Source organism: Sturnira hondurensis, unplaced genomic scaffold, assembly GCF_014824575.4.
Source record: "Sturnira hondurensis isolate 20B ecotype Veracruz unplaced genomic scaffold, ASM1482457v3 Scaffold0007865, whole genome shotgun sequence".
Taxonomy (NCBI): domain Eukaryota; kingdom Metazoa; phylum Chordata; class Mammalia; order Chiroptera; family Phyllostomidae; genus Sturnira; species Sturnira hondurensis.
This window is the reverse complement of record NW_028080496.1, coordinates 1,903,197-2,025,092: the sequence shown is the minus strand read 5'-3', so window position 1 is coordinate 2,025,092 and position 121,896 is coordinate 1,903,197. Positions and strand designations below refer to the sequence as shown.

Below are 121,896 nucleotides of genomic sequence, written 5' to 3'. Positions count from 1 at the left end.
TGACGTGAGGAAGCAGGCAGTGCGGGATCTCATCCCAGTCGCTCGTAAGCGAGTGGCGCGTTTGGCCTGTCTGTGGACACCCTCGCCGGGTCTCTGCACCGGGTCCGAGCGCCGGGCAGCCTCGCGGACACTGTGACGAACGCTACTGTAAGTGGAGGGGCGCCGGCATGGGATGGGGGCGTGGCTTGGACGCGCCAGCCCGCCAGTCACCGATCCATCAGTTCGCACTTGACTGTGGAGGGTTTTTAAGTTAAAAGAGAGATCGTTTTTGTAAGATACTCTTTGTATATACTTTACAGGACTTAAAGGTGCAATATTTTATTTTGTACAGTGTGTAAGAAAGACATGGGACATATATTTTTCTTATTAACAAAATTCCTTATTAAATCGATTCACCTAGTCACTATTTTTCGTTTTCTAGTGTACTTTTTCTGTCTTTATCATGCAAAGGACATTCCTGTGTACTGTATTTTACTACTGTTTCTATAACAGAAGAGTAACGTTTCTCGTTCATGATCCTTCAGTAATTCAGAAATAAACTTACTCTGATTATTCCACGGCATCCTCGTAAACGCAGCTGGCTTATTTGTGTTACGTTTTTTGGTGGCTGTGGGTCTTGTCACCTTGGCTGCCTCCTTGTGACTCGAGGACCAACCCTGATGGGTAGGTCCGATGCCCTAGCCTGTGCTCTGTCCTTTGGAGTGTGCGTGACGAGATTCGGGCCAAGTCGCACAGAAATTCCTCTAACTCCCTTATCGCCCTCACTTACGTTCTGTGAATCAGAGTGAAAAGGAAGTCGAGGGCAGAAGGTGCGGGAAGAAGCTCCAGTCGGACAGCCAGAAACCGGACCGAGGCGGGCGGCGGTCCAGAGGGCCGGCAGCGGAGCGAAGGCCTGTGTTTCATCCACCGTGAGGAGTTTAGGGACGGAGGCGAGAGAGGTCTGCACCCAGAGGCCCGCCTCTGCCTCCCAGTCCTGGGTGTCGTGCTTTGGGATTAGCAGTGAGTCTAACAGACCTCAGTCATGAACTTGGAATTGAGGTTTCCCTTCACTTGCCTTCACTCAAGGCCTTGGAGTGGCCAAGGTCACTTGGGGCAAACGAAAATCAATCATTTTGCAGTAACTTTGAGACCAGGCGACCCTGATGTGGCTGAGCCACGCGGGAGATAAGCAGTTGGACATCTCAGACGTGTCCATCGGATGCATTTGCCGTCAATCCTCTCCCCCTCCTCCCTCCCTCCCTCCCCTTCCCCTTCTCTTCCTCCTCCTATTTTTTTTTTAATTTCCACAGAGGCCCTCACAGGTACTACAGAGTGGGGGGCATTATCAGAAGATAATATTTCCTTCATTACCGATTCAGAGAAATTTCCCCAATGACGAAGGGTGTGAAGTATCTTTCCATTTGCCATCTTTTTTTTATAGGTTGCCTGGCATCCCCTCCTGGCCAGACATCAGAAATAGGATCTTTGCAGATGATTTAAGATGTGACCGTTGGGGCGGGGGGGGGTGATGATGTTCGTGAAAGTCCTATGTCTGTGAACACGGTGTGACTGATATTTTCATAAATGCAGATACAGATGTGTGCAGACAGGGTGAGCACCACGTGACGATGAAGACGGAGGTCGGCAGCCCAGGGAGCGCCCAGGACAGCGGCAACGCTGCGGAAGCCAGGGGAGCGCGGCAGAGCTGACCCTGCTGCTCACAGCTCTGCCAACGCCTGCGTCTCGGCCTCCTTGCCTCCAGAACTGTGAGATGAGGCGTTTCTGGTTTTTTCTTTTTTTAAAGATTTTATTTATTTATTTATAAAGGGGAAGGAGAGTGGGAGAGAAACATCAATGTGTGGTTGCCTTTTGTGCGTCCCCTGCTGGGAGTTGGCCTGCAGGGAACCGGCCTGCAACCCAGGCGTGTGCCCTGACTGGGAATCGAACCGCGATCTTCTGGTTCGCAGGCCCGCGCTCAATCCACTGAGCTACACCAGCCAGGGCCTGGTTTTATGAAGCCGCCCCGTTCGTGGCATTTGGTTACAGCAGCCCTAGCAATAATACCTGTCCATATTCTTGGGCGAAGTATCTGTTCACATCTTTTCGCCGTGTTTTTTCCTACCATTGAGTTTTAAAAGTTTTTCCTGTGTTCTGAATATATGTTCTTTGAAGTGAGTTTCACAGGTCAAGAAGCAGGGCTCAGAGAGGGAAAGGCGCCCGTACGAGGGCACACGCTGGGCTGTCTGAGGAAGAAGACAAGACCCAAGGCACATTCTGCAGACGAGCATCCGTGACGCGTGCCGGCTGTGAGCCTCTCCTGGCCACGGTGCCTCGTTGACTTCCACAGTGGCTACAGGTGAATGAACTCTCAGTGGGGATATCGGAGGTGACGGTGACCCTAGAAAGCAGTTCTCCGACTGCCGTGGTCACGGGCTGGTTGGGAGGGGAGAGAGGCGTCGGTGAGAATCCTGGGTCTGTGGCGTGGGGTGAAAACGGGCACATCTGTGTTAAACATCATTGAGTGAAGGGATAAAAAGCTGAAGCCTTGCCCTGGCTGGGTAGCTCAGGTGGTTAGAGCATCGTCTTGATATACCAAGGTTGCAGGTTCAATTCCTGNCCCAGGGAGCGCCCAGGACAGCGGCAACGCTGCGGAAGCCAGGGGAGCGCGGCAGAGCCAACCCTGCCGCTCACAGCTCTGCTGACGCCTGTGTCTCCGACTCCTCGCCTCCAGAACTGTGAGACAGGGCGTTTCTGGTTTGTTTGTTTTTTTAAGATTTTATTTATTTATTTGTCTTTAGAGGGGAAGGAGAGAGGGAGAGAAACATCAATGTGTGGTTGCCTTTTGTGCGTCCCCTGCTGGGAGTTGGCCTGCAGGGAACCGGCCTGCAACCCAGGCATGTGCCCTGACTGGGAATCGAACCTCGATCCTCTGGTTCGCAGGCCCGCGCTCAATCCACTGAGCTACACCAGCCAGGGCCTGGTTTTATGAAGCCGCCCCGTTCGTGGCATTTGGTTACAGCAGCCCTAGCGATAATACCTGTCCATATTCTTTGGTGAGGTATCTGTTCACATCTTTTCGCCGTTTTTTTCCTACCATTGAGTTTTAAAAGTTTTTCCTGTGTTCTGAATATATGTCCTTTGAAGTGAGTTTCACAGGTCAAGAAGCAGGGCTCAGAGAGGGAAAGGCGCCCGTACGAGGGCACACGCTGGGCTGTCTGAGGAAGAAGACAAGACCCAAGTCACATTCTGCAGACGAGCATCCGTGACGCGTGCCGGCTGTGAGCCTCTCCTGGCCACGGTGCCTCGCTGACTTCCGCAGTGGCTGCAGGTGAATGAACTCTCAGTGGGGATATCGGAGGTGACGGCGACCCTAGAAAGCAGTTCTCCGATTGCCGTGGTCACGGGCTGGTTGGGAGGGGAGAGAGGCATTGGTGAGAATCCTGGGTCTGTGGCGTGGGGTGAAAACAGGCACATCTGTGTTAAACATCATTGAGTGAAGGGGTAAAAAGCTGAAGCCTTGCCCTGGCTGGGTAGCTCAGGTGGTTAGAGCATCGTCTTGATATACCAAGGTTGCAGGTTCAATTCCTGGTCAGGGCACGTACAAGAACCAACCAATGAATGCATCAGTGAGTGGAACAACAAATCGATGTCTTGCTCTCTCTCTCAAGTAAACCGATAATTTTTAACAAGATTTTATTTATTTATCTTTAGAGGGGAAGGGAAGGAGAGAGGGAGAGAAATATCAATGCATGGTTGCCTCTCTGAGTCCCCTGCTGGGAACTGGCCTGCAACCCAGGCATGTGCCCTGACTGGGAATCAAACTGCGATCCTCTGGTTCGCAGGCCTGCACTCAACCCACTGAGCTACACCAGCCAGGGATAATTTTTTTTTAAGGGTAAGAATATCAAATTATGGGCAGGTTAGCCTAGATAAGTATTAAAAGCTCTATTTTCCAGGGAAGATTGGGTACGGAAATGACTTCACAAAAATTAATTTCTTTACTGATGCTTTCTTTATTCACGTTGCAGAGGAATATGAAATCTTACATATCATAATTTTAACGACTACGTACAAAAGTAAATTAAAACAAACGACTTTGAAATAAGCAGAAGTATTTTAACCAAGTGCACTTATTCTCAATCAAGTACATAGTTTGAAACAAATTTAAAGCCACAGACGACTAAACTGCAGGACAAATCCTGTTCTCCCATCATGCAGTCATTTACCCAAAAAACGCACGGCGAGGGGCTGACTCCATAGGAGGTTTTCAGCACGGACGGGCGCAGTGTGTTCGTTCTACTTCACGGGCACAAGGGAGACAAGGGTCTGGCCTCATGCTGAGCCCGGTCCTTGTGCACGGTGACTCTGGGCTGACAGTCAGGCGCAGGGCCACCCGAGGTGACCCTGCAGGTTTCTCCAGAGCTGTCGGTCATTCCTGAAGTCACTCCAGCGAGCGCTTTGTCCGTCCCAGAGACACTGTCGGTCTCCACCACGCTGTCCCCCCTCCGCGCTCTCCGTTCTCCGTCACGACGTCTCAGGTGGTCATGGAGCCACCGAGGGAAGACGTCTCACAAGTCATACCTCTCACAAGCCCGACACAGGGGAGGGTGTCCTCCAGTCCTCACTGAGGGCGGGAAAGGATGACCAGGCAGGTAACTACCGAATTTGCAAAAGGAGAAAACAGGTAGGAGGAGAGAGGAATGACTCCTTGGAGACCCCTGACTTTAGTTCGGGACTCTGACCTCCAGGGTCACGAGGTCTCCTGTGATCTGACGCATGGAGCAGTCTGGGGTGGGGTGGGCAGGGCACACGCCTTCCCCCAAATGCAGACATGGAGGCTCAAAGACAGGAGTCGCTCGCCCAGGGTGGCACGAATAGAGCTGATGCCATCGGAACCTGAACTGAGGTCCTATCCTCCGATGTTCTAAGGTCAGGGCTTCTCCTTGCCACACGGTGATGGCGCAAACCAGCCTGAACGCCGTGAAGAGCGGCCACCGAAACTCGACTCTGTGTACCGTGCTGTGCGGATGCCTTGAAGTCTTCAGGAAATTATCTTTGGGAGAGGAATCCGTGTACCATTTTCAGTAGTCATATGGGCAGCCCTCCTGTGCTTAGATGACGGCTGGCCTGCAGGTCACCGTACGGCCACCATAATTACAAACACGAGTATCAATGACAGTCGACTGGAGACAAGCTACTACAGAGTGTATTCGAGACTGATTCCGATGGGGACGTACACCACTCGGCTTTCAGAAGCGCCGTTGAAAGCACAGGCTTGGTTACAGGTTTAGCACAAAATGGATTTTGAGATCCTGATTTCCCATGAAACAGTTTCTGATTTTCTTGATTAAAAATTTCCAGATAATTTGTTTCTGCTCTCTCATCATTTTTTTCTACTATACACAGCCAGTTTTTGCCCTTGGACAGTGAGCGTCCTCTGAGTTAGGTCCCCCCCTTGCAAACAGGACCTGCCGGCTAGAAGGCCTTCACGGTGGGCGTGACCCTGCGGAAGAACCTGTGGCCTCGGGAGTCCGTGTTTTCGTAGACGTAGCCTGGCGGGGACGGGTGGCTGGCAGGGCAGACTTCCTGTTTCTTCGGGGCATACTCGGTGGAATACATGGTCACGTCGTCGAATGGACTGGGGCTCCGAAAGGGAACATTTAAGGGCTTACAGCTCTCCGTGGGAGTCAGCTTGTGGGGCACATAGTGAGACCGGAAAGTGCTCACGCCGTCGAATTTTCCGGATGAACGGGGAATCTGCTGCTGCTGTTTAATGAGGCCTCGGCGACAATTTGCCCACGCGGGGAAATCTTCCTTCGTGGTGCTTTTTCCCTGGAAAGGATGTTTCTTATTTCCCCTGTGGGACGCAGGCCTGATGGGGACGACGCGGGCCGTCCGATGGGGAACGTAGTCGAGCCGGCTGGAGCTGAGCAGCTGCATGGCCCCTGGCGGAGGGACATACTCGGGCACTTTCTTGGCTGCGGGGGGTGGGACCTCCCAAGGTTGAAAACTTTCCCGGAATTCGGTGCTTCCCGCGAACGGGGCATTTTGGGTCACTCTGCGGTGTGCGGGCCTGCAGAGTTTTGCGCTCTGGCCAAGAAGACCCTGAAAGGCACATCGGTGAGTTGTGAGGTCCTCAAAGGGTTGGTCGGGGGGCCTGTAAGCTGCTTTGGGCCGAGCAGGCTGGGCCTCGAGCTGGTGAGGCACATAATCCAGGCGATGGCTCGTGTCGCCATGAAAAGGGGCCGTGGGAGGTTTGACCCCGCAGATGGGTTTAAAGTTTTGCCTCGGCTGTGTCTCCTGGGGCACGTAGTCGTCCTGGAACGTCGTGGAATTCCCAAATTTCTCGGTAGGGGGGCAGTAAGTTTGTTCTGGTTTACTAAGGTCACTTCTCTGAATGTCCCAAGCCCTGTAATCATCTCAAAAAAGAGAGAGAGAGAGAACATTTTTAAATACCGAGGGAAACCATGGTCTTGTCAATACTGTGATCCAGTTCTCTCGTTGCCCGACTCCCGTCCGTTTCCTTTAGAAATCTGAACGTTAATCCAGTACAGACTCCCCCCGACTCCCATCAGCTCTGTTCTTTGGGGTCCATCTCCACCTGCTCTTCCTATGCCCCCCATCCCTTTAACACGTGTAACTCTCCACTTGTAGGTTCGTCCGACCACACCACCCGGGAAAGGGGCACCGGGGTCTGAGTGTTGATGGGTGTTGAAAGCCAACACAGCCGTGTGCTGGGTGGAGACAGTTCAGGAGGTTTGGTTGTGCTCCCAGGAGCTGGTTGGGATTTTGGCTCTAACTCATAAAATGCTGAAGGGGACTGTAAAATCTGGGATTAACATTAAGAGCGAGGGCCCGGCTATGTGAGCAGAGAAAGGTGAGGTGGGCATTGCTCCTTGCTCTGGAGGGACCCCTCAAAGGGATTCTGCAGGCCTCCCCGAGCGGAGGTACAGGGTGACTCGTGGTGACCCCCAAAGATCACTGGCTTCTATTTACCTCCTCAGGAAACGGTCTTCAAGGTGTTCCCAGAAGACGCAGGGCCGACAAGAGGCCAGGGACCTGTGCTGAGTGCTTTTGAAGTGTTAGACATTGTATGTACAACTTGGAAGTGACAGGTAAGAGCTCAGCATGAGACTTAGTGTTAAGACACCTTTATTCTACGTCTGGCTGCTTCCCTGGACCCCCGCTGGAAAACTGAAGTGCTTACCCTTCACTTGAGGGCTACCTGGGTTTTTTTTTTCTGTTTCTAGATGAGAAAGGCAGAAAGCTGAGAAATACCATCACATTGACATCACCCCAACATAAGTATTTCTAAATAGCAAAAATGGATGTATAAAGAACTTACACGAGGTAAAGCATTAAGAATCTGAAGCCCATTGTCAAGTTTATGCCAAAGGCCAATATGTAACTGTTTATCATTCCGCCTCATCTGAAGAGAACAGTGCCTCACCCAGAAGACATTCCTGTTAGGGTGGCCGAGCTTGGGACCCCACGATCCCTCCCACCGCAAGCTACTGGTGTCTGGGTGGCAGTGGGCACCTGAGTCAAGGGCGGCGGTCTCCGGGCTGTGAGACCGCCTGGCGGGAAAAGGTGAGGGGGGCCAAGTGCATCCTCGTTCCTGTGAACCTGGATCTGGTGAGAGAGAGAACAGGTCCCCGCATCCTCAGCTCATGTCCCTCTTAATCCCCGGCCATGTGACCAGTTCCAAAGGCTGCATTTTCTGATATTAATACAGTCCATCTTACGGCTTTCTTTCACTAGAGTTCGCATGGGATATGTTTTATACACTTTATACAAGATTATACATCTTGTTCTAACTTTTAACCTAGCCATATCTTTGTATTGAACGTAGGTTGTATGTAGACAGCACATAGTTGGTTCTTTTTTTTCACGTACGAGGTCAGTCTTTGTGTTTTAATTCCCATGATTCAGATCACTTACCTGTAATATCATTATTGATATGGTTGAATTGACATCTGCCCCCTTGTTGGTTTTGGAATGGTTGCTAGTCTGCCTGGTGCCAACGACATGTGGGATAAATGTGGCATATGTCACATGAGGCTTGTCTGACGGCACCCTTGGTTTTTATGTGTTTGGAGCCGGAGAAAAGTAAGCAAGTGTCTGAGTTTTGGACAAGAAGCCAGGTCTCTTAAACGCTCCGTCAGGCAAATGGACTTTTGTTCACCCCACAACATTATTTTGACCAAAGAGAAATTTTTTTTCCCCCGAGCCATGAGGACAAAGTCTGACAACGCAGGAAAAGGACACTGGGGTGTCAGACGTCGCAGCTGGAAGTGACTTCTAGCTGTGTGGTCGCAGCCCCTTTTGAAATGGCAAGTCACCTTTGTAGGTTGGGATGGTGTCCAACTTCCCTTTCGTAACGTGTGGTCTCTCCGAAGGCCGGACTCTTGCCACGGGCTGCACTTTGAAAGAATTAAAGTCCCGTGTGTAGGTCGTGCCCAGGTCGATCTGCCCCGGTGTTGGTTTGTACTCCGCTGGGACGCGGCGAAGCTGTTGGACTATTTCATGGGGGCGATAGTCGGATCTGGAACACACAGATTTCAAACATAGCTTCACAGATTCCTGTATTTGTGGTTATCTCAGGGCGGTACTGGGGTTTTCAAGGTCTTTACTGGAAAGGTTTAAGGAGATATGAAAATGGTGACAGGTGACAAGCTCTTTGAAAGAAATAATTAAATTCCTTCGTGTCCTATTCAGTGACTAAATACCTCATGGATTAAATATGTTAAAAAAATCCTAGTTTTCAAGACATCATTATAATGGACCCCTAGTTAACTAGGTGTTACGTAAATAAAATCTTTCCATCATTGATTTTTTTTTCCAGACCTGGAAGGAAATCTCAGGTGAAAAACTTCATGAATTTAAAAACATTTTACGTGTGTCCCCCGGGTCCCCTTTGTCAAAAACCTTATTCACCTCACTTAAGACTCTGGGTAACTACCGAGGCACGCCTCCTTCTTAGTCACACAGTCTCCCTGCTTTTCTATGGATAATCAGCTCTGGCCTTTCAACGGAAATCACATTCCTGGTGCGGACATGAGTCTGACTCATCCTCGGACCGCCCCCCCCCCCAAGCCCCTGATGTGAAGGGGCCCACGAGGTGACGCAGGTCCACCAGGCCTCTGCATGTGACAAAGCTGGGTCTGCGGATGACGAGGCTGTCTGGTGGGAGCGGGGGGCCTGCACAGTCTGAGCAGTGACACTGCCGGGGTCCAAATCTGGCTGTCATTCACAAGGTGCAAGACCTTGGACGACTTAGTCAACCTGCCTGGGCCCCAGCTTCCTTGTAGATGAAAAAATAGGACAATAATATCATCTACCCCGTGGGTTGTTTTAAGGACAGACACACACAAACCCAGAGCTTGGTACACAGTCAGAGCCATCTGTGAGCAGTGACTTTTACCACCATAAATCTTTAAAGCTGTTTTTCCCCCCGGGACTCTACTGACCGTGTCACTCATTTTATGACTTGTTCAAGCCACCGTGAATGAGTCAGTGTTTTCTCTGTATGTCCATACGCTGCAGAAAACCAAACTAGACTCACGGAACGCTTTCTCCTCTTCACAGTGTACCTGGCGGGCCCCATTTCCTGTCCCCGGCGACCCATGTCAGCCTGGGTCCCAGCACCGTGGCTTTCCGCTGTGCTGGGGGGCCCGTTCGCAGACTTCTGCATGGTGACATCCATCAGGCAGGTTCAGGCCTCACCTTCCTCGGACTCCCAAGCAGCGGCTGGCTTCACTGTCCCTCCCTCTGTTCCCAGCAGGCCCTCTCCTCACTCTCTTTCCTCTTCTCACCCAGTGCTCACTCCCGAGAACAAGTATACTCATCACCTGTATGGAAATGACTCACATTTCCACCCCAGCTCAGACCGAGCTCCATACCAGCCCTGACAAGGGCCTCTTGATTCGTCAATGGCATCACAGAACTCAATAGGCCCCTTGTCAAACTCACTATTTTCCCTCCGACAAACGTGGTCCCGTGGCCTGCTCCCTCCGCTAGTGAATGCCTTGCCTTCTCTTCAGCTGCACGGCCAGAAGCGTCGGGCTCACCGGGCACGCCTCCCTCCCTCCCTGCCTCTAGTTCACCATCGGCTCGGGTCAAGTTTTGTCTCCCGGGCATCTCTCAGCTCTAAGGCTTCCCGCATCTCACCATCCCCGCCCGCCCAGACCATTCCAAGCTTTCATTGCGGCTCATTCAGATCAGTTCAGTGGCTTCCTAAACGCCCCTGCACCCACTCTGGTCTTCTCCCCAGTCCTTTCTCATGTCGCACCCAAACTCGTCCTTTCCCAAGTAAGTGTGGGCAGGTCATTCTTGCTCTCATCTCCCTCGTCTTTCTTAACCCCTTTATACCCCCCTCAACCCCAACCCCCCACCCCCACACACACACACACTGTGTGGCCGCCCCTTGCTCTGGCTGCTCCTGCTGCCTGCTGCTCTCTGCCCAGGATATACTTCCTTATGCACTTCCTCCAGTTAATTGTCTCACATCCTCCATGCTTTAGCTCTTTCTTTGCATTTCCCTGATAAAGTCACCCCTCTTTCATTCCGGCTCTCAAGTGGCCTTCATAGACTTTACCACGGTTGCCCTTTTATACCTATTTTCAGGGGTGTTTCGGTCGGCCGGCTTCACCAGATGTAGCCTCTGTGCGCGCAGGGAGCGCGAGACCCTTCTGTTTTCATTCATTCCTGTGTCCCAGGTGCCCGGCATCACGCCTGACACTTCAGAAACGTCATTCAGTGGATGAATAGTAGTAGGAATCACGTACCTCTGCCTCTCCAGACTCGTGAGTTGCTCTGTGCTCTTCCCGAACGCCAGCTAGAGGGCAACAGGCTGAAACCCGGAGCCGAGGGGGAAGGGTGAAGGGCGGGGCGCGGAGAACAGGGCGAGGACAGAGAAAGCTGAGCAGTCCGAGTTTCTCTAGTCAGGCCAGTTAACTGTGAGCAAGAGCACCTCCGAACCCAGAGCAGCTTTCTAGAAAGAAGCAGTGAAGGGCCAGTGCACTTTTGTTCACCCCGAAACATTTGCCGGGTCCAGAGCCACACTGTCGGGGCAGACTTCCCGGCCACTCCGCCGTGCCGTGTGCGCAAGCCGAGCTCTGCCGGAAGCGCAATGAGCATGGGTGACAGTGAAAGTGGAAGCCGTCGTAGAGCACGTTTCTAAACCCTCAATTAGAGGAAGCAGGACCTCTTACCAATGCTTTTTACTTAATGCCCAAGACCGTGCATTAACAGGGTGAAAAAAACAGGGAACCAGTCAAGGCACACGCCTGGGGTTGCAGGCCAGTTCCCCGCAGGGGGCGCACAAGAGGCAACCACACATTGATGTTTCTCTCCCTCTCTCCTTTCCTTCTCCTCTAAAGATAAATAAAATCTTAAAAAAAAAAAAGAAAAAAATAAGAAACCCATTGCATTGGCAAATGTACAAAGAGATTAAAAAAGCTAGGTCCATATGAAAAGTTTAGGCTTAGGAGGACTTTTTTTTTTAAGTCACCCACTGAATAAACAAATTGAGTGCCTAGTCTGTGCGGGTAGGCATGGCACCAGGTGTCTGGACCCAGAATGTGGGATGAGGTCACACGTAGGTCCTGCTCTCAGGGGAACTAGAGGCTGATCTAATGGTGACTGATGGGAATGCGCTTTGGGAGCTGACATGGGACTTTTGACCAGCTGAACGCTGGGTGCATGTCCCAGGCTTTCCAGAGTGGTAACTGAGTTAAGATCTAGAGATTGCAACTTGGGGAAAAAAGCATTTGATTTTTTATAAAAAATAAAATAATAAAATAAAAAATAATGATGAATAAATACAATGGGAAAGTATAAGAGTATTTTAAGCAGGGAAGCGAAAAGGTTCGATTCACGTGTTAAAAGATCACCTTGGCTAAAGTGCAGAAATAGCTCGGCGATGCAGAAAGCAGAGGAGACACGGAATCCCCTGTGTTTCCCAGGTCGTGCTGACAGTGGAAAACAGGTGAAAATACAGGAGACTTTAGCAGGTAAAAAAATATCAATAGAACTTTTCATTTCCCTATTCGCTGTTTGTTATTCAAACTTAATTCTCATCATTCCGCTTTTCTTAAGTTGTGACTCAACTAGTTCCTTGCTTCTTAGGTTAGTTCAACTTAAATCCATGAAAGAGTTCAATTTAAAGAGTTAAAGAACTTTATTCAGAGCGAAAGAGCTGGGGAAAAGGTAAAGCAAGTAGTTTCTCAATATTTACTTAAATGTTGTCATCCCTTCCATTTTTCCACCGTATGCTCGAAATCCTTGCTTGGGTTTAAGACTCTGAGCGGGAAGAACATTGCCATAGGTGGGATACTTCTCCAAATATTCAGTGGTTGGGCAGTACACATCAGAATTTTCATAAATCCTTGTGGTCTCCTGTGGACAATGATGTCGCCTGTGCAAACAGAAATAAGCCGAAAGATTATCTTCACCTCCAAAACCATTGTGTATGATGATTACCTTGTAATCAGAGACCTTCAATACACTCAGCATCTCTAAATTTAAGGGCAGCTTTACCAAAAAAAAATAATAAATCCTTCCATTCTCTGTTTTCTCTGCAGTGGTCTTCACAGACACTGTGACTAATTCATGGTACGTCCTTACCTGGCAGAAACCCTGGCTTCCCCCTGACAACAGTTTGGTGTGTCTTCTGCTACATCAGCTGAAAAGCTAACAAGCAGATTTCCCAGGCCCCCTGCCGGATGTGGTCCCGTGGGACTCTGACTTGGAGATAGCACCCCGGGGACCTCCAGTCTGCCTGTGTGGACAGACTGGGGCACAGAGAGTTTGCAGCCAGCAGTGGGCAGTCAGCGTCCTGGTTTGCAGGGGGCCTTCCTGCCGTGGCAGCTCAGAGGCCTCAGGTTCTGCGGCAGTTTCCTGACTGGGGCAGAGCCAGGGGCTCCCTTGGCAGCCCAGTTTTGCAGTGTGATGTTGGGGACATTTGTCCTGAAAGCCTAGGTCAAACACTGTTTCTTTGGTTCCTCCGACAATTCTGTGAGCTCCATCTACTCATGAACAAATTCCTTTTTGCCTGAACTAGCCGGAGTAGATCATAGTGCCCACCACCGAGAACCCTGCCCAACACGTGCTAAGTGTGCAGCTGTGAACGACAGTGAGGTCAATCTTTACAGCTATGGGAAGGTGGGGAGATGGTAAACAATGAAAAAGTGGGTGGTAGAATGGTGTGTGCCGTATGCTCTCTCGCTCTCTTTTTAAAGAATGTGAATGTAAAACAAGGCTTAAAGAATATTCGCTATATGGGGGGATAGGATTAGTAGGGATTTTCACTGTATCACAGATTTTTTTAACTTGGATTTTTATACTATGCCTCACGCTATTTATTTCATAATCAGAACAAAACCATTTTTTGCAAAGTTGTAAACCCGGTACACCGTGTTTCCATTACAGCAACTGGGATGCGCTGTGTGAAGGCGGCAGCCTATTGAGTGAGGGGCGAGCTCTGTCTACTCTGTGGGTTTGACACCATGACCCTAAGGGCCTTCAGAGTAAAAGGTTCCTAGCTTCGAGATTAAGTTCTTTTCCTTTACGCTTCAGCTCTTAATTTCCTGAAGTTTCTATGACCTTTAATTCCTCTTCTATCTTTTGCATTTCACACGCACTCACGATTTTCAGTCTATTGTACCATCTGCTTGACTGGGTCCTCTTTTTTCATGGTTGGTGTCCACAGTTTGGAGTGCTAACTGTCCCTAGAGACTCAATTTAAATTCCTTCAGGAAGCATTCTTGCTGAAGGAGGCCGTGAATAGAAGCTGTCTGAACCCGGCACATTTTTCTATCTTTTAAAAACACAATCCATGGAAGAGATGAAAACAGGCGTCTCTCTAGAGCTGAAAGATAGTGTTTCCTAGGTTCCCAAGGAGAAAGAGATGGTCTCGGACTGAAAAAAAAAAAGGGAAGAGGGAAAGACTCCCAGAAAGACAAGAGGAAGGTGAAAAGAGGAGAGGGAGGGGTTCATAGGAAAGAGGGCCATCTCGCAGCACTGGGCGTCAGTATTCCATGAGGCGGCCAGCTCCCAAGAGTTGGCTAAAACAGACCCACAGTCATGGCTCCCAACGTTGCCAAAGATCCTTGTGTCTCAAACATAAACCTGAAAGCGAGGGTAGGGCCACTCCCGAAGGATCATGGGAAGAGCCGTTCACCCATGGGAACCTGGCCAATGTTCACAGTGCAGAGCGGTCGCTTACACTGGCAGTGCCTCGGCAACCTGGTCTGTGCCCTGCTGGAAGAAGGGCGAACCTCCACGGCCGGCCATGCAGACAGAAGTTCCTGACAGCAGCACGGGAAAGGGTGTTGGGTCGGATATAAAGATTAGAAAACATGGGTGCAATTATTGCACATCCCGTGTTTTGGATGCATGCCCCAAGTGTTAATTTATCTTTTAATGTGCGCCTACTTGTTAATTATAAACAACATTTATTGTAAAACTACGGGGAGGACTGCTTTTTCATCAACACACAGTGATTCTCCTTTGGAGATAGATTGCGATAGGAAGGGAATGACGTATTCATGATATTTATTTGGCCAGTATTGATTTAATCCCTGGTTCAACAACGAAGAGGAAGCTGAAGACGAAGACTGTTGACAGGGTTGGTAGGTTGTTAAGAAGGACTCACAGACCAATCCAGGGTGTCAGGGTGGCGTCTACTACCTTTCCCACCTCTCAGAACCCAAAGGAGCGCTGCTTGGGTGGGAACGGGATGGGGTAAGACTGGGACGGAAGGAAAGCTAGAGATGGAAAGAAGCCTAATACGAGTTTAAAACTCAGGGACTGTAAATTCTGTTGTATCCTTTTTCTGGACCTTTCCTTCCTTAAAAAAAAAAATTGTGGGGCATTCCGTCTCCCAGTCGGATCCGATCGCACCACTTTATCCAGCCACACCTTCACATCTACCTGCCCCGCCAGAGGGCAGGTCTGTGTGCACCTGACGGGGAGCCTACACAGCAGAAACCGGGTAACAGCCGTCGGCGATGACGAGCGAACTGGACCTGCGCCCCCTGCCCTCCTGCGGACCACCTGAGGATACGGCCGCAGCCCCCCCCCCCCGTCCCCCCGCAGCCGCGCCTCACCCGCAAGTACAGATTTGACACAGGCACCGGCTCCTCATACTCTCCTGCGCGCAGGATCCCCTGTGCGCTCTCGGGAGCTCAGCAGCTTCCCTAGTGCCAACGCGTCAGCCGTCGTCAAGGCAACGCGGCCTCCCGGGAGACGGACGCGGCGCCAGCTTCCGGTGGCGTCAGCACGCGCGGGTCAGAGGTCGTGCGTCCCCAGCCCCGCCCCTCTCCGGCGCCGGCGATCGTACCAGTGCGGAGCTGTGAGCACCTGCGACACACGCGTGCAAACCGGGCCAGGTGTCTGAGTGGGGCGAAGGGCGGCGGAGCGCGTGAGTGCGGGCGTCATTGGGCTTCGGCGTCCCGGTGGGCCAGCTCCGAGCGGGGTGGGGACCTGGGGAGCCGAGGCAGCGGCGGACCCGTGGGGCGGGGACGTGCTACTGCCGAAGTGGACTCGGGACCCTGGGGCTGAGGTGTTGGGTGTGTGCTGAGGTGTTCCCTGGGAAGGGGGAGTTGATGGAGGACCTCAGTGCCGCGCGGGGTTCGAAAGCACGTGACGGCAAACTTTACTCAGGCTCCGCGGGCGGTCCCGAGCCGGGGGGTTTTTCACCTGGGATACCGTGCGAGGGGGGAGAGCTGAGGGAGGGAGGGACGTCAGCGAGCACTCGCCCTGAAGCATGGTCCCCGGTGTCACCTCGCGCACCCAGCTCCAGGAGCTGCGTGACTCATTGCCGCGTCCCTCCGGGGCGGTGACCCGACTCCTGGAGCGCCGTCGTGATCGGTGTTCGCTTTTCTGCTCCAGTTGGGCGTGGGCCCCGGGAGTGTCCCTCTTCCGGGATCGTCCGTCTGTTCCCAGTTTCAGGCACCTGAGCAGCCTTGTCAGCTCCCAGCGTTTTTTGAAAAAATGATTTTACTGCCCCGCCCTTCAGCCCAGGCGCCGTTTGTAACTGCTTTTTAATTTTCAGTCACAGGAAATCAGTGACCATGGTGCTCAATAGTTTGGATAAGATGGTGCAGCTCCAGAAAAACACTGCTAATATCAGAAATATCTGTGTTTTGGCTCATGTTGACCACGGTGAGAACCCTTTTTAAATGTCTTGTTGCCCGTAATTAAGGGGCTGTGTCTCCCGAGTGTGTCAGTGGAGGGACGCCAGCTGAGAAGCAAGTCTTACTTACTTTGAAGGTTTGGGGAGGACTAAAGGTGTTCAAAGGTGAAGAATGCTTGAAGTGCCTTTGTCATGTGAAAAGTCTGCAGCCTTGATCCACTAAACCATTCAGATGGGACAAAAAAAGGGGTGACACGGCCGTGACACGGCATGCCACATTTTGTCATTTTGAGCAATTAAGGGCTTACATTCCTAGCCATTGTCTCTGTTAAAGATGCTTGATGAGTGATGGAGTAATGATGATAAACACTTGGTTAAAGTCGTGTAGGGTGGGTTTTAGTAGTTACGTAAAGGCTGTTGGGCAGAGGCATTTTGATTTGCATGGTGCTTTGTCTCACCCCTTAAAGAGTCTGAGTCTGTGCATTTTACTGCATGTAAATTACATCTCGATGCAAAAAGTTCTGTGCTGGAAAATAGGTTGCTCGGCAGCTTTTCAGGTGGCTGCCCTCTGCAGGTTGGGGATGGGTCCTAGGGCCACACTCGGGCCGTGGGGAGGGCCCGTGGTGTTGGGACCTGTGCCCTTCCAGACGTTGTGGAGTTCCACACTGTAATTGCTCTTCACAGTGCCTGTGTCTCACTTCGCTCAGTACAAGCACATAGGAACCAGCTCTTAACGGTTAGATGTTAAATCTGTAGACGCATCATTAATACTGTTGTTTTGACAGGAAAAACCACCCTGGCTGACTGTCTTATATCTAGCAACGGGATCATCTCCAGCCGCCTGGCAGGCAAGGTACGTTGTGGTGTCGGATAAATACTCAAAAGGAAGTGTTGGCTGTCGGCCGCATGATGGACCATGTGCTGTGTGATCTTAGAGGTCCTCTCAGTGCAGTGAGGCAGATGCTGTCCTGGCACCATGGTGGAAGCTTTCACGGAGGAAGGGATTCTTCGCAGGTGTAAGAGTTGGGTGGTTTGAGGAGAAGGCAGAGAAACCCATCAGGTGGGGACAGAGAAGGTGGAGGAAGTGGGAAAAGGCTGCCGTGTGAGTTGTGCTTGATTTGAGTGGAAGGTTCGTGTGTACACTGCGGAGAGAGAATGCGCGCTGGCAGAGGATGGGTCAGGTTATCAGAGACCTCAGAGGCTAAGCCAGGTACCAGAGGAAGGCTTCTGGGCCTCACGATGAAAGTCATGTTTTAGGAAGTGAAGCTCCAGACATCTTCACTTCCAGCTGTGCTCTGAAAGGCCCTGGGATAAGTTATTTACAATACAAAACTAGAGATGTTCCTCCTCTTCATGTGGTCCCATGACAGTCAGTTAACTCTCAGGGTCTTTGAGTGCAAGAAATGACTAAATATAAAGGTTAAGAAGCTTCACTAGTTTGATGGAGAAGTGGGGTGGGGCGGGGAGCTGCCCGCTCTGCTGAGGCCGGTCAGTGCGGTGTGTGGGGCTGAGGGGCTGCAGCTGGAGGGTTCTCCGGTTGGAAGCGGCCCCCTCTGCACTGATGTGCCACAAAGCCCTTACCTGAGGGCACTGATGCTGTAAGAAAGCCGTTGGCCCCATGGCAGTGGTAGAAATATCTTCTCCCGCCCTGGCTGGTGTAGCCCATAGCTCAGTGGATTGAGCATGGGCCTGTGAAGCAAAGGATGGCCAGTTCGATTCCCAGTCAGGGCACATGCCTGGATTGTGGGCCGGGTCCCCAGTAGGGGCCACATGAGAGGCAATCACACATTGATGTTTCTCTCCCATTCTTTCTCCTTCCCTTCCCCTCTCTCTAAAAATAAATAAAATATTTAAAACAGAAAGAAATATCTTCTCCCCCATCATTCTTTACAACACGTGTTTAAAATCTCATTTGAGGAAAGGAGCAAAGACTTCTCTTTGCTTCGAGAGAATGGTTGGAATCTGTTCAGCCTTTGTTGGAGGGCCTGTGAGGAGGGAAAGAATGGCTGTGTTCTTGATGAAAGGGGGAGAAGCCCCCAAATACGACCTTCTGTGAATTGTTCGCCCAGTGCCCCGTCACTCACAGCTGAAATTGGAAGGAGCAACTTTTGGGGAGGGCGTGTAGGATTTCAACACATTCGGAAGGTGGTGATGTATTTGAAATTGTCTGCGTCTTCCCCATGACAGCGTTCGTTCTCCAGCCCCTCTCCCCCTACAACACACATGGCATTTGAGTAGTTTAAAGGGTGAGCATTTAAACATCCAAGCCGCTGCGTTTTAGCAGCGCCCGTAAGTAGTTCACTGGGCAGTAAGGGTGTGTGTGCTGCGCTCTCACAGCTGCGGTACCTGGACAGCAGGGAGGACGAGCAGGTCCGGGGCATCACCATGAAATCCAGCGCCATTTCTCTGCATTACACGCAAGGTAAGTCAGGCCGGCTTTCGAAGAAAAGTCGTTTCAAATCTTCTGTGTCCTTCCTTCTTTTCCTGTATGAGTGGCATGCCTCGGTTTCTTTGCTTTATGTTCCGCAAATTGCATTCTGGCCCCTCCAGATGATTTGTTGTCGGAGAGAGGCAGGCTGTCCAGAGTTGGACGTCATTGGGGACCTCTGGGCGGCTTGTAGGCAGAAGTACTGGCTGTCCACACCTGCCTCTCGCCCCCGCTGCCCCTTCTGCCCAGGCGACTGTGTGGATTTTTTCAGAAGGGAGGTCAGGGCTCCTGGGACCCAGCTGGCTCGGCCTTAGTGTCCCATCTCCTGGTGGGATCCTAGTTTTGTCCTGCGGCCCGTGCATCGGGTGTACAGTCTTGTTTACGTAACTTTGGGTCGCTATGATTGTTACTGCTTGCTCTCCCCCAGTAAGGATGCCATTTTGAAAGTAACTCCTCTAGGAATTGAGAAGGGTTCCTGTGTCTGTCTAGAGGTTGTTGGCAGGTTTTAGGAGTCTGGTTTGGCCATAGCTGTGGGAATGGAAGCCCTTCTGCAAATGGAGGAATTAACATGGGCTGAATAACTGCGACGATCCCATGACTACAACTTATTCGCGAGGCTGCAGTGCGCCTAGGAGCCCTCAACCTGCGGTTCAGGAACCCACTGCCTGGGCACCTCAGCTTCGGCGATGAAGCGTGTGCCGTCCGGAGTAGAGTGGTTAATGGTGTATGTATGGAGTAGACGGGTTTGAGCCTCCATTCTGCCGTTTCGAGTTGTTTGATGTCAAGCAGTTTGCCTCCGAGTTGGGTTCTGGCTGGATGCCCTGGAGGAGGATGTCTAACTTGCTGCCCCCTCGTGCTCTACTCTGTAAAACTGGGCCGCTGGTCATCGGGACCCCAAGGGCTGTTGCAAGCAGACACCAAATAACGCCTGTAAGATGCTGAAAGCAATGCCCACCCACACCTGTGAGCTCCGGCCTTGGTCATGGTCGTCCTTTAGGGACAAGTCAAGTCATCAGGTGGTATAGCTACATCGGGGGTAGCCCTTTTGGTGGCCCTTGAGGTGTGACAGGTAGCCCCGTGGCGGTTCAGGACCCCACGGGAGCCGAGAAGCCGAGGGAGGGCAGGAGCACAAGCAAAGTGTGCGTTCCAGTACTGATTGTCCCTTTGAGGAGAACCAGTGGCAGATGAGCCGTAAATGGGGGACACGAATGGGGTTCTAATGCATTACTGTTTCTGTGCCCAGCATACTGATGTCTCCGTGTGGAGTCTCTATGACCTGGGGGCCGGGTCAGGGTTGCCTGGGTCTGACGTGGGGGCGAGGCGACGTGGGCCTGTCTGCGCCACCGCAGGACCGGTCAGCACCCAGGGTCTCACCGCTCGAAGCCTAACCCGGTTTTCCACTGCGAGCGTTACAGGGGACAGTCTGTGTGGGAACACTCAGCACACTGCTGGCACCCAGAAACGACTCTGTAAATTTTTGTGGACTGACTCTATGAGTCGTGATCGAGCAGGTTCACACATGCTCCTTGAGAATTTGTGGGGAAGCCGCCAGCCAGCTGCTCTGTGTCCTTTCAGAGCGGCCTTTTCCTGTCACGGCCTCTTGGAGCAGCCTTGCCCCTCGGGCACTGGCTCCTCGTGGTCTCACCTTCCTGGTGTGTGAACTGAGGACAGGGGTGTTGTGGGCACTCAGTGAGGTGTGACTCCGCATCCACAGTGCCTCCTGAGCACAGGCCTGGCTCACGGGGGGCTCTCAGTCAGTGGTCACAGACAGGGGTCAGGTCTTTGAACGCGTTATGTGGGTGCTGTTGGGAGTCATCTGTCCCATCACGGGAACCCTAGGCTGGAATGAGCGCAGCTGATTGAGCCTTTGCCTTCTGTGCCTCACAGTCATTTCTTACAAACTCTCTGACTCCACCAGGCCCAAGGAAGGGCGGTGCACGCCTGCTCAGCTGACAGTGTCTTTCCTCAAACTCCTTTCCAGGGAACGAGGAGTACCTGATCAATCTGATAGACTCTCCAGGACACGTGGATTTCTCCTCCGAGGTGTCGACGGCTGTGCGCATTTGCGACGGGTGCATCATTGTGGTGGACGCCGTGGAGGGAGTTTGTCCACAGGTAGTGGGTCTGTGGGTTGTGGCGTAAAACGGTTTCGCTGGTTTCGGGAGGTGGGGGAGGAGGAGGAGCTGATGGTTGATTACACTGTGCACATGGACATTTCACCGACCACCAGGAAGCAGGTTTTACGCTGTCCGATAGTGTACCAGTCTGTGATGGAGTCAAATCACCCAGGGTTTGAAGGGATGTTAGAGAGGGTGACTTTAACTTTAGAAACATGAGGTATGTTGGTATTCTCTTGTAGAGGGGCCCAGCAAAAGTGGGAATGTTGAATTTCGGGACGAAGGGTGGTTCTCCTTCATGGGAAAGGTTTCTGAACCGGGAGAGGTGACTGAGAGCAAAGTCCTGACCTCATTCTCCCCCTGGATGAGAGAAATCCTCTGCTGGGGTCTCAGGCTGCAGGCCTCCGCCCACCTACGCACATTCTCCCCCCACCCTTCTCCGTCACCTTAATCTAGGTTCCTCATCCTGTCCGTCAGAGCTGGAGAAGGTCACCCCTCGGGCCAGGGCGGACATTCAGCTCTGGTGGGCGTGGAGCTCAGAGGGGCTCTCTCAACTCAGTTCTTTCAATAGATTTTTCTTCCAACCTACGTTTTATCTTAAAAATGTTGTCATCTTATGTTCTGTTTCTTAACATATCTTTTTTTAGTGTCTATTTATAGTATTTTATAGAAAGAATAACAAAAGGTTTAAGTCATTCAGATGGAGGAAAGTTGATCGTTCTGAGCAGACACACCCCGATTATGCTGTCGCTTCCCCTCTGCCCTCCCCTGGGCAGAGGCCCCTCAACCGGGGAAGCGCAGCCTTGGTCCACACGGGGTCTTAGGTGTCCGGGCAAGGTCAGTGCAGCGGACACACCGACCGTGGGACAGCAGACTGGTGGTCCTCAGGCAGAGGTGGGATGTGCTCAGTGAGGGGTCCTTAGTGATTCCGGGCGGTGCTCTGTTTTTGCACCTGTGTGTCGCCAACGTCGGTGTTTGATTTGCATTCGTTCAGTCAACTCGGTATACGTGTAAAATTCCACCAGGTTCGTCACTGTCCCTTGCACAGTTTGATTTATCCTTCTCAAATGGGTTCCCTGAAGGCAAGGATGACTTCCTGTCTGCAGTTCTTTGCCGACGTGTCCCGCCCCCTTGGGTGTCCAGTAGCATCTTTGTCTCTGCCTGGGCTGCAGTGAAGGGGTGTATGTGTGTGTGGGGGGGCGCTGATTATCAGTGAGGGTTTTTAAATGCGGGGTCGTCATTCCCAGTCGTGAGTTTTATATTTTCCTTTCTGTTTTATCAGACACAGGCAGTTCTGCGACAAGCTTGGCTGGAGAACATCCGCCCAGTCTTAGTGATCAACAAGATAGATCGCTTGATAGTGGAACTGAAATTCACCCCACAGGAGGCCTATTCTCACCTCAAGAACATTTTAGAACAGGTATTTTATTCTTTACTCTGGTGCTTCAAGAATCAGGGTTCCACGGAGAGTCGTAAGGAAGTTGCTGGGTTGAGTGTGAGGCATTGCGACAGAACTTCCCTTATCTAGAACTTGTCCACTTAAGAATCGTGTACGTTAGAATTGACATACTGCAGCAGAGGCCACAGGACAAGTGTCCTCTCGGGAGTCCCCTCCTTCGGAAGCGTCCTTGAGCACAAAGCTTGGACGGTGGCTTTAATCCTGTCTTGTTTCAAAGCACGTAGTTCGGTTCCAAAAGGAAGCAATAGTAGGAAGCTCTTTGGATTTTTATGACCTGTCTTGAGATGAAATTTTACCCAAGCATTCATTCGTTTTATTCAGCAAACATTTACATATTTATATGTTGAATAAATGAATTCCTGGGTGTCCACTGGGGGCTGGAGATGGTGCGTATCATGGCAGACAGGTCAGAGTCCCTATTTCCGAAGGTGTCACTGTGGAGGGGAGACGCAGTGAGAAGAGACATTTGGAGATGAGATGAGCCCTGGCGTGAAGGGAGAGCACTGGGGAGGGCCACCTCCGCCAGCTTTGGTCCGGAGGGAAGGGAGTTCGGAAAAGTGTCACACGGGAAGCCATGAGATTAAAGGATGGTGCCTGCCAGCAGGAGAACTATGGCAGACACGTTCGAGACGGAGGGGTGAGATGTGCAGCCGCGCAGGCACGGGAAGGCATTGTGCTGTGTGTCGTCAGAGGCTGCAGATCATGGGCTCCAGCTGAGGAGTGAGGCCATGCTGGGCAGCGACGACCATGGGAGTGGGAGGGCTGCGGGGTTTAGACTGCGTGAGCCTCGCCCACCGTGCAGAGAGGGCTAACCTTGACGACGGTGTAGCACCATTGTGGAGGCCGACTGGAGACCGTTCACTGAAGGGAGGGAAAGTGGAGGTAGAGCAGTGACAAGAACAGGTCAGCGGGCCTGGTTCCCGTGGGGACGGGGGGACGGACAGGGATGGGCGCAGGTGAGAGTTCCCGCCTGCAGTGGAGGGAGCAGGGCGGGGGGGACTGGCAGGGCTTCCTCTCCGAGGCAGGAAGCGAGGGACCGTGGCTGGGAGTTAGGGTTGGGAAGGGGCCTGAGGAGAGTGATGGGAAGTTCAAGGAGCTGGTGTGGGAAGCGACCAGGGAGCTGACTGAGCTGCAAACTGGGGTTGTGGGGATTGAAAAGCACAGATTCCGGGGGCCCCAGGCCTCCGTCCTGAAAAACAGGTTAGAGGTACCACACGTTAGTGTTTGCGTTAAAACAGTGATCCCCAAAAGGACCTTCCAGAGCCTTGCCTTTAGTTCTGCTGGGTTTAGAAAGAACGGGCTCACGCATGCAGGGTGTTTCTCATTGTCAAAGTCAACCTAATCCGAGCCCAGGCCAACCGGTGGGCAATTCCAGGCTCAGCAGGTGCTTGCTCGTCCCGGGGCCTCCTGCTGCGGGCGCACTGAGCATCTGAGTGAAGTCCCACTGTCGCACCCTCTCTCCTAGATCAATGCGCTCACGGGGACCCTCTTCACCTCTAAAGTCCTGGAAGAAAGAGCAGAGAGAGAGAGCGAGCCCCAGGCCAACACGGGCGAGCAGCTGTACGACTGGAGCGCGGGCCTGGAGGACACGGACGACTCGCACCTCTACTTCGCGCCCGAGCAGGGCAACGTGGTCTTCGCCAGCGCCATAGATGGCTGGGGCTTCGGGTGGGTCTGTGCGTGCCTTCGTGGGCTGCCTGCCCAGCGGGTGTTCAGATCGAACTTTGTGTCGGGGGACAGTGGTGCACGCGCCGCAGCTGCTAGAGAGTCCGGAGTTGTCCTTTCACGGCCGTGGAGTAGGCAGCAAGGCAGGCCTGCTTTCTCCTGAGGCATGGGAACTGCGCCCAGTGAGCGTCCCCCACGGACCTGTCCTCCCCTGGGGAGGAGTGGGGGGGGGGTGCGGACCAGGAGAGCTCCCTCGGCCCTCTGATTTCTGCGGGAGAGCCGCAGGTCCGTGGGGGAGGGTGCCCTCCTTCAGAAAGACAGAAAATGACAGATTAGTAGTATAGTAAGTAATTTATAGTCACATAAATTATTATATACAAGTAAATTATATTGTTTATGTATATAATAAACATGGAAGAAATAATATAGAGAGTAAAATTTCGGGAAATCGAAAGTCTGCTAAACAAACAGCTGTTGGGTCCCGTGGGAAGCACAGTGTACCGGAGTGACGGACGTGGAGAGGAGCGGACACTCCAGAGTGTCTGGTCTGGAACTGGCCCCGGAAACACCGGGTTGGCCTGCAACTGTGTAGTTTGAATTTGGGTTCTTGGTGGGCTGTCTTTCTGCCTCTCAGCCTTCGGTGAGACAAGGATGCGCACCTTCGGCTGGTTCCTGTAGTGCAGGCTGTGCTTCTGGGCCTCTGCCCCGGGCCCCTCACAGTCCTGGGTCCGTCCAGCATGGTCAGAGTGTCAGCTCATTGGCCCGGGTGCAGCTGACCGCTGGATTCCAGCGGACCCCCGCTGACGAGCGTGCTCAGCAGCAGAGAGGCATTAGCGTTGGGTCCTTTCCACAGTGGGTGACGTAGCAGGCGTCTTGTGCGATGCCGGTCCTGGCAGGGTTGGACTCGAACCTCAGGCTGAACACACTGTTCTCTGCAGAAAAGGGGTGTTTTTCCGGGGCCTTTATCCAAACGCGGCAGACGCTGCTCCCGGCTCCCGGATTGGCCAGGTGGCTGCTGCCATGTGCCTGAGGGCGGAGCTGGTCTGTCGGGGGCTGCAGGGGGGCTGAGTCAGTGTGTGCGCCCTTCCTGCTTAATCCAGATGCTGGTGAGCCCTTTGGCAGCTCTGGCTGTGACGCCGTTTTCTTCGTGGGCAGTCGGCACCTGTAGCAGTGAAGGGCTGGAGGAGCTGTTTGTTGGCACCGCCGCGGTGCACAGTTTGAGCCTGTGTTCCTTGGCCACTGTCCTCCTGCCCCGCATCCACGTGCAGCGTCAGGAAAGGGAGACATCGCGTGGCTTGGGATGCACGGGAACGGAGAGGGACGTGGGCAGGAGGCTCAGGGTCCCAGCCCCACTTGCCGCCTGCGTGATGTCTCCGTGCTTCGGGGCCTTTTCTGCCCGGAGGGGGAGATGACTAGCCCCTGACTCCCAGGAGGTGAGGTGGTTGCGCTTGGTAACTAGCGTGTTTGCAGCGCTTTGACTAGCGGGCACGCAGAAGCCCTCCAGTGTCACTGCACTCACCCCTGTCGTCGTCCCTGGTAACAGAAGCCCTTGCTTTCCTTCCAGAATCGAGCACTTTGCCAAGATCTACAGTAAAAAAATTGGCATAAAAAAGGAAGTCCTTTTGAAAACGTTGTGGGGAGATTATTACATAAACATGAAGGCTAAGAAGATCATGAAGGTCGATCAGGTGAGGTCATATATGTCCCTGGAAATGTTGGTGGCAGTCGGCCTTAGGTACCCCTCTCATACAGGTGTGTTTTGGCTGTGGTTTGTGTAAGTCAGAAGGTGGAGGATTTTTTTACTGTTGCTATTTGGTTAAAATTCATAAACCTTGTATCCGAGTATTCCTTAGAGTCCTGTACACCCAGGGGACAAAGAATTTTTTTTTTTAAGAGGAAACAAACCTCCGATCCTGGTCACTTGAAGACGCATAGTTTGCATCCTGTGTTTGTCCCCTTCAGCGTGAGGAGATAACGCTTTCACACGCTTCCGCAGGGCCGACGCCACAGTCCCGTGTCAGCCGAGGCCCCTGTGGTCTCCCTGAGTGCTAATGGGAGAGGGTGCCCCCTGGGACCCGCCTTCCCAGACGGCCGGTGCAGGCAGCTGCTGGGCCCTGTGGCCTCAGAGGATCCTTTGCTGGAAGCTTTTTTCCGAACGTGAAATTCAGGGTCTTATAAATTCATTCTCTTTGAGGAGCGTGGATTCTTTCTAGACAGTGCTCCTGAAGGCACGGGAAGGAAAACGGGCCAGCACTGCTCACGCTGTGGTTTTAACTTGCTATACTCTCTTTGGGTGGATGTGTACATCTCCCCGGTGAGATTGTACCGTTTATATAGTGTAGCTGCTGTTTTGCTTGACGTGCCTGGGAAAACCATTGTGAGCATCTTTCCTGGCCATTGAAAGCTTTTAATACACAGTGTGTGCAGAGAGGAGCCAGGTGGTCGGGTGGGAAAGCCTGTGGTTGGAGAGCCGGCGTTGTGTCTGGGCTTGGCTCCTGCACTTGCCAGCTCCGTCCCCGGCGTCTCCCTCTCTCCTCCGTGAAAGCTGGGGAGCGGGACTTCGCTTTTCCGGTGGTTATGATGGTTGTGTGATGCCATCCGGGGAAAGCCCCGAGCACAGCGCCGCCCCGGCACCCTGGCACCCCGGCACCCCACCACCCTGCGGTTGCCGTGTGCCTTGCGTGGGTCTGCGTGCACGGAGTCGCCCTCCTGAGGCTGCACCTAGTGTCCGTTTCTAGGCTCCCGACGTTCTGATGCCATGAGTGAGGCTGTGGAGGGAGTCTCTGCTTCAGTGTTTGTCTTCTTGATGTCTTTTTGTAAACCGGTGCTCAGAGGTAGTCACTTCCTGTCCTGGTGCCGGGCCGCTGGCTCCTCGAGGAGGAGGAGGTGGCAGTTCAGTCCCTTAGAAGGACAGGCATGTGAGGGCCCCATCTCCAGGTGCCCCCTGACGGGCGTGTGAGGGGCCCATCACAGGGCGCCCTTGCTGGTGTGTTTTGTGTTGTGTTGCCTGTGAGAGCGCTGGTAGGGGTTTTGTTTTAATTTTCTCTCCCTTGAAGTTGATTGCTCTTCACGGCCAAGAACATCCTTGAGCACGAGGCCCATGGAAAGGCCTGCACATGCGGGGGCCAGTGTTCGCTCTCAGCTTGGGGATCGGGGTTTCTGAGGACAATAGGGGCGTGTCCCCTGCACGGTCCCATCGTTTGTGAGCCTGTAGTTCCCAGAGGAAGAGAACAGCGTATTGTTGTAACTACTTTCCTGCACTTTACTGTTGAATCAATATTTCCCAGTAGAAATGAGAGTTACTGATAGTGGAACATGTCAGTAGTGAACATTTAAGAGACCTACTAAATACTGGAAAACCTAAGCGTGTATATTCTTTACAGGCAAAAGGAAAGAAACCATTATTTGTGCAGTTAATCCTGGAAAATATATGGAGCCTGTATGACGCTGTCATGAAAAGGTAAGACTTTGTCTTGGGGCCGCGTCACTGCCTCAGCTCCCAGCCCGAGGAGCCACACTTGGGAAAGCCGAGCGAGACGGAGGAGGTGGAGGGGCCTCTTCAGATGCGTCGGTTCCGGGGCTTGGAGACGATGTGAAGGAGTCAGGACAGCGGCAGGGCGGACGGGACTGTGCCGCACAGCCTGCTGAGCTGGGGGGAGCAGGATGGAGGGGAACCCGGGACCCTCGTTTCTACAAGCCCAGTTTAAAATCAGAGGGTGGCGGCGGCGGGGAAGCTGCCTGGCGTCTCGGGTCGCGACGGGGCAACCTGGCCAGCGCTCGCTGGATGCACGTGGAGAAGGACAGCGAGTTCAGGTTCTTCCAGAGTCGCAGTGACACCTTTCTGAGCGTGTCCTGGGGAAACCGCCTCGCCGGGTGACCTGGCTCGTTCAGGGAGACTGAAACGGGGCCTCACGTGCCGTTGCGAGGACAGGTTCCCTCGGAAGTGCGGGAGCAGAGACCTCAGTCCCGCGCTGCGGCCGGGCCCTGCCCCTCACCGTTTTCTGTAGCAGAGGTGATGCGTCAGCAATCAATGTGCCCGATGATGTTGAGTTCGTTTCCTCACTGCTCCTTTGTATCCCCCCCCCATGCTGTATGTTCCTGCAGGGACAAAGAAAAAATGGATAAAATAGTGACTTCCCTGGGATTAAAAATTGGGGCCCGGGAGGCACGGCACTCAGACCCCAGAGTCCAGATCAACGCCGTCTGCAGCCAGTGGCTGCCTGTGTCCCACGCCGTCCTTGGTATCCTTGGTTTTTCCTGGAATCGCAACACGGGAGGGAGTTGATGGCAGCCAAGAAATCCTCTGGGAATAATGCATTCCGATTCGAGAGGAGGCCTCTGTGGTTTTTTCTGTTCTTTAAAACTGCATTTAATGCTCAACATGAATCGGTATTTATGGCAATGCCAGTCTGAAGGAGTGTGTCTTCTATAAAGATACTTTTATGTTTGTTTAGTGATCTGTAAAAATATAAACTTTTTGTTTTACTAAGTTTTACAGACAGGTGGGTAAGTTAGATGTTTGTATTAGATCACTGTTTTATTTCGTACCACGTGTTTTTTAGTGTGTTGCTATTTCCCATCGCGATGGGGATTCCAAAAGACGAACTTTGAAATGGCTTGTGTTAACTGAAGTCGTTTTCTAGATGAATTTAAACTCTCTTCTTTCCGTCGATCTGCATGTCCCACTCAGGGCCGTGTGGCGGTGGGGCGTGTGGTGTCCTGGGAGGGGACCAGCGTGTCCCTCAGCCCAGAGCTCTGGTGGACGTCTCCCCCCACAGTGACAGCGGCCCTGACAGCAGACTTTCTGGTGTCACAGCTGGTGGTGACGGTGGTGTATGAAAGCTTACATAGTCTGGAACCCTGTGAGACACTTGAGGATGTCAAGGTCACAGGTAGCTAAGCTACCAAGCAAGCTCTGCTGTCCTCATTTGTTGCGTGGGTTGTGGATGTGGGAGAGTATCTGTCACGAGAATCCCGAGTGGGCTTTGGAGAGTCCGTGAGCTCCCTGCAGCGCTGCCCGTGTTCCGAGAGGCGGTGCCTGTCGTAACGTGGCCCTGCGGCCCGGGCATTTTCTGCAGAGATTTTCTGCAGAGACGTGCACTGTGCCTCAGTGTTTTGTGTGTCTCGTAAGTCTGTGCCTCGGCGAAGTGCCCTCCCTCGAGCGTTTGAGCCCTTGACAACGGACTTCAGCCATGGTGTGCCAGCAGCTTCCCAGTCCCCTGGACGTGACCTCCGAGAGAGTGGAGAAGCTGATGTGCACGGGGTCACAGACGTTCGACTCTCTCCCCCCGGAAACCCAGGCGCTGAAAGCAGGTGAGGTGAAGGCGAACTCGGCGTGCACCCTCGCTCCGATTGCCCCGGGTCGAGGCTGCTCCAGACCAGTTTGCCGAAGGGCCCTGCACGGTGCACGGTTGCATTTTCCCCGCAAAGCTTCGGTTTTGCTGAAGCTGCTTTCCTCTGCCGGCAGTGGAAGAGCAGAGGCTGAGACCCCCTCTGCCTGACCTCACTTGGTAGTTTCCTAAAGGGTTGGGCCTGTGTCCCTGAGCGGCCACATCACGCTAGGGACTGTGGAGAAGTGCTTCCAGGGGCTGGGCTCTCCTCAGTGGCCCCGAAGGTGGGCCCCCCGTGAGAGGAGCACCCCCATTCCGAGCTCAGGGAGCTCCCGTGAACTTCATCCGCATGTACTGTCTCCACTCCCCCCCCCATTCTGTTGCGTTTGCAGCCTCCATCCCCCCGAACCCTCCGCTGCTGTTCCTGCCCCCGCCCCCCACTTTGTTAAGTCTTCTGACTGGGTCTCACTGGCCTGGACACAGTTGGTCACTCCTGTCTCCTCGAGACACTTTCTTCCCCGGACTTCCAGGCTTCCATGTGCTTCTGCTTTCCCCCATCTCCCTGACTCCTTATTCTTAACCTCCATTTCTCCTCGTTCTCCATTTTCGTGACGGGAGCTGTGGGGCGCCCCCAAACAAAGGCAGGCTTTGGACCCCATCTGTTCTGCGCCCCCATTCCCTCTCCTGGTTCTGCGTGGCGACAGTATACTCGGATTTCCCACGTCCGTGTGCCTGTCCCCGACTCCACACTCTGTCCCCTGCGCACCTCCTCTGGCCCCTCGTCGGAGCAGCATTGCAGACTCAGAATCCCGCCTGGGGCTTCCTGTCTCACCCCATTCCTGCCTCTCCTGCTAGAGGGACCTCCGCCCTCTCATTGGCTCCGCCGGCAGTCGCTTTTTTTCCTGCCCTGCATTCCGCCCTCCTGCAGGTTCTGTTTAGTTTTCCCTGGAAGTCTGTTCAGGGTTCAGCTGCTTCCCAGTGTGTCCACTCTGGCTCCACGGGCCGAGCGTGACCACTCCCCTGGTTACCGTGGTGGCCTCCCGGCTGGAGGCCCGGCTCTGCGCCCGCCTCCCTGCCGTGAGTGTCCGCCAGCCGGCACACTGCCTCTGTGCAATGTCAGGGCGGCGGGCACTGTTGCCCAGGACCTGCTGCAGGGTCCCCAGGCGGGGCTGCCACGCGTGGAACTCGGACGTCCGGCGTTCTTTTCTTGTTTGAGTTCCACCCGTGGGTTCTTCAGCTTGTGTATAAAATGTTGGGGTGTGGGGCGATTTTTAAAAAGCATTAGTAACCAATCGTATGCCTCCAATGTAGGCCAACAAAAATGTCAGTACATGTTCTGAGGTTGTATCAAATGTATAGATTAGGGAAAATTGACATCTTTATAATGATACTAATTCATTACTCAGCTTTTTCATTACTGTCTCGATGACACATCTTGTCTATTTTTACCTTGTTATTGTGGGGCTTGGGGAAGCCTGTGATTTTCATGTGTTTCACCAACAAGCTTCCCCGTGCACTTGCCCTTCGGGGACAGAGGGCCCTCAGCCCTGCGCCCTCTGGGGCTCGCGGTGGGCGGCAGGCCCACTGCCCAGCCTCGGCTCGGTGTGGGCGGTCCCCCAGCCCACCTCCCGCCCTGCAGTTTTGCTGCCCTTTCCCCATTTTTGCCTGTCGACTTATTTTTGCTCTGCTTTTCTAGCAGTTTTATCATTTTCTAGGTGGAGTTGTTTAGATGGTGGCATAGTCAAAACATCTTAGTTGTTTTCCAGAAAACTTTGGATTTTTAGTAAGGGGAAAAAATGGTGACATGTTTACTGTGTGTGTGTTTAGCTTTTATGAAATGTGGGAGTGAGGATGCGGCTCCCGTCATCATCTTTGTTTCCAAAATGTTCGCAGTGGACGCGAAGGCTTTGCCTCAGAACAGGCCAAGGTAAGGCTGGGGTGTGGGCTGTGGAAGCAGCCTGTTTGGTGGGAGACGGGTGTCTGAGCACGGGGCCTGCTGCTGTGCGCCTGCTGCGCGGCCCTGCGTGGGGCCCTGGCCTGTCAGCCCGTAAGCTCGGACTAGCTGGGGACGCAGCATCCTCGGAGAAAGCTTACTAGGCTTTCCCACCGTCCTCCAGCTGGGGAGGGACCTGGGGCCACTTGTCACCGTACCCAGCCCAGTCGCACCTGCTGTTTTCCTGCCTGAGCCAGTAGAGAGGTGCCTGAAGTCGCCAGGCGCTGACACATCTGTGGTGTCCTGTAGGCCCCTCACTCACGAAGAGATTGCGGAGCGGCGTGAGCGTGCGAGACAGAGGCACGCGGAGAAGCTCGCGGCAGCCCAGGGCCAGGCGCCCACGGGGTCCCCCCCAGATGGCAGCACCCCAGACACAGGTCCAGAGGGTGAGGAGCCGAAAGGTACTGGGGTGCCGCGGGGCTTCACTGCGGGATTTGTTGTGCTCAGTTCGGGGCCCGCCTCCTCCAGCTCTCGAGCTTCCGGCTGTGGTTGTAGCTTTTGTCAATGCTCCTTCGTTCCTGGTGTCCCTTCCCTGGAACCAGGCGGATACGTGTTATTACCGTCACGTCCCTTCTGCTCCCAGGCAGTTCCCAGCCTGGAGAGCGCGCTCTGGGCACTCACTACCCTTCTGTTTCTGGCAGGTGAGGAGCAGCAGGTGGAGAGTGTGACCCCCGACCCTGGGCCGCAGGAAAATGACAGCCAAGAGACGTTCGTCGCGTTCGCGCGGGTGTTCAGTGGTGTGGCTCGAAGAGGGAAGAGCATTTTTGTCCTGGGGCCCAAATACAGTCCTGCCGAGTTTTTGCAGCGGGTAAGAGCTGGCAGTAAAGCATGATGGCGCTGTTTCGGGGTTTGGGTATCTTTCAGACTAGTGCGGTGGGTGATTGCCTCGTTGGCAGATTTACTTTGTCTCACAGAAGGCACGTGCAGATGAATTCCTGTGTGTCCTTGTGCGTTGCCGAGTAACACCTGGCAAACCTGTCCCCCTTAGTAGCATTTAGGAAACTACACGCTTGTGAACCACATTTTCGGGCCTTAATAATTATAAGGCTTTTCTCTTCGGGGAGAGAAGGACGAATGGTAAGAACAGATGTCATGCTACATCCAGGACAGTGAGATCTTCAGAAGTAGGGAGACCCAAAACCTTGGTGGCTCGGCTGCAAGGCGTGGGCAGTCAGCAGGTGACAAGCAGCAGCTGCATGGTGGGCGGGTCCCAGGACTGATCAGGAGGGCGAGTGAGCAGGTGACAGCATCCAAGTCCCCCCCGAGCCAAAGGGCAGGAAGGCAGCCACTGGCTGGAGCTGTGACAGGACATCTCTGGACAGATGCACGCTGTGGGCACAGCAGTGTCGTACGGCAGCGGTCACAGCAGGGTGGCGGTGTCGGAGGCCCGGGGCGCTGTCAGGACCCACAGGGAGACAGCACTGCGTAGTCGGGACCCCGGGGCAGCCCCAAAGGGGACTCGGGTTGGCGCCGCTCGGATCAGCACCTGTGTTTGTGCTGCATGGTCGCTTGCACTAGGGTGGGTATGTCTGTCCACTGAGGTCCTTTTAGATGTTCCCACTGGTGTTTTATTGTTTTTTCCGTGAGGATCGTTGATCCTGTCTGTTAGACTCGTTCTAACTAGCTTGTATTTGGCTGCTATTCTGAAAGTGAATGTTTTTAGAAATGCATGTGTTCTACTGATTTAGATACACACAGTTAATTTTTGTATTTGGGTATCGTGTCTAGCAACCTCACTAGACTGTCTTACTGGTTGTGATTTATGGTTCCAGTGAATGTCCACAGCATCTGCACATCACTCTGTGTTTTCCTGCTCAACGCTCCTGTTTCTTACTCCTTTCCAAACTGCCTTCAGAGCTCCCCTGCAGAGTTGTCACGGGTCAGGGCATGTGCCCAGAGGCCGTCATGTTCGTGACGTTCCCGAGTGTCACCCACCAGAGTAGCATNTCACTACCCTTCTGTTTCTGGCAGGTGAGGAGCAGCAGGTGGAGAGTGTGACCCCCGACCCTGGGCCGCAGGCAAATGACAGCCAAGAGACGTTCGTCGCGTTCGCGCGGGTGTTCAGTGGTGTGGCTCGAAGAGGGAAGAGCATTTTTGTCCTGGGGCCCAAATACAGTCCTGCTGAGTTTTTGCAGCGGGTAAGAGCTGGCAGTAAAGCATGATGGCGCTGTTTCGGGGTTTGGGTATCTTTCAGACTAGCGCGATGGGTGATTGCCTCGTTGGCACATTTACTTTGTCTCACAGAAGGCACGTGCAGATGAATTCCTGTGTGTCCTTTTGCGTTGCCGAGTAACACCTGGCAAACCTGTCCCCCTTAGTAGCATTTAGGAAACTACACGCTTGTGAACCACATTTTCGGGCCTTAATAATTATAAGGCTTTTCTCTTCGGGGAGAGAAGGACAAATGGTAAGAACAGATGTCATGCTACAGCCAGGACAGTGGAGATCTTCAGAAGTAGGGAGACCCAAAACCTTGGTGGCTCGGCTGCAAGGCGTGGGCATTCAGCAGGTGACAAGCAGCAGCTGCATGGCGGGCGGGTCCCAGGACTGATCAGGAGGGCGAGTGAGCAGGTGACAGCATCCAAGTCCGTCCCCCCCCCCCCGCCCCGAGCCAAAGGGCAGGAAGGCGGCCACTGGCTGGAGCTGCGACAGGACGTCTCTGGACAGATGCGCGCTGTGGGCACAGCAGTGTTGTACAGCAGCGGTCACAGCAGGGTGGTGGTGTCGGAGGCCCGGGGCACTGTCAGGACCCACAGGGAGACAGCACTGCGTAGTCGGGACCCCGGGGCAGCCCCAAGGGGGACTCGGGTTGGCGCCACTCGGATCAGCACCTGTGTTTGTGCTGCATGGTCGCTTGCACTAGGGTGGGTATGTCTGTCCACTGAGGTCCTTTTAGATGTTCCCACTGGTGTTTTATTGTTTTCTCCGTGAGGATCGTTGATCCTGTCTGTTAGACTCGTTCTAACTAGCTTGTATTTGGCTGCTATTCTGAAAGTGAATGTTTTTAGAAATGCACGTGTTCTACTGATTTAGATACACAGTTAATTTTTGTATTTGGGTATCGTGTCTAGCAACCTCACTAGACTGTCTTACTGGTTGTGATTTATGGTTCCAGTGAATGTCCACAGCATCGGCACATCACTCTGTGTTTTCCTGCTCAACGCTCCTGTTTCTTACTCCTTTCCAAACTGCCTTCAGAGCTCCCCTGCAGAGTTGTCACGGGTCAGGGCATGTGCCCAGAGGCCGTCATGTTCGTGACGTTCCCGAGTGTCACCCACCAGAGTAGCATGTCGCCTCCCCGCCCCCCCCCGCCCTCGAGCTCTGACGAGTCTGCGTGCTGTGCCACTCTGCCTGTCACTCGCTGTACGTTTGCGGCGTTAGTTTCCCCGTACAGGTTACATCCGACAACACGTTTTCCCATTACGGCGCCTACACAGCGCCTCGGTCCTGTGAGCGCCGTGGAGGGGCTGGTGACCAAAGAGCTTCCCGAGGGCCGGCGGTCACTCGGGGGCCGCTGAGTAGTCGAAGACAGCGACCTGAATAGTGTTCAAGACATTAAATGGTTCTCGACCAAACCTGAGTAATTCAAGACGGTGTCTCCGCGAGAATAAGTGTGGTGCCCAGGGAGCTCCTGAGTCTGCTTTCCTTGTGGCCGATTTACACCTCGGAAAGCGACTCCTTTCGCTGCGTGTCCGAGCGCTGGCGTCAGCTGCTGCTGGATGCGTGCAGGACGTCGCGGTAAAGTTAAAGCCGTTCATGAGGGATTAGAGTGATCACGGCCGTTGCGGTAACAGCACCATGGCCGCCAGGGCTGGTCCGTGCCAGTGTTCACGTAAACACTAGCGAGGGTGGTGTGGAGGGGTTTGTTCGTGAGCTTCCGAGGGGCTGCCAGGTTACAACGGAGTTTGTATTAACTGGGCCATAAAGCTTACAATGATGTGGATTCTTGACTATTTTTAAATAGATGATAGGTTTCACTATTTTAGATTATATTCGTAAAGTGAGGCTGATTTTTCACGGAACGCCATTTCAGGTTGGCATGGTTAAGATTTACATAAAGTGCGACTGCACCACCTCTTACAAATTGAAATAACCCGGTAGACACAGACTGGTTTTGTCATTTAGCGTCAATCATTCTTCTGTCCCCAGGTGCCGCTAGGCTTCTCAGCCCCGCCAGACGGCCTCCCGCCCGTCCCGCACATGGCTCGCTGCACGCTGCAGCACCTGTACCTCCTGATGGGCCGAGAGCTGCAGGAGCTGGAGGAGGTGCCGCCGGGGAACGTGCTAGGTAGGGCAGCGGCGCGGTGCGCCCTTGTGTCTGCTCCGAGGGGGGCATGTCTGCTCCGAGGGGGCGTGTCTGCTCCGAGGGGGGCGTGTCTGCTCCGAGGGGCGTGTCTGCTCCGAGGGGGGCGTGCCACAGGCTTCGTGCCGCCTGCCGAGGGGAGGCGGGCCTCGCTTTCCGTTCGGTTCTTCTTTCCTGGGGGTGCTTAGGATTTCACTTAGCGCGTCTGTGTCATCGGTAACTCGCTGAGCGTTACCGTGGTTCTTCTAAAACACAGTAAGTGCTGTCCAGGTTGTCTGCCAGGGCCCTGAACGGCGGCGTGTCTGTGCGGTAGCCAGAAGAGTTCCTGCTAATGCAGAAGTCAGTCCGGATGCCTCACGCTTCTCACTCCAAATCATTGGAGCCTCTAAGACTTGTGTTTCTTGGAGAACAGTCTCACTTCAGCAATAACGATATTTCCCTTCCTAGTGTTCCTCAGAAGGAATGGTAAATTTCTAATTTGGTCACTTGGTCGGGTTGGTGACCTGTCTGAACGCCTCCGTGGAAACATCTGGAACCAGAGACCGGCCCCCCGTCAGAGTGACCTTCGCGGGCACGTTTCCCTTGCTCGCTGATTTGGACGCCGGCGTGCACGTAGCAGCGGCGGCAGTTTCCTCAGCCAGGTGTTTCGTGGCGGCAACTTTTCAGAGCCAGGAGTGAGTTGAAGGCAGGGCGGAGGAGACGGCCAAGGATTCTGGTTCGTTAACACGTGCAAAGCAAGCAGCCCACGAAAAAGGGAGCTGGCAGCCGAGCGTAGTGGATGTGGGGTTCCAGCCGTGGAGTTGCTAGGCTGAGACCAGGCTGTCCGCCCAGTTTTGTGAAAGTTTAGGACAGGTTTGTCCTCCCACGGGGAGTTTGGTGGGGAGTGGGAGGGAGTGACATGAACAGCGTAAGAAGGGTGGCAGATTTGGTTGAACTGATCTGCCTGTCGCAGGTGTCTGCTGTGTGGTGAACCCCCAGCGCCTAGCGGCTGAGCCCAGAGACAGCCTGCGGTTGAGCAGGGCCCGGTCGGGCATCCCTCCCTTGTCTGCTGGTCGATGCTGGCTGTCATCTGGGACTTCGGTTGGGAGCGGGGCTGGCCCTGGGGCGTGTGGCCTTCCCACCTGGCTGCCAGGCGTCCTCACGGCGTGGTTGGTGGTTGGTAGTTGGGTCCTGCCCGAGAGCAGGTGAGCATCTCAGTCGGAAGAGGAAGGAGGAGGCTTTCTCGGCTTTTACGGCCCGCCTTCGTACCCTCACTCCCGCCGGGTCCCCTTCGTTAGATGGAAGTGAGTCACTAGAACTGGCCTGTGTCCAAAGGGTGGGGACCGACTCCGCCTTCTGATGGGAGATGCGTCAGAGAATCTGGGGACGTTTAAAACCAGCCATACTACCAATCATGGATAATTGCTTGTTTTCTTTTGTATTTTAGCAGATCATGATAAGACACAGATTGCAAATTAAAACATAGTGATGTTTACAGTGAGCAGGGCAGGCTAGTAAATTTCTCTTTTTTTTTTACTCTTGTTCGCTTACAGGAGAAGTTGTAATTCCTGTTTAATAGGAAGATAGTAGCAGAGTGATGGGACTGGAACCCATATGCTTCCCAGCAGACACGATAGAGTCAGTTATCAAATGCAGATGAAAATTTTTGTGGGAGGAGGAAATGAAAACATTATAAGGAGTTCTTGAATAAGTCAGTGTGATGTCAGGGCCTACAGGAAAGTTCTTTTATTAGCACTTGAAAAATGCAGATTTCAGCCGTAATTCACTGGGGGAATTTATACTGACCGGTAAGTGTGGAATGGATTCTGTGTCTGGAAATAGTTAATGTAAAGTTCAAAATTTTTTAATTCTAACCTGATGTTTGAAAAGTTGGTGTGGATGGGCCCGGGGAGACCTCACATGTTTAGGCACAATAGGTTTTTGTTCGGGTCCCCACCGCGGTGTCTCCGAGAGCTTGTGTTTGCCGCAGGCGTCTGTCACCGTGGGCGGGGAGGTCGAATTAGGGTTCCAGAGCCTTAGCCGCCTCTTGTGTGCGCTCAGATCTCTTCCATATGGTTAAATCTTTAAAATTTCAGGGGCATATTTTAAGAGGAAATAGGATACTCCTCTTTTACAACATGAGAATAATAAATTCTGCCTCGCTTTTTTCTGAGCTGGTTTCCTTCTTCCAGGGTCAGTCGCTGGGTTGGTCAGAAGTCGGAGTGTGTGCGTGTGTGTGTGTGTGTGTGTGTGTGTGTTTCCTTCCTCAAGTGGGGTTTTACTAGCAGGTTTGATTCTATGTATTTAAAGGAAAACCTCAACAGTTTGTGATTCTTAAGCCTCGTCATACCTTTATGATAGTTTAGATTCACTCACTGGTGAATTTCTTTTCCATATGTCTTACTACCAGCCTTGCCACTGGGAAAGAATTTCTTTTAATCAGTCAATAACTAGCAGCCTTACTAGTCCCTTCTTAACATTTACTTAGTTCCAACTGATTTTAATGATTTTTCCTTTGCCCAGATGATAATAACTTTTTCTCCCGATGTGTAATAGCTGTGCGCCTTATTTCATGTCACTCTTCCGTTGCGTGTGAAACTGTGGTTAGTAATAATCGTTACAGCTGCTCCGCTGTCTGGTTCCTCCCCGACCGCAGTGAAACCGTCCTGAGTGTTTAGTTGCAGGTTTGCGGGTGCCTGTTGGTTCATGGCGCTTCCTCAGCATGCTAAAAAAAAATCTTACTTAATTCAGGGGTAGATACTGAATTTTATGGATGCATTCTCAGCATCTGAAGGCAGTTACAGAGCTGCTCCTTGCTACACGTCCCATCCCGAATTGTATTTAATTATTTCCTGATTATTAAGAGGCCCCTTTAATCCCAGAGGGGAAGGAAAACAGCACTTCGTCATTGCATAGTGCCCCCCTGCAGTGTCAGGTTTGGTTTGCTGTGACCCAATGCAGATTTTTCTTGGATGGTGAGTAAAGCTGGTCGAATTTTGTTGGTGTCACGGTCATTCCAAAATGGGAAATTCCTGCCTCTTCCACCCTTTCAAGCTGTACTGTCTATTGGAAGCCGCTAGCCACAAGTTTTCAGTACAGTGGATGATAATATAGGTCCACTGGGAAAATACAGAAGCCAAACGAGAGTTACCCCTTACCGCAGGGGTCAGCACCAGTCTTTTTATATTCGTATATGTACATAATACTTTTTTTTAAAGTTGTGATAGGAGGTACGGGGCATGGGCCCTGACCCGTGTGGCCTAGCGGGTTGGGCATTGTTATACAAACCCAAAGGGTGCAAGTTCGATCCCCGGTCAGGGCACTTGCCTGGGTTGCAGCTTCCACCACCAGTCAGTACAGCAGGCAATTGGTTGCTGTTTCTCGCCCTCTCTGTCTCCCTCCCTTCCCTTCTCTCTAAAAATAAATCTTAAAAAAATATATAGGGTACAGCAAAAGTAGGTTTATGATTGTTTATATGGAAAACAACATAATAAATAATAACACAAGAATAAATTGTGTTTTGCATACTCACAACTATAAAACTACTTTTGCCTTAGGCTGTATATACAAAGCTTGGTATTGTAACTGTGCTGAGTACTGTTTGGTAGTATCGCTATGCCTTCAACACCAAACATTTAGACTTTGCCTGTGTTGCGACCCGCCTACTCTTCTCTCAGAGATAATCTCTTCTCTTGGTACGTGCACCTCTCGTTCAAGCGCGTGTGCTGTCGCTCCCAGGATGGCGTGGAGCCGTGGCGGGACAGCGGCGCCCCCTTCCTCGCGCTGCGGGAGTCCCCGTGTCCTCGGTCCCGTGCCACCCTGCAGTGCGGTCCGGACAGTCTGCGCCGTAAAGCAGAGAGTCCCCCTCTTTCTGGGTTCTGGATTGATTGTGGACATGGGCACAGATGTGGAGCTGCATGGGACGGTGTCCCCCACGTCTTTGAGGTGGCACGTGTGTCTGTCTTTTGACCCACGCACTCTGTGCATCAGTTTGATACCTTTTTGGACAGCAAAGCAGTGCTGTCACCCGGAATGCACTCTTTGCCGAGTGTGTTTCAGGTGTTAGCAGAGCAGTGAGCTCAACTGGTGGAGCATTTTTTGCATAAAGTGTAAGTTTGCCTGATCCGTAGTTTTTTTGTATCTGTTTTGTATTTGTGCGGGTCAGGTGTCAGTATTATGCCAATGGCATGAAACGACAAATGAGGGCATGGTTTTTACTGTTTGTTTTTTTTTTAATTTGTGGAACTGTTTAAATGGCATTGGAATTTTCTAGTCCTTAAGGAATGAGGTGTTAACAGCTGGGAAACCAGCTTTTCCTGGTTGCTTACGAGGGCTGCGATTTGGTAAAGTTATAATCAGTTGTTATTCCTTCGAGGTTCTTTTCATTGTTGATTTTGGTACTTCATGTTCTCACAGGTAGTCATACATTTCAGATTAATTATCCAGTTCATTTGATTGGAGACTACTATTAATATTGATGATGAGATATTAGCAAATACTAGGACTTATTTTATGTCAGATACTACTTACTGGTTTCATCTTCAAGAGTGATTATCTTCTTGCAAATGAGATACACATTTTTCAAGATTTCGTTTATTTATATTTTAGAGACAGGGAAGGGAGGGAGGAAGAGAAGGACAGAGGGAGAGAAACATCAATGTGCTAAAGAAACATTGGTTGGCTCCCTCTCTCACGCCCCCTACTGGCGACCTGGCCTGCAGTCCAGGCCTGTGCCCTGACTGGGAACTGAACCCCTCCACCTCTCTGTCCTCAGGCCGGCGCTCAGCCCACTGAGCCGCACCAGCCGGGGCCAGACACACACACTTTACCTGTCAGTCTTTGCATTTCATTGCTTCTGGTGCAGAAATCTTGGGTGCTCAGTGAGTGTTGGTGGAATGAGAGAAGCAGTTAATAAGATCTCTAGTAGAACATATGAATAATAGCCAGAGCTCCTTAGTGTTCGTCATTTATTTCTTCAAAGTTTAAAACACTCTTAGGTATTGTAAAGGACGTTAGAAAGCGTGGAAAATGTTTTTTTCAAAGAAGTGAACACATTTGGTTTTCATTGTAAACATTCAGGAGTTTCTTAGGTGAGAGCAAAATCCTTTTCGTCGGAACACGTCTCATTAAAGGCCATCAGGACAGTGACATCTGAATGTGATGACACTGTCTGGGGCCCCAGAGCCAAGCTGGCGGTCCTTTGTCTAGCTCACGGCACGCCTAAAACTAGCCGCTTCCCTCCGCTCGGTGTGTCCTGGGCGCTCGGCGGGCGCACAGGTGCCCGGGGCGGCAGGAGGCGAGGCCACATCGTGCCAGGGAAGCGGAGGCATTCTGCGTCTCGGCTGCTGCTGCTTAGCTTTGGTCTGTTCCAGAGGAGGGCTTTGTCCTAGGCTTGCTATGGTCAGAAGTGTCCCCAGGGGTCACTTGAAGCCCCTTTGAGATCTTCTGAGCGAAGGGCGCCTCCTCCTCGAGGGAGCTCGTCCGCCCCAGCCGAGTCTGTGCCACGCTCTCCAAGGCGTGGTGTCTGGTAACCTGAGCTCCACGGGTCTTTTGTCTGCCATTCTGTCCTCTGTCCCATAGTTGGGCGGTTGGACTCTTTCTTGCATTGTCTTAGAGTGTTTCATGTTCTGTGAGCCTTGTCATTACCGAGTCGTTTGAAATAATTGAAATTAGACCAATACTGATCTCTTCTGGGAAGATGCTTTCGCATTTTCGTCTAAGGTCCTTTGCTGTGGGGGCCTGAGCCATAGCAGAACCCTTTGCCCTTGGCCCTCTTACTCTGGGGTATTTGTGAGGTCTAGGGTCGCCTCTTTGAACTTCTGGAGAGACCAACTGCTTTCTCAGTGGCGTAAATGAATTCTGTTATGCCTGGGTGCCCTTCAACCTCACTCCCTTTTGCAAAGCTTGCGGCATTTGGATAAGACCTTTTCTTGAGTTGTCATAGCCTGACCCTGTGTTTACCTTTCTTTGGACATTTCACTTGAGACCCTGGGGTGGAGCGATGTGGGAAAGGCAGGAGTGGGTGTCAGTGTTTGGGTGAGCCTTCCTTGCTCAGGATCCAAAGGCTCTTAGAAGGAACAGAATGCATTGGTTTTATATGTCGCCGAGCGGTGTTCACTCTGAAAAGATAGACCTTTCTCTGCCTCCTCTAATAATCCAGTCATTCTCTCGCGTGTCTTTTCATGCTGGGTATGTGTTAGGTTCCGTACCTCCCACTTGGTTAGAGTCCCACACTGGCTACTTTAACCTTCCAGGTTATTTCTAGGCCCTGCAGTTGAAGCTTTGATCCCAAACCAGCCCGTGAGGCCACCGCTGGTGTGAGGGGCCGGGCTGGCGGGACTGGCCGCTTCGGTGGGAGTTTCCAGACCCGCCTCTGCAGCGTCGTCGAGTCAGGTCGGCTCAGGCGGTCTCTGTGGCCCTTCCTTTTCTCTTGGTTGACTTCTCGGAGCCTCCCCACTGCCCGGGACTCTGGTCTTCTCGTCGCCTTCAGGTGCTCGCTGTCCTCCGTGTCCTCTCTGCCCTTCCTCCCACCTGTGGAGCGCTCTCAGTGACATCCGGAAAGCCACCGGACAGACAGAATTCCACCCCTCCAGACATCTCCCCTCCGAAGGACCTGCCATGTGGCTGTGCCCCCAGAGGTCCAGGCAGCTGTCTCCTTCTCGAGCCACCTTCTCCGAAAGCGCACACCGTGCTCCTCACCTGCACCGGCCTTGATTTCTGGGCAGAGGCTGAGTGGCTGAGTCTGATCCTCCAAAGCCGTCGTGCCCGTCTGTGCAGCATGACAATAGGCCCGTGTGGCCAGTTGGCTGGCGGCCGGGCTTCCCGCCTTAGCCAGGACTGCAGCTGCACTCAGACGAACACAAGGGGGCAGCCTTCCCACAGGCTCCCGGCCTGTCTGAAGACAGAACAAAGACGGGTCTCTGTGAGCGCCTGCAGGAGCCCTTGCCCTGCCTCCGAGCCCACCCCACGTGTGGCATTTGTAACCTTAACCTTCACCTCCCTGTTTCTAAAGATGCTGAGCTGTTGGCTGAAGGGCGTGTGAGTGCCGAGTGGGTTTTTCTGCGTCGTGAGCCGAACTTAGTTAACACGGGCAGGATTCCTCTGGAGACCCTCTCCGACCCCGTGCCCAGCCTGGATTCCTGCACAAGGCAGGCAGGCAGGCGGTTTTCATGATCGGACATTTGGAGATGTCTGATTCATGAAAACGGGGAAGCCGAGATGAGTGTGGCTTGCTGCTCAAACCTGAGGAATGATTTCAGAGCAGTCACTTAAATCTATTTTGGCTCCTTCTTTCTCCTGCCCCTCCCTCCCAGTTCCCTCCAGATACTAGGGGCATTGTTACAGTTGTGTATTTTTTCCCTTTGGTTTCCTCTTTATCTTGGAAATTGAGTTGTAACTCTTTAGGTTGTTTCTACTTGGAAAAAGCATTATTACGAAAATAGATGCTGCTTCGTGAGCAACGAAGCAGAATATAAAATATCTGTAACATCCTGATCTCCAAGCAATTAGAAGCACATTGTCTCAAGGTTTGTGTTACGTCTCCCCCCGATGACCGTCAGTTTTCGGCAGTTCAGCACATAATTGCATTGATGATCATATTTCAAAGGGTTTGGGTCTCTTGGTTTAAGTGCAGCGTTGAAGTAAGAAGAGTTGTTATTCCTTCCCTGTATGTAAACCCGTCTTCTTATTTGACTCGGGAATGGCTGGATGAAATCAGATATGCTTTGCAAATCAAAGGCAGAGCCCCTTCCCCCTGGGGGGGGCGGCGAGAGAGGCCTTTCCTTTTAGTCTCTACAGAAGCAGCAGATTTATTGTATAATAGTTGTTTTTCTTTTAGCCACAAGCCTTCAATTTTTCCAAAATGGCAATTATAAAATTTCATTCTCGAAGCAGGTCACATACTGTCGGGCTATTTGCATATCTTTTGTTAACTGATACAAAGGATGTCAGGCTGATAAACCCACTTGAGAGACACGTCAGGCTGGATTGAACCCGAGTTCACTTGAGTGTGTTGCGTGCCCGGTGTGCAGAGAGTCACTTTTGTGTGTGTTCTCATTTAAGCCTCACAGCCAACTTGAGTGGTAAATTTGTGACCTTAATTTGGCAGACGAGAAACCCGAGAACTTTTTGACTTACATAACTAATTAGAGTGGCCCAGCCATCCCTTATTAGCTCGATTGTGTTTTCTGTACAGTTGTGTAGCTGAGATTATTTTAAACACTGCTGTTACTGGTTCTCCTCCCTTTCCGTGGTGGTGAAAATGAAAACATGCTACTTTTTACCTCCTCCTCAGAGAGTCCCCGAGTTTTATAGGTCGCGCAGTCCAGCCCCTTCCTCCTAGGAAAGGGGGACCGGAGTCTCAGGGAGGCCGGGTTTCCTCTACGCTTGGACAGGGAGGTCTGGAGCTGGAGCTCGCTTCTCTCGGGAAGGGAGCTGATGGGAGGACAGGAGGAGAAGTGGCTTGGCTGAGCTCCGGAGGGAGAAGAGAGGAGGCGAACCGTGAGAAAGTGTCCGTTTTATCCAGCTGGAGCTGAGCCGGTGAGACCCCCTCCGACCCCCAGCCCCCAAGGAGAAATCTCTCCCAGGGGCCCTCGCACTTCCTCATTGCGGGCGTCCCTTCCCAGGAGCCCAGGTGGGTTTTGTGTGCGACCTCCCACAGGCCTTCACGGCCTGGCTGCTTCTCCCCGCCTCACACCCGCTGCTTCACTTCTCACTGCTCTCGACTACGTCAGGACTTTTTAAAAATCTGTCTTTATTGAGAGGTAATGGACACAGAACGTTGTGTGAGTTCAAGGGGCAGGGTGCGGCCATTGGATACATTTGTGTTTGGAACATCACTGGAACTGTGTGTTAGCTGGCACCCGGTTGTGTCACGTGGTCACCCTCAGTCCTGTCTCGTGCGTGGTGAGAACAGTGAGATCGAGCGACTCTGACGTTTATAGTGCAGTGCTTGTTGTGTGCAGTCACTGTGCGGTGCGTGCGCCCCCAGGATTTCTCTACAGGTGTGCGAGGTAGCACCCTAAAACAGCATGTCCCCAGTTTCCCTGCCCCCAGCCTCCCGTGACCGCCCTTCTGCGCTCTGTTTCTGTGGACTGGGCTTTTTTAGATTCCGCATGTAAATGATACCAGACAGCGTTTGTCTTTGACTTACCGCACTCAGTACGATGCCTTTAAGGTCTGTCCATGTCATTGCACGCGGCAGGCTTTCCCTCTTTGCCGTGGCTGAATAATACTCCATTTGTGTGTATGTGTGCGTGCATGCATGACAGCTTCATTGTGCATCATTCCGTTGTTGATGGACACTCGGTGTCCGTGTCCCGGCTGTGAGAATGGTGCAGTGAACCTGGGGTGCACACGCTCTTTGGGATCCCGGGTGTGTTTGTTTGGGTATGCACGCAGACCTGGAATGGCTGGGTCCTATTTTTGCTGTGTTTTCAATGTTTTCGGAAACCTTCCTACAGTGTCTGCAGTGCATAAACCAATTTGCATTCCCACCGACAGTGACCACATCGGGATCTTCATGCCTCTGGGTCCCAGAACCCGCTGTCTCTCCTTCCCAGGTGCTTTTTCTCCCTGTGCTGCCCGGTCGGCTCGGGCTCACACCCCGCCCCGGTGCCGCCACTCTGTCGGCGGGCCCACCTGCTCTAGGAGAGATGCCTGGCTCCTTCCTACGGGTTCCCATATACTTTTAATCCCTTTCTCTCAGAACAGGCGTTCTGTGGTGTTGCTCGTGCTTTCGGTTGGTGTCTCTGACCTCTGGGGGCAGAGACCGCCGTTCTTCAGGCTTGTCTGTGCTGCCGAGCCCAGGCCTCGTTCACGGTGGGTGCAGGTCACTGGGCCTCACTTCACAGTGTGGGTGGGAGCAAATGGATGCTTGGCTCTTCCGCCTCCCTGGTGCCCCCTTTGGGCATAGAGGAATGGAATTTTGAGCAGGACGAATGGGAGGTACTGTTTCATTTTCGATTACGTATGGGGAAATTGAGGGCCTGCAGATCAGAAGGGGAGAAGGGAGACCCAGCTTGTTCTAGGAACGTGAGTTTCTAGCCTGGAACCACCCGTCATGTGCTTCTTTGTTGCTTCTGATGTTCGTTGTATTCACCAGGAATTGATGTCTCCCAAAGGCCTGCATCCAAGTGCAGACTTGGAGGCGCCGAGGCTGTGTGTCCCGTGTGCAGCTGGATGGGTCAGCCCAGACATGGGCCCGGCGACACGGCTGTCCACAGCCCACGGACACCGGGCCGAGACAGCCTGCGAGGCATGCGGCGCTGGTCCTACCCGGGGGTTTCAAAATACTGTGGTTTTTTTTTCTACTAACTTCCAGTGTTTTCTAGATATGTTTCGCCCACAAAAGTTTGATTTTCTTCATAAGCCTAATTTATGCTTTGGATACTGGATTTAAAAAAAAATCCCTTTATGAGGTTAGACAAGTTTATAACTGAAACCAGGTGTGTTAAACCTATGTTAAAATGTGACCAAAAAAACCCAAAACAAGTAGAAAGTGTCCATTTACTGGTATAGTTATAGATAAATTTCATATATTGATTCTAACTAAATGATATGAAAATATTTTCAAAACTTACACATCATAACCAGATTAAAACTTATTTTAAAATGTATCAAGTCGGTAAATTTGCGTTGCATATGTCATAGAGTATTTTTCATATTTTGTGTTTTGTTTCTGTCAGTGAACCTTATCTGGTGTTAGATCCCAAAACTAGGACTGTGGGGGAGAGGGCGGAAGGGGCCTTCGCCGCCGTCCCCCTGTCCTGGGAGAGCGAGCTGTCCTCACACCTCTGACCGCTTTGAACTAAGTAAGTGCCCAGGAAATGTTTCTGGGGCCAGTCCTAGAAGGCAGGGTGGCCTCACAGAAGGAAGGTGAAATTGTCCAGTCTGTCCAGTCTGAGGATGTGAGGTCCCGCAGGTCCTGGGGGGGTGGGATCGAGCCGGGCTGAGCATCCATCCACCCCAACAGCACCACTGACCAAACCCAGTTTTGGAAGACTGTCTGTATTTTACACATGCACACGCATATATATATGTAACTTGAATTGTTTTGTATTTTCAAAATAATACCCATTCTTTGTTAGCAAATTTAGTCAAGTTTTTGCTTTGATTTTACTCATTTGGTTTTCAAAAGTAAAGCATGCTTATAGTAAAAATCTGAACGATACAGAAATGTAAGTCCCATCTTTGCTACCAGATGAGCATGTACCCTTCCGTAGGGGTTCTCTATACACACACACGCACACAGCAGCCAGCGCCTCTTTGTCTTGTTTTGTTAGATTAATGCTGGATGGGGTACGAGTTCGGTGCAGGGGGCAGCTGGGCCTGAGGCCTGTCCAGAGGCACCGTGCGTGGTGTGCACAGACTCTGCCTGTGGGCAGTTTATCGCTTCTGACGTCTTTTCAAATGTATTACTGTTATTAACCCCTTTATCAGTTCACATGAGGACTTTCCTTGTCTTTGTGACTATTTTATCACCAACTATTTAGCTACAGCCAGAGATTTTTAACTTTGCCACAAATATAAGGCTCGTCTTTGTCAGGAAGACTACATGCGATGCCTGAAAAGTTGCTTTCAGATTTGATTACACAGTTTTCAAATGTCCTTTAAGAAAGGGAGCGTGATGGTTCTGCGTGAAAAGCTGTGGCGCTGACCAGAAGCTCTGGGTTCGTTTCTAATCCTTTAGGGACAGAGGGTAATTTGATGAAAGCCGACTGGCCCGAAAGGACCCCGGTCAGAGGCAGACCTGGGTCTGGATTGAAGTCGCTCCATTTTCTGCCCTCGCCCGAGACTTGAGGGAATCACTGAAATGAATGAGCTTGGGATTTCTTGTCCAAATCCATTTTTAATACCGCCCCCGTATGTTTTTATAGCACCGTATGCTTTCCAGAACGCTTTTATCTGCAGTATTCGATCTGTCCAGTGTGCTTTTAGCGTCTGTATTTCAAAGGCCAGTAACGGGCAGGTTGGAAGTCATACCTATTAGAATGGTGACTTTGAAAGCCTGCAAATCATTTCCAGGTGTTCCTGTTGTATAATGAAACTTTAAACTTTATTTTCTGTAAAAGAAAACTTTACTGCTTTAAGTAATCTTCTTGGAAATTAATAGCTCCAACGAAATCAACTTGTTTTTGTTGTTCTTTGTTTTTATAATAATATATGATTTATTGAGGTGTGGTTAATGAATAATACGTGTAGCAAAAGGTGTGGAAGTAGCTAAGCAGAAAAGATGGTGTGAAGAAAACTGTCAGTTTTTCTTAAATACCTAAGCTGATAAAAGTGAATTTAAATGATTTTCATCACAGAACAATTCCTCTTTTTCGTCACAGTAGGGCTGCAAACCGGGATGGAAAAGATTAAGGAGAATCTGAAAGTAAAGTAATAACCCTGTAGTTTATGTTTCAGAGAATGTATTGACATTTTGCTTGTGACTTAATGTACCTTTTCAGAAATGTCCTACAGACATTAAAGCTCATTTACACACACATACCCCACTATTAAGTCAGTGTTGATGCTTATATTACTTGAGACATGAAGCTCCGGCTGGTGTGGCTCAGTGGATTGAGCGCGGGCCTGCGAACCAAAGGGTTGCGGTTTAATTCCTAGTCAGGGCACCTGCCTGGGTTGCAGGCCAGTTCCCAGCAGGGGGCGTGCAAGAGGCAACCACACATTGATGTTTCTTTCCTTTTCTTTCTCCCTTTCCCTCTCTCTAAAAATAAACCAATACAATCTTTAAAAAAAAAAAAGACATGAAAACATCGTTACTTGAGATAGAGGTAAAATCCCTGCTCTCATCCTACTGCCAATTCTTCCTCCTTCCGTGTGGACGATGGCACCGCCACGAAGGCGCAGAAATGTCCAGTGGAAGCCCTGGCTGCTGTAGCTCAGTGGATTGAGCGTGGGCCTGCAAACCACATGATCACGGTTCGATTCCCAGTCAGGGCACATGCCTGGGTTGCAGGCCAGTTCCCAGCAGGGGACTCATGAGAGGCAACCAGACATTGATGTTTCTCTCCTTTTCTCCTTCCCTTCCTCTCTAAAGATAAGTAAATAAAATCTTAAAAAAAAAAAAAGAAATGTCCAGTGGATCTGAAGTGGCCAGAGAGTTGAAGAGAAGCCTGTATGTGCTCTGGCATAGCTCCTCATCACTTCATCACTTACGAAGCCAACGTGGCCACTTCTGTCTCTTGGAGCGAACATAGGAGAATCAGTGGACATACAGAAAGAGACAGCATTTCCAAAGAAAAACGTCATTCTAACCAAAAAGTCATAGGACTGCTTGGAATAGACTTCTTGTCAGACACCAGCCAAGGAGAACAGATTTGGTGATAAGTGTACCCATCCTCCCTAAATCTCAGGAAGGAGTTGGAAGAAGTGTAATAACGACAAAGGTTTTCAGGAGGGTCCAGGAAAATTTGCTCTGTAGCTCTGAGGTGCTGAATCTTTAGCCAGTCTGAATATTGTCCCTGGGTTTACAATAGGCCCTGTGTCCCCTGTGTGTGAATAGGGTCAGTTGGCAGCTGGTTCAATTTCTTAGGGAGTCACTGAAGCCAGCACTGAAACAGAGCCAAGCACAGGATTCCCTGAAAGCTGGAGGTTTGCCCGGAAGAACAATGTCAGGTTCTCTCCAGAGTCCAAGAGCAGAATACTCGGGCGGCGCACGTTATTAATGAAGGGCTCACCTTTCAAGGGAGGCTCGAGCCGGTCACGTTTTTGTCCGCATGGTTGTGGTTTCCTTTCTCCGAAGCCGCAGCCCTCCAGGACCTGGGGTGAGGAGAGACGCGAAGCAGGCCTGAACAGGGGCTGAGCGAGGAGAGGAGCTCGGGCTTCCAGTCCGTGGTTAACGATTCTTCTTAATCCACTTGTTTTACTGTTGGTATTGTCAGGAAAGTCATTGTTACACACGTTCACCAGGAAAGGTGTGACAGCTGTGTCACTGCAGAAGAACCGCAGTTGAGACACACGGGACTCTGAACAGTGAGTGGTGCTCCCGGTGCGCGCAGGACTCGGCGGAGGCATCAGGAAAGTTCGGACCATAGTTGTTAACAAACATTTGTAGCAACCTCAGAGTGACTTAGGAACATAAGTTAGCTTTTTAAAAGTTATTGTAGCCCTGTCTGGTGTGGCTCAGCGGATGGAGCACCAGACTATAAACCAAAGGATGGAGGTTCGATTCCCAGTCAGGGCGCATTGGTCAGGGCCCAAGCCTGGGTTGCTGGCCAGATTCCCCAGTAGGGGGCGCAGGAGAGGCAAACACATTGATGTTTCTGTCTCCCTCCCTTCCCTTCTCTAAAAATAAATAAATAAGTCTTTAAAAATATGTATTTCAGAAAAAGTTATTCTCGTGTGGAAAAGGCAAAACCCTGTGATCAGGTTGACCTGGGAAGAAGCTCCTTCCGCTGAAGGAGGTGGGGGTTACTGACCCCAGTGTGTGGTCTCCCTGAGAAGAAGGGACTGCCCGGCTGCTCTGTGATAAGGCTTGCCTCTGAGCCGGGGCCCAGCCACACACTCCCAGTGGGACCAGCCACACACTCCCAGTGGGACCAGCCACACAGATAAAATAAGCCCAGACTCTAAAATGGGACGGACAGGAAGCTGCCCGAGTTCACACAGACAAGACATTGCGCAGTGCACTCTCCCGTGCCTCCCAAACTGTCTCTCCAGCGTGGGGACGTGCTAGGTACCTTTCGGGTCCTTTGTGTTATCTGGGGGATGTCCCATGACTTTTGGAAGTAAAGGTAAGCTAGGTAGATTGTAAGGAAGAAGGTGAAAATGTCAGATTACTCGGTTTGACCGAGAAGGGATTGTTGGATAAAATGCAGTGAGACAGCCTGCAGCGAAAGTACGTGCGGTCGTAAAAGAGAATTGTCAAGTCTCTCATCTGAGGACTTCGGTCCAAAATCAGCTCAAATAGTGGGGTGAATAATAATTCCACCATTCTGCTAAAAATTTAAAGGCGATCCCCGTTTCCCCAGCCTGTGTTAACGTGAAGGAAGTGCTTGCGTGCGGGAAAAGAAACCCACCCGTAAATCAGTGCCCCCACACTGGCCTCTCAGAGCCGGGTCGAGGTCTGCGGAGTCACGCATGCGCAGTGCCCCTGCCCGAAGACAGGCCGTTCTTAGGAACTGGGTGCTTCCGTTTTTCTGTCTTTGCCCCCATCCCCATTCATAGAGTTAGGACTTTAGGTCGCCTGTTTTCAAAAACAAAAAAGTTAAAGTTACATTTCTGCCTCACACAGGAAGATAAAAATAGATGGGTTAAAAAGTGACGTGAATGCATTTTGTTTGCGTAAACAATACACACGGTGCGGGGAGTGTTTATCAGGAGCAAGGATGGGGCGACGAACTTTTCTCTCCATGCCACTGATTTGCCTCATTCATTATAATGTCTTCTTAAATGAAAAGAGGGTAAAAGTAAAATTAACAACAAAAAATTCCAACTTACTAAATACCTAAAAGAAATTAAGAAAAAGAAAAAAGTTACTGGCTGCTGAGATTCTAAGTGTCGCCAGCATGGGGCCAGAGGCTGGGCGGGAACAGCTAGCGTTCTCCAGGTCTACTCATGCGGCTGGTTGCTGTGCCCCTGTGCTGGCGACAGGGTCTCTAGGGGGGTCCTGGGCAAAGAAACCTAAGTCTCCGGGAGTGACTGCCTCGTCCTCTCCGCCGGCTGTGCTCTGTCCCTGTGTCTAACCGGCTCTACAGGACAGAGAGTGACCCACTCACTGCCTCTGTCCCCCTCGTTCTTCCCCCTGTCCTCTCCTTCTCTACCATATTTGGCATCTGTACTTTTCCTTCAGTGGAGGAAAGACTTGTAAGTGAGAGTACAATCGTTCTGGGAAGGAATGTAAATATTATGGTTATTTATTTACCTTGGGAAACTGTATCTCATCTGGAATACTTGGAGGAAGCGAGGCACAGAGGACAAAGCCCTGACCTGGGAGGCATGAAGACTGGGCCTCCTCCTAATGGCCAGGGATGGTGGCCTGGGGTCAGGCTTCCCCGCTGTGCCCCTCAGATCCCTCATCTGTGAAATGGTCGGACTCTGAGGACCTGCTGGTGTTCACGTTTTACTTTTCTGTCTTAAGTCAGAGACAGTGCTACTTCATAAGCAAGCTGTAGAGGTGGGCCCTTGAGGTGATGGAGGTGCCTCCTGCAAGGAAGCTGCTCTGGAGGAACACGCAGCCAGATGTGGCGGAGGGATCCAGCCGCCAAGCCTTGGTTTCCAGAGAGACTTTGATTTGCCCTCTGGCCCGGCCCAGTGGCCCGCCTGACCCAGACCTTTGGAAGAGCAAAACCTGGGAGAGCTGACCTCTGAAAGGCACGGGGCCACAGTCGGTGCCGAATACCCTCCGACGGTGTGGCACACAGAAGCAGCGCTTCTCTGCTCGGAGGCCCCTGTGGAGTCCCACCCCGGAGAGCCGGCAGAGGCGAGCCGCCGGGAGGAGGCTGGCGGCGCCTGTTCCACCGGGGAAGTGATTTGTACAAGGACAGTCCTGTTCAGAAGAGCTGTGTAGGGGCATTACAGTGAGAGACCCACTGCGTCAGTCACTGGGTGATGTGGAGGGGAAGGTATGAGACAAACCATGTGTGCTTCTGCCACCGATTTCTAGGGGCTCTGAAATGGCTCATCTTTATTTGTCACAGTTAATGGCATGTCTAAAAGATTCAGACGTACTTTACATAGCCATGTAATTTGTGTCTGATAACATTTTTAAGCACATTTTTATTGATGCATAATAGGCATACAGAAAAGGATGCAAATCTTGAACCAGAGCCTGATATAGTTTTCGCCAGTGTTACAAGCAGCAGCGGAACACGGCCAGCGTGCCAGAAGCCAGCCAGGCCTGCTTTGAGGTAGTGCCCCTGCCCCCGCCTCCCCAGGTGGAGTCTCACGCCGCAGATTCGTCTCACCTGCCTCTCGGTGCCTCGTGAGCTGGAGCCGAGAGAGCAGACTCTGGGGTTGGGCTTCCTTCCTTCGGTGCCTGGCTCTGGGGCTCATATGGCACTGCACAAGGCTGTGACAAGGCCGTTCTTTTTGCTGTGTTGTGGGCCTGCCGCCGTTTATCCACTCTTCTCTTGGTGAACATTTAGATTATGTCCCGTATTTAGTTATTGTAAACATTGTTGCTTGGAATATTCTTGTCTTTTGCTGAATATTTGTGCACCTTTCTGGCCGTGTCATACAGTAGGTTTGTATTCAAGCTTAGTGACAGTTTATACTTCCAGGAGTCTCTTAAAGTTCTGTTTGTCCATCTTTGCTCCAACACGTTTTCTTCTTATTTGAGCCATTCTCATGTGTATGGAGTAGTATTTTATGTTGGTTTCCTTGATGACTAGTGAAGTGCCTTTTTATCTGTTTGTTGACCATAGTTTATTTTTTTACTTATTTTTAAAATGCCTGCCTTTTTTACTTCTTTTTAATATTCTCTGCCTCTTTTGTATTGTTTGTAGGCATTTTTATATGTTTTTTGTAGGAGTCCCTGGTTTGATATATTTATTACAGATGGTTTCTCCTACTCCCTGAGTTAACCTTTCTGCTAAATCTTTTAAAATAATCATTCATAATCTCAACACCAACACTATTACAATTTTAATTTTTCATTTTATTTCTTTTTATTTCTAGAATTCTATTTGCAAAGAATTTTATATTGTCTTATCTGTGCCGAAGTAGCCTTCAAAATTTAATTTGTTAGTGGTTGTATGGTATTTCATTTAGTTACCCCATCTTCTATCACTGGGCCTTTAGGATGTTCTCACTAATAAAAATTGCTGCATTGTAGAAATGTATTCATCTGTCACTTCACAGGAGGATGGTGAAGGGGAACGGATGAACCAGTGTGGGGTCCCATCTCTAGTCAGTGTCTCCGTTAATACAGCCGTCTGGTACCAGCTCCTTGGTCCTTTATAAAGAGTTTGAGCGCCTTACAACAACACCAGCAGTAACCTACTGATAGTTGGCTTTTATGATATTAAAACTGAGATCCATCCCTTCTGCGATACAAAACTGCACTGGCACTTAAAATGATGTTAACGTACCAAATCCGACCGGCAGGTGTTTACTTCCGATCTCGCTGGTCGGTGACTCGGTCGGTCCGTGGGAACCGAGCTGCTCTGAAAGCGGCTGCTGCTTCTCACAGGCACGCACTGGAAAGAGGATTGGCTGGGACTGAGATGGCCCGTGTTTGCTGAAAATTTAGTTAACGTTCAAGTATTGTTACTTTTCCCCTTAGGAATTACATTTCTCCCGTTGGTTCTAACAGCAAGTGAGCCTTATCTGGGCCCTCGTCATGGCCACATCGAGGTGCAAACCCATGGCTGGGGTCCCCAAAATCTCAGGCTGCGAGGCCCGGGGGCTGGAATGTATTATCAGCATCAATGTGACTGAGTTTTTAAAATGCCTTAGCAGCACTTACAGTAACCAAGGGCCAGGAAAATGGAATGTGGCATCTTGGGATCGTCATCCCCATCTCCTCTGCGGTGCTCAGCACAGGTCTGTAAACGTCACTCGGCAGCAGATGCAGGCTGGTGACGCAACCCTAAAGAGCACAGGACTTCTTCTCAAGTCGTGACCTTTCCGACTGCAAGGTTCTGTAGCTCCTTCTAAATTCCACAGTTCCTGATGTGACTTTGCGGAAAACATTACCCAGTACAGAAGTGTTCCTTCCAAATGGCAAGGACCCAGGGGCAAAGTCAGGTGACACGGGGAAGCCTCATGCTGGCCTGGCCTGGCCTGCGGGTGGGTCTGGAGATGAGGGTCTTTCCGAGGCACTGAGGCTGTCAGTCTGCCCACTCTCAGGACCTTGATTAACCTCGGGAGACATTCCGGCTCGAGATCAGATAGGAACCCGAGACTCCCCGTGTGGACTCTGGGGCCAGGGAGTCCAGGACTGGCAGTTCAGAGGGAGAGCACAGTTTCAGTTCTTAGGGCCTGAATTGTTGATTAATGCGAATGTTGTGCACTACAGCGTAACCCCAGGGTTTATTTTTGAGTAATCCAGCCATGCAAGCATTCAAGGCACAGAAGCCACAGAAAGGCGTCTTTGAGTTTCTGGCTTAAAAGGATTTTTTTAAAATATAATCACAAGAATGGTATATAGTATAGTGAACATCCACCTAGCAAGGAAATTGAAAGATAGCTAGCTGCCAACCTAATTTCAAAAACATCAGTACAGCACCTAGTAACTGTGTTACAAGGATAAAAAAAAAAGGGAAATGGTTTGCAGTAAAATCCAAGTCTGTTGCCCTATGGAAATGTTCGGTTGGACTGTGCTGGACGGCTTGATCACGCCAGACGCCTGCAGCCGCCGTGGGCGTGGCGGCTGCAGGTGCAGCGAGATGCGGCGGTGGCACCGATGACTCAGACACTGCGAGAGGCTGGTGGTAAAACGGTGCGCAGCTCATTTCCAGGGCAACATTCCTGAACATTCAGTGCCCATTAAACTGCAAACACACTTTGTTCATGAAATGCATATGGATTTGGGGTCAGATCGTTATAAACCCGTCTGTGTGGGTCACATCCACACATTGTGGGGCACTGGCCCCAGGCCCTTGCTGCTGAAGCCAGAAGGGGCCCTAGCCAGAGGTGCCCTGCCTATTCCCAAGTTGCCCATAGCAGGAGAGTCGCCCCATGGCCCAGTGAGCGCGTCCGCCGCTGCTGTGCCTGCGCTCTGTGCTGTGCTGAGACACACAGACCGCGCTCTCGGCGGAGGCGCTGCGTGGTCTGGGCATGCGCTCGGCGGGGCGTTGCCGAGGAGCCCTCCGCGTGGGCCCAGCAGCTTCTGTTCCCCCTCCGCCGCATGAGACCTACGTTTTCGTTCTGCACACACCTGGCAGATGCCTGCACATGCCACGGTTTCCTAAAACAATGTCTCATTGTTTACCTTGTCTTTAGTTAGATTAAGATTCTTTTTCATGTTTTTTTTTTTTTTGATTGCGTGAAGCTTTCTTTTCGTGTCTTTTCTTGAAACTGCTTACATTCTTTGCTTAAATTCCTCATCGATTGCTTGTCTTTTTCACTGGTTCCTACTAGTTCTTTGTATGTTACGCTTATAGACTCAGGTCTTTGTGTCCTGTGAACATTGCAGGTGTCTGGTTTGTAACTTCTGACTTTGTGTGTGGCATTTTTGTCATTGTTTTAGAATGTAGTAAGAGGTCTGCTGATCTTTAGTCATACGGTGTCGTCTCATGCTGTGAGCCTTCAGGTTTCGTGTTTTGCGCTTGGGGCTTTGATCCACGTGAAATTTATTTTTCTAGGTGGTGTATGGTACAGCTGAAACTGTATCCTTTTTTCCATTTTATTTGCTAGTTGTGTTCAGTGCCTTTTCCTGAATAGAGCCCCTCCTTTCTACCGCTGTTGCCCCTTGCGATTTCCACTTGTGGGCCTTTACGGGGCCCGCGTTCATTTCCACTGATGTGTGAGCAGACAGACCGCGTTAACCGCCCCCCCGCTGCCTGGGCGTGTGTTTTCTATATCCGCTGACTTTCTCAAGAAGGCGTTGTTCACTGACCCTTGCTGTTTCTCTTGCATCTGACCCACTGCCCTCAGAAAAAGCTTGTAGTTTGAAGTGCCTTTTGCACCTTCGCTGTCCATTCTAGTTCCCCTCAGTCTTTCTTTCTTTGGTCATTCCCGTCGGGACCTGTTGTGTGCTTGTGACCAAGTGCCATTTCCTCCAGCGGTGACTCTGCTCCCTGTTTTTATTTGGAAATATCTCAAGTTTAAAGGTAGAAGAAATCCAGTTATAATTTCCTCCTCGAGTAAAGCCATGTCTCCTTTCTTTTATAAAAGCTTAAAACAAATGTTCAGCATTGTTTCAAAGTATACTAGGCATTCTATCCTTCTTAGGCACTAAACGTTTTACCTTTCACATTTATTTAAATCACTTGAATTAGAGTGCACATCTTGAAGGAGCATCACTTAAAATGATGTGTTGTTGTAAAAAATGCAAATTGAAGTCAGTGGCACAGGATGCAGCTTTCATGGTTGGATCTGGTCCCAGATACGCATTTGTGCCTCAGAGAGGTCATTGCAGCCTTCCTTATAGTACACGGCTCGGCCCATGTACCGAAGACCGCCAAGTTGGTGCCGTGCCCCGTAGCCAGACAACTGCCGCTACTACCACGACCGACGTCACCGCTGCTGCCGCCGCCTCTTTTCCGGGAGTGCCTACTGCGGACCTGGGTCTCGGCCACCTCACAGGAACCCTGCGACAGCGCCCCCTGTCTTACCTGCACGTGACGTGGCTGGTGTGGAACTGAAACTTGGGAGAGTTAGGTCGCTGGCGTAAAGCTAGAGCGGTCATTACATGTGAGTTCCTCCAATGCCAAGTGGAACGGAACTAAGGTGCAGGTTGGCTGGAGAAAAGAAGTGCCGGCCGTGGCGGCGGCGCAGGCCGTGGACACGCCCCGGCAGGCCCGCAGCTGCACACGGGGGCTGGTCTCTCCCCTGGGTCCCCAGCAGCGCCCGCTCCCCACCTCGGCACCCTCCCGCCACATCTACACAGACGTCCACACGTCTGTCGAAAAAGAAGTGCATTCTCCAGATCCTGCCTTTCCTCGTTTCCTGTGATCTCCTGAGAAGAGAGCCCCAGATCTTGATGTGACTTGCTTAAAAATTACTAGCCGTGATGAGCCCCTTTGTCCCTACGAGAAGAAAAAAATTTCTGACCTAGTGATATCATTGTTGCAAGACTTTTTCCTAGGACCTCTGGTACCACCGAGAGCTGGAGGGCGGTAGATTCGATGGGCTTGTTGGGCATCCCGGACGCACTCGCTCCGTCCTGGGAAAACCTTGGCTGCACGGCGCCCATCCACGCTGGAGCTGCTGGCCAGGCGGGCTCGGGAAAGGCCCGTTTTGTGTTTATGCGCTCACCTGTCTCCGGGACGGCAGTTACAGGGTGCGCGGGGCCAGGAGCAGGATCCGTGTTTCTGCGGGAGACGCAGAGTAAAGGCATAAAACAAGGAGCAGAGGGCCTTGGCTTGTTCAGCATGCGAGGACCGAAGGGCCCGGCGCAGAAGGTGGTCTTCCAAACCCAGGGCTTTGAGATTCCCACCGCCTGGGAAACCTGTACGTAAATCCATACACACACGTGTGCATGTGTATGTATTGTGTATGTGTCACAGGGAACAGGTTGATGGTTCCTGGGTGTAGTGATGTGAAATGTGGCTTGAAATAAAACTTTGATCATTAGAAGACTGTATTCTCGCTAGAGGATTCACATATTTTTCCCACAGAGGTTTTTTTTTTAAATCTCAATAATGTTTTTCTATCTGCAGTGAAAGCGCCCTTTACGAACCCACACTTTCCCAGAGGCAGGGGTGCCGTTCCCTCCCGACGGGGAGCAGGCCTGTCCCGGGAGGCAGGGTTAGACTTCGGTCGTGTTTCTCCGTCTCTGTCTGCCAGCGTGACCTCATCCTGGACTGATTCGACCTGTGCTACGTACAGGCTGGTTTTAAGAATAAAAAAAGTTGTCCGCGGGAGGCCATCCGTCTCTCAGGCCCCACACGCTATTTTTAGTTTCATACAGTACAAGATGCGCTGTAAAGGGAAACATTAGAGAGAGCCTGGAAAACATTTGGGCCTGGCAGGGTTTGCAAAATGCTGGGTTTTGGTCGGGAAGCGTTTGAAGGGTGTGGTGCGCAGCCTGGCCAGGGCTGGCTGTGTGTGCCCCGCGGTGTGAGCTGCAGTCCAGACACTTGTGTGTCTGGTTGTGCTTGTGTGGAGAAGAGCCGGGACCAGAGAGAACGTGGGTCATGCGTTTTCGGCTGGACACATGTCAGTGGTGTGCGCCTGGGGTCCCTGGTGTTTGGTGAGGTGTCTGCACTCTGGGGTCCCGTTTTCTCAGCCCGTTTTTCACTCTCGTTTAAGCCATGTACTCTTTTTTGATGGAAAATTTTCACCCTTCTTCATCTTTGAAACAAATCAAAGCCACACCCATTTGGGGTGTTTATTTTCCGAACTGTCACTTCTCTCCCAGAAATTCTGGCACGACTCCCTTGTTCTTCATCCATCCCCTCTTCCCAGGCGAAAGATGTTTTAGCAAATGTATCTTATAGGAAAGAAGCATTCCCCCGTAATTGTTATTAATTGTCACTGAAGCAGCTGGCATGAGAGTAAACAGATAAAAATTATATGGGCACTTATGTAATACATAAATTTCGTGGGCCAGCAGAGGAGGGGAATAAATATATCAGAATGAAAAGACTCACAATGTCAGAATGGTGTGGCTGTGGGCACACTGTTGTTTTTTCAAAATTGTGATTGATAACATCTGTAAAACAAAAGGCTTGTTTTAAATTGTGTTTTGTATCGATTTCAAGTTATACACTTCATAATTATCTAATAGTTTATAGAGAAATTCTCAAAGTGATTTTAAATCATTTTCTTGTGATTCACCAAAAAAATTTTTTTTCATGGTCTCTTGCCTAGGTTTTAACCGTGTATTTTAAGAGAAGTAAAAATGGTGACATGTTGTTTTGTACTATCTTTGGAGAATCACTCTTTCCATAAATTTCTTCCTTTTGACTAGGAAGACTGTGGTACCCGCTTTTTTCCTTTGATCGTTTTTAGGGGACTTGTAATCTATGCGAACAGCAAGAATAGGTCTGGTCGTTTGAACAGCATAATGTAATCCAGAAGTTCGAGGAGACGGTGTTGAGGATATGCTGACCATCTGCAGCCCCGTGGCCCAGGTGCTAGGGAGGAGGGGCCAGCTCCGTCTTTCCACGGAAACCGCGCTGTGTGTGCAGGAAGGGAGTGTGTGCTGGTCAGAGGTCAGAAGCAGGGTGGATGAGGTTTGAAAGAGACTATTTACAGTGGGGTTTTCCTAAACCCCTGGCCTCGTGGGAGGCGTCATATCTGATAGACTTGGTGGAAGCTTGGGCAGACCCTGACCTATGGCCCGGCAGAGACCGCTCTGCGTGCTGGCCCGAGAGGTAACAGTAATAAACCGTAGGCACAGGGACCGAATGTAAAACTTCTGTGTGAAGAGGGTCTCCCGCACACGAAAGGTCCAGAAATCGTGTCGTGAGCTGAACAGGTAGAGGGGTTAATGGTGTTTAGTGTGAGGCGGAGGAAGGTTAAAAGGGCTTGGCAGGTGCCTTCAAAATCCAGAGGCTAGTTCGTAAGAGTAGAATGCGCATGTTTTCTGTGGACATCTGCAGCACTGAACAGGAATGTGTGCCGGTGGGGCGGGGCGGGGGGGCAGGTTCTGGCGTGACGCAGGCTTTTCTTACAGCCAGAGCTGCTACTTCAGGTAGTGAGACAGGGAGTTTGGGGTGCATGCAAGGGGGTTGTTAGAGGGGCGGGTGCCACACTGTGTGCTCGGACTGGGAGAAACCTCCACGGCGCCTCCCAGGCTTGCGTGGTGGAAGCCTCTGCTTCTGCGCCCCGCCCAGCTCGAGGTTCAGCTGGAGGTTCAGTTGGGTGGCTTCCCATCCCCCGTTCCTTTATGTCCACTTGTCAACCGAAGGGGGGGCAGTTACTTCCTGCCCCAGGTGCAGAAGGAGAATGCCGATTAAGTGTCCCTGTCCATTTCTCCTGCATCCCCTTTTCTTGAAGCATGTAGCCAGTCTCCCCTCCAGGCCTTCGTCAGCTTTCCCCGAACCCCAGAGCACAAGGGCCTTTGCAAGTGTTTCTTCATTTGTTCTGAGATGTGTCTGCTCTCCCTCTGGGCGTGAGGCTCAGGGTGCCCCTTCCTCTCTTTTGGGGCGTCCTCTCTGCTCCCATCTCCTCAAAGACAGATACACCCTTTAGTTTGACGGAGGTGAATTTCTAATGAAATAATGTCTTTTGCACATCTGCTTGCATAGGGCTAACGGTGATTAAGAGATTTAAAATTTGGTGCTGCTATGGAGTACCTGACCCTGTGCCATTAGAAGACTATTGGCCAGCCCCCTCCCCACTTCAGGCCCCTGGCTGACGGCTGCGTAAGACTTAATATGTTTTAAAAACTAGGAGTTATAATTAGAAATAATTATAGTATTTTCAGACGTATGTATCAGGACATGATCGTTTCTGTGGTCTGAACAGGTGGGTGTTGGAACCAGATTTGTACGTTTGGAAAACAAAACCCAGCAGAATTTCTGTGTCTTTAGCAGCAGTTAAATGGTACGCAGGGTCCAAAACCTCCATTCAGCTCTGCCTCCCCCTTGCAGCGCTCTCTTAGTGTCTTTCCTGTCACGTGTGTGCTGGGTCGATGCTCTCATTTTTCTGATGTAAGTTTAGAATTTATCATCTGTTATTGACCCCACGGCTCTCTCCTCCTTGCAGGAATAGGGGGCCTTCAGGACTTCGTGCTGAAATCCGCAACGCTGTGTAGCTTGCCCTCCTGCCCGCCCTTCATACCGCTCACCTTTGAAGCCACCCCGATTGTGAGGGTTGCCGTTGAGCCAAAGCACCCAAGTAAGATGACCTTGTTTTTAACAGCACGTGGTGTTTCTGACACTTTCTAAATGCCTTTGAGCCTCGCTCCCTCGCCGTGTGTTTCAGCCGTGCTCTGTGAGCTCTCCTGCGGGTATGCAGTGGGAGTAACCGTCCCCACCCGGGGGCCCGCAGGCCCCCGGCCCTGCCGAGGGCTTCTCTGTGTCTGGGCGACCGGGCCTCTTCAGGCGCCTTTGCTCACCAAGGAGGCTGTGCTCTGCTCGGTGGCAGGGGCCGGGCCGTCTCTGCATGGGACTTGGGGGCCAGAGCACGGTTTCTGACAGCCCAGTGTGTAATTTTCTGAACGTTGTCTCCATGGTCCATATCTGTTTTGAAAAAGTATCTTCTTTGCCTATTGGTAAACTGTTCCCCTCACCATGAAGAGACAGATTTAAGTGTTTACCCCTTTAAAAAAAATTTTTTTTGGTCTTTTAAGAATCTGTTCTGGTCTCATACTGGTGGCAGCCATTGTTTTTACTGATCTTTACCTTGGGCTGGTTACTCATATAGTCAGTGGTCTTTCTGCAGGAGGAGTCCCTTTAAACCACGTTTCAGACTCTGGGAAGGCTGAGTTAATGCAGGTAACGCCTGTGAATCTCCTCAGGGAGACAGAAGAAAACCACGGTCTGCAGCAGAGGGGCCAGTGCAGGCGTCCCTGTCAAACCCCCACGCAGTGCCACCCTCTCCGTCCTCCCTCAGGGCTCCCCGCGTCCCCGTGTGGTGCACGACTGCCCGACACCCCTACAGAGTGTGGCCCCGGCCAGCTGCCCGTGACGGTGACCCAGGTTCCTCTGCCTCTGTGCCCGTCTCCTCCTCTGTAAAAGGACGCAGGAACCCGCTCTGCCCATAAAGTGTGTGTGAGGTGCTGGTGGTCATTAGAAAAGCCTCATCTCACGAATAGACAGAGTGGGATGCATGTGGATAGTGGGCCCTCGCACACGCACTCAGAACCCACGACTGCAGAGAGCCCCCGTGTCTCCTCCCGCGTGGCGAACACCGCACTGAGGAGTTGCCGAGCTCTGTTAAGTGCAGGCGAGAAGCCAGGCTGCGTCCGAGTGCCCCCAGAGCCACAGTCTCCGCTAAATCAGCGACAAGGGGCTGCGTCTGGCCGGCCTCGAGGGCACAGCAGAGGCCGAGTCTCTGCCCAGGGGTGGAAAAGCAACCGCACTCAAGTGCAGGTCAGAGTCCCCACGCACACCCGCATTCCGGGGGCCGCGGGCAAAGGCAGTGGTGCAGCGAGAGCGCAGGCGGAGGGCGGGGCAGCAGGCGCTGGCGCTCACTGCGTCCGGGCGCTGGGGAGCGGGTCGCGGCCAGCCCACGGATCCCACGCTTCCGTGAGCGGTTTCACAAGTAGTTGTTTTAAATGGGGGCTCCGGTGCTGTTTCTTGGATGGATCACCGTAGGAAACGCGAGCTTCGCCTCTTTGGTGATTTTATCGATGAGCGTGCACGCGTCTCCCGTTAGCTCTCGGTACAAATACAGTTGCCAGAAGGTGCTTTTCCTCTCATCACGGCATTGTTTGGAAGGAAAAGAAACCATTATTTAAAGAGTTTATTTTCTCGTTCTTTTCCCTTCCGTGGCAAGGACCTTGCCTTTAGGTTGTGTCAGTGCCTGTGTGGTGTATAATCAGTGTTTTGTTCCGTTAACTCAGGTGAGATGCCTCAGCTCGTGAAAGGAATGAAGCTGCTGAACCAGGCCGACCCCTGTGTGCAGGTCTTAATCCAGGAGACGGGCGAGCATGTGCTGGTGACCGCGGGGGAGGTGCACCTGCAGCGGTGCCTGGACGACTTAAGGGACAGGTGCGTCCGCGGTAGCGGCGGGGGCGGCGAGGGGGCAGCCGCGGAGGCAGCGGGCGGTGCTGCGAGCTCCCTGAACCGCGTGCACTTACGCCGGGCTTTGTTTGGGGGGAAGAAATGAAATGTCCCCGAAACACGAGCTGTCACTGGTGATTAGATTCAATGTTTAATAACCAACAGGTGCATTCACTTCTACATGTGAGTACTTCTGCATTTTAGGTTGAGTCAACATGTTTGTATATGTGTGTGTTTTACGTGAAGTCCACGCACACAGCAGGGCAGGACAGCACAACAAGGTAGCTGGGTCCCCTCTCCTGTGAGCTGGGCTGCGGTAGGGACCGCCTTCCTCCCTGTCGACGGGGTCTCTGCAGGGCAAACCCGGGGAACCTGATGCTCCTCTGTCATCAGGATTTGCGAGGGTCGTAAAGTGGGCCTCCAGATCACTGTTAACAGTCCCCTCTTTATTCCAAAGGCAGGGTATTGGAGCAGTTGGGATGGTGTGGGAGAGGAGGGGGCCGCCAGGGCAGGGCCGTGGGGACGGTCCTGCAGGCTGGACATGTCCTCGTTTCTGGGCCTCAGTGAGAACAGTGTCGAGGCTGCGCCGCCTTTAGACACCTTTAGACGAGGCCTTTGGGGCCTCGGTCGGCACAGAGCCGGACGGCAGACGCTGCATCTGTTCCGCGGTCGTTTCCGTTTTCTTGGTGTTTTGGAAGGTTCTCATGTTGGTTAGGTAATAATGCCGATTGTGTATTTTAATACACTATAATGTATAGTGTATTTTAAAATAATAACTCATTCTCCGAAGTTTTTTTAAAAAATAATAAAATAATTTTATTATTTGGGGGGCAGGGTCTTAGAACTAAATTATTTTCTCTTCACATTCTTTGCTATCAAATTATAATCCGTGTTAACCCTGCATTTCTTAGGCTGTTAACACTTTTCTTTAAAAAATAACTTTTTTGTTACTTAGAATTATATTTCAAGTAATACCCTGTAAGCCTAAAATGAATTTCAGTTGAATTATTTATTTGTTTCTTTGTTTAGACTTTTTATTTTTATCTCATGGTTTTTATCATGAGTACTTTTTAATCTCAAGAAAAAGAAAAACTGTACTTCATAATAAGACAAATTAATTTTCTAGAAATATGCCTTTAACATCGCATTATAATGTTTTACAAAATAATTCATTATGGAAACCACTCTATGTAAACTTCTTTTAGAAACTACCTATATCTAAACACCTAAAAATAATTTAGACTGAATGATGACAATGAAAGTAATTTTTCAAAAAAATATATACTGCTTTAATAAGATACTTTTACAAATTCTGGAGTGTTTAACTGCATTTCCTAAAAATTCCAGTATCTGAAAGTGATGACACCTTCTCCCTCAAAAAGCCACTTCCTTAACACTGGGTCTGGTCCGAAGGAGGAATAAGCTCAAGGTCAAGCTCAGTGTTCTCGTCAGAGCTCAGAGGGTGGCCTGGAGCCCAGGTAGGGAGGGGTCTCCCTCGTGCACTCACCTGGGACGTTATCAGTAGAGTTGGCTGGACCAAGTGTGGGACCCAGTACGGGAGGGCACAGTGGCAGGACAGCACGGGAGTCGCTGGTGTAGTCGGAGCCGACTGCGTGTCCTTGGAGGCGGTGGCGAGCTCCGTGCTGCCGGGGTTGGCGGAGCCCTGGCTCTGAGGCGCTCACCGGTGGCACAGCCGTGCACGCACTGCCCCTCCATCCACGGTGTGGCGTAGCTTTGGTTCACTCCGCTAGTGATCACTCCGCAGACTCCTGGGGAGCCGCGGAAACTGGAGGGGCCGGCGGCTCACGGCCTTTCAGACCTTGTCGCGTAAGGAAGAAAGGGCATTGTCACACACGAGTGCACCTTCCAGTTTCAGTAGCTGTGTAGTTGGCTCTCTCGGTCTCACCATACACGGACACGTGTCTTCTCAGTAATGATCATTTAAACATGTTTTTCTATTCCTAAGATTTCTAAGTGCTTTTTTTAAAAAATCAAGATAGATGTTAAAATTTATTGAATGCTAGTTTGGCATTTCTAAACATAGCTTACATACATTATTTGACGTTTCTAATGCGATCTGCTACTTTAACAGACTGTATAAAAACGAATCAGGTTTTATAACCTGTGATTTACTTTTTTATCATGCCATTCAGTTTCATTTTTCCATCTATCTTAACGGGTAGGCACCTGAATTGTGAGGCCACAGCTAGATTTGAATCCCAGCTTCCCTCCTTGCGAGGTGTTTGAGGAGAAGTTACTCCCTCTTGCCCAGGGTTCTCCTTTACAAAATAAGGGTGATACAACAGCTGGAGAGAGAATACATGTGAAGTAGCACAGTGTCTCGTACATAGTGAGAGGTTGGTAAATAAATAAAACACGTATCTGTTTTGTTCATTGTTATTTCATCTTGGATTTTATATCTACATTCTTAGGTAAGTTTGAACTTAAAGTTTTGTCTGTGCATGCTGTCTTTTTCAAAAAGGTTTGAGCATCAAAGTAATTTTATTTTATTTATTTATTTTTGAAGATTTTATTTATTTTTTTAGAGGGGAAGGAAGGGAGAGAGGGAGAGAATTATCAATGTGTGGTTGCCTCTCGTGAGTCCCCTGCTGAGAACTGGCCTGCAACCCAGGCATGTGCCCTGACTGGGAATCGAACTGCGATCATCTGGTTCGCAGGCCCGCGCTCAATCCACTGAGCTACACTAGCCAGGGTGTAATTTTAAACTAATACATTGGATGAAGCTCCACATTGTATAGTTTACTGTCTATGGCATGTGAAATAGGCTCATCCCTGAAAGCGAACAAACTCACTGGTGGAATCAGAACCTTCCTTGGAGATCTTTTTTTTCCACCACATTTTTTTATTTCTTTAACACGTTATAGTCTGTTCAGGTTCTACATTCTAAAATAAATTTTGGTAACATTATTTTTAGGAAATTATTTATTAAGTTTTCAATATAAAATTTGATAAAGCATATACCTGCCCTAGACCCCCAAAAATGTAAAAAGCATAAATAAATCTAGAGTCAAATGAAAGCATTTCAAAAAGTTTTACTGTTATTTCCTTTATTGAATAATATTTTCCAAGGAAAAGTATTGTTTCAAGATCCCAGAGTGTCACGTAGTACATATGTGCACACACACAGACCCACATATGGCATTTATACACAGTGTTTGCCCGCATTACCAAGGGCACACGCAGACCAGACTGCAGCGCTGCTCTGTCCTGCGGACTGCACGGGCAGACGCCAGAGGAAGAGACGGAGCAGCTTCATGGTCGCTGCAGTCACTCTGCCCCGGCGCTCGGGGTCTACCCTCTGAGAACTCGCAGCTCGTTCGGGGGGAAATCAGCCGGAGGCTGGAGTCGACAGCACGTGAAAGGGGGGCTTTCTGAGCTTGGGGCCCCCCTGTGCGGTTCAGGACGGAGCCACTGGGCACATGCGGCTGTTGAAAAACAACCAGAAATTCAGTTCCTCGGTCACACTTAGCCACGCTTCAAACGCCGTGCAGCTCCGCGTGGCTGTTTAAATTCAACTAAAACTGAACAAAAATAAAAATGCATTTCCCCGGCTGTACTAGCCGCATTTGAAGTGCTCCTCAACCGAGGTGCGCACACTGGTACGCGGACTGCAGAAACGTGTCTCAGGCAGAGTCCTGGACGGGGCCCCCTGGCTGTGAGCCGTGTCGTCAGCGCCTGTGCGTAGTTGGGGTGTGGCGGGATGTCTCAGGCTTCTGTGATTCCTGGTCTGTGTGGTGATAGAGTTATTGTGCCTTTTTTCTCCGGACCTTTGAATTGGTAAACAGTATTTTACAGACTTCATGTGTCAAATCTTATTAAAACATCTATTTTGCATTCAGAACATTCTTATCCAAATAGACGGTTTATTGAGTTTGAGAACGAACAAAGCAGTGAAATTCTGCTGCATGCAAAGAACCCCCTGAAGGTGTGTTTCCCATTCGCCTTTTCGATCTGAGATGCAAGCGATTTATCTCTCGCTGTAGAATAATTTTTGTGTTTCTGTGTTTTTTGCATCAGTTCTCTTGTATAGTATTTCTGTGTGGGAGTTTTTGCACTATTTTCGTAGTGACCTTCTGTTATGTTTCTCTTGAATCTGCCTGTAGGTTTGCAAAGATTCAAATCAGTGTGTCTGAACCCATTATCCCATTCAGAGAAACGATCACGAAACCCCCCCGAGTGGACATGGTCAATGAAGAAATCGGCAAACAGCAGAAAGTCGCAGTCATATACCAGACGAAAGAGGATCAGAGCAAAATCCCCGAGGGGATCCAGGTCGACTCCGATGGGCTGATCACCATGACAACGCCCAACAAGTTAGCCACGCTCAGTGTCCGGGCCATGCCCCTTCCCGAGGCAGTCACTCGGATGCTGGAAGAGAACAGCGACCTGATTCGCTCTCTGGAGCAACTGACGTCGTCTTTGAATGAGGGCGAGAATGCGCAGGCGGTTCACGGGAAGACCCGTGAGAAGATCTGGGAGTTCAAAGGGAAACTGGAGCAACACCTGACGGGGAGAAAATGGAGGAACGCCGTTGACCAAATCTGGTCATTTGGCCCCAGAAAATGTGGGCCCAACATACTGGTAAATAGAAGCGAAGATTTCCAGAACTCTGTGTGGACCGGCCCAGCCGGCACAGCTTCCAAAGAAGCCAGCAGGTACCGCGATGTGGGGAACAGCATCGTGAGCGGCTTCCAGCTGGCCACTCTCTCCGGCCCCATGTGCGAGGAGCCTCTCATGGGTGTCTGTTTCGTTCTGGAAAAGTGGGACCTAAGTAAATTCGAAGAACAAGGAGCAAGTGAGAAGCAGGATGGAGATCTGGGGAAAGCGGAGCAGGAGGAAGGTGCAGCCCGTCCGGGGGGCGATGGGAGCCTCGCGCTGCCAGAAGGCCACCCCGGGCCCGTGGAGAAGCGGACTCCCCAGAAGGGGGAGTGCCCCCTCCCCGACTGCTATGGACCCTTGTCGGGACAGCTGATCGCCACCATGAAGGAAGCGTGTCGCTACGCACTGCAGGTGAAACCCCAGCGCCTGATGGCGGCCATGTACACGTGCGACATCATGGCGACCAGTGATGTGCTTGGTAAGGACGGGGGATGAAGGCAGCGAGACAGCCCTGCACAGCCGGGGCGCTCCCAGCTCGGAGCCTCGTCTCGCTGGCTGTTATTTTTTACAGGAGCTCCATTGCCGTCTGATTTACTAAGGCACTGGGGTCTTTGAGAGCCACAGGCCTTAAATACTGAGATCTTATGCGCTGGTGGCTGGTGGGGGGGGACACTTGATGACTAAAGATCTTTTGCAACAGACTCTCTTCTGTAGTGGAAGGTCTGGTAAAGGAGGTGTAAACCGCCCATATAGGTTTCCATATAGGCGATCTAAACCTGTGCAGCATTTTTTTCTCAGGTAAATAACCGTATCAGTCTGGGTAACCAGAGTCACTCTAAAAATGATCAAAGAGGCAGCGATGTCCTTGTCATCCCAGCACAAAGGGGCTTCTGTGGGTTCTGGGCCCCTGCTGAAGAAGGACGGCGTGTGGGGATTTCTTCGGCGCTAACCATTATATCAGATTCTCCTGATTTCTCTCCCTTCGGGGAGGGTCCTTCAGGACCCGGGGAGACATGGAGCCCTGGCACCGAGCAGCGGTTTTGACTCTGACAGGTAGTGTTTTTCTGAGACTGCTTTCCTTCACCCGTTCAGAAGAGGATAAGTCGCAGGAGGTTGGGAACACAAATGCAGGGCTCACAGCCCGGCACCCAGCGGTTGTCCCACCCTCTTGGGACCGCAGGGCTGTTGGGTGGCGATGGGGCGGGGAGGGGAAGCGAGCACCGGGTGAGGGAGCGCCCAATTGCCGGTCCCCTCTGGTGCCCAGGCCCTTCGAGTCAGTGTGCCATTGTTCTCTCTAGTAAGAGAATTCGGTGTATTCTCAGAAGCAGAAATCTAAACCGATAAATTTCTTTTTCCTAAAGAAATGTGGGCTCGCCTCACAGGAGGTTCCTGTGGGGTGAACTGGGCGTCCGCAGCCACGTTCCAAGGGTGGCAGGTTAGAGAGGGGTGCATGCCGGGGGTCCAGTCCACAGGGGGGGCCCCTGGCCTGCGCGCTTCGCAGCCTCATTGGCGCACAGTGGACCTGTTGACCCCGGTGGGATCCGCGGTTTGCTTGTGGAACACCGGCCTAGCCCATTCCCAGGTGTTATTCTTCGTCTTCTCCGAAAACTTTCTCATGTAAGAAGGCAGGGGTGGCATTGGAATCGGGGGACCGGGGCCCCCTTGAGTCCCTGCAGAGGTCAGAGCGGGTCCCCAGTCTCCTGCCCTGAGAGGCGCTCATGCACTTGTACTTGAGCCACCCCCCTGGTGGGCAGCTCGAGGCCGGTTCCGGGTTAGACGGGCTCTGCTCTGTGGGGCAGGGGGGGGGTCGTGGCTCCTGGTTTCCAGCCGACTGGACCACCCTTCGTTGCTCTCACGTGCATTTGCACCAAGGGGAGCATTGCGCCCGAGGGGAGCACTGGTTTCCCGGATTTATGACCCGGAGAAATCTCTAAACCTTTACCTACTTCGAAAACAAGCGTTTTGTTTCCTTTCACAGTTGCTGTCCTTCGGACCCACTTTATTTGGTCAGCCACCCTCTTGAGTAAAGCAGCCGTATTCGGACACGGCACCTCCCGTGTCACCTGGCCCACGCAGAGCACAGGCACACTGTCACCGCCTGCGTGTGGTACAGATCTCCTTTCCGTGCCGCCTAGCAACTGTGTCTTGTCACTAACTCCCGAGAAGTCAGGACGGACCTCCTCCCCGCCTTCCTTCCATTGGTTGACTCCTGCCTGTGTCCAGACCAGGGAGACAGCCCAGAACCTTGGCAGATGGGGACAATGCTAACCAACTGAGCTGCCCCCCCCACCCCCCACCCCCGCCAAGGCTCTTTTTTTTTAATAAGTTACGGGATCCCATTTTGTTCTCCAAAAAGCTGAATCTGGATTTTGGTGATTAAAATGATGTAGCCCACCAAAATACATGAGTAAACTGGAGCTACACAATGAATTTTTTTCTTAGCTTATATGTTTTATATAGTAAACATGACAATGAAAGTAAGTGAAGGAAGTTTTTTTAATAAAGTTTTAAAGGGGAAAAAAAGTTGTTTTTCTTATACCAAGGAAAAAAGTCCCCAAACCGTAATATTAGCACATTGATTCCTTTTTGCTCATGTGTCCTTGTGAAAATGTTTCAAATGAATCAAATGTTTTGATAAAGGGAAGATATCTATCTATCTATCTATCTATATAGATATATATATCTTTTTCTGTTTATAAACCTACCAGCCAGATGAGAAGAAATAAGCCTAGGTTGATATGATTTTGTGTTGCAAAGTTCATGTCCTCTCCAGAGGATTTCCTCACATTCGTTTAAATATACGCACATTTTTATGTTTTTTTAAAATTCTGCAAGAAATTAATTTACGGCGTTCTTGCCTGCAACTGATGGAATCCAGTGTTTTTATCTTTAAAGGCTTATGTACCTTTTGCTTATAGTTTGGCAGCCATTCTGCTACCCACAATTTCCCAAAAGGTCAAATTCTTTTAAGACCGAGCTGTAGTTCTGGTCCCGGGGCTCGAAGCCGCGTGGGGAGGCAGGCGCCTGCTCCTGCGCCCGCCCCTGGTCTCCCCTCCGTGTGTGTTGTCCTTGCCCCGCGCGGTACATGCCCTCCGCGCTGGACGGCAGGGACAGGTAACAGGCACTGGGCACCAACTCTGCTCCCGTCACTCTGGCTCCTCCAGGCTGTAGGTCTGTCTCCTTTTTGTTTTGATGGTAATGAAAAAAGACCTTTTCGCTGTCTTCAGCCCTGGTACTGGGTGGGCCCAGCTCGTTCTGGTTTCATCATCCCAGACCTGCTGGTAGTCCGCCCTTAGCTGGCATCTCCCTCCCTTGTCTGCGGGCGTTTCCGCTTGAAACGAGTTAGAAGATGCTACAGAGCACCTGTCTTGACCCAGCAGGTCTGTTTCGGAGGGACTGCCGCGTTTTAGATGAGAGCATCTCTCCCCCCTTTTCCTCTCTCTTTAGGGTCATTCAGGATTGACGTTGCAGACTCTTGTTACTGCAAAGGGAATTTTATCAGAGTTTTTTACCCTGAAAACTGCTCTGTTTTGTTTGTTTCTCTTTATGCATTTGACGTGATGCTTCCTGAAGGGTCCCCATAGGTCCATGAGCGGCCTTTCATCCCTTGAGCTTCCGGGATAATGGGAACTTGTATTTCTTCTCCAAATTGCAGTCTCCTGTGTTACCCATTCAGAGGGACGAGCCCTTTGCTTTGGAAAATACAATTTTCGAGTCAACCCATGAAACCAAGATCAAGTGCTAGCATTTACCAGGCTGGAATGGCCAGCAGGCTGGTGAGGTGCTGCTACTGAGTCAGCCCCCGGAGTCTGTTTTCTGGTTTCTATGAAGAAATCATCCCCAGGACACTGCGACCAGGCAGCCCTCCATAGGGCCCCTGGAAATCGCACTCGGCCTCCTGTGCTTTCCTCTTCATCCTGACATTCTTCCCCTGGCGTCACACTTGGTTCTGGCACTGGCCAGGAGAAGATGCGTATCTTAGCCCTCAGGACTCCTTGCCCTCTCCTCTCTGGAACAAACTACGTCCCGTCCATGCCCTGCCCTGCCCTGCCCTGCCCTGCCCTGCCCAGGGACAAACCCATTGTGCACGGCCTCCCTGACCCCTTGCAGTGACAACGTGTGGGTGTGGCTTGGCCAGTAAACAGCCTCTGGGTCGCCGTCTCTGGTCAGCCGTCTTCCTGCACTTCTCCGAGGCCAGCTGACCGCGACCCTCACTGCCTCGCAGAGAAACTGTGTTCAGATTGGCTCCATGTTTTGTTTTGTTTTGTTTTGAGTTGGTTTGAAGCTCTCTGGCTGAACTGGAGAATCATCGCTTTTGCAGAATTCTCGTGGTGATGACCAACCTCTGGGATCCAGGAGCTATGGGAGTGGTCAGGGCTTCTCTCCGCGTGTTCCCCTTTGTCTTCCCGAATCCCCTCCTTTGGCTGGAAAAAGGAGTGAGGGGCCCCCGTGGGTCTGAGGCCTCGTGCTTCCTGCCCGGGTTTTCCGAGGTCTTCCAAGACGACCTTGGACTTTGCTGGCAGTTGCTCTGATTCTCCAACAATTGGCACAAGGCAAATAAAGACAAGTTTAGGTCTTTTCTCAATCTAGCAAAATGAGTTTCCTTAGTCTCTTTAGAACTTAGCATATTCTACACAGACGATGAAAACAAGAAATCCTTCGATAAATGCATATAATTGCTTACGGTCAAAATGGGAAATGTAGAAAAATAATCATCTCAAAATAATTTTATGTGGGGATTAAAAATAATAATTGTTTTATTCTTGGGAATAATAATTTTATTCTTGGGATCTCGAAATTTCAGGAAAATGGGAAAAATGATATTTTTTGCCGGTGAGATCTACTTTCCTGAAGAGTTGGTTCAGTCCCTGGTTTTACCTGTGAAAACGGTCTCCGGTGAACTTGACCGGGCCTCACGCTCGGCTTGTGTTTGACACGTGACTAGGAGTGAACCCTCTCTCTTCATGTCCCCTCTAACCTGATAAGTTCTTTCATTCTTGCTTCTCACTGTCTTTGCCAATAACTTCATGGTATAAAAAGAAACTTTTTTTGTTAGGCAGTGTTAGAAATTGTACTAACAGTCACGATTACTGTAGTTCTTCCATGTGTTTACGGGAATAAATCCTTACACTGTTAGACCGTGTGTGTGTGCCCTAATGTAGTACAGCCATTCTTAGTAAGTGTCGCTGTTTGCTTTTTAAATTCTACTCTTACTCTGCACTTGGGGTTCTTTTTACATTTTACCAGCGTTTCGTAATTCACTTCAAAAAATTCATTGAGCTGTGCGTGCCAACACTGTGTGAATCGTGATTCCTGCTCCGAGACATGAGTTAAGGCGACAAAGTTTAATGATGTGAAACAACTAGGAAGTTCAATAATCTTCAATTTACTGAATAAATAATGGTTTTCCAGAGAAATTTTATGAGAAAGTGAAATGAGCTACATTCAAAACAGGATAGATGTTGAAGGTGCTGGTACCTTGGAATAGGCTTAGATGGACAGAACAATTTTGAGGTCAGCAACTAGGTGTTCGGTCGGCCATCTTTGGGCCACACCGGTGAGACCGCTGTTGAGCCTAGGGTGACGTCAGTCCTCACTGGTTTTCTGAGAACTGCCTCCCAGGATCTCCTCTCTCACCGGGGGCACTCGGCTGGGTGAACCCAACCGGAAGACCCCGCACTTGCTCGGACAAACTTGCGCCTGGCTGAATCTGGCTCCTCCCCGTCACCCTGATTCTGTCGGAGCATTTACGGCCCTGCCTGCTCCGTGTGGGCTTCGGCTCTGCCGTCCCTTCTTCTGAATCTCTGAGTTGCTGATTTCAAAGTAAGGACGCACAGCCGTGAGCAGAACACGGTCTCTTCCCTGAGGACGTCGTCCCTGGATGGGGGGACTTGCCGACACCCTGTAGATGAGGCTGGGTTGGTGTGCACGGTCACAGCTAGCCTGCGGTGACAGCCAGCCCGCGCTCCCCCTCCAGCCTGCAGCGCACCTTGTCTCCCGTCTGCTCCAGGCCCGTCTGCATCCTGTCAGCCGCGCCTGCTCGGTCTAGCAGTCCCGTTGCGCTGTGGCCCAGGGGAGAGAGGGCAGCGTGGCTGGGTTTATGGGAATAAGAAGTGCCCCCGGGTTGTTTGTTGTGTTACCGACAGCAACAGAAACCACAAGGTGAATGAGAAAGCTTCCTCCTCGGAAGCTCACCTATCGTTTTCCATGTTCTTTCACCGTTTTGTCTGCGTGAGTGTCTTCTGAGTGTCTTTTGTGTACCTATCACTTTATGGTAGAAGCAGTTCAATGTTTTGTTTTTTACCTTTATTATTTATTTCCTAAGCATGCTTCTGTTTGGCTGCTTAGCGTTCGTCATGTTTACCCTGATCTCCGCGTCCTGCCCCATCAGTTTGACCTGCTGTAATTTGCTTCCCGTCATCCCCACATCGGAAACTCACACTGTCCTGTTTGTTTGGTGCCAGAGAAAACGCGGCCGCCGGCAGCTGCTCCTTTCCTAAATTCGGGGGGGAAACCCCAAACTTGAATTGCCAGACTTTTCGTTCTGGGAATTGTAGAACCTGCCTGTAATGGACGGGGAGGGTGCGTGCACAAGGATCTGCACGTAGTGGGGCCCGCGAGGCCCAGGTGACCCAGGGGTGGCTCTGATCTCGGGCATCCCAGGGCACTTTGTGGAGCAAGTCGTCTTCGAACGGGCTTAAAATGGTGAAGAGGATTTGGCTGGAGCCTGGGGCTGAGTGTGTTCCGGGTTGAAGAGACGGCGAGCTCAGAGTGGAGAAGCCTCGTGTGTCCCGTGGGCGGCGAGCAGCCGACCTGGGCTTACCTGCGGCACAGTTCGTGCTCTGGCTGCCGTCGGGCCTGGCGGCCCCAGGAGCCAAAGTCACACCTTACCACCAGGGCCCAGCGGGCCTTGGGTGCAGGTGGAGGCCTTTACAGGGAGCAGGCCGTGTCCAAACAGCTTCTGTGATTAACTTTTCTTGATGGATGTCTCTTCCCCGTGCCTTGCGGGGCACATAGTGTCCCTTCTCTGAGGACGTGCGCAGACAGAGGACTGAGGTGTGATGGCGTGGATGCCCAGGGGAAGCAGTCTCACAGTGTCTGCCGTGAGCCTGATCAACGTCCTCGCTGATACGGCTACGTTCAGGTCTCAGTGATAGCGTGGTGGGTGAGAGGGTCCCGCGGTGCACCCAGGCCTGGGGCTCCCCGCTGAGAACCAGGTGTGTGTGTGGTTGTTTTCCTTTGTTCAGTGACCCATCGCTGTGCCCCACTTTTAGCGTTTAGTTTTAGTGGAATTAAAACTGAAGAGCTCAAAATTACGTGACTAATTACATCTAGTTTCAACGTCAGTTACTGATCCAGGCCTGCTGGCATGGCCCGTGAAGGCAGGGGGTGCGCCAGAGGCCCCCGGCCCACCTCTTCCCGGTCCCTTCTCCCCGGTTCATCACTCTTGCTCCCCCCGCCCCTGGCCGCACACACTGATGTTTGGTATTACGTCCGTGAGCCACCTAAAACCCTCCTTCATGTGAGTGAGGTAGCAGAGTAAATGAAGATTACTGACTTGCACACATCGGCTGTTACAGTAGGCTAAAGAGATGACCAGTAAGGATAATAGTTGTTCTGCTTCTCAGAGATTTTCAAACTACCTAAAGTATGGATTTCTGTCTGGGGACCACATTCCAAGAGGGAGGTAGATACATCATAGCAGTTTAAACAGGAGAGTAGCCGGGTGGAGCTGGAAGGCAAGGCCGTGCCACAGGAACGGGGTGTGCAGCCCGCAGGAGGGAAGGCTGGAGAGTGGTCGTCCAGGGGCTTCACCGCTGGTCTGGGCACTAGTGGTTAGAAACTTCAGAGGAACAGACTTGGGGCTTAAAAACTGTGTCCCAGTCGGGGCCGCCATCTAAAAATGGAACGGGGCCCTGGCTGGTGTGGCTCAGTGGATTGAGGGCGGGCCTTCGAACCAGATTGTGGTTCGATTCCCAGTCAGGGCACATGCCTGGGTTGCAGGCCAGTTCCCAGCAGGGGACTCAGGACAGGCAACCATACATTGATATTTCTCTCCCTCTCTCCTTCCCTTCCCCTCTAAAGATAAATAAATAAAATCTTAAAAATAAATAAATGAGAACAATAAAGATGGAATGGGCTGTCCTGGCAGGAAGTCGGTCTCAGAAACATACAGGCAGACTTCAAACGACCACCGTGGTAGAATTGTTGGCCGTGACGTCCCCTCCTAACCCACTGCTCCGCTGTGCTGTCACTGAGATGTCTCTGTGAATGGCAGGGGGATGACTGTCTAGAAAGAGGGAGTGGAGCCACCCTATGCTTAGAGAACGTGTTCTCTCCGAGACCTGCTGGATGGACGAGGCCGTCGGGCTCCGTGGTGGAGCGGCCCCGCAGTCGTCCTGAATGGTGGGTCGGAGGGCGGAGCAAGCGCCTAACTTAGCAACGGCCTCAGGAGTCCCCGCATGACATCTGTCCCTCAAACCACACAGATGAGACCGGAACTGGCTCTCTGAGGGGACAGTTTGCTCGGAGAACAGCACAGGGCTCTCAGGGAGAAGTCAGGCCATAAAGCACCCCTGAAGTAAACTAAACGTAAACGCAGCCTGTTGGTCAGGCTCCCAGGGAAGGTTCCTGAGGTTGGAGGGTTCTCAGAAGAGGTGCTGCTGATCAGTAGTTTTAATTCATTAGTCCTTGTGACACCGGGGTTTCCTGCCCTTCGTTGCCCCGTGTCGTCCTAACCACCGCCACCCAGGCGGAACCCGAGTTGGGGACCGAGGCTCCGGAGTCTGCAGTGCCCAGTCTAAAAGTGCTCGGGTGAAGACAGCATCGTCACATCGCCCTGTCACCAGGGGGAGGAGCCAGCCCAGGTCTCGCTGTGGGTCAGAGGACACTCTCCTCTCTGCTGGGTGGCTCACGTGCATGTTTGTTAAGGAAATCGTGTTCATGGGTCTTTTACATAGTTAAGGGGGATGTTTCTGAGAGTTCTGTGGAAAGGAGCCTTGAAGGAGAGTTTCTGCCAGCCACCAGGAGTTGCTCACTGTTGTCTGCAGTTTCCAGTTTCTCTCCACGGGGCTCACTCGTCGGAAGGAGCCTCTCTCTGGGCGCCCAGAGGCAGCCACCCACACCGCATGCCCCCTCCCGAGGCGAAGGCGCTGTGTTTGGAGGCGAAGTAGTGTTAGCCAGGAGAGCTTCCTGGAGGTCTGGCGGCTGGAATCTTTATCGGGTGCTGGTTCCTGGCCATTCCAAAGACCATCAGCTTGCAGGGAGTAAAACTCCTACACTTGTGCCACTTAAATATTGCCAGGTTTGTTTGTGGTTTTTTTTTTTAACTCTCAAGCACTTACATATGTGTGGCTTTAATTTTTAGGGTATAGATGCCGTTGTGCCAGTTGGCTTTACCAGTGTCTCATAATTCTAAAGTGTCTGACTATTTACAAAGCCCAGTCACCTGTACCTCATTGGATTTCACACCCGAAGATACTCGTAGGGGAAAGAGCATCAGAAGGGCCTTTGAAGGCCCCATTTCTCATGCTGTGTTGGGGGGATCATCTTTGGAGAATGTATTTTGGGGCGACTTCGCTTTCCGCTGTCTTGTGTTTCTGGTTTTCCTGTAGTTCTCACGCGTTACTTGTTAAGTGCACACTCGGAATACCTCCGCGCCCTTGGAAACCGCAGTCACCGGGGGCAGAGTCGCCGCACACCAGCAGGTGGTTGCAGGGGAGGCGGGCGACCTGTGTGTGGCTCGGCGGACTCAGAGGTCTCTGGGTTGCAGGTCGCGTCTACGCTGTGCTGTCGAAGAGAGAAGGCCGCGTGCTGCAGGAGGAGATGAAGGAGGGCACAGACATGTTCATCATCAAGGCCGTGCTGCCCGTGGCCGAGAGCTTCGGCTTCGCGGACGAGATCAGGAAGAGGACCAGCGGCCTGGCCAGCCCGCAGCTGGTGTTCAGCCACTGGGAGGTAAGGTGGGGCCCCCCCATCCCTCCCTTCTCCTCTGCGGATGTGCTGCCTGCAGGGGGCGCCAGGGGCAGCAGACAGAACTCCCCGGCCATTGGCCTTCCGATGGCCCCGCCCCTGCAGAGGGCGGGGAGGAAGCAGGTGGTCTTTATTCCTCCGGGTTGCGGGAGCGGCCCATTACATGTGGCTTAGAATACACACACATCCCTACTGTCTTTATTGGGTGAAAAATTTAAGATGCAATATTTCATTCTTCTTCCCCCTTCCCATGGTATATTGTAGATTTTAAAAAGAACATCCCATTCTTGAAAGCGAAAATGTAAGGAACTCTTTCTCCGAGGAAAAGGACTTCCAGCCTTTAGAGAGGAACTTTATATGCAATTAAATATGAAAACTTCCCCGATCCAGTGCTGGGGAGAGGAGAAAGCATGGCGAACTTGTCGTTTTTAACTCGGGGCGGGGGATAATAAGGAGGGACCAGGCAGGTCACCCAGCCTTCCTGCTCTGGTCCCAGCTGGCCGAGGGGGAACAGGGCTCGGCTGGGGGAGGGAGGCAGCGGGGCCCACGCAGAAGTGGTGACATGTGGAGGCAAAGCCCGGAGTCAGGAGTAGAATTGTTAAATGACAGGATGGGGCTGGGAAGCTGGGAGGACAGAGCTTTTACTGGGACTGTTTACAGGTGGTCTCAGTGACTTCACACTCGGTGAGTGCGGGGAGGGCTAGTGGTGGTGTCTGGAGAGTTCTGGGTTCGAACGCTAATTTCATCGCTCACTTTGACAAATCGAGGAGCCTTCCTGAGTGCATTCCGCCCCGGAGGCAAAGCTCTGTGGTGTGTAACCGAACCCTGCCCTGGTGTGCGGGTGTCTCCTTGCCGGCCCTCAGAGTCAGTGCCCCCGGCGTTTGGGCCTCTCTCAGCACCATGGCCTTGCACCTGGCCTCCCTCAAGTAACCCCGGGTTTCTTTCCTAAACTCCGCGGAAGCCACACTTGTGGGTTGGAGCCTCAGGCTCAGCGCTGAGCTGTGTTCACTTCTGTCACTTTCTTTAGGTCGGGCTTTGTCTCTAGAACACTTTGGATGAAGTTTTGATTTAGATAGTCCAGGGGGTGGGAATAATGAAAAGAGACCTTTGCCTTTAAAGGGAGTGCCGAGATCAAGTGAGCAGACAAAGTAAAGATGGCGGTGCCAGGAAACTTGACTTGGGACGGAGGAGGTTTTGTTTTAATTGGGCAGGTTCTCGTCGGTGGGTGTGGGATGATCAGTGGTGACTGGTTCTCCTGGAAGGGAAGTCACGTTCTTAACGTGTCACAGAACCCGCAGCAGTGACATCTAGGAACTTGATGGTTTTACTGGTTTGTATCTGAATAGCCCTCACTGCTGTATTTCATGATGCGGAAAACAGTAGTTCCAACATATTTAAATTACTTGTTCATCCCAAGCTTATGGGTGGTAATTTCCCATAAGGAAACTAGACCAGCTTTCTCGTTTGGGTCTGTGGCACTCCCCTTCTACCAACAGTAGGGATGGTGGTGGCATCGTTGCTGGGAGAGGGGTGCGTCTGAACCCACGTGTTCTGTTGTTTGCTGAAACACCCCGCCGTGTTCCAGTCAGTCTCAGGCTCGGCTCTGAACTTGATGTGGGAGAAGCCTGGCTCGGGGAAGATGGGGACGCTCTTGGGGTTCTGGGAGCAGAGCTCCGCTCGACCTGTCTTGCTGCCTTTCTCAGCCCTTGGCTTGCACCAACGGTCCAGAGGGGCCCTCGCCCCCACCGCCACGTCTGCCCTCCAGCCAGCAAGGACGGGGAGCGGTGGGAGGCGGGCACACCCTGTCCCTTTAAGGACTCGGACTGGATGTTGGCCGGGCACTTTGCCTCGTCCCGGTGCCCAGACCCAGTCAGTGCTGCCGCTGCACGGCACGGGCCCCTTCCGAGACGGAGGCCGGCCAACGTGGCCCGTCACTAGATCGGGAGTCAGCGGGCTTCCCCGTCACCTGTTTTGGGAAATGACATTTACTGGAAAATAGCCTTACCCATTCATTGACGTATTTTCCGTGGCTCCTTTCAGGCAGAGTTCAGTGCTTGCGACCGAGACTGTGACGTGCCTGTACTCTGAAACCTTCGCTCTCCGCCGCTTACAGAGCGCGCCTACCTCTCCCGCTCCCGCCACCCCGAGCCTGGACGGCCTGGTGTGTGCACCTGACACACCTTTTACCAGAGGGAAGGGGAGTGGGTGTTTAGGGACGTCTGGTTTAAAAACACGTGGTTTTTACCAAATAGGCAGTTTTTGTTCGTGCAAAAACCGTAATGGTTTTCCAGTCTCCCTTCCCTCTCAAAATGAAAAAAGTAAATACAGGTAAAATTCTAAGAAATTAGTTTCTGGCTCAGTGACCACTTTTTACTAAAAATCAGTCTCTTAACAACTTTAGGGAGAAACGCAGTTGAGAAAAGTTGGCTGCAGCTTGTGCCACCCTTCCGTCGTCCCCTTGGCACCTGCCACGGCCCTGTTCCCAAAAGCACCGTCTCTGAAAGTCTTGAAACTACATTATAATTAAATGTCATTAATCTGATATTTTTTGGCTGTTTTGGGTCCCCCCTCCCATAGTTAGGTTTAGAAATAACACAGTTGTTGAGATCTGGCTTCTCACTCCAAGGCACTTTTTCCCATTTGTATTCTACCATACCATATAATTTACAATCAAGAGCTTTTGAGAGAGAGTGTCTCAGAAAAATAGAGAAAATAAAATTACAGGCATTTTCCATGAGGAAAACCTTTGAAGTCAGCAATCTCATAATTTCTCTTTCTGTGTCTTACCCTTCTGTGAAAAGGGTGGGGGCGGGGTGGGGGCAGCTAATAACAGGCACGGGGAAAAATACCGCCAACCAGTGCTGTTCCACACGCGTGTCGGCACAGCCGCCGGTCTCTGTTCAATCGTGAGAGCGCTGGGAGCGGTGGGCCGGAGTTCGCCCGGGCTGGGGGGCAGCGGTTTTTCCACATGGCGTCTCCCACCTGCTGGTGGCCACAATCTTGGTAGAAATCCCTCTAGGCCCCTCCCCTCCCCTCCCCCTCCCCTCCCCTCCCCCTCCCCTCCCCTTCCCAGGGCCGCAGCTAGCACTTGGGTGCCTTCCTTCGAGTGGATTAGAGCCAGGCATCAGAGTCAGGCCGTGGGGTTACGGAGAGGGAACCCCATAAACTGCTCCGCATGCAGCCTTCAGGGCCCTTTCTGTAGGTAGCACAACCTGGATAACCTTCGGGGTCACCTCGTGGGCACGTCACTAAGGAGACTCCAGCTGAGCGTGATGGGGTCAGGGGTTGCTCTGTCTCCCTGCCCCGGGTGTGTGTTTGGCGTGTCGAGGCAGGAGGCTTCACGGCGTCCACACAGATGCGGGGGTCGTGAGGTGAAAACAGGGCACACTGGGGGCCAGGCAGAGGACCGTGGGGAGAGGCGGGCTCCAGCTGGTCTTGGAGACCCCCCCTGGGCAGCTGGAGCCCATGCGGAGACCATCGGAGCAAACGCCGGAAGCGTGTGCCAGAGGCCCAGACAAAACTGGGTCCTTTCTGAAACCCTAGGGTCTTATGTCTTTGAAACAGGGACTCTGGTCTTAAATCGGATTGTCTGAGTCTGCTGTTTCTCAACCAGCACCTCGTTTATTTCTTTTTATAAAGTGTGTCACTTTTCTAACAGGGCTAAACATGTATTCACCACTGCCACTCAGACACGCTGAGAAAATGTAGCTGCGTTATTTCTGTGCTGAGCCTGTTGGCCAGCTGGTCGGGGGAGGCTGCCGGTGAGCAGCTTAAAACTGGTCTGTGATGGGACGGCCTGTCTTTGTGGACGGCCGCCCAGGTGGCTGTCCCCCTGGCCTTCCTCCTCCTCTCCCTCCCCCTCGGAGGAGAGGGCTTCTGTGCCTGCCAGGTGGGGAGGACAAGAGGGACGCAGCCCCACACAGTGCCCCCCAGGGCCTCGCCGGCCTTCACCGTCAAGTGGCCTGTCTGGTCCAGTCCCGTCTGGCACCAGGCAGCCCCTCCCTGCGTCAGGGGCCCTCACACACCGCCTGTCCCCAGCCACAGCAGCCCCCAGGCTCCACCAGCCCTCAGCACCCGCACCTCCCCTGAGCAGGGTGCAGGGCCAGCCGGATGAGCTGGTCCACCCTCTGCTCTGCTGCCTTTTCGATTGTTCTGGGAGGTGTACAGTCTGTCTGCTTGTGCCGGTATCAGGCACTCAGGAAAAGGGGGAGAGAACGCCCGTTTTTAATAAAAGGCAGAGCTTTCTGCAACCAAGGCAGGCATGCAGCCGTTTGTTCATTCCACATACATCTCCCAAGCAAACAGGAAGGATGCGTGCTGTCAAAAACAAATAGACACTTGTATCTGCCTGTGGCACAGCCACAGCAGAGGCCCGCGGTGACAGGAGAAGAGGGCGTCCGAGCCTGGCGGAGGGCCCAGAGGGGGCTCTCATTCGGGACAGGAATCCACAGCTCCAACCAGCCAGGGCGTGTTGGGCAGGCTGACCTCCTGGGCCTCGGGCGGGGCCTGCAGAGGGCAGGCGCTGTGGGAAAGGGCTCAGACGACCTTGAGTCCGAGGGGCCTTGTCAGCCTGCCCCTTCAGCCAAATGGCAGTGGATGGAGCCGGCTGCGTGCTTCCTGCGGGCAGCTTGCTTCCGTAGAAGGAGTAGCGGCCAGGCTACCCAAGGCTGTCTGCTCTGCTCCCACCTGCCAGTCAGGCTCCGTGGGGACCCGGGGAGGTGGCAGAGCAGTGGGCTCTGGAGCTTTCCCTCCCCGAACGGAAGCCTTCGTGGTGCTCCTCTCCTCACAGAGAGAGGTGTGTTCTGCAAGTGCACCTCTTCTCTCTTGTCCTAGAGGTCACTCCCTTGGGGACGGCCCTCAGGGCAGTTTGTGTCCCAGTCCAGGTTCACCTCCTCCTGGGACTTTAGGACTTGGGTGCTTGTCATCTCAGGGGGCTAAGCCCCCCACCCAGTCTGGCTTCCAGATTGATGCTTTCTCAGCTGCTTTTCCTTCCCCAGGCTCGGCCCTTCCCCCTTCCCCCTTCCCCTCAAGAGCAGCCTCAGAGAGAGACGGTTCTCGGTACACCTTCCCCTGGATGTGTCCTCCTCCCTGCAGATCAGTGGATGGGTCGAGGCCCAGGGCCCGGGGGGCCGGGGGGCCGGGGAGAGGGGGCTGCTTTGTTGCCTGTGGCCCAGGGAGGGCGTGCAGTTACCCGGGCCTGCTCACCAGGCGCCCGCCGGATGTTGGAGTGAAGCTCAGAGTAGTGGAGAGTGCGTTTAGCGTGCTGGTCTTTTCTGGGCACAGAGGCAGATTTAATGAGAGACACTGGAACCCAGATCTGTTCTGCTGAACGAAGGGCCTTTTATGTCATTCAAAAGTAATAGGCTTCTTCCTTCCTTGGTGGTACGTGACGTCTCTGCAGGGAAGAACCGCACGCGTTGCAGGCTCTGTCGGGGCTGCTTCCATTAGTCCCTTCCTGCGGCTTCCCCCGCACGCATCGCACGCGTCGTCCCCCCTCCACGTGTGACCGCTCGCTGCCTCGCTTCTTCAGCACGCACTGTATGGTGCGGCGCTGGAAACGCGAGTGTACCTGCCTAACCCGGCTCGTTCTGTGGCCTTCTTTTACAAGGTCATCCCCAGCGACCCCTTCTGGGTGCCCACCACGGAGGAGGAGTACCTGCACTTCGGGGAGAAGGCGGATTCGGAGAACCAGGCCCGGAAGTACATGAACGCGGTGCGCAAGCGGAAGGGCCTCTACGTGGAGGAAAAGATCGTGGAGCACGCAGAGAAGCAGAGGACCCTCAGCAAAAACAAGTGACGACTGTTGGTGGGATCTCTGTTTGTAATAAATGGAGAAGGTTCCCCCAGGGCACGACCCCGGAAAACTCGTTTCTGCTGCATCATCTCTGCGCCTTCACTGTCAGTAAGATCGACCGCACGAGTACGCGGCAGGGGAGGGATGTTAGAGAACATGTGTCCTCGGGAGGTTGTCATTGATTCTGGTGCAAGGAAGGCATGACTGTAAGTGGCGTGGCGGTGACGTATCTCCCCCTGTGTGTGAGATGTGTGGGTGGGCCGCGTCCTCGGCACTGAGCAGCCGCATCTCTGCCCGTCGTCTGGGCCCCGCTGCCCTTAGGGGGAGACACGGGGTGAAGCATCCAGTCCCAGCTCTCGGCGGGCGGCGTCTGGGGAGGCCACGCCCTCCGGGAAGACCACGCCCTCCGGACACTGGCGACCTCTCATCTGTTCGCTCAGGTCACCGTCACCGCGGCCTGTCGTGGGGTTTGGGTGTCTGGAGAACAGGGGAGGTCCAGTGGTCGGCCTGTAGCCTTCCGTTCTTACGTTCCCGCCTAAGTCGCATCGCTCGTGTGTAAGTGTTGGTGGTCATCACGGCTCCGTACCTTTTCCTTTAAAGGAGGGGGGCTGTTTCCTTTCAGATGCAGTGAAGGGAGATGAGCTGACTTGACCCGGTCATGGCCTTTATTGTAAACCTTTTCCCGAAACCCCCGCTGCCCATTCGGGGAGATCCCCAGGTAAGGGATGAATGCAGTGCAGTCGGAAATAGATTTTGTAACTTTTGATGTTGTCCTAATAAGCTTTATAGCCACTTATAAAAAGGATTCTCTTTCAAAACACATAAAATTATCAGAGCAGGTCTTGTTTTTGAAATGTTCTTAATCTTTTTTTTTATTATTAAACCAGGTGATTCTTAATAGTTGTGGACACCTTACCTTTAATCTTTAGAGCCCCAGCGTCACTGGCTAGATGGGCGGACGCGGACTTTGGGGCCGGTGTGGAGGGGTAGTCCGCTGTCTGTCCGAGTTTGCAGGTGCCGACGTCTGTGCCAACTTAGGAAAGCCCTGCCGTGGGCTGGTCTGTCCGAAAACTCTGATCACACAGGAAGAGCTGGCGTGTCAGTTCCTAGCACCTGTGAGGAGTGTCACCCAGCACCAGATGTGCTGTGCAGGTGTTCTCAGACTCTGCCCTTCGTCAGCAGGTGCCGTGCTCAGTCGGGACCAGAGGCAGAGCCCGGGCGGAGCTGGCACGCTCCCCGCGGTTCTGTTGGGCCAGATGTGCTTGCTGGTGTGGGGGAGGGGACGTGTCAAGGTGACAGACAGCCTTTCTCCCTTCTCCACGTTGAGGAGAGACTACTGAGCAGTAAAGTGACCGCGAGGAGGCAGGCCACGGGGCGTGGCCAATCTGCCATGTGAGTAGTCGGCCCTGTCCTGTCACTTGCAACGGGACCTCAGTCACTGAAGCTGTCTTCACTCCGTGCCCCCATGCCCTGGCCGGACCCTGACCTCAGTGTGTTGGCTCCACGGGGAGTGAGCCGAGGAGTTCTCAGAGCCAGCGTTGGGTGGGCGGGCTCCTGTCCTCAGAGCAGCGACGTGCAGTGATTGACAGACAGGCCTCGGGGGTGGCAAGGGAGGCTGTGTTGAGGAGGCCAACACACCACAGTAAAGGGTCATGTGTGCCGACGTCCAGAGGCAGCGTCCTGCTCAGGGGACAGGCAAGGTTAGTGTCAGCACGCTGCTTTTTCCCAGCCGGCCCCAGGGCCCGGGTGGACCAAGGCCGGGGCTGAGAACGGCCTGCTGCCCGGTCAGTTTCCACGGACCCGAGGGGAGATGCCTGGCTCCTGTTAGGGCCCTGTTCAGACCGTCATGTGTGGAGATAGACAGGTAGGCAGGTACATAGGTAGAGTGTAGTTTCATACGTAGAGAGTATTATGTGACCCTCCTTATGAAATAGGGACCAGGAAGTCCTTTGGGGCCATTTCTGCGCAGGCCTGTTGCCTTCACTGGCAGGGCCCGGGCTTCCTCTCGGCCAGCGCTGTGCGTGTTCCTCCCCAGTCCGCACAGCAGGTGCTGGTGCCGCAGGCTCGGAGCAGGCTTCCCCGGGAGCCGCCGTGTTGGGCAGCGCCCCAGCTGGTGCCCACAGAGCTGGGCTCAGAACGGGGGAGCTTGGTGAGCAGCAGCAGCGCTGCCTCTGGCCAGTGAGCACACAGCATAAGCCACCAGGGACAGGGAAGGCCCAGAGCCTTTCAGGAGGGTGACAGCGGAGTCCAAGGCTGTGTGGGAAGTCAGCACAGTGGCTGAGTGACCCTCCACAGTGACACAGTTGGAGGCAACGGAGCCATCTGGCCCTCATGGCCTGGGCTGGAGGGGCGGCCACCGCAGTGGCCACTGCAGCCCCCAAGTCGAACGGTTCCCCTTGCAGGGCTGCTGCTGCTTCTGCAGAGGAGAGAGGCTGTCGGCAGAGGGGACAGGAACAGGGCACTGCCCTGGACCAGACTCTGGGTGGAAGCCAGCCTGTCCCCAGTCCGCTGGCGGAGAACCCGACAGGTAGGTTAGGGGTGTTTTGTTCGGTTGGCTCCTGCTCCGGCGGTTGGTTACCTGTTGGATCCCAGCTCTGGGCTGTGCGTCCTGACAGCACTGAGTTTTGTCGTGCGCAGTTTCCTTCTGGAAGTAACACCCTGCTTTGCTTTTGGGAAACGACCTCATCTCCAAGTCCGTGCAGTCTGAGCAGGTTTGAGCTGGGCCGGCCCAGCAGTGTGTTCAAGTCCCTCATGCTGGAGTGGATGTGAGACTCAGGAGGCGCCAGTGACTGTCAGCTGCCAGGCTTCGGTAAGAGGCAGCGTCTTTGTTCTCATTCACTAGTTGGTCAGCTATGAACCTGGGGCTGCTGGGGCCATCCTGGTCTCACTGGGCTCCGCCTCGCAGAGAAATAAGCTAGTGCGTGAAAGCGGAGCTGAACGACGAGGGGCCAGTCCTTCCAGTCTCCTTTCCACCTCAAAGCCTGTGTGTGCCCAGTGCCATCGCTATTAGGATGTCACCTTCCCGTTTGCCTGAGAAGCGAGCTGCTTCTGAGGCCCACGATGACATTTGTGTGTCTGATGGCACCCAGGATGTTCTGGTGAGCGTGGTTGTGGTTTGTGGACAGATCCGTGGGCACCTCTGCCTTTGAAAGCTGCTTGGGGGTAGACATGGTTCATTCGTGCCTTGCACACAGCAGACGCTCAGCAAGTCCTGGGGCAAGTGTACTGGTTAAGCTAAGAGTGCGTGGGTGTGAGTAGGCATGACCTTGAGAAGGCGGGTCTCCTGGCTGGCTCTCAGTCCAGGGCTTCTGGAACGCCCGACCACCTCTCTGGTGAGAGTGTTCTCGGGGATAGGCCTGTGTTAGAGCGGTGGTCCTCAGAGTGCGGGGCCCGGGGGGCAGCCTCACCTGGGAGCTGCTGGGAGGGCAGATGCCGGCCGTCCTCAGTCGGGAATTGGATTCCGGGCTGGGCCCCGCCTTCAGCCCTGAGGGTGTTGCTGATGCACGTTCAGGTTGGAGAACCACCGTTGTAGAGATTTTCATTGACATTTATTTAATGTTATACTTTTCATTCCTTGTGATTTTTATGAACTGCTCCATGATTTAGATAAGAAAATTCACACTGTGCGTCTTGGGTGTAATTCTAAGTAAAATTATGCGCCGTTTGTATAATGAACTTTCTTCTGCCTCGGACAGTAGATAAAGAGATTCTTAAGTGTTTTCCAGTACATACACTTATTTTAAGATGGGGGGTCAAAAAAGAACGAAGCCAACAGTTCATTTGGAAAAGAACAGTCTATACAGTGTCCGTTCTTGTCAGAATGCGGGCAGGTGGAGGAACAAGCGCTTCATCTTCCAGACCCAGTGGGAGCAAGGAGGGGCGGGACCAGCTCCCAGGCCGGAGGCCCCTGTGAGGCCCTTCTAAGGGGGGGCGGTGGGTCAGACTGCAGACGGTCGTTTGAACGTGGGATTTAGATGTTTCTTATTTGCCTGACTGAAAAAAGAAGGAAGTGACCTTACGAGATGTCTAGCTATGAGTGTTTACTCTTCTTTCTTTTTTTTTTTTTTAAGATTTCTAGGAAAATTCGGGTTGGGAGATTCTGTTAGGTGTCTCGCATGATCTCGTGAAAAGTACATACTTTTCATTTTCTGTGCTACCCTTTCCAAAGACATTTCTTTTATTAAAACAGCCTCACGTTGGGGACTGCCCGCGAGAGGTGACTTCTCTTGGCTCTTCTCAGAGGCGTTGAAGTGTTTTTAGGTTGTCACCACCACCGCCTCCATCTTGCCCACCGAGCAGGATTTAGCACTTGGGACAGGCTCTGACACCCAGGCGGCCGTGCTGGCCGGTTCGTGTCCCTCTGGAGCAACAGAAGCGCCCGCACGTCCGAGACACTCTCTGGCCCGCGCTCTGCGAGACCCAGTTCCCTTCCCCAGAAAAGGCTGCTACTTCCTAAGGGTTATGCAAGGAGCCTCACCAGCAGCGTCTGCGAGTCACCCAGCCTGAAGGGACCACTGTGCGCCTGGCCCTGCCGCTGCGGGACCTGCTGTGGGACCTGCCATGGCTCCGGCTAGGCCAGACACTGTGGCAGAGGGCGCAGGGTCAGGCCCACTCCCTCTGGGCACTGTCCTGTGGGCGCCGCGGCTCCCTCCCCTCCCGTCCGTCCCCGCGCCACTACCTGCACCTGGGTTCGGAGCAGCTGGCCCCTGATTCCTGGGCTTTTATGAGGTTTTGAGTGAACCAGCTCCTTTGCACCCTGGTCTCCGTGAGACCAGACAGATGTCCCCGAGGCCTAGCCTGGCATGGATTCAAATGGCCCTCAATAACCGGACTCAAATTATTACTCCGGTTACTGTCTCAGCATATTGTGTTTGCTGCCTTCTTGCTCGTGTAGTGTGCCTCCCACCCAGGGTTTTCTGAGTCCAGCCGAAGTGGCGGCCGGATAACTGGACGTGATGTCAGTGAGCTTGAGGGGACTGGGCGTTTTCTGCTGTTGGCTGGGACACAGAGGGGCAGCTCTGAGAAGCAGCCCCGTTCACTTGGGTATGGTGTTAAAATGTAAATCGATCGCAGACTCCAGAGACTTTCATGAAACCTGTGCAGACACAGCGGGAACCAGGCTGTGCGTGGCAGTCCCCTGAGGGAAAACTCCAGTGTCCGTCCACGAGGAATCACTTAATGAAGCTGTGGCGTATCTAACAGCAATTAAGGAGTTCGAGTCAGATCTTCACTTAACGACACAGAAATCCAAACTGGATTGGAATACTTTTTAAAAGCCGATCTACACAACTATATAAACAGTTTGTGAGCTCCTGCCACGCACCAGACTGCATTTCCGAGCCCTTGGTAAGGATCAGCTCCATCACCCCCGGATGGCCCTTCCCATGTATGAGGAAACCGAGGTGCGCCGTGGTCGGGGAGCCTGCTCAGCCTCAAGTGGATGTCGGCGTCTGTAAATTAAATTATTAATCAGAGAGGCCTGGAGTGTCTCACTCGTTATGTCCTCCCATCAAGGAAGGTCCCTGTGGACATCCCCATGGCCGACCCTGACTGTTGTCAGTTGCCATCTACTCTCCTCGTGTTCCAGCCGTGGGTGTGTCGAGGGACGGCGGTGCACGGCCGCCAGAGCCCGCGCCCGGAGTGGGCTGGGGCAGTCCTCCGAGTGCACGGTCCGGCCCTGGGCCTGGCCTCCCAGCAGGTCATGACTGGGGCCAGCCTCTTCTGCCACATGGGGAGATGTTTGCTCAGACCTGCAGCCCACGGCCGTTCTAGTGTGGCCAGAGAAGATGTTGGGCGTGAGGTCAGGCTCGGGCGGATGGAGCCAGAGGCCTGGGCCCGGGTTGTGGGGTGTGGTGTGAGTGGGAAGAAGAGTGGAAGGAGAGGGGATGCAGTGTGGGTCGCTGGAAATGACTCATGGGCCAGCCCCGCTGGGGGAAGTGCCCGTCAGTCCCCTGTCAGGGTCAGTGCCATCCCCTCCACCCACCACGAGCCAGGCTCCGGCAGCCCGGGAATGCCTGGTTTGAGGTTGTCTGGACACCATGAAATACGTAGCTGGTGTGCACAGTTCTAGAACTTTCTGGCCTTTTAATCCCTCGTTTAAGACCTAGAACAAGAATTTTCATCTGGGTGTGATTTGGCCCCCAGAGGACATTTGGCAACATCTGGAGGCACCAGTGGAGTCTCATGGGTGGTGGCCGGGTGCTGCTGGAGCACCCTACAGCTCCCAGGACAGGCCCCCAATAAGGAATTTTTCAGACTGGACGGGGCAGGAGAGAGAGGTGGCGCAGGGGGCGTTCCCACCCCGTTCGAGTTCCCCTGCTCCCTCCGGAACTGGCACCCTGGCCTGGTGGGTGTGGAGGGTGCAGGGGGGGTGCCAGGCGGCACCCAGGGCCCAGGCTGCCCTGGAGGGCAGAGTGTGAGCGAGGTCTGTGAGTCTGGCTCCGCAGCCAGTTAGGATGGGTATGCCCAGTTCTCCCGCTGGGAGGTGTCCTGTGTGTATCTGTCTGTCCGAACCCCATTGTTGCGGGGGAAGGTCAGGGAGCCCCTGCTTGGGGTGAACTCCCCAGCCTCTTTCCCTGGCTGTGGAGGCGGGAAAGCCCAGGGTGGGGCGGGGAAGGCCGTGGGCCCTGAGGAGACCCGAGAGAGTCGCTTCAAGGACGGTTCAGTAGCCAGGTCCCTGGGGGACTGCGAACCACGGCTCTCCTGTCCCAAGACAATGTGACACCACGGAATTCCTATCAAGATTTAAAATACTACTGACACATCCAAGTCTTGTGTCGAAACACCCACCCCCGGCTCCACCCCCAGATATTCTGGGGACAGTGCCTGTTTGTAACCTCTCTGACTGGCCTCGGGCTGGACGCAGCAGAGCTGTGAACCAGAGAAAATGCTCTGTCCCCTTTAGTGGGTGACTTTCCGAGGGGTGACCTCCCTCAAAATTGCCTCCCTGGCCTTGTCCGTGGGCTGTGGCAAGATTTCCCAGGCGGGCTTGGCAACGTTTGGACAAAGAAAACACTCTTCTTACCGCTCATCTCCCTTCTCCTCTGTGGTGCGGCTCGCGCCTCGCCTCTTGCTGTGGCCGCCCCGGCCTGTGGGGTGTCTGCGGAGCCCCGTCAGCGCAGATCTGGGCGCCGCGGCCGTCCCTTCCTGGACTCGCATGTCGTCCAGTGCCAGGCAGCTTTGCACAAGGACGGAGGTTCCCGAAACGCAAACGGGAGATGTCTGCTTCCCTCTGTGTCCCACGTGGGTGAATTTACGGTCTGAATTAAAGCATTCAGGATGAAATCCAGACACGGTGCCCTGTGTGAGGACTTGGACTGGATTCTGGACCTAGGAAAGGGAGTGTGGAAGACATCTGGGAGACCGCTGGAGAAGTCTAGATTCATTCATTCGGCTGTTTGCTGGTCCAGTCACCCCCCAAATACTGTTGGACAGTGTGTAATCCGCCCATGTCTGTCGGGCACTGAGCACACAGTCCTGAGTGAAAATGGACACAGTCCCTGCATGTGGGAAGCTGTGATCTTTTCAGGGGTGCAGGTGTTAAGGAACCAACACGCTGAGTGTAAAGTGACAACGAAATAAAGTGGCAAATGCTATAAAAAGAGGTGTGGAAGAGATACAGGTGATGGAACCAGGAAGCTGGGGTTGAGGGGTGGAGAGAATGTATGTGCAAAGGCCCTGTGGCTGGAAGGAGTGTGGCCGCACCGAGAGCCTGGGGAGGCCCACGTGGCTGCTGTGGAGGGAGTGGAGGGTAGAGGCAGGGCCCCTGCTCCATGGGCTGCTCCTCCCAGGCCTGGAGGTGAACTTGAAGTTTGTTTTCTTGGTTTGCTTGGGGCCGTTGTTCTCCCCTGCTGAGTTGCCCCTGCCACAGTTGTTTGGGGTGCCTCCTGAGGGTCAGACACACCTTCCACCTGATCCCTGTGGCCTTCAGGGTGGCATCACCTCACCACTCAGCATGGCCGACCCCTGGCTTTCGTCCTCTGGTTCCTGGTCCCCTCTAGGCCAAGGAAGGCCGGGCGCTGCACCTCAGGCTTTCTCTCCGCCTCTCACTTTCATTCCGTGTGGTCGTTTCACGAGCAGGGGGCTGGCTGCAGGGAAGTCTCTTCTCAGAGCCCTAGCCCAGAGGCCGAGTACAAGCACCCCCCCCACGGCTCTGGACTCTCCCTCAAACCCCTGTCAACGCCCACCCCCCACCCCTGGGGTCGGGCTGCAGGGACAGCTGTGACACACGCGTCTGACCCATTGTTTTCCTCTCTGCGTCCCTTCCTTCCGTGGTCCGGCAGGAGGAAAGAGCAGGACCTCCACTTCCTCTTCCTGTCGGGGAGAGTCTCCGGCACACACCGCCCTCCACCCTGCCGGGGTCCTCAGCCCAGGACTGCCCAGGGCGTCTCCTCCTCGCTCCAGCAGGAGCCGTGTGACCCAGGTCCCCTGGGTTGAGCAGCACGTGCTCCCACAGAGAAAAGCGTGCGGATCAAAGCTGCCCCAGGTGCTGCATCGGCGCGGGCAGGGAGCAGTCGCTGTCTCACTCCCCCCGCCTGGGTTTCCTCTGGCTTCCTCGTCAGTCTAGGAGCCATGCTGGCTTCACCCTCTTAGCACAGCTCCCAGCACACAGTAGGTGCTCAGGAAGTGGTAGCCAGCAGTGCCAGGATAGGAGACCACTCCTCTCTTTCTCTTCAGCTCCAGCTGTTTGTTTGCTTACGTGTTTTACAAGAATTATGGAGGTCTGTTGAATGCACGGTCCCTTCTAATTCAGAGACCCGGGAGGTCATTTTAAAGACATCTGAAAGTAGTGTCTGATGAGGGTCTTGAGGAATAAATGAGCACCAGGAGGGGCGGGGATCAAGTTCCTACATGTCCTCACAAGACTGTCAAAGGAGGACCTCACGTCCCAGTCCTCGTGCCCATCACCTTCGCTCTGCACGGTCCCCGCATCGGAGGCTGCCCCGAGGGAGGTCCCGGTTTCCCGCAGGTCCTGGCCTCAGCGCCGAGGAAAAGCTGGCCCCAGGTCCAGTCTTGTTGGGCTTTGGCTCCCTCATTCCCCCCCACCGCCTTTCAATCTCTCTTTTCCCCTGGAAGCAGTTTTCCTCCCTCCTGCGAGTGAGTTAAGCCCATCGGCCCACCCTCCCGTGAGTGTCTGGCCCCTTCACGATACAACCTTGTCCGGGATGCAACCTCGTCAGAAAGCTCCGGCACCCCGGCGGGGGGTCAGGCTCTCCCGCGGAAGGCGGGGGAGCATGGCCGCAGATGCAGCTTGCTCTGTTCGGCTGTGGCAGGGGAAGTGTCACCACTACAGATGTTAATATTTCCTGATACACTGATCTGTTTTTACAGTATTTTGTCATCGAGCCAGGAGAAGAGCCAGATTAACAATACATCCGGCGTCGGTGGTGTGGAGAGGCAAGCCACCACCAGCACGAGAGGACCCCTCCTTCCCCTTCCCCACGTTTCTTCTCCTTCCCCTTCTCCTTGCCACCCTGTCTCTTTCCTCCTTCAATCCACACAGCCTGAAAATAAAATGACCAGTTAAACCCGCAGGCTGGTAGCAGGGACCTGTGTTTCCCTGGGTGTTGTCAGCTGCGGTCGCTGCTCCTATACGATGAGAAAGGAAGTGCCGTAAAGTTTGCCCCTTCCAGGCAGTGGAGCTGTCCTCTTCTGAGGCCTCGGATGAATTTTTTCGTGTCCCAGAATCTTAGGACCAACGCTTGAGCCTGCTGCCGTTACAGCCCAGGGGTGGAGGAGGTCTCGGCTGACCTCCGGCCACAGGTGACGCCCAGAGGCTGCCTCAGAGCCTCGGGAAGCACCAAGTAAAGGGAGGCCCGACGGGGATGAGCTGTGACTTGGTCAAATACTCGGTAAAGGGGTTGTCCCTTGAGCTCCCTAACCACAGGTCTTCCAGCCCTGACAGATTTGTGTGAGGAAGACACCGAAGACGGTGGCAAGGTTTCGAGGGGGCCGTTACGGCTGACGCCCCTGTGGCCGACGCCCCTGCGGAACGGGCAGAGGGTGGCGTGGGTTCGCCGTGGGCCGCAGGGGGTTCGTCCGAGGGGCAGAAGCCGGGGAAGCCAGGGCTGGCGGCCAGTGTGGGCCCGGCCGTGGCTGGGCGGAAAAGGCTCTCGCTTGGCTCCTTGGTCTGACTGTGACTAGAAGAGAGTTGAGCTATTTCTTCTTTTTTACATCAAAACACGGGGTTGTGGCTGGGTCATTAGAAACTCTGGAGTTTTCCTTCGCCGGATCACAGGACGCTCGTGTTATCGGCCAAACGTCTCCCATTCTTAGTGTGGGTCACCCCTGGGCCGTTTTCCCAAGTTCTGAAATGTCGCCTATTTGTCTTTGTGATGCTGCCATGCGTGGTGGTGACTGTGCAGTGATCCGTGAAGGTCTCCTGTGATTTTCTTTAAATGTCTGTGGTGTGTCTGGGAAGACGTCGGCCCTTCCTACAACCACCACGGGGCTGGGGTCTCACAAGTTGGAGAGGCACGTAGGAAGCCTGGTGGCAGGGGACACTTAGCCTGGGTCCAGGGGACACAGACAGACCACAGCTTGCACAAGGGCCCTTCGACAGGAGGGAGCCCCTGGAAAGGGGGTCAGACAACTAGGGGCGGAGGGGGACACCCTCGAGTGTTCCTTCTCTGGGCACTTCACATCTCGTGCCTCAGTTGCTGAAACTGAGGGCTGCCAATAGCCTCGGGTCCTGGTTCTGGTGTCGTTCCGGGCTTCGGTAGCTCCCGGGCCACGGACTTGGAGTCAGGCACACCTGGGATCTGGTCCGGTCTGCGTCTCTTCCTAGTTGAGTAGCTGATGGAATCTCACTTCAACTCTTGGAACCGCGGGGCAGCCCTTCCGAAATAAACTGGGACGATGGACTGGATGGTGGTCCTAGAAGGGTCTCTGTTTTCCCTTCCACAAGAGCAAAATCGAATTCAAGTCACTGCCGCCTTTTTTGTACCTGCAAAGACAAAAGCAGGTGCTCGAAGGGATTGTGTAAAAAGAAAGAAGTAATTTACTTCATAAATTCTCATGCAAATACTTCCCCACATTTGGCAAAAGAGCATTTAATCACAGGTTGGAAAATTTCTTTGCTTGTCTCGAGAATTCTATGGCGATTGCGTTAATGCTGCTGCTGCTGCTGCTGCCTGGGTGAGGGGTGGGGGGCAGGCAGGGACCACCTCTCACTCCCAGGAGCTGTCCTGGCTACAGTGCTCCTGGTACCGGGGAGCCCAGTCAGAGAGACACGGGGTCCACTTTCCACGTTTTACATGTGGATATCCAGTTTTCCCAATACCGCCCGTCAAAGAGACTGTCCTGTCTTCGTTGAGTGCTCTTGGCTCCCTGTCAAATGTTACTTGGCCGTCTATGCATGGCTTTATTTCTGGGCTCTGGATTCTGTTCCACTGATCTATGTGTCTGCCTGGATGCCAGCGCCGTGTTGTTTTGATGACTGTAACTTTGTAATGTAGTCTGAAATCAGGAAGTATGATGCCCCCAGCTTCGGTCTTTCTCAAGATAGATTTGGGGATTTGTGGTCATCTGTGGGTCTGCCCTGCCGCCGCTAATACGCATTCCTGCCAGAACAGGGGCCACAGCCAGGCAGCCACAGAGGGGGTCCCGGGCGGAGGATCCTGTCTGGAAGGAGAAAGGGCTTCACACCGCAAGACCTGGGGCCCAGATGTAGGCCGTTTCAGGGGCCGGTGAGGCCACACCTGAGTTTTCTACTTGGCTCCAGGGCCACAGGCTTTGCCGTGTCTCAGCCTCCGCATCTTCTCCCCAGTTCCTGTCCTCACCCCTTTTCCCTCACCGGGAGGGCTCATCTCCATCTGCAGTGGCCCCGGGTGCCCCCCGGCTTCCGTCTGCCCTGCCACCAGCCCCCTGGACGCACCCTGGGAGCTCTAAGGCCCCTCCTTTCCTAGGACGCTCTGCCGTCCTTCCCACCACCGCCGAGGACGTTGGACACTCTGTCGGCATCCCTGTCCTCTCCTACCTTGACCTCTCAGTGGCTCCTAACTGCAGTGACAGCCACCGCTCCCTGGAAGCCTGACCCACACCAGTTGTTCCAGCCCGGGCCGTGGGACGCCGCTGGCGGGCAGACATCACCCAGAGTTGCTCTTGGTCACTTCCCTGCCCTCCCCCTCCTCACCCACGGCACACGCCAGCAGATGAGCTACTCAGAGATTCGTTCCCGAGTATCAACCGGAAAGAAGAAAAGCCGAAGTTTCCCAGGGGTGCTAATGAGAGAGGGGTGTGCCCGTCGTTACCCCTGAGAGATGGCCGTGGGGAGCAGAGCAAGCACCCGACGCAGGGAACAGGTGCAGGGCACCCGTGCCCACCGCCCCCTGAGGCCGCCTTCCGTGCCTTCCTGCTCTTGGCTCTCCTAGTCCTGTTCTCAGTTCTTTGTTTTCACAGAGGAGAACAAATCCCTGCTGAGGGCCGATCCTGTCCAGCCCTTCCCTGGGTGACCCAGTGACCGACTGTCCAGGTTTCTTGCCCGCTGTACGGACATGTCATCTAGTCACACAGCCCGCCTTTGAGTGACGCCGTCATCCTGCTTTCAGAGTCCGGGAGTCACAGAACTGGTCGGAGGGGCGCGGAGAAGGAAAGGGACTACACCCCCCCCAAGCCCCCCCAAGCCCCCGNGTTACCCCTGAGAGATGGCCGTGGGGAGCAGAGCAAGCACCCGACGCAGGGAACAGGTGCAGGGCACCCGTGCCCACCGCCCCCTGAGGCCTCCTTCCGTGCCTTCCTGCTCTTGGCTCTCCTAGTCCTGTTCTCAGTTCTTTGTTTTCACAGAGGAGAACAAATCCCTGCTGAGGGCCGATGATGTCCAGCCCTTCCCTGGGTGACCCAGTGACCGACTGTCCAGGTTTCTTGCCCACTGTACGGACATGTCATCTAGTCACACAGCCCGCCTTTGAGTGACGCCATCATCCTGCTTTCAGAGTCTGGGAGTCACAGAACTGGTTGGAGGGGCGAGGAGAAGGAAAGGGACTACACCCCCCTCCCCCCGCCCCCACTGCCCGCACCCGAACCTCTCAGTGGCCCCTCCCTCAGGGCCTCTCCTGGGGCAAGTGCAGGGCAGCGCCTCTGTGAGGGGGACACAGTCCTTCGAGCCCTCCCCACACCCTGTCCCATCTGGAGCCCTCCCAGTGGGTCCTGGGGCACCCTGTCCTACAGGTGGCCGTCCATCCCCTGGCTGCGCTTGGGGCTCAGAAAGGCACCTCCTGCTTGACGGTGGAAACGGGTCACTGAGCAGCTTTCGAGACAGCACGCCGCTCCCCGTAAGCAGCTCTGAGATCCGTTTTCCTGCCCACAGTCGTGTGCATAATCGGGGGAGAGGTGTGACCCGTGCTGAGTTAACCCTGCTCACTTACCACAGCAAGGTTTTTGTGGGTTTTCAAGGACACTGAACAAATAAAGGGGAAAAGTACATAAACCTAAACCACTCTATTTTTATGACAGGGTGTGCATATTTATGTAATGGTGTCATATTTCAGTGTTCTAGTTTGGGCTATGGTTTTATTTAAGTACTATTTTTTTCCCTTTTTATAACAACAGTTTACTTTGAATTGTGGCTGACTTTTTTTTTTTTTTTTAAAGAAAAGGCTGCATTTGAACTTTAGAACTGCAAGATGTCTGGTCCGTAGCAACCACATGAACAGGGTTTTAAGACATCCTCCGGGGGCCCCGCCAGAAATAGCACCGACGGGTTATTGCCTGTATCGCTCACAGCGCAACGTCACCGTCCCTGGGCTCTGTGGCCCTGACCACAGACATGTGACCAGGGACTCAGATGAAGATGCCAGGCTGAGTCAGGGCTTCTGCTCTCCTAGCCCTGGCCCCTTGGAGTGCAGAGCCCACGGACCTGCCTCCCCCGCCCCTCGCTGCCTGCCCTGCCCTGCCCTGCCCTGCCCGTGCCCCTGCCTGAGGCCAGGTCTTCAGTCGTGCCAGGGCCCCTCCACTCCGGGGCCGGATTGTAGGGAGTCCGTCTTCCGCTGCAGGGAGAACTGCACAGAGCGGGAGGAGGAAGGCCAGGGCTTGAAGTGTGGGCTCCGTGCTGAGCCCAGCAGGTCCACGCGGAGCCTGGCTTGCATCTGCTGGGAGTGTCAGGTGCTGCGCGGGTGTGAGGCAGGTACACACCAGCAGACTGGGTTTGCGGTTCTCCCCCAGACCCCACTTGTGGGCCAGACCCTGGTTTGCATTTGGCTCTGGAAAGAGGATGAACTCAGCCCTTTGATCTTTGGAGTAAGGAAAAGAGCACCATGGAAATCCACCTTCCAGTTCCACGGACTGGGTGGGGGCTTCATGTCGGGGCTCTTGGATTACCCATGAGCAACCGCCGGGCGGCTCCAGGGGTCTGGCCCAGGGTGAAGCGCAGAGCAGCAGTGGTGTGCGATCCCACTTGCGTCTCCCGGCGGCCCCGGGCGCAGGTGGACTCGCCCTCTGCTCCCCAGCGGTGGAGCGGAAGCCTGGAGAGGTTAGCACGTGGTGGAGCTGGGACTGAAGCCTCCACCTGCCTAACTGCAAAGCCCATGCGCTGACGGCCGGGCGAACCCCTCTCTGTTGCCTGACCCAAGAATCGGGAGACTTGGACCCCGGTTCCGTGTTTGTCACTCATGGGCTGGGTCAGGTCAAGTCAGTCACCGTCTGCCCCTGATCGATGGACGACCAGTCAAAGGGAGGTGGTTCTAGTATTCACCTGTCAGGGTTTCTCAGGATACATTCTGACGACTTTGATACGAAGGCCCCCTGTTGTGAGTAATGAGAGACCCCCATAATAATGCACCCCCTCTTCTAAGGCTTTGGGCCCCTTATGCTCACGAGGGGGACTTCTCTAGTGTTTACCTCGGGACAAGCGCATTCGCCTTCAGAACTACGTGTGTGGAGTTCTGATGGGGTCTGAACAGGTGGGGTCTGCTGCACTTCCCCGCCTCTCCTGACACCCAGATCCCCGTACCCTGAGTGGGTCAGAGGGAGGGCTCCATCAGCTGACCCACAAACCCCCACTCAGTGAGACCCGTCCCCCGAACAGGACGGGAGCTGGGACAGCCTCACACAGTCCCCAAACCTGGCCGCCTTCCTCCCTCATTGCTTTCTGCCCCCCCAACACCCATCACTCATGAGTGTTGAGATCTCAAGTTGAGCGCTTCAGCAGCCTGCGCGTCTGCCCTTTGGTTTCTGGGCCCTGGAGGCTGAGTCCAGGCCCTCCTTCCCTGCCCAGGTGACAAGGACAGCTTCCCAGCCCAGTGGCCCTGCTCCAAGGCTTTCCTGTGCCCAGTCACGTAGACCTTTGGCCCTTCCTTGCTCAGAGTTCATTGGAGTTCAGGTGTCTCCCTCCTTACAGGGCCCCGTGTACCCATGGCCTGCTTTCCTTGCCAGGCCAGTCCTGTCCAGCAGCCCCCGGCCCCTCCCCTCTGGGCGGGCTGCCGAGGCTGCCCTCAGAGAGCCCACCGCAGCCTCACACCAGTCTCTTCTTGATCCGTCCTCCGGAGCTCAGTCCGGGCAAGCCTCTTGCCAGAGACCTTCTGTGCCTGTCAGCCCTCCCGGGGGTCTACTACCTGAGCTCCCACAGTGCCTTCCTGTACCTCCCACATCCCCACTCCACAGGGCAGGGGCTTGGCATGCCCAGAGCCTGGTATGACACCCAGCAGAAGGAATTCTCTTGGTTAAATGGTGGATGGATGACAACTAGGTTGGACACACCTGCACCTATATGTGACTGACTCTTGAGGTTGGGTGTCTGATGAGACCGTGCTCCTGCCCCTCCTGTGCCCCCAGCCTCACTTCCCCTGTGTGCCCCCCAAGGCTGTCTGTGGTGTTCCACTCTCTCAGCCCCCCCCCCGGCAACCCATGGGTTGCCCCTCCCCTGAGTAGGCAGAGAGCAGGTAGGGTAAGAAAAGGGCCGAGGTGAGGTGTGCCGTCCTTGGAGTGCTCAGCCCGCCTGCTTCTTGCTCAGGAAGGAGCTTAGGCTGGTTTCTTCTATTCCTGGCTTGCAGGGCATGCCCACCGCTGGCCAAGATAGACATAGAAGGAACCTTGAAACCCATCCCTCTCCCCGGGGCAGAAAACCGGCAGAAGCAGCTCCTTGTCCTTTTGTCTTTCAGGGAAATCTGCTGATAGAAATTCTGTGGACATTTGCTATTCACAACACATTCTCCCACTTCCTCCCATGGGGTTATGGGGAATATAAATNCCGATTTCCTTGCCAGGCCAGTCCTGTCCAGCAGCCCCCGGCCCCTCCCCTCTGGGTGGGCTGCCGAGGCTGCCCTCAGAGAGCCCACCGCAGCCTCACACCAGTCTCTTCTTGATCCGTCCTCCGGAGCTCAGTCTGGGCAAGCCTCTTGCCAGAGACTTTCTGTGCCCGTCAGCCCTCCCGGGGGTCTACTCCCTGAGCTCCTACAGTGCCTTCCTGTACCTCCCACATCCCCACTCCACAGGGCAGGGGCTTGGCATGCCCAGAGCCTGATATGACACCCAGCAGAAGGAATTCTCTTGGTTAAATGGTGGATGGATGACAACTAGGTTAGACACACCTGCACCTATATGTGACTCACTCTTGAGGTTGGGTGTCTGATGAGACCGTGCTCCTGCCCCTCCTGTGCCCCCAGCCCCACTTCCCCTGTGTGCCCCCCAAGGCTGTCTGTGGTGTTCCACTCTCTCAGCCCCCCCCCCGGCAACCCATGGGTTGCCCCTCCCCTGAGTAGGCAGAGAGCAGGTAGGGTAAGAAAAGGGCCGAGGTGAGGTGTGCCGTCCTTGGAGTGCTCAGCCCACCTGCTTCTTGCTCAGGAAGGAGCTTAGGCTGGTTTCTTCTATTCCTGGCTTGCGGGGCATGCCCACCGCTGGCCAAGGTAGACATAGAAGGAACCTTGAAACCCATCCCTCTCCCCGGGGCAGAAAACCGGCAGAAGCAGCTCCTTGTCCTTTTGTCTTTCAGGGAAATCTGCTGATAGAAATTCTGTGGACATTTGCTATTCACAACACATTCTCCCACTTCCTCCCATGGGGTTATGGGGAATATAAATGCTGGTGGTTGTGAGCAGCGCCCAAGCCGCTTTCGTAGATAGAAACGTAATTCACATGGAATTAAAACAAACTCAGCAAAAGTCTCTGTCGTCTAGAATCTTCTGGGAAAGGGCTGCCCTAAATTACGGAGTCTCTTCATCGAGATGAAAGTTTGTCTCAAGACGTAATTATTATCTTGAGCAGTTTGGAAGGAAATGATTCTCCATGAAGCCAGAGCTCCCTGAACACAGAGCTGTGTCGTAATCCGTGCCACAACCACACGGCCCGGCTGTGAGAGCCGTCTTCCCAAAACCTCGTTTCCTTCCCTGCTGACCAAACCTCTGCGTTGTGGGGAGCTGCAGTAAAGCCCTCCCTTTCCTATTTTTCTCACAGGTAGAGATGATTGATGAGGCATAACCAATATTGGGTAAAGTTCCCATTAAAGCTGCTTGGCAGAGGTTGACTCCGATGGAAAGTATGACTTTTTGGCCGTTTCCACCTGGAATTAAATGTGATGGCCGGAATCGCAGTAGCCATATTGTGACCATGGGGTGATTTTGAGCATGCTAAGAATGGTGAAGCCGAAAGATAGAAGGAATGGTACTAATGAAATCAGGAACTCATCATTCCGGTCATGGGCTCCCTACCTCTGGGCTTCCTGTTATGTGATAGAAAAATACCCCCTACAGCTTGTTTAAACAGCTCTTATTTTGGGTCTCTGTAACTAGCAATGAAAACCAATAGCAAACTCATGTCCTAGCAAGAGCCTGGCACAGAGGAGGGGCTTGGCCAAAGACTGGACGAACACACAGTATGGTCTCATGGTGAGCCCTCAAGACTAAGGTGCGCAACGCTATTTGTCTTCCCACGTAATGGCCCAGATTTCTACACTGACTTCCTGTTCACTAGCTCTCTTTTTAGGGCCTTTCTAGTTTGTTAGTGCTGATCTAATGTTAGTTTAGAAACTCAGCATCTGAACTTGTTAGAACTGCATGGATGTTTCAAGCAATGCAAAGACGAGACAATGTAATTGGACGTGAAAAATGAGAGGAGTGTGATATCGGAAAGAGGCAGTGATGTCATCGTTTAGAGAGAGCATGACATCATACCCTAGTAGATGCCCAAAAGTATCCACAGAAGCTTCCTTGGAGACATTGCAAGGAAGAAACCACAAATAACACCAAACATAGCAAACACATGAAGGCAGAGAAAAAATGGTATTTTTTCTTCTAACTCCTGTTAAGAACTCTGCCAGGTGTTTCTCAAGCATGTTTTGGTCTTTAACTTTTCACAAACATCGGGAGAAAGGGGGCAGAGATGTGTGTGTGTGTGACAGCGAGGCGTGGCCGTGCCCAAGGCCGGAGAGACGAGACGCTCAGGCGGGGAGAGGGGACACGCCAGGCGGAGCTCTCGGGAGGGGCTGTACCTTGTTACCTGCTTTGGCCAGAAGGTGGGCTCTGGAGAGTGTGGGACCCCCAGGCCACATCTGGCAGCTGCAGCCCTCTGATGCGTAAGTTCCAGCTACGCGCCCCCCTCCAAGAATTTTACGTAAAACTGAAAGTGAGAGGTTGAACTCAAGTTCCAGACCTTTGGGGGACCCTCCTCTCTCCTCTGATGTCCCCTTAAATCCCTGAGCGAAGTGGAACACGACCCTTTTTCAGCATGTGTACACGGTGACACTGTTCAAACCAGAACCGCAGAAACATTTTTAAAGACAGTTAACAGGACAAGTCGTGTGGGTGAGTCATATTTCTGCTTTGAGACGTTTTCACGCGTGGCTGTCAGAGCCGAGCCGGGGCCAGGTTACCTGAGCCGAGTTTCACGCCACTTAGCACGTGGGAGAGGAAGCGCCAGCCAGNCTGATGCGTAAGCTCCAGCTACACGCCCCCCTTTAAGAATTTTACGTAAAACTGAAAGTGAGAGGTTGAACTCGAGTTCCAGACCTTTGGGGGACCCTCCTCTCTCCTCTGATGTCCCCTTAAATCCCTGAGTGAAGTGGAACACGACCCTTTTTCAGCATGTGTACACATGGTGACACTGTTCAAACCAGAACCGCAGAAACATTTTTAAAGACAGTTAACAGGACAAGTCGTGTGGGTGAGTCATATTTCTGCTTTGAGACGTTTTCACGCGTGGCTGTCAGAGCCGAGCCGGGGCCAGGTTACCTGAGCCGAGTTTCACGCCACTTAGCACGTGGGAGAGGAAGCGCCAGCCAGCGCTTACTTTCTGAAACTGAACTGTGTTTCAGCAGCCCCAGGGGACTGGGCTATTTAAAGCAGCACCTGGGTGAGTGGAACGCTAATGAGGGGGCTCTAGCTTTGGGCTTTGGAGTAAGTAGCTCCCTCTGGGAGCCCCTCTCTGCTGAGGGGGAAGTGGATACACAAACGCCCTGTGGCCGCCCACCTGTTACCTCCTGGGGAGCTGCAGCCCAGCGCTCAGCCCAGCACCCAATGGGGGAGGCAGGGGAAGAGGGGAGGGGTGGCTGTGTGAGGGGACAGCCCCCAGGGGCCCTGCTGGCAGCTTCCAGCCAAGAAGAAACACCACTAATGGGTGTTATTTAAAAGCTAGAGTTTGTTGTTACTGTTTTTTTAATCGTTGTTCAATTACAGTTGTCCGCATTTACACCCCCCCCACCCCCCGCCAAACCCACCTCCCTCCCTTGCTTCCTCCACCACCCCCACCCCCCTGCCCATGGTTTTGTCCTGTATAGTCGTTCCTGCAGACCCTTCCCGCGGTGTCCCCTCCCACCTCCCCACTGGTTACTGTCAGGTTGTTCTTCGTGTCAATGTCTCTGGCTCTATTTTGCTTGCTTTTTTTCTTTCGGTGATTAGGTTCCTGTTAAAGGTGAGATCACATGGCGTTTGTCCCTCACCCCCTGGCGTATTTCACTCAGCACAATGCTCTCCAGTTCGGTCCAAGCTAGAGTTTTTACGTTCGGCGAAAAGGGCCATCTTTGGCGAAACCGGCCGGTGATGTCCCACCGTGGGACTGTGCCCCCTGGGAAGAAGGCAGTGGGATGAGAAGTGTGTCGGGACCAGGCAGGGCGGTGGGCTTCCCTTGGCACCGCCAGGCTGTGGGCGGAAGGGGGAAGGGGAGGCTGACGGGCGGCAGCGACTTAATGCTCCACTAACCAGCCTTTTAATTCGCTCGGCATGCCCATGACAAAGCTGTTACGGCGTGAGAGTTCCTTAACTGAAAGTGGGGAAACAGATTTAAAAATTTTTTTTTCTCCAAAATCATCTATAGTGGGCATTATTCATTTTATAATCAGGAAAAAAAACAGTATTTTTTTGTGAAAACACACCTGGATCTGTTAAGCCAGTGGGAGGGAGGGGCCGGCGGACCTTCCCACGGCAGCCGAGCTGGCCCTGGTCTGTCTGCCGTACCTGGCCTGTGCCCAGCAAGGCACAAGTGACAGAAGACAGTGTGGCTGGTTGTGCCAGCGTGTAATGGTGCACAGGAACTTGACCTGCAGATCTCTCCTGCCACAGTGTCCCTGGGCTTTCTCCAGCCTCGTTGCCAACTGACCTCCCCCTCTGGCTCTGAGCTCAGCCGCGATGGAGGAAGGGTTCGGTCTCGGTCATGCCCGCTTCCGACAAGCAACTTCCCCTGCAAGCACCCCTCCCCTCCCTTCTCCTTCCCTCTGCAGCCCCCTGCACCCCTGCAGTCAGACTCACTCGTCTCCTTTCCAGTCTCGGTTCAGGTCGGCCCTCCAAGGACATACATCTTGGTGTTTGAGGCTGCTGTTGTAACAATTGGTTGATTGTATTAAAGGTGTGTGTTGTGTGTGCCTGTCCCGACCCGTCACACGAGTTGGCACTTCAGGAGCAGCTCAGTGTACCAGGCACCGTGCAAGCCCTGGACAGACAGTCCCGCCGGACCACTGCAGAGACCCTCCAAGCCAGCTCTTAACTCCCCCCCCGAGTCACAGTGCAGGGGAATGAGGCTCGGAGTGTCATGACCCGCCCGGGTCTCGAAACAAGTGAGCACAACCACGTTCTTCCTGCTCCGAAGTTTGGGCTGTCACCTTCCCCGAGAGCAAATTCGGGGCAGTGCTGGCCGACCCCATTCGCTGTACCTGCAGCGCCTGGCCTAGGGGTGGCGCTGTACTGCTGCCGCTGACGGCAGACCCCACACACGCAGGTGGTTCCGGCAGGGCGGCCTTCCGGGAGCGCCCGCCACACCGGCCTGCTCCCCAGAACCGGAACGGGACGGCAGGGAACTGGGGGCGCTGCTGCAAGCCCTGTGTGTTGTGCGTGTTTTCAAATGCACCCCAAAGGCCGCGGGTTTAACGGAATGATGACTGTATTTGAGACTTTCATCTTTTTCATGCTGACCCCGACTGACGGTAGATTTGATGAAAATACTGCTTCAGTGCTGAATTTACCGATGTCGGTGACTGTAGTTCGGGTTTGCAAGCGACGCGTGCTGTTCCCAGGAAGTGCAGGCGAAGCAGGTGGGGGGGAGGAGCCACGTACACGCGGACTCCCAGAGGTTCCAAAACTGTGTGTGTGGTGGGGGCGGACGCACCACCGCCCACATCCAGGAAGGGAGTGGTACGGGGGTCTTGATACTTGGCGACCGTGGGTAAGGAATGCATGTGTTCTGTGTGCTGTTCTTATTTTTGCGACTTCTCTGTGAGTTTGGAGTTACATCCAAATGAAAAGCTGCCCTTGGAAGAAAGGAACACCCCCCAGGGAAGCAGGCCCCGTGAATGCGTTCTCTGCCCCACGGGGGGCTAGGGAGGCTGGTGACTGACTGCCCGCTGGCCGAATGAGAGCATTCCCTCAGACGGACTTGTTCTGGCTGGTTTTCTCTCCCTGTTTACGCATCCTGAATGTGCTTAGAGTTCAGCTGGCCCTGGTCTGTGTGAGGCTGTTGCAGATGTGGCGCGTCGGGGGACAGGGATGCCCAGAGTGTCTGGGCCCTGGCGCAGATGTGGCTCCCCGGGGACAGTGGGGCCTGCAGTGGGGAAGCCCCGCCCCGGGTCGCAGGGCCGTGTGGACAGAGGCATCTGTGTGACTGCAGACTCACCCTCCCCCCCCCGCCCCCGTGAGGGGGGATGGTCACAGCTCTCGGTGGGCTTCCCATCTGCTGACGGCATTCACCACTGCCACACTGTGCTCCCTCCAGTCCCGGCCTCCTCACCCCCACACCCGCGACTCCACATGGCGACGCATCCGCCGCCGTGAGGTTGTTCCCTGGGTGCCAGAGACTGCCAGGTTTTTTTTTTTTTTAAGGATTTTATTTATTCATTGTTAGAAGAGAAGGGAGAGAAAAAGAGAGGGAGAGAGACATCAATGTGTGGTTGCCTCTTGCATGCCCCGACTGGGGGCCTGGCCTGCAGCCCACGCCTGTGCCCTGACTGGGCATGGAACTGGCTGCCCTTTGGTTCGCAGGCCCAGTACTCAGTCCACTGAGCCACTCCAGCCACAGCTACGTGTAGCATTTTATTTAGGTCTCATGCCACCTCCGTGAGCGCAGTGCCATGAATACCCCCGTCTTCAGAGGTGGAGACTGAGGCACAGAGACTCAGCAGTGTGTGAAGTGCTGCAACTAGAACGAAGTAGGGTGGGGGTTCCCTACCCACACTGCAGCCTTGCAGGGTAGGCGAAGAGATCACCGAAGACATCGACCTCGGGAAGGGGGTGCCCACCAGGGACCCTGACTCTTGGCTGAGGGGTGCAAGGGGAGAGCCATCAGTTTGAATTCTGGACTCCATCTAGGTGGCTTCGGTGGGGAGGAGACACGTGTGCGGAGCCCAGAGCTCACAGAAGGAAAGTGACTTTAACCTGTGGAGTCAGGGGGAGCTGGCCTCTGCGGAGCCCGCTCTGTGTGCCCGACACCGGGGAAAGCGCTGCAGGTGCCAGTGCCCGTTTACGATGGCAGCCCTCTGCCAGGGCCCTGCCAGCCTCTCATTTCACAGACGAAGCCACAGCATCACCCGTGGGAGGTCAGGCACACCCAGCACAGCAGCGGAACCCGCCAGCGTACCCAGTGCCTCAGGACAACGCGGTAACAACCTGATGAGGGTGAGGACGGGGAGAATGAGCAGTAACAGTGAGCAGTAACAGGTTACAGCAGTGATAGAGATGGTGCTATTAGTGGCAGTGAAGTCCTGGAGCCTCAGAAGCTTCCTTAGCTGGTTCTCCTCTGCCTTGGCCTTGAGCGAGCGGGACACCGCCTGAGTGGTCACTGCCTGCTCGCGGGCCCGTCGGAGGTGTATCAAAAGTGCCAGCTGGACAGGATGGAAAATGCTCCGCAGATGAGGGAGTCGTCCTTCCTCAGCCATGTCCTCATCCTTTTCTTCTGTTCCATATTTTCCCAAATCCTGCAAAAAAAAAAAAAAGACAACAGCAACAAAGACCACCCATCCGTGTTAGTGTGTAGATGACTTAGAGGGAACCTGTGTCTTGGGGACGGGGTGGAGAGGGGGCAGCAGGCGGGACACAGCAGTGGGGCCCGGCAGCGCAGCTGCTGCAGCCAGGCAGGCCGGTCCCTCGTGCGCCCTCCCACGCCGTCTGTCCGAAGGGGACACACTGGGGACACGCTCACAACCTGCTCCAGGGTGGCCCACCTGCCCCGGGGCACCCCCCCAAACCCGAAAAGGGAAAGTACTAAAACACAATCTCTAAAATAAGGTTTTCCTCTGCAGGAGACAAATAAAAAGGTTCAAAAGCTGCCACATTCAGTCCCGGGCAGGGTAGGAGAAGAGGGGAAGATTCAGTGTTGCTTTCGTCTCTCAGGCGAGAGCGTCTGCCTGATTGGCCCCTGAGTCTGTGGTGGGGAGATCGTTTTCCCTTTCCCACGGTAAATCTCGTGGGGATTTCTTTATTCCCCATGAGAAACCATGAAAACCGTTAGTGAAGAGACAGAAGACGAGCAGGCAGCCTGCAACCCCGGTCGCCAGTGTGAATGGCACAGGCAGATCTTCCTGCTGGGGTTTGCCCACCCGGTGTGAAGCCTTCCCTGCCCGAGTCCACGTGGAGGTTGCGGGCGGCCGCACAGACATTACATCACATGGGCTGCAGTCGTTGAGAGCTGGGGCCGCCACCCTGGCCACCCCAGACCCCTGGGGCATTCCTTCCTAGAGTCGCCTAGAGCACGGTGATTGGAAGAGAGTAACGAGAAGCCTGGCGTCCCCCACGCCATCGCCCAGCCTGTACCCAGGGACAGTGAGGTGGAGGGTGGAGACAGGTCTCTCACAACGGCTTGGAGGTCCCCTCCCATCCGCCTTCCTCATTTCCATGAGAATTTGGTACCAGGGACTCGAGGGAAAAACCCTACCTTCTGTCCTCGGACAGTTGGCCTTGTAACACTGTGGGAGTGTGCGCCTCTGACAGTTGGTCCAGTTTCCACCCGCGTCTCGGAGTTGATCTAATGCAATTAGCTTAAATCATTGCAGGAAGCATCCCCAGCTCCGGTTGGCTGTCTGGTACGCATCCATGTCAGAGGTTGGTGAAACTATGTGAGGCCCCTGGCTTTAAGGAAAAACAGATTTGAATTCCTCCCTGTCTCAGCAGGAAACCGCGAATCAAAGGCAACCAGCAGATCAACACATGCTCACCAGTCAGTGCACGCGCCCTGGTTTGTAATTATAGGCGGATGGGGGTGTGAGCGACGCCAGCCTCCTCGTTACCTCGCGAACTCCCCAGCAGCCTTCACCTTGACCCCCAGGCCAGGCAGCGCCTGGCACACCGGGCACTCTCTCCGTGTTTGTGTAACCGGGCCAGGGGAGGAGGGGCGGGGTGGGAGGAAGGAAGTGGGAGGAAGTCGCCAGGGAGAAATGTTACAGGAACGCTTTATGACCCTCCCGTCCAATAGTACATTGGTTTACTTACAGTCTTTTCCCATTTTATTTAAGTGGAGCTAATAACAGCGCTTATCATGATTGCTATTCTATAGCTCAAAACGTCGTCTTCTACTTTTTAAGTGTTTCTGCGTATCAGATCAGGGAGGCCCTGCTCTGGACCCCGTGATTCTGAGGGTCCCCCTCTTGCTGTCCCCTGGCTGCGCACCTCCCCAGAGGCTGAAGCCACAGCTGGACTTCCCTACCCAGGAGGCCCCAGTGCCCCAGCGTCTACCAGGGCCTCTCCCCAGAGTCCCTCCAGGCCTTCCACCTACTGTGTGCACGCCTCATGGTACCAGGTGTGTCCCTGGCAGTAACTGCTTGAGGCGGGCAGGATGTAGATGGAGCTGGGTGTCTACAGACACGTGCTTGAGGTGCCCTTGCGGCGGTGGGAGCCTGGGGGTGGTGGTGAGGGGCAGTAAAGGGTGGGAGTCATGGGTTGTGGCCAAGGCCACCTGTCCCCATATGACCGGGGTCCAGGGCAGAGCCGCAAGGAGGCTGAGAGTTCCATATTCTGACCTTGGCCTTCCTGGTCACTGGAAGACCGCTTGTCCGGGTAGGAGGTTGGGACACGGTTTGCTCAACTGTTGGTCACTTGATTCATGACTCTGAATTATTTAGATGCATGGTACGTGATCACATGTTAGGGGCACAGGGTGTGTGTATGTGTGTGTGTGTAATTCTAAAATCCAGCTGGTATGATGATTATGAGGGAGAAATGTTTATTTTGGTCCTTTGCCATTCTCCAGTCCGGTCACGGTGTTGGTGTCTTTGGTCTTGAGCTGTGGGACTTCCTGGTACGTCTTGGATATTAATTTCTTACCTGATACACGGTTTTCGAATATTTTCTTCCACTCCATGGTTGCCTTTTCATTCTCTGCACGGTTTCCTTTGCTGGGCAGAAGCCTTCAGTTTTAGGTGGTCCCACTGGTTCATTTCTGCTTTTGCCGAGTGTGCTTTGGGGGTCACATCCGTGATTTCATTGCCAAGGCCAGAGTTTTAAAATGGGCAAACGCGTGGAGTAGACACTTCTCCGAAGAAGGCACGAATGGACAGGAGCTGTACGCAGAGATGCTCACTCAGCCTCACTAACGGTCAGGTACGTGCACGGCAAAAAGCACAATGAAATCTCACCGCACATGCATTGGGTGAGCGTCACAAAAGGACACTCCACTGAAGTCCTGGCAGGTATGTGGAGCCATCGGAACCCTTGTTCGTGCTCTGTTGGTGGAAATGTTGAAAGGCGCAGCTGCTGCTGAAAAAGACGGTGGGGTTTCCTCAAAAAATAAAAATATGAAAATGGAACCACCGTATGGTCACGCTCGCGAGGAGCCCTCCGCACTCCTGTGTCACCTGCAGCATCGTTTACAACAGCTGAGATCCGGAAACAGCCCCAGATGTCCACAGGCAGGTGAGTGGATAAAGGAGATGCGTTGGGTGGCCAACATGGAGTATTACTCAGCCTTGAAAAAGGAAGCCCTGGCATTTTTGACAACACAGATGAACCCAGAGGACACTGAGCTGAGTGAAACCGCAGAAGAACGAACACGGCATGACCCCCCCCCCCCATCGGGAATCTAAACCAGGCCCACCTGCAAGGCAGAGGCTAGGACAGCAGTTACCAGGGACCGGGGGTCAGGGAGGAAAGGGGGAGCTTGTCGTGCAGTTGGTGTGAAGTTTCAGGCACACGAAGTGAACACGTTCCGGGTCTCTGCTGGGTGACAGATGAGTGACGAGACTCCACTGTGCCCTTAGAAACTTAGTGAGCATCGAGTTACTACTGTTAGCATGTCTGCCTCTGGGAGACCCTCCCGGGACCCTAGTGTCTGGGCACGCACCCCTGGTGCTGGGCCCCAGCCAAGGAACAGGACTGCCGCCTCACTCCCTTCTTCTCCATCAGCGCTTCCCTCTGTGCTGTGATGAGGTAGGTGACAGGTGCTCCGTGATGTTCAAGGGGTTGACCGGGAGGGTACAGACTCGTTTTTCAGGAGTATGTGTTTCTTTTCCCAGCTCCTTAATTTGCAGAAAGTAAGCAAGATGTGTGCAAAACAGCTTGAGGCCTTTGGAAACTAGTGCAAGGTGGTGTCATTAATCTTAGCTGTTTTTGCAGGACTTTTTTTTACCTTTTCTTATTTTATGGCAACTGAATTTCTCAATTACCAGTCCGTACTCTGCAAGCTTCTCTCACATGCTAATAAAAAATATATATGGCCATACTGGGGACGTCCTTGGGGACCACGTCCTGTACCAGGAAAAGTAGTTAAACTCTGGGGTCTTTAAGGAGCCTGGGAAAGTCCAACCAACAACTGGGGATGGGTGTATCATCTATTTAAAAACAGAACTGGGCTTCTCAAGTTCGATGATGCCTTTTGTCTCGATAAAGCCATGCATGGAGAATTAAAATGCCCAGATCATTAGTTTCGCAATCGCATCCATGCATCAGTCAGCACTGCACACGCGCGAAGACAAGAAGGGATTATGGGCACAGCACTCACTCACACACACAGGGGACACTGGCCGAGGCCGGGACCCGGATCTGTCAGAACCACAGCTGCCCCCTCCACATTCCTCCCTCCCCCTCTGGACTCTCAGGGCGTTTTCACTTGGCTGGGGTCTGCAGGAAGCCCTGCTGACCTTCCTATAGCTTTTCCTGAAGCATTCTGGTCTGTGGAGGGTGACCTGGGCCAGGTGAATGTCCTGGGCACTTCAGGGCTGGCAACTCTCTGGGAATTCCTGGGGTCCGAGTTGCTGAGTTGCCCCCCCCCCCCCCCCCCCCCCCCCNATTTGCCCCCCCCCCCCCCCCCCCCCCGTGAAATCTTGGAGGAGGGAGGCAGGGAGGCAGGGCGGCAGCACAAGCAACCCTGGGGTGGGGCGGGGAGGAAAAGAGACCCTCACTAAGGAAGGCCATCACCTGCATCATGTCATATGAAGAGGGAACCGTTGGCTGGCTCAGGCGGGAGGCTATCAGATTCCTAGAAACAGGCCAGAAAGGGACCAGTTGGGTTGGCAAGATGCAAATGCCGAGGCCTTTGGGGAGTTTTTCCCGTCTGCCTTGGTGCGTACAGGCCCCGCGGGAGTGGAGTGGAGGGAGGAGGGAGAGGGGGGCTGAAAGCTGGGCCTCCCCCGTGGCCTTCCCCAGCCAGGGCCCGTCCTGGGCGCCTCCCACTCCGCAGGAATCCTCAAGGGCACTCCCTCATTCTCGGATTAGCTGTACTTGGTCTGCAGACCGGGTCAAAAAAGACACAAAGGCTCTGCTGGAGATCTAGGTGGCGGCTCTCTGGGAGGACTTAACGCCACCCCCCCCCCCCCCACACACACACACAAGCATTCCTTTTGAAGAAAAAAGCACACCAGGCTCCTGGAAGGTGACATAAGCATCCTGAGGAAACAGCTACTGTAAGTGGCTCCTGAACTGCATTCCCCTAAGGGAATAATCAGCACCTCTTCCCCAAGACAGCTCCAGGTGAGCGAGTGAGGAAGAGAACACCTTTGTGTTCCCCAAAGTAAAGGTGTTGGCATAACTGTCCACCGATGACAAAGCACGCTCTCACTTATTGTCGCTCGTAATCTCGACCGAGAGGTGTGATTTCCCCTGGGGGCGTTTGCTCACTCCTCCAGCAGGGCTCACTTGGGGCCCTGGAGCCTTGTGATTGCCCTGCGGCACAAGCGGTCTTCTCAGTAAGCTCATCGCTGTAGCGGCCACATGGCCTCATTGTCTTGAGTAGGTGTCTGGCTGCTCAGATGTTAGCCTTCTCGGTGAACCGCACCCCGGCTGCTCTGCGGAACGTCCCCAGACTGGGCGCAGGGGGCGCAGCGAGCTCGGTGGCGCCAGAACAAAGGAGCGGATCCCGCGCGGGTTCCAGAGGGCATACGCCGACCAGCGTAGATGGGGACCCAGCAAAGAGGGGGCCTAGTGGTACGCCCCAGGCAGAGTCCTGGCCCCAGCCCGCCCCTCAAAGCCTCCTTTCTTCTTGCTGTCTCTAGGAGCGGCCCCCGGGGCATCCGAGAGGGGGCGCAGCTAGCCGTCCCTGTCCGCTTGTCCCGTTGCACTCTCAGTCGCCACCCCCCACCCGAGAAGTGCACAAAGCGGTGCACAGCGAGCTCACACCTCCCATACGGGCGGGGCCACGGGCGGGGCCGCCGGCGGGGCTAGTGTGCTCTGCGGTGCCCGCCTTAAAGGACCCCCCCATTCCTCGTGACCATTGCGCATGCCCGACCGACCGTGGGGCGGGGAGGGACGGAAGACCGGGCGCGCACCCCGCGTCTACGGCTGGCGCTATGGCTGGCGTTCCCTTGGTGGCCGCGCTCGTGCGCGCCTCAGGCACGCGGGGTTCGGGCCGTTGCAGGACCTAGTTATGGTGCCTCCATAGGTTGCCGGAGGCTAGGCCGGCCAAGCCCTGGCTGCAGCCGGATTCCATCTTTCTGATCCACAATTTCAGAGCCAGCTGGGGGAAGTGCTGCCCAAGAATACAGAATTGCGGGCGCGCGCGAGTGCGCGCGCGACTGGTGATGCGGCCGAGTGTATGCCTTTGTGTTTTATGCGCTCCTGCGCAGGTGGGCAGACCGCACCCGGAGACACTTTGCCTCGAGTCCTGCTTTCTATGTTCAAGGGGTCGGAACCACCCTTTTTTGCATACAACAGGCCTTTCTCGCACCTCTGGTTCTAAGGGTGGTTTATTTGGACGACACTAACGGGACTTTCTAAGGACCTCTGTCTTAGAGCTGGGCATCAGAGTTGCACGCGTTTTCTTTTCTCGGTCAGGATAAAGAGGAGACCCGGGGACAGTGGCTGTCGCTGGCTGATAGGTACATGCAAGTGTCCCGAGGCTGTGGGTCCGGCATGAAACAACAAAGAGAGGCGTTAGCGGCAGCGGGGGCGGGGCGCGGCCGGCTGGAGGATGCGCGGGCTGCGGTGAGCAGGGGTTGGGGGCGCTAGCGATCCGCTCGCTCAGTCTGTGGCCTCCGCCCGCCCCCAGCCCTGCGCGCGCCAATCACCTCCCCCAGCGATAGTGTCAGTAGCATTGTAGTGTCAGCTCCCGCCGGTGACGTTGCGCCTCCCTCGTCCCCCTCCAGAGCCGTCTGGCTGCAGAGGCTCAGTCAAGAGGCGGGGAGCAGAGAAGGAAAAAGCGCTGATTGAGGGCCGGAGGGAGGGAATAGAAGAGCCGGGGAGGGGCTCCTTAAAGAAACGCTGCTGTCGCTCGCCTGCTCGCTTCTCTCTCGGCATTGTGGCCAGCCAGCCGGGCACTCGGGGGACGCGCGCGGCTGCCACTCGAGTTCTGCCCCCGCCCCACCCTCCAGCAGATCTGGGGTGGGGACCCAGGCGGGGGCTCCCGCAGCCACTGCCCGTCGCAGACCGCACGGAGCGACCCACTCCTTCCGGTGCCAAGAAAGGAGCCACGGAACCCTCTGCAGCCGGCCGGCCTCCCCGCCTCTGACCGCTCGCTTCCCGGCTGCCTTTGTGCCCGTAGCTTCTGAACCGAAGGCCGGCGGGGGCGCGGTGCGCACGGCAGAACGATGCCCAGCTCACTGTTTGCAGACCTGGAGCGCAACGGCAGCGGAGGGGGAGGCGGCGGCGGGGTTGGAGGCGGTGGCGGCAGCGGCGGAGAAACCCTGGACGACCAAAGAGCCCTGCAGCTCGCTCTGGACCAGCTCTCTCTCCTGGGGCTGGACAGTGATGAGGGCGCCTCTCTCTACGACAGTGAACCGCGCAAGAAGAGCGTGAACATGACCGAGTGCGTGCCGGTGCCCAGTTCGGAACATGTTGCCGAGATCGTGGGGCGGCAAGGTGGGTCCGGCAAGGATGGGGAGCTGGAGTGAAACGGGTCTCTGGCCACCTCCCCGCGGGGAGGGCGCGAAAGGGATCGGGAGCCGGGAGCTTTGGGGAGGGAGGAAGAGCCGCGCGAAGGGTTGGCGCCCCAGACAAAGAAAGTGCAGGCAGGCTGCTTCCCAGACCCACGCTGCAGCCACGGCGGGATGCGCTTTTCCCGCAGAAACCACTGCCCTCTTCCCTGGCGCCCCCCACCCATCCTACCCCTGGAAATATCATTTAAACAGAAGATGCTTGGGGGAGGGGGCCTTTGATCGGTCCTTTGGGAGGAGGGAGGAGGAGGAGTGAGCATCGGATGGAGGAGGATTCTGGATTTCTGCAAAGCATAATGGAGCCCAGAGGAGGAACAATGGGTCCCGGGACGGCCCCCCTTCCCAGCGGTCCCCCAGCGCTGGGGGATTGCTGCTCCGACTGCCTTCCCAGAACCCCTTCGCCGCGTCTTCAGGACTGACGGCGCGTCCCGCTGGATTTTAGAGGCGTCCCCCCAGCTGACTTTTTCTGGGATTCTGGGGCTTGGCGCCGGCTGACTGCAATCACCGGGGAAGGGCTGGGCAGCCAGTGGAACCCGCTTCCCTCCCAGACCGTGGCCAGGGTGGGAGCCGCCCCCCTTCTGACCCTCTGGTGTCCTGCCATTCAGCTGCCCTGGACACGGGGTGTCCCAAATCTCCTCGCTTATCCCGGGTTAATAGGTGTGTGTCTCTCTCTCCCACTCCCTCCTCGGTATCCTGGCTCCCAGGTTGTAAAATTAAAGCGCTGCGGGCGAAGACCAACACTTACATCAAGACCCCAGTGCGCGGGGAGGAGCCTGTCTTTGTTGTGACGGGCAGGAAGGAGGATGTGGCCATGGCTCGGAGGGAGATCATCTCTGCTGCCGAGCACTTCTCCATGATCCGCGCTTCGCGGAATAAGAACACGGCGCTCAACGGCGCCGTGCCGGGCCCACCCAACCTGCCCGGGCAGACCACCATCCAGGTACGGGTGCCCTACCGCGTGGTGGGACTCGTGGTGGGGCCCAAAGGCGCCACGATCAAGCGCATCCAGCAGCAGACGCACACGTACATCGTAACGCCCAGCCGCGACAAGGAGCCCGTGTTCGAGGTGACCGGCATGCCTGAGAACGTGGACCGCGCCCGGGAGGAGATCGAGGCACACATTGCCCTGCGCACGGGTGGCATCATCGAGCTCACCGACGAGAACGACTTCCACGCTAACGGCACCGATGTGGGCTTCGATCTGCTTCATGGGTCCGGCGGGTCCGGCCCAGGCAGCCTGTGGAGCAAGCCTACCCCCAGCATCACGCCCACCCCGGGCCGCAAGCCCTTCTCCAGCTACCGCAACGACAGCTCCAGCTCTCTGGGCAGCGCCTCCACCGACTCCTACTTCGGCGGGGGTACCGGCGGCAGCACAGCGGCCACCCCGCGCTTGGCTGACTACAGCCCCCCAAGCCCTGCGCTCAGCTTTGCCCACAATGGGAACAACAACAACGGCAATGGATACGCCTACACGGCTGGGGAGGCTTCCGTGCCTTCCCCCGACGGCTGTCCGGAGCTCCAGCCAACCTTCGACCCGGCTCCCGCCCCCCCGCCTGGGGCGCCCCTTCTCTGGGCCCAGTTTGAGCGGTCCCCAGGAGGCGGACCTGCAGCTCCCGTGTCTTCTTCCTGCTCGTCTTCCTCCGCATCTTCATCAGCTTCATCCTCTTCCGTGGTCTTTCCCGGGGGCGGCGCCAGCGTGCCCTCCAACGCCAACCTGGGGCTGTTGGTGCACCGCCGGCTGCACCCGGGCACCAGCTGCCCACGCTTGTCCCCACCCTTGCACATGGCTCCAGGCACCGGCGAGCACCACCTGGCTCGCAGGGTGCGTAGCGACCCTGGCGGAGGGGGCCTGGCCTATGCGGCCTACGCCAACGGAATAGGGGCGCAGCTGCCTGGCCTGCAGCCCTCCGACTCGTCCGGCTCCTCCTCCTCGTCCAGCTCTTCTTCCAGCTCCTCGTCGTCGTCCTCTGGGTTGCGGCGCAAGGGCAGCCGTGACTGCTCCGTGTGCTTCGAGAGCGAGGTGATCGCCGCGCTGGTGCCCTGTGGTCACAACCTGTTCTGCATGGAGTGCGCCAACCGCATCTGTGAGAAGAGCGAGCCCGAGTGCCCGGTCTGCCACACCGCGGTCACACAGGCCATCCGCATCTTCTCCTGAGGGCAGCGCCTGTCTGCGCGCCAGGTGCGGGGCAGGGGGACCCTTCCCCGCCCCCTCACCCCCCAGCGCCGGCTGGCCTCCTTGTTGCCCGACCTGATCCTCACCTTAACCGGCGCTCTTGAGACCCTAGAGGAGCTTGGGAAGCTGCAGTATCGGCTCAGTTTCAAAATTGAACGTTGGAACAAAGGAACTTGCCAGGATAACTGCATGGAGAGCACTGCAGCCCGGGAGGCCTCCAAACCACCTGAAATGCATGCTTTATAAATAATAGGAACGGCGACCTTCTAGTAACGATAGTTTTTACACTGTACTTGATAGGAAGCTTCCGAAAGAAGAAAACCCCTCAAGTTTTCCATTTCCTGAAAGTAGGAGAGCGATGGACAGCGATGATTATGAAGAGAATAGCATAGTGCTATGGGACTTGTGGGCTTGCTTCAGCGTGTCCCTCCCCTCCGTGGCTGGGTTTTTCCGGATGCTTCTAGAACGCAGCGGGGCCTTCCTGAACGTCCGAGGGAGGGCCCGGAGTTCCCGAGAAACCAGCATACCGCAGCTTTATTAAAAGTTAGAGAAACTGTAACATATCTCTTATATATTAAAAACGTTTAAAAGTTTTAAAAAGAGAAATTTCATTAATACAGATTGAAGTATTTTATTCTTTTTTGACTTGAAAAATTATATTTCATATTGCAAAGATGTTTACAAGTATTTTAATTTAAGTTCAGCGAACTTTTTTGTAGCTGGGTTAAATCTTTTTTATTTTAGTATGGCCTTACGGCAAAGAACACTGTATTATTTTAATAATCACACAATTGTGAGGGAATTATGAACCCTAAGAACTGTGTAACGTGCTGAACAGTATTCTGTTGGGGTGGAGATTTTATAGGTTCAGACCAGTCTTCTAGATCCACTTCACCCGGCACATTTTCTATTCAGTGATATAAAGCATAGTTTATTCTATATTATTACAAGGAAAAAAAAATGGAAGTGTATGGTAGACACGTCGGAAGGGGCCGTGGGGGCTTTCTAACATTTGTATAAATAGAATCCAGTGCAAGTTACCAAGGTTCTGTTGTGCCGCCCTAGTTTTAGTAATTCTATTTTAATACGTTTGTTTACCACTCGTTTATTATGTATATGTAGGTGGCGTTACTTGAGCTGAAATGTACTTTACTGAGCAAAGTTTAAAAAAAAAACAAAGTATATTTTATTTTATGATAAAGGGCCTTTAACCTCATGGTCAAATACTAATATTATATTTGCTGAGACAAGATTTGAAATTGTATCAAGAGTTTTATTTTTCTGACATTTAAAGTTCTACATAATAAAGGTAAAACTTAAGTAATGGTGCTACTTCATTTTTTAAGTATTTCTATATAAATAAAATATTGGAGAAAATCTATATTGTGTGGTGACTTTTTTTTTTAGCCTCTTGGGATGCCTGTACAAGGAATAACTCTTAGTGACAAGTTGAAATGTCTAACTTCCGGGCAAATGGCGTCGGTAATTTTATCAATAGAGTGGACTTCACAGAAAGAGGGCAGAGCTGTGTTTGGTTGGACCTATGGGCCACGGGTGATTGTTTTTACAAGTTTCGAGTTTGTACTGAGTCAGGGCTGGCCACGTGAGACGCAGCGGCACCGTGCCTAGGGCCCAGGGTGACTTTTAGGAGCCCAGGAAAACGTTGCGTTTCCCTTAAAAGTGAAAAGAAAAAAACCCCGGAGGAAATGTTTTCATTGGTAGGCCCACACACACCTACTAAAATTTGCCTAAAACGTGAAGGAAATAAAATATTGAAAGTATCTAAAGTGACATGGAGAAAATAAATCTTAACGTTATTACAGAGGAAAGAGTCCAGGTCAGCCAAAGCACCTGGGGTTGGGCCGTTGGGAACCTGCCCAGCCCGGGCCTGGGCGCACAGGGGGCCGAGGGGCTGCATGTGTCGGGAGTTGCCGGGAAGGGCCGCTTCCTTGGGGAACGGCTGGAGAGCGAGGGATGACAGTTTCTGCTGGCCCAGAGTGCAGAGCTGGATTTGAGCACTGTCTTAATAGGCTTCTGCTGGTCGGGCTGGCTAATTGGTGTTGACAGGCTGCTGGTGTTAACTGTTTGTTGCTTGAGAGCAGCTTTTGTGGGCGTGTGGCAGGCTACACCTGCTCCCTGCCTGCAGGGCTGGCTTTGTCAAGCCCGGGAATTCTGCTGCTTTCCCGGGGTTTGAACCTCTTCGCCTCCTGGAGAGGACTCCACAGCGTGTGCAGCACACGTCCTGGCCGAGCTGTCCTTGGAGAGCAGCGGCGGCCCAAAATGGGACAGGCTTCTGCTTTAGTCTGGGCTGGTGAGTCCAAAGACTGGCCTGTAATGTGCGTGGGTGGTTCCCCGTTTCCCTCCTTCGTGTTTTCATTTTTCTGGGGATTTCGTCGCTGCCGCCTACACGGCAGCCCCCGATGTGTTCAGTTTGCCGTGGTGGCGTGTGAAGGCAGGACGCCGGTCTCGGGTGGGGGGCAGGAGGAGGCAAGGGTGCGGCCTCGAAATTTCTGGCATCATCTTCAACTCTGGAAAGTTCCCAGAGCACGTTTTCCCCTGTGCTTCTCCCTCGAGGGCCGGAGTTTAGCCGAGGTCTGGCGTGGAGTGATGTTAACAGTCGGTTTCCCCCCTTCCCGTTTTCGCTGTTCGGAAAGGCCTACAAGCCAACCCAGGTTCTTTCTCCGCATCTTCCGTGATGTAACTTTGCCTCCCGGCGTCAGCAGAATGTGGACAGAGAAGGCAAGGAAACGTCCCCGGTCCTGATCAGTTGCGTTACTCGTGGGCACCTACCGGGGCTTTTGGAAATGAAACGGGATCCGGTTTGGGGGCCGCTGACACACCCTGGGATGGCCTGTGTTGGCTTTGCTGAGAGAGCATCCTTTGGTTGACATGCAGTCAGTTTCAGAATATGTCATTAATAAAAACGTCTTTCTTTGGGAGGGAGAGCTTTTTACCATTGGTTTCCCCTGCTGGGCAGGACCCGGTTGCCAATAGAGGATGTGAACGCACACCTGTGATATTAGGGGGCATTAGCTTTCGATCTGGGGCAAGCCGTTCGTCCCAGCTCCCCGGAAAAGACCCGTGCGGGCGACTGCTCTCCTGCCTGAGAGGTGACGGCAGCCACGTTCGTGCTCTTCCCTTTCTGCTGTTAACGCCCCTCGCTAATCTCTCTCACACTGATCTCTCTCTTTCTCCCTCCCTCCCCCTCTAAAAATACATACATAAAAATCTTTAAAAAAAAAAAAAAGCACTTTCTGCAGCTACAAAATACCAGCTAACAGACCCCACCCTCCCCAGTGACTCTCCCCTGCTGGGTTTCTTTCATGGACACGAAGTGGGTCTCAGCTNAAATACATACATAAAAATCTTAAAAAAAAACAAACACTTTCTGCAGCTACAAAATACCAGCTAACAGACCCCACCCTCCCCAGTGACTCTCCCCTGCTGGGTTTCTTTCATGGACACGAAGTGGGTCTCAGCTGGTGGAGCTTTTGCTAATCCCAGCCCCTGGAGGCAGCAGTCTCTGGAGACACTTTTGGGTGTGACAGCTTGGGGGTCTCGCTCCTGGCGTCTAACCGGTGGTGGTGGCCAGGGATGCTGCTAAAACCCCCCCAAGGCACAAGGTGGAGTTATCCAACCCAGGGTGGAGCGACCCGGATGTGAGACAAAGCAGGCCTGCCTTTCCTGCTGTGCACTCACTGCCTCCAAATGGGTGGTATTGTTCCAACACTTAAAATGCAGAACGATGGACGCTCCCCGGTGTTCTGGGGTTACCCCCTACCTAGGGGAGCTCCGCTGCGAGGAGAGATACTGGGGTGGTCGGGGGAGGCCAAGGCTCACGTCTGAGCACAGGAGGTCGAAAATATGGAACTCTGTTTGCCAAAGAACAGTGGATTGCGTCCAGTTAACAATAGTTACGCTTATTGGACCGGCTTCCCCTTCGCTCCTGCGGTCCCTTCCACAGCCACAAGGCCACCACCACGGTGGTGTGGTGGTGTGACTGCGCCTGTTTATGGTAAAGTCTGGGGGCTCACCATGCAGCCACCCCCAAACTCGGGCTCGGTCTGCCTGGAGCGAGGAGACCAGTGGGTGGAGAAGTTCTGGAAATGCCTCTCCGGTGGTCGGCAGCTTGTCCCCTGTCCCTCGTCCCCTGTCCCTGTTTCCCAGGTCCCCTTTGTCCTTCCGCAATTGGCTCTGGGGAGAAGCGGCGTTGTCCTCAGTGAATTTCGAGCACACGTGTTCTGGAGCTTTTATCCCTTCAGCCCCATCTTTCCAGGACCCGGGAATAAGTTTGCCCCCTCCCAAGGGGGTGTTGAGCCTCCTGGCCAGTGTGCCGCTGGCGCACTGTCCTCACAGCTTGATGGGGGCAAGGTGGCCGGAGAAGAGGAGGGATGTGTGCTCTTCGTCCCCTTCACAAGGACACCCCCACCCTGGCTAGGGAACCAAGGCTCTGTGGATGCCGAATCCTGCCTCCCCCTTGCCTTCCTCCTTCCCCATCCCAGTCAGAACCTGGCCTTCCCTCTTCTCCCCACCTGTGATGCTTCAAATGCTAAAGGCTCACCCCACTCCCGAGGCTATTCCCGTCCAGGAATAGCAGAGGGGGGGTGCATTAGGCATTCCTAACTGGGGCCCAGTGACCATCGGTGAGTGACCATCCGTGAGTGACCGTCGGTGAGTGACGGTTTACGGAGCCCCTCACGCTGAGCTGGGTGCCAGGCCACAGACCCTGCGTTAAGCCAGCCCCGCTAGGTCTGAGTACCAGGCGTGTCCAACCTTTGGCATCTCTGGGCCACACCAGAAGAAGAAGACTGGTCTTGGGCCATACGTCAAATACTTGGTGACATGTAATCACACAAAAAAATCTTATCATGATTTCAGTGAATTTACAGTTTCGTGTTGGGCCGCATTCCTAGCGGGCCTGGGCCGTGCGCTGGCCACAGGCTGCAGCTTGGACACCCCTGGAACATAAACCCACCTCAAAGATAAGGAAGCAGAGGAGAGAGGTCAAATGACAGGCTGGAGCCCAGGCAGTCCGTTTAAGCACTGACCCTAGGATTCTGCCTGGAGTCCATCTAAGTCCAGAGGCCCTAGCTCTCTTCCTTCAGACAGGGGGCATTTAGAGGAGGCATTTTCAGAAACAGTGAGCCCCCGTTCGTGACAACACGGTGTGCTGTGGCAGCGACGTTTGGTTCTCCGTGGTACGTGGAACTGATTTCAGAAATGGAGCAGGGCCCGGAGCTGGGTGGTGCCGGGTTGCACTCGGTGCCGCCGGGCAGAACCAAGACCTCAAGTGGGGACTCACAGGCTCAGAGCCACTTCCCCTCCCGGATTCCAAAGCCTTGTTATCTCGCGACTGTTTCATGACCAATTTCAAAAGCGCACAATAAGCAAATTCTGTCCTACGGCCTCTCGGGGCAGACCCAAGAAATGAGCGTTTGATGAGGACACAGCGAGCACAGAATTCTCTCTGGGAACACAAAGCTCCATAAAAATGTCACACGGACTAACTCAGCCAGGTAAAGACGTCAAGACCCTGACGGAAAAGTGATGCGCGGTCAGGTGTCTGGTCTCTGGAATGCCAGGCTCTCAATTTGTTTCTGGAGCCCCGCCTTGGCCCCCTGTCATCCGGCCTTTGCCAGATCCGGTGGTGCTGGGCGCAGCCTGAGAGTGGCGTCACGGGTGCCGCCCGCCTCGGGAGCCTCAGGGCCAACTCTTAAGAGCAGACATTGTCACAAAAGGGGCGGGTGACCCCCACGGCAGCACTGTGACTCCGTTTGCTCGCCTGAGAAAGGGAGGCTTTACGTCCTTCTGGAATCCCAGGACGTGTGCAGCCTCTCTCTTGGGCTCAGGGGATACTGTGCACAACTCCGCAACTGTTTCCTTGTCTCTCCTCCTCGTGAGGCTGATGGTGCCTCCGGGGCCGGGGTCTCCTCCTTCCATCTCCGTGTCCCCAGCGCCCAACCCCCAACCCACCGAAGTACGCTGTACCTGTCTGGGGAAATCAGTGACAAAAGGC

The 121,896-nt window shown here is 53.5% G+C and overlaps 3 protein-coding genes across 3 annotated transcripts; 2 read left to right on the top strand and 1 right to left on the bottom strand.

The window, feature by feature from the left end:
* Positions 1–5,406: 5,406 nt before the first annotated feature.
* SAXO2 (stabilizer of axonemal microtubules 2) lies at positions 5,407–15,241 on the bottom strand. Its single transcript, XM_037053507.1, has 4 exons — positions 15,090–15,241; positions 12,218–12,397; positions 8,322–8,524; positions 5,407–6,398 (listed from the first exon to the last, which is right to left on the bottom strand). The coding sequence occupies exons 1-4, from the start codon at positions 15,125–15,127 to the stop codon at positions 5,455–5,457; spliced, it is 1,365 nt and encodes a 454-aa protein (XP_036909402.1). The 5' UTR covers positions 15,128–15,241; the 3' UTR covers positions 5,407–5,454.
* Positions 15,242–15,294: 53 nt separating this feature from the next.
* EFL1 (elongation factor like GTPase 1) lies at positions 15,295–83,139 on the top strand. The gene is made up of 20 exons (XM_037053506.1): positions 15,295–15,403; positions 16,037–16,146; positions 16,903–16,970; positions 18,455–18,539; positions 20,527–20,660; positions 21,945–22,082; positions 23,587–23,789; positions 25,351–25,474; positions 27,170–27,246; positions 27,891–28,027; positions 28,977–29,099; positions 30,944–31,043; positions 31,359–31,510; positions 31,751–31,917; positions 35,259–35,397; positions 60,661–60,792; positions 62,462–62,609; positions 66,746–67,719; positions 77,014–77,198; positions 82,822–83,139. Exons 2-20 carry the CDS (start codon positions 16,056–16,058, stop codon positions 83,008–83,010), a joined length of 3,366 nt encoding a protein of 1,121 aa, XP_036909401.1. The 5' UTR covers positions 15,295–15,403; positions 16,037–16,055; the 3' UTR covers positions 83,011–83,139.
* A 29,829-nt stretch (positions 83,140–112,968) lies between these two features.
* Positions 112,969–117,204, top strand: MEX3B (mex-3 RNA binding family member B). The gene is made up of 2 exons (XM_037053504.1): positions 112,969–113,633; positions 114,412–117,204. The coding sequence occupies exons 1-2, from the start codon at positions 113,363–113,365 to the stop codon at positions 115,860–115,862; spliced, it is 1,722 nt and encodes a 573-aa protein (XP_036909399.1). The 5' UTR covers positions 112,969–113,362; the 3' UTR covers positions 115,863–117,204.
* Positions 117,205–121,896: the final 4,692 nt, after the last annotated feature.

Excerpts from the sequence above, each read along its gene's own strand:
- MEX3B (XM_037053504.1), top strand. The coding sequence starts at position 113,363 with ATGCCCAGCTCACTGTTTGCAGACCTGGAGCGCAACGGCAGCGGAGGG. Across the intron at positions 113,634-114,411 it reads CGAGATCGTGGGGCGGCAAG|GTTGTAAAATTAAAGCGCTG; the intron begins GTGGGTCCGGCA and ends CCTGGCTCCCAG.
- SAXO2 (XM_037053507.1), bottom strand. The coding sequence starts at position 15,127 with ATGAGGAGCCGGTGCCTGTGTCAAATCTGTACTTGCGG. Across the intron at positions 8,525-12,217 it reads GAAGGGATGACAACATTTAA|ATCCGACTATCGCCCCCATG; the intron begins GTAAATATTGAG and ends TGTGTGTTCCAG. Across the intron at positions 6,399-8,321 it reads CACCATCCCAACCTACAAAG|ATGATTACAGGGCTTGGGAC; the intron begins GTGACTTGCCAT and ends CTCTTTTTTGAG.
- EFL1 (XM_037053506.1), top strand. The coding sequence starts at position 16,056 with ATGGTGCTCAATAGTTTGGATAAGATGGTGCAGCTCCAGAAAAACACT. Across the intron at positions 16,147-16,902 it reads TTTGGCTCATGTTGACCACG|GAAAAACCACCCTGGCTGAC; the intron begins GTGAGAACCCTT and ends TTGTTTTGACAG. Across the intron at positions 22,083-23,586 it reads TCAAGAACATTTTAGAACAG|ATCAATGCGCTCACGGGGAC; the intron begins GTATTTTATTCT and ends CCTCTCTCCTAG.